This window comes from Mytilus trossulus, chromosome 9, assembly GCF_036588685.1.
Source record: "Mytilus trossulus isolate FHL-02 chromosome 9, PNRI_Mtr1.1.1.hap1, whole genome shotgun sequence".
Taxonomy (NCBI): domain Eukaryota; kingdom Metazoa; phylum Mollusca; class Bivalvia; order Mytilida; family Mytilidae; genus Mytilus; species Mytilus trossulus.
In genome coordinates, this window is record NC_086381.1 from 25659546 (window position 1) to 25803724 (window position 144179).

At 32.7% G+C, this 144179-nt stretch overlaps 1 protein-coding gene, 1 long non-coding RNA gene and 1 pseudogene across 2 annotated transcripts; all 3 read left to right on the forward strand.

Annotated features, from left to right (window-relative positions):
* Positions 1-15869: 15869 nt before the first annotated feature.
* Positions 15870-61762, forward strand: LOC134684425 (uncharacterized). Its single transcript, XM_063543709.1, has 7 exons — positions 15870-15916; positions 16720-16790; positions 18232-18549; positions 20103-20231; positions 23318-23434; positions 33526-33594; positions 61659-61762. The coding sequence occupies exons 1-7, from the start codon at positions 15870-15872 to the stop codon at positions 61760-61762; spliced, it is 855 nt and encodes a 284-aa protein (XP_063399779.1).
* Positions 61763-63120: 1358 nt separating this feature from the next.
* On the forward strand, positions 63121-92212 carry LOC134683740 (uncharacterized). Its single transcript, XR_010101077.1, has 4 exons — positions 63121-63189; positions 80049-80081; positions 81314-81358; positions 92124-92212. It is a non-coding gene; the product is annotated as an uncharacterized LOC134683740 (long non-coding RNA).
* A 25820-nt stretch (positions 92213-118032) lies between these two features.
* On the forward strand, positions 118033-120494 carry LOC134683504 (uncharacterized; annotated as a pseudogene).
* The last annotated feature ends 23685 nt before the right edge of the window (positions 120495-144179 follow it).

The window sequence follows — 144179 nt, forward strand, 5'->3', positions numbered from 1 at the left end:
ATTTGTAACAAAAAGCAAATTATAGATAAAAAAAACATTGCTGAGGTTTTATATGCTTATTCACAAATATCACAGGTAATCTTGATATAAATCAATACATCAACAATTGTTGCTTTAATAGATTAAATGTACAAAATAAGGTATATTTTTCTATACCAAATATGAGTTTTGACTTTGGGTTTTTACAAATAAAAGCACTAGATGAATCAAAAGCAACAGGTCTTGATAAAATTATTACAAAGTTTTTAAAGATGAATTCTCAAGCTATTTTGACTTCCACTAGTACTCTGTCACATTTTTAACTCAAGTAATATATTTAAAAAATGTATATCTTCATTTAAACTGGGTAATGTCATAAGTCTATAAGAACAAAGGTTCAAATCAGGATATTTTTGATAACAGACCTATTGTAAGTTTACCACACCGCCATATCACATTTTCATTTAAGTATACACGTCTGAATATGTAACAATTTTATGACAGACATTCTCCATCGGATAACACGTCGTAAATACATATGCATATAAATCTATTAAACATAGTTTAAGGTACTAAGTTACTTGACCTACGATATAATATAATAACATAACAAGATTTGAATATTTATCTGATAATATACACCACTGAATACCAAACACAAATATGATTCACATCTTACTTAAAGGATACCAAACCGCATCGTTGTAATTAAACTCATCATAGATACCAAACATAAAATTTGTATTTACGCCAGACGCGCGTTTTGTCTACAAGACTCATCAGTGACGCTCGAATCCAAAAAAGTTAAAAAGGTCAAATTGTAAACAACTTATTTATAATTATGACCATATCAATTATAAATCATGTCAACACAGAAGTGCTTACTACTGGGCTGGTGATAACCTCTGGGAATAAATACGTGATACAAAGAAATAAGGTAGTTTGAAAGCAAAAATATATTATATTACGGTAGCAGATTATATAAATAAAGAACTAAAAATTCAAAAAAGAAAAAGAAAACATATTTATGGCAAAAACGCCGAACAATTATGTCTAAGGTAAAATTGTTAAGAGAAAGAAGTTAATTATAGGGGGTACTTTTTACATCACAATATCAAATATTTTAATTCTATGACATATCCCTTTGTATACATTTATAGAATTAATTCAGTATGTTCTTCTTATACATGTATGACTAGTTATACCACTCGTCACGCGAGGCATCAACTTATATAGAAGAACGCTAACCATGATATCATAAGAAAAAAACTGAAATATGTCACTTATCAAATGAAAACAGAATCGCTGTTTCAGTTTTTGTGTACTATGTAAATGATTAAGACGTTTTGCAAGATTGTAAAAAAAAATGGTATTTTTGTACTAAATTGAGAATCGTAAATTTCCAACAATCATAATTGATTATCAGTTTGGGTATCATTGATGCAGATTTTAATTTCAAAATTTTATATTCGGTGCACTTTGAACCAAAACTGATATTCGGAAAACTATAAAAAATTTTTTTTTTAAAATTGAACGATATTTTGGTTCAAATTATCCAAACGAAACAGGAATAATGACATTTTATCTATTTGGGTTGAAAATTTGTGTAGATAATTTTACCTGGCGTTTGTCCAGGTAAGTGTAAATATCATATCCATTTGGTGCACTGTTATCAATAATACTTGTGATATTTGACTTTTCTATAGTTTTAAATTACATACTGTGTCCATTATATATATATACACAACAGAGATACATTGAGGTTGATTTACTTACTGTTGTTCGAAAATAACTTCTTGTTTGAAAACAAGTATAAAACTTCTACATTTTATGATTAATTTACATATTTCCTTTCAATGATTTTGTTTAGTCACGCATATGAATTTCATCTAAAATCTATTATAGGTAGACAAGGTATTTAAAAACCATCCTCATGACCATAAACACATTAATTCATGATTTAACAATAAATAAGTGTATATGTATTTATATTTTTTTTGATTATTTTTAACTAGGGAATGGAACGTTACGTCATGATCAGCAAAAGTCATATGTCTGAAAAAATAAACGATTGTAATACTTTCATCCTTTCTATGAATGAAGCGGTGTAGAGATAATTTCAAATATTCATGACATATTAGGGATACAATCTATTTATCATAAAATGAAGAATTGAAATGGGGAAAATATGACAAAGAAACAACAGCCCGACCAAAGAGCAGACAACAACAGAAAGTCACCAATTGGTCTGATCGCAGCGAAAAAATCCCGCACCCGGAGGTTTTCCTTAGCTGACACATAAATAAAGTTGTTTACTAGTTCAGTGAAAATGGACGTCACACCTAACTCAAAACAGTTTAACTTATGTCGATATTTATTGTTAAATTAATGGCACAAAGACTTATATGCACGCACCGAAACACATTGATCTCGGTGTCGATGGTGTGCTCATAGAATAATAAGTTGAAGAACCAGAACGTGATCCCTGCATATAGAAATTAACTCATCCGTTTGTCATTCTAATACATTTAGAAATATATATATACAACAAAGATACAATAAGGTTGAATTACCATCTATTGTTCTAAAATAACTTATTGTTTAGAACAAAAATATTAAATTACTATTTTTTATGATTGATGTACACTTTTTCTTTCAAATGAGTTTTACAAGCAGCATCTGACGACAGATCTTTCGAACGGCATAAAGTAACCAGAATAACAAAAGAATGAAATTAACTGCATTAAAATAAAAACTGTGTCATATACAAGAAACATTTCGCAGAATAAAATGAATATATACAATTATATGATAAATTGTCCAAATGATAATATCTGGCGTTATATATTTATATGTTAAATATAACTACTGTTATTATAGTTGTTTTTTTTGAAGCGATGATGTCAACTTCCAACACTTAGAAATCTTCGTTGAGTTCGGTCTTGGTCATTTATTTAACTAGTCGATCATTTGGCTAGGCAGAAACCGTATTTATAAAAAAAAGAAGATGTGGTATGATTGCCAATGAGGTAACCCTCCACAAGAAACCAAAAAATGACACAGAAATGATCAACTATAGGTCACCATACGGCCTTCAACTATGAACAAAGCCCAAACCGCATAGTCAGCTATAAAAGGCTCAGAAATGACAATGTAAAAAAATTCAAACGAGAAAACTACCGGCCTAATTTATGTAGTCTGGCATAAAGGAAACAATTATTTTATACTTTTTTTTCGTGAGGAACAGATAATGTAACAATTACAGAATATTTTTCCATTTGGAATTTAAATTTTGAAGGAACTTAAATTTCGAAGGAACTTATATTTCGAAGGAACTTATATTTCGAAGGAACTTATATTCTGAAGGAACTTATATTCTGAAGGAACTTATATTCTGAAGGAACTTATATATCTTGACAGAACTACAGGTTCCTTGTATTAGAGAGTAAGAAGGTGGCTGGAATAAACATGTTTGTTAGTTGTCAATCCTTCTATAATAAGAATAGTTGTGTAACAGCAACACATAAAATAAAATCAGCTTCAAAGGTCTAATCTTATAAAATATAAAATAAAACCACAGACAGAACAAGTTCTTTTTTTCGTAAACCGAATAATGTTGGTTCTTTTTCTTTTCGTTTGAACGCAGTTGTGTTACCAATGTTAACATAGCAAAATATTTTTGTACTTACTTTACAAAAATGACTGTATTAACTACGCAAATGCTAAAAATGTGTATTGATAGGAATTCATATCAAGTGCATAATATTGACCTTTAACGAAAAAAGACATAAAGGGTTAAATAGTATCTTCATTCATTAATTAGTTCCGTGTTGCTGAACCTAAAACGTTATATGTACAAAATACATGAATATGCGGTGGTACATATTTGAAAGTTGATAATAAATCGAGGAATATTTTCCATGTTTTTGTTTCAAATATCATATTGTTTGAGTTTGAACAATTGGAAGACATCAGTTTTAATTTTATCGACTAATATGATCATACATTTGTGTCAGCCTATACACTTCAAATGCAAAATTAGCATTGTTTCTTGAAAAAGACACTTGTCTCAAAAGCTAAGGAATTGTCCTCATCCTTACAAAACAAATACCTTATGGAATGAAATCAAGATGAGTACAATACTATGGTTAGATTAATGCTTTATTAATAATTCTCAGCTTAATTTGGAGTCTGTTTTTTCAAGAATTGTTCAATATATTCGAGATATATATTTACATATAGAATAGTGACCCTTAAGCAGTCCAACAAAATTCAAAGGAAATTTAAAAACTCTTCTTTAATATTTAAAACACACTAGAAATAATGGCTCATAAAGGTTATTTATAGGTAAGATTGTATTGGACAATGAACAGGACAAAATGGCTATACACACAATTATTGCGTAGATGATCAGAATCTTAAAGTATGACTGTCATTGATAGTACTTACACAAATACATTGATAGTAAATGAGAACTGTTGTTTCAACAATTTTAATATATATTTTTTAATATATAAAGATTTATATAACATGTAAAATGAAATAAAGTACTCACGTATACAATAATAACTATATGGAGTGAAAATGTAATATCCAAATTGCGCAGTTTAATTGCGCACTGGTATATTAGTTCCTTGTCTTTACGATAATAATAGTTTAAAAGTAGCCACAGGTAGGTGATTGTTTTTCTTATTTGAATATTCTATTTGTAACCTAAAAAGTATTTTTTGATTATATATTTAACGATATAAGTGGTATTTTGCCTTTTTTTGTTGATGAATTGACTAATTACAAAGACTATTTACAAGTCCATACATGTGTCATTCAACGTATCTAACTTGAATGTTTTTTTATTAATAAATTGTTTACTTGTATATATTTAACGATATAAGTGGTATTTTGCCTTTTTTGTTGATCAACGATATAAGTGGTACTCTGCCTTTTTTGTTGATCAATTGATTAATAACAAAGACTATTTACCAGTCCATACAAGTGTCATTCAACGTATCTGACTTGAATGTGTTTTATTCATAAATTGATTACTTGTATATATTTAACGATATAAGTGGTATTTTGCCTTTTTTGTTGATCAATTGGTTAATTAAAAGGCTATTTACAAGTCCGTACAAGTGTCTTTCAACGTATCTGACTTGAATGTGTTTTATTCATAAATTGTTTACTTGTATATATTTAATGATATAATTGATATTTAGCCGTACTTTGTTGATCAATGGATTAATTACAAATAATTTTTAAAAGTCCAAACAAGTGTCGTTCAAAGCATCTGACTCAAATGTGATTTTATTCATAAATTGTTTCCTTGTTGTTTCGATTATAACGCCTCATGATTATAAAATCCTGAAGTAAATAATTTATATTGTAAGATAAGAAACATACGCACGATACAGCTACTCTTTTTTGTTGCATTCGAAAATTAAATTACTACTATGTTGATATCGTCCTCTTAGTGGTAACCAGACGATATTAATAAAACAGGGATTAATTTATAAACATATTTTTGTGTTATGTTTGCTTCTAGTCTTGAAACTTCCAAAATTTTTCATATTGGGATCAGTGATAATTATGTATTACGATACCCCAAATCATTTTAATGTATAAGTTCTATATATAAGACACATACTGTGCAAACTACAGTGCAAAAAAAAGAACATAGAAAAACTAAGACACAGCAACTCGAACCCACCCTGAGGGTGATTTCAGGTTCTCCAGAAGGGTAAGCAGATACTGATCCATATATGACACCAGTCGCCAAGTAAAATTAAAGGGAATGGGACGCCATTGTTGCTACGACAATAATAACATATTTGTCGTCATCTGTAAAACTGATAATTTATAACAGTCCAAAAACTGGCGATAATGTTTACAACGTTATAAGGTATTCTACAATTGTTATAAGCTGGGTCACACCTTTACGAATTTTACTATCGTACTTGTTAGGAACATTATTGATAACAATCTTGTAAATCGTGGATGGGAATTCAAACTTATATTAAAATTTGTGAAAACATTTATTTAATCACGGCAACATTCAGATATTGTTCAGGAAGCGTTCAAATTCAGCCGTTTCAATCTGATCTTGTCTCGGTTATCCCATTCTCAATCCGATTCTTATACTGATTTGCATCTTTCCACTTGATTAAAAATAACCGAATCTATCCCGACAGCGATTCTGCCGAATGCAATCCGACAGACATCAGACAGTGAACCGAATCTGACGGAAAGTATCCGTTAGAAAACTGTCGCCATATTTGGATGATCAGATCTTGATACAGTCGGAACGCAATCCTATCACATTCTGTTGCACCGCAATGCAAACGGCTTTGTCCGGGTTGTATCGTCTTCTGTAGTTGTCGGGACGCAGACGAGGATATAATTGCCGAATTTCGTATTGATAACGGGACTGTTTCGGGACGGTTCTTATTTGGGATGCAATCTGGATTCAATCGTCAAAAAGCAGCACAAAAAAATCTCTCCAGATCATGCCCCTCCCACGGGACACCGTGTAGAAAACACAGAACATTGTTACGATTTTGATCCGACACAACATAATCTTACGCGACATAATCATGTTTGTAATCCGACTAGACAAAATTGGATGATTTTTTTTCGAATATTACGGGACGCACCTAACTGTCGGGGATGTCTGGCCGACCTTTCCGATCCGTATGAATCTGTTACGAACGTATACTACAGCGTTCATGTAATTATAAGACATTTCATATCATTGAGGATAATAATCCGATTTTTAATTTAAGTGTCTAAGCGCTGTTTGATCTCAAACGGGAGCAATAATCGGCACTGTATAAATGCCACATTCCAAGGTTGTTTCTATAAAACCTGAAGAAATATAAACAATCGTCAAAATAAGCTTAAAAATTCAATATTTTGGTTTTGTTGAATTGTGGACAGGCGTTGAAGACTTTTAACATGCAAAAATATACATATACAATACATGTAAATGAAACTATGTGCACTTGTATTTATATTTTATGATGACATATACAGCATTGTGCTAATAGGGTAAAATCTATTCTTGTATTGTTACCGACACGATTTGTGGGTGCCTTTTAGTATCGCAGAATCATACAACTTTCCTGATCGGGATTCAAATGTAGAGTTTGGGGAAGTCTGTGTTGGAGTTTTTGTACATGTGTTCATATCCCTAACGAAAAGTCGAAAAAGTGCACATTTAAAAATATTTCAAACAGAAACATCCAAATAAATCCTTTTGTATTTAAAAAAAAATCCTATTCCAAATGAGAAAACGATTTATATTGCTATAAATGTTACTTTTGAGGTTGCAAAATCGTTAGTTTAATGAACAAAAATATTTAACTCTTGTCATATCTAGGTTAAAAAGATATGAGCACAGCAGTATTATATTTTTTAATTTTTTAATGACATAATCTGTAATTGTGTATCCCCAGCCTAACAGAAAATATAAAATGGAACTCAAATAATGAAATAGCTTATTTATCAGGATGATAAAAAAAAACACATTATAACGAGGTAATTGATAATCGTCAATATAAATTATATAGTTAAGTCTGTCTTATATCTTGACTTACATCCAGAAATGGACAATGAGAGTCGGTTGATAACAAAACATTACGACAAACGAGACTATTTCAGCTTCCAAATTGTGAACTTTAGCAAAATTGCAGCAGCGCCTGCATACGGTGTATATATCCCAAATTGAAACGACATTCCCACGCCTGTATTTCCTATCTTGATTTCCTTAATAGCGGGATGCTGCTTACAAGGAGGCCATTAAACCAAGAGTTTCAAATGTTGAAGTTGAAATCATCCCTTTGTAAAATATACGTACGCCATCACGAGTTGGTTGGTCGCTTTTAACACTGAGCCGATGTCTCATCTGGTGAAAATTTTGCCCAGAGGACATCATCCGCCTTTAGTAAAATTGCACTAATTAACGAAGATACTGGCTCGAACCTCGCCCAGTATAAAAAGGTCTGAAACAAACGTCAACATGGACACGGTGTCGTCTGATACGGCAGTTGTCCCCTCATGTCCAGGAATGACCTAATATAAAAAAAAACATGACTCATTCAGATAACATACTAGTAACAATAGCAATAATACACATACAGTCATCTAAAGACAATTTTATTTTTTGATTACCTGAACAACACTGTCGCATTTCAAAATGTAAAGCGAAAGTGTGTAAAGTCTTATTTTACCATAAGTTACAATGATCTGATTTGTAAATTTATAAATGTCGTCTACGGATTAGAGTGAAATCTTTGCGGATTGATATATGTTGGAGAAACGAAAGGAAGGCTAAACAAACGAACGTGCGGCCATAGATCAGGCATTAACCTCATGGTGTAACACCACTAATTCGGGCCCGGCCAGAAAGCACATACCAGAAAGTAGCACATATTTAACGCAAAATAGTTCCTACACATGAGTGTAACTTTCAAAATATGTAGGATATTCAGGTATTTTTGGCATCAAATGCAAGCTAGAGGACTGGTGGTCATTGTAGAAAACTTTTTGACTTTTAATTTCAAATATTAAAAAAACTACACCAAATTTTAAAAAGAGGGTAAATTTAGTCTGTTTGTCAGATCTGAAGTACCTGTTTTGGTACATCCGGGAACCAGTTCTTTCTTATATGCCATGTAAGGTATATTGATTTTTTCAGTAGAAGAAAACATAAAGTGTTGCTTTGACATGCAATGATTGCCACTTTATTTGAACTTAAAATGAAAGAGGTGTGCCTGGTTGAAATGGAGGAATTTAACATAGAAAGTAATGGGACCATGAATTAGTGGTGTACTTCCTCATGCAAACGACATTCTTTATCAGTATTTTAATAAGCCTGATCATTCCATCGTTTCTAGAACATTTCACATTATCGAGAAAAAAAACTTGGGCCCTTGACAGCTTGTTGCTTGGTGTGAGCTTATGCTCCGTGTTGAAGACCGTACCTTGACCTATAATGGTTAACTTTTGTGGATAGAGACTTGGAAAAAAGTATAATCACATATATACAGAACTCCGAGGAAAATTCAAAACGAAAAGTCCATAATCAAATGGCAAAATCAAAGGATAAAACATATCAAACGAACGAACAACAAAATTTTGATTCGCATGGCAAATGTTATAGTCCAGTCGATTTGTGCAGATTTTTGACAAAATTGCTCAGAATGTGGTAAAAGCATGAAATTTAGAATAGTGGTAGTATATGTCATGGACAACATTTTAAGCTATGGACCCACTCTGAAAGTCGCTATTTGCGGAAGAAGTAACCATTTTAAAATGGCGACCGTTTGAATTCTATAGATTAATAAAAACAATTATGAAAAAAATATTAGAGAAGATATTGACATGAAACCAAGGTAATAGAATAACAGTGCTGATTCCAATTGTCTTGATGAACAAAGTTTTTGGAAATGTTACCCATATTGAATATTGAATGGCGACCGTCTTGAAAAATCTTTGTTTTTTTAAGCCTAAAATGGTAGTCATTATTCGATGAAAATTAAGAAAAAAACCAATGTCGAAGATATACAAATGTATTTGTTTGAGCTATGTAAACAGGACGAAAAGCGAGCCTATGACCCCCCCCCCCCCCCCCCCCGAGTTATTCTCTTGATTCATAGAGGGTACAAATTACTTTGTAATTTCCGACAATGTAAATGTCTCTTTTGTTCAAAAGTAATCGACATAGTTACAACGCGACCACGAAGAAGATCATAAAATGAACTATTACTCTAAAAGCAATATTCGTGCCACCGCTTGTTCAACATAGAATAACAGGAGAATTTTATTTTACAAGTATGAATAAAGCAAGAAAATATTTGTATACCTGTCATTTATAATAGTTGGCTGATTACAGGATAATTCGTTTTGTTGATATTGTTCATTTGAAACAACTTTCAAAAACCTTGATTGCAGACATAATGAATTTCATATTATACAAGTAATTAATGTTATAGGAACATCAACTGCTCAAATGTTCTCAATTGACGTTAAAAATATCTACTAACAAAAATGAAATGTACATGACCTGTCAAAACTCACTCTGTCTACCATGTTCTATCACATTGTCCTCCACATTTACATAGAGTAGTACAACTTAATACTTCCTTTACACATTTGCATTTCCTTAGTAACCGTGTTCACTTTTATTTATAAGTTAAGCGCTTGCTGCAGAAAGTTATTATAAAGTCATATAGTATATTCATCACAGATGACAAAAACTTCATATGTATTGATTTTTTGGTAGCCATTTTGAATGATGGCCATTTTGAAAACATGAATTTCCAATATAACATTATTCGCTCATCTTATTTATTCACTGTTTGCATGTACACTCCTTTCTACTAATATGCATTGGATATTTATAAAATGGTCAGATAAGGCATGCGCATGTTTACAAAATATCAGTATAAACATTTCTAAATGTTACTTACACGTTTGCCTAAGTAACTTTTTAAAACAGAAATTACGTATATATGATATAATATATGACAGAACGTTGTTGTTGGAAATAATCAAAATTTTAGATTTCTAACACACTGGAGCTAGATATCAGAAGAACAAAATGGACGTTTAGACTAGAATGAATGTGTGAAACGGCAAGAGAGGACATGTGAGGGATTGCATGCAATGTCAAGCAGATCCAAACAGAACAGACATATACATTTGAGCTGGCAATCACTCTTTTTGATGCAGGCATACAACGATGTTGGGTCTTGAATTGGTTTTCCTTTCGCTCAATTGGAAACAGTAGAATGAGGGTTATGGAACTACAGAAGGACTCCAGACGGCACAAATCTTGTCAAACAAATTTTCAGACCTCAAAATATTTCATCAGTAAAAGGGAAAACATACTTCAGATGTTGAAGATAAATTGCCAGTTGAAAGAAAACAAGAAGTAAATAGACACTATTAAGTGATATTGAATCAACACAAACTGCAATGTATTTTTTTCTGTTGTGATGTATCTGAAGATCACCATGATACTTCGAAATTTAAAAATCGACAAAAATGGGACATGACTGTGCACCAGTACTACAAGACATATTTCCTTAGCCAAAGTAAGAGCTGGAGATGTCAAATCACCAGTATCCTGCTTGATGATTGATTAAACTTGACAACATAGCAAATAGGCAGAATAAAAGACACAGAAAGAAAGCCAAGAATCTTTTATCCTTGGAGTTGTGCTTTCCAAAATAATAAAATAGATTGACGGCACACGGTCTGGCAGAGGTATTCTACCAATCTCCAAACTTGCAGATCACGCTAAATTGTACAATAAACGCCCGGAACAACTTGTAGTTATCATGGAAGGACGGACTGATACAACGCATCTAACTACTAGTAAATAAGAATGTAGCAAACAAAGGATATCTGCAAGCATACAAGCAAGATAAATTAGTTCTCTTGATTTTCAACAAAGGTATTCTATAAGCTCTGAAACAGACCTCATAATTAAAGGATATCACCATAGCCACAGCAGGCAAACCATATATGCTTGATACTTAGAAAAGCTTTACTGCAGGGATACTCAACAACAGCTTTTAACACGAATCAGTTCATAAGTTTCCTTAGTATGAATGGTACAGGATGGCCAAACATCGAGACACAATCTAGTAATATAGATAGGTGGAAGACAACACCATTTCTCAGCTATAATAGTTCAATTTTGCAACTCGTCAGCGGAAGGATACAACTGCAACTTATCAGATAACTTATCTATCTCCGATAGAGAGTAAGATGTTTTAAAGATTGGGGAACGGATTAATTTTTAAAGCCTACAATGAATGTCCCTGTAAACTTTTCTATAGTAGCAAGCCTAACTCTTCAAACTATTCTAGTAGCTATGACTATGAAGAGGCCTTCCCCATCACGACTAAAACATTTTGTAAAAGACATGGCCTGTTTCAGAACTTCCCCAACATATTCATTGAGAATCCAGAGAAAGACGCAACCTTTCATGTGTGCTTGCATATCATCTATGGTAGCTAGTATTCAATTTTGCATAACTGTTGTATTAATCATTCCTTCCATGACAACTAATATTTACTAAGGACGTTTACTGTACCATTTTTCCATATCATCAATTTCAAATATTAAAACAATATCTGTTCCAGACTGTGAGCCGTCACTGTTTTCTATTATTTTGGCAAGCCCCATTGCAATGGATAACAAATTCTTGACTTTCTTTCTGTGTCTCGAATTCTGTCTAATTGCCTTGTCGTACAGTTTTAAAAAACATTTAGCATGAGATCGGCTCCTGAAATATTAATCTTCAGCACTGAGTCTGGCTAAAAGAACCATGGTTAGTAGTTCAAGTGACAGTCACATACTCTATTGTCGATCACAATTGTTGATGCTTTATAATGATAGTCAGATACCTCATCACAAAGAAAGAAAGAAATATCTGCAATCATCGTTCTTGTTGATTCATTACAAACTGTGGCTGGTTATTCTACTGTTTTTTTTTTTCAATCCGTGACTCATTTTGTTTTTCCTGACTATATATATATTAAGATTTGCTTTGACAGGATTAGTACCTTTTGCCTTGTGATTCTCCCATTGCATAGCCTTCATCAACGTTGAACATTTGTATGCTTCAAAAAACGACTGATTACCAGCTCAAATGTCTATGTCTGCTCTTTTTGTATGTGCTTGGCATTGTAAATCATCACGTGTCCTCTCTTCCCGTTACGGAATTCTTTCCAGTCTATTTATTTATTAGATTTTTTCAGCTCTAGTGATTTTGATACCTACGTATTTTTCCTGTTGAAAATACAGTGCTCATATTGTATATACGCGGTTTTTTTGTATAGTACCTAGTCCCTACATGCTAAACTGCAATTAAAAGAATTAACGTATTTCTTTAAATACATTTATTTGTTAACATATGCATATCTTATTTGAGCACTTGGTGAATATATCTTATATGAAAAGCAACATTCATAAATAAATGATTAGCAAAACTAGTTGTAAATGCATATAAAACTTAGTATTAATTAAAAAAACAATTTAGGATAGCAAATAATAATATATTGCAAATTAACGTTTCCAAAATGGCCACCATTCAAGATGGCCACTACATACGTCAATAGTCCTCAGTTTATATTCTTTGTCATAAGAAATACGAAAGTTTATCAAAATTAGTTAAGTAACATATTTTTCATATTTTTTCTAAAAAAATTTATTGACTTTTCGGACATGATTTCAAAATGGCCGCCCAGAGCCGCCATTTTGATTTTCTGAATTGGATTCATAGCTATAAATGTTAGTTATGACCTCAACTAACACTCTGCAAAGTTTGATGCTTTTACCACAATCTGAGCAATTGTTTCACATTTCGACTGGACTATTACTTTACATGCTGTTGAAACAACCGAACTCTTTTTGAAATGATTGTAATTACCCCAGTTTTTGTTTTAAAAAATGAATAGCGGTAAACTTCTGTTGCCTCAAAGGTTTCTTAGAGACAAACAGATAAAAAGGCAGCCGGCTCAAGTCAAGAAATCAAAGTGGCAGGTATCAAAGGTTATGTTTTGTGAAATATAGTTTTCTCTGAGGGTGTTTCCTTATTTTGCCATTGCGTTGTCATTTATTTTCGATTTATGACTTTGAATGTTCATCTGGTATCTTTCGCCACACTTTAATATGCTTGCATTTATTGTAATAAAAAAAATACAACCAAGACAAGGAATTACACTCTCTTAGACAGTATATTCAAGTAAAAGCTGTTATAGGTTAACTTGTCATACAGCCACTGTAAACCTTTACGGGATTCAAACATTATACCTGATTTACAAGGACATTTACCATCAGCAAGTTTTTTTACCATCAGAAAATGCTAACCATAATAACATTTATACAGACAGGAATGTAGGGTAGAAAGATCACGACAATTAGAAACTTTACATAGACTACTGTCATGTGATCAAGGCAAGTTTATACTGTCGATCATAGATGGCTTTTTTCTTGACTCTTCTTTAGAGATATTTAGAAAAAGACATTCCTTTCTTAACAGGGTTCATCTGATATTTTTCCTTAAGATGGCTGATGTTACAATTGTTTCATGTCCCCCATTTAAAGAATGATATGGGCAATGTATTTTTTTGCAATGGATGTTTTGAAATTAGTTTATAATGATGCTGGATAATAGCTCGCTACACAAACATTTGACCAACACTCTATTCAAATGCACAACATGTTAGTGTCCGAAGCTGAACATTCATAATAGCAATATTATAATATAATCCTCGGCTTAAGAATTTTGTCGAGTTCTTTAAACACTTTGGACCAAAACCGACATTCAAGATTTGCTAAACCTTCTTTTAACAAAGATATGTATTACAGCTAGGGTCCAGAAAATCGTAATAACGTTCCCACAATACAAAAGTTATTTGAGATCTGAATTACTGATTAAAATTAAGTATATTTAGTGCTATGTTAAACTATCCTGCCAAGAAAAAAAAACCATATTGTCTTTCGTCACTTACAATATAGTTGGATAACCTAAACTTTCTCCATTTTTAAACGAATAAAATGCGGTTCTATCATAAAACATATCATTTGAAGTTATGAGTCTATTTTACAAAGATTTATATTCGTATTTATACATTTTTTTTCATAGAAATCATAATGACATTGTAAAACTCAAAGATAAGTCTGTTTTGAAATAATTTTTGTTGGTACCGATTTCAATGTATATGGCAAAAACTTAAGTTTCGACTTTCCGTGAGGTATACTAGATGGTTATATTAACACATACATATTTATTTATAATTTTCTATAAATTATGTATGGTTTAAATAGCCGTTGTTCTTATTACCTGAAAAACTCATTTAATGATGGGTTTCCATTTTTTAAATGAAAAATTGAATAAGGAAGAAAATAGATTCAAGTTGTCAATCATTCTACTGTAAAAAGGGTTTTAGAATTATATATTCAATTTTGTGTTTTCTTAAAAACGATATGTGACCTTTGATCTTGATTACTGAAAAACTGCACCATATTGTTTTTGACGACCAAAATAATCTCAAATTACACATATTTTGGAATCATATGATATAAGATATAAGAAGATGTGGTGTGAGTGCCAATGAGACAACTCTCCATCCAAATAACAATTTAAAAATTAAACCATTATAGGTTAAAGTACGGCCTTCCAATTTGTTACATCTTGTGATCAATTTGATTTGGCATTCACCAATGGCAGTCAGCAGGGTTAAAGAACATCAGTTGCTCGACCTGTTAGTCAAATGCGTTTTGTTTAAATATAATTTTTCCCTATTTTGGTCTTTTGGAAAATGTTGTTTGTGCTGTATTTAGACCTTTCAACAACACAATTTGTTTTACATGCACACGTATAAAAAATGCGGTTTTTATCCAAAGCAATCATAGGTTTGAACGTAGTTTTCAATTTAGACTTTTTTTTTTCTTTTTAAAGGTAACATATATCAACCTACTATAAACTGCAAAAATGATCAGTATTTTAAGATCTTCAATTTGAGGTCAATTCAGTTCATGATTAAATTTCACCTTAACCTTCAAAGTGTACTATGACCTTGACCTTGTGATATTTCAAAGGACATGTGGTCCGGAGTTAATTGGTGGCAGTCCAATGTCTCTATGACTTCCTATTCTCAAGTTTTGTATTACATCATATATTTGATGATTCATTGTGACCTTGATGAACTTATAAATTGTCCCAAATTTGGTTTTTTACAATGTTGTCCTTCAACTGCAGATTATTTGAAATTTAACAGATTTGAAATATCTATTGTCTATTGAGCGGAGGCATGTATTTCTGAATCAAAAACAGCTTATCACCTGACATTTTCAGAAATTGGAAAGTGTAATATGGCTATATGTTTGACAAATTACCAAAAACTTTCAATGACAAACTAAAAAAAAGGTAAATTTGTAATTTCCATCTTTTACATTGACTTTGTAAGTTTCATAAGTTATAGTTTTATAATTGATATTGCTTCATTTTTGGCACTTTGCCAACTGCGGTTATTATGTATGTCAAATTGAACGTCTACTCAAAAATGAAAATTTCAAACCCTTTTTTTTTTTTTTTATCCCAGTGGGAAGGGTGGAATCATTTAATGCAAAAAAATCAAACTTCTCAGAGGGTAAGTATGTCGCATATCAAACGAAAGCGCACATTTCAAATATCGAATTGACGTCCCCCAAAAAATGTGTTGGGTGGGGTCGTACATGTAGAGTGCAAAAATTAAATTTCTTCAAAGATAAGGTTGTTGTATTTCAAATGAAAGATCTTAACGTTTACATTTATCAAATATCAAATTCCTATCCTCCAAAAATGTGTTGGATGGGGTTATTTAATGCAATAATCAAACTTTCTAGAACAGGGTGTTGTCGCATATCAAATGAAAGATCGTCAGGTCTACATTACATATATCATACTTCCAATCTCGAAAATGTTTGCGAATGGGGTCATTAAGTGTAAAAAGCGACAAGTTTCAGAGGTGCTTTTTTTTTTTTTTTTTACAGGAAAGACCTTTCAATTGTTGAACAAACAATTGAGATACTAGTAATATATTTGACATTTTATTCCGTCCGAAAGGGTGACTTGGATTAGAAAACCAGAATACATACATACATACTTTACACATTTTGTCATCAATCAAACATGTTGTAAGATACAAATGTAAGTGTATTTTATATCATCCCCTACATATTTTTTTGCAGGTGGAAAAGTCAGGAAATGTTAATGGAAATAAATCGAGTTATATTCATTGTTCTTGTTCTTTTTATACATGGTAAGTTGAAATGTGTGTGTGTGTTCTGTTGTTCTATGAAAATATCAAAAAAAGGAAGTTTTAATGCTGTAGAAAGCTGACGATTGATATTTTTACATAAAATAAGATCTAACATAAAAATATCGTCTATTTGATTTCCTCTAAAACAATTGCAAGGTAACATGTAAAAAGTCAAATCACAAAAATACTGAACTTAGAGGAAAATAAATTCGGAAAGTCCATTATCACATGGCAAAATCAAATAATAAAACGCATAAAAAACGAATGGACTAGAAATTGTCATATTCTTGACTTGGTACAGGCATTTTCAAATGTAGAAAATGGTGGATCAAACCTGGTTCTATAGCGCTAACCCTCTCACTTTAATGACAGTGTCATCAAATTTCGTTATATTTACATTGATGCGTTTAATAAACAGACAAAATAAAAAAAATAGTCAAGATATGGGTACATCAGTCATCATCGTATAACAATTTAAAAAAAAGGAACAACTTAATAGAACACAAAAACATCTTCTATCTACAAACACATTTCAACAAGATTTTAGCAGCTCGTTCTGTTGAGAATGTGTCTATCAATTATTGAAAATGGCTTTCATTGTTATATCAATATATCAATATAACTTTGGATATAGGTATTTACAGGTATAATATATATCTTAATTACCAAATAGATATAAGAAGATGTGGTTTGAGTGCCAATAAGACAACTCTCCTTCCAAGTAACAATGTATCAAAGTAAACCATTGTATGTCAAGGTGCGGCCTTCAACATGTAGCTTTGGCTCATACCAAACAGCAAGCTATAAAAGCCCCCAAAATTACTTGTGTAAAGCCATTTAAACAGGAACACCAACGGTCTTATCTATATGAAAACGAAAAACGAGAAACACTTATGAACCACATAAACATGCGACAACCACTCCACATCAGATTCCTGACTTTGGACAGGTGCAAACAATTTGAGCGGGATGAAACGTTTTAATTGTTCAAATCCTTTTCTCTTTTCTGAAACAATAGTATAACATCACAACATAGAAATATACACTTTAAAATATCAATTGGAATGACTTAACTCAATCAAAAAACGTAATACCACAAATTTGCAAAAAGTCTATATAAACTATAGGTACAAATTTGAATTATATCAACATCAATAATACATACATAAACATAAACTATGTGACAGAATAGCAGAAAGTACATTAATTCTTTAATTAATCATACTACATTTAATTTGACATAACTTCTAACACAATATTAATGCTTTTGGAATGCGCAATTGTGATACAAATTTGGGTAAAATGATTTTTACGTGTGATATACAACCATATCGCTGAGCTTTAAATTTTGACTTTGAAAACAAAACATCTTGATAGTATTTTCTTATACGGATGTTCTTATTATGATATAAATTAAAATGATGTTATGTTTTCAACACAGGCCGACATCTTTGTTCCATTGAAATGTGTTTTACTTGGAAGGTATCTCTTAATAGTCTTACCTTGATCTGCAAGTTGAACTCCCTTAAACATCGAATCTTTATTGACAATCAACGAAATGTGACTGTTGCGGATTGTTTTAAACGTTCATGTGATTCGTATTATTCTAACGGAAGTATTTCCTTAAAAAAAGAAAAAAACCAAACAATTTATATTGTAAAAGGAATAATCAATGAACATGTCAATGGAAATTGGACTTGCAGACATGGAAGAAATAAAGACACAGCAATTGTTGACGTAACAGTGTTAACCATTAAAGGTATGATCATGTATATAGCTGTATTTATTTAAATCACTTCATTATATGTATTGTAGATAAATGAGTATATCACAGATTATATTAGTTATTAAAACTGTTTTGTTTGAAACAGTCACATTTACGTTCATCTTTCATTCATTTTAGTTTTGGGATACACTTGTACAAATTTCCATTCTATTCAATTTTATTTCATACAAATATATGCATTTTATACTAACCTATGCATGCAATTAATATTCTTATTACAAAAACAGTAATACATTTTGTGAAATACATCTGTTGTACAAGTTTTATAATTTTGAATCTCATTAGAGGTTGAAAATGACACACGAACGTAACTCCAAGTAAGTACAGAAGGAGACAGATTATAACCAACCTATGGATGGTGTTATCGATGACATTTGTAGATGTTGTTCAAGTTTCAACAAAGTATTCCAATACTTTTAAAACCATACAATATGATATTCGATTCCTTCGCGCTAAATGATTTGTAAGTGACAAAAATCAGAAATCATGCATTTTTAATTATCAAATGGTTCTACATGTATGTTACGGAATTTCTAGTTAAAAAGAAAACACTAAAACCCTAGGAGTACTTCGAAACTCGGTAAAGAAATAAATTAAACATAAAATCATTGTTTACAAAATTATTACATGTTTTTGTTTATTTGTAACAAACGAAGACTTGAATACCTCCAGATATATTGGTTATATTGGGTAATACACATTTTATTGGAAATTTTATGCACTACTGATTACACTTAAAAAAGTAACTGAATGTGTCAGTTTGGATGCAGATGAACATGGTAGGAAAGGGTGTATTAATGTTTTAAGAATGTAATATATCATAATTTATCGTCTTAAGGTGGTATGGGTGTCTTTCGCCATCTTCGATCGTAAAAAACAGAGAATCTAAGGTCCATATTTTCTATCAAGCTAGTAAAATTTGATGCAGGAATGCAGATATTTAATGTGAATTTTCATTTAAAAGAACCAATTTATAAGAATATAACTAAGAATATTAATATTTTTACAAGTGTAGATTATTTTGTATATTTTTTTGAATATTTTCAAATTGGCAATTTAAGGGGAGGTAACTCTAAAACAGTGCATTTTCTGAAGGACTCTACATGAAATTTTCCTATTTTGTCTTTTAGCCGAAAAAACGTACGGTGACCCTATCTTTTCTTTTGATATTCTCAAAGCATTGTCTGAAAGCAATCTTTTCCTAATTCATTTTACAATTCTATCATTTTGTTTAGTTTCTATTCACAAATGTTGTTTTTTCCTGTATAATCCATACAAAATTTGTCATTTTGTCACAACCTGTAGCTTGAGAAAATGCGCGTCATATCATTTTTATGATATTTTTAAACATGTATCAATAGATACTACATTTTGACAAAGTATGAACAAATTCTATCATTTTTATTTTAGACTCCCATACAACCGTAAGCATGATATGCATGTGGTATAAGCCTCCGAATAATTAATCGATTTCAATAAGGAATCAAAAGAAAAAAAATACAACAATTTATTTGTTTTTTTTATAGATAGTAATAATATGAAAATCTGTAAACCATCAGTTAGTCATGATGATGACAGCTTACCTGACGCGAAGAATGAAATAGCCCACGTAAACTGTTCGAACACCAGGAAAGATGACCAATCAAAATCCTATGGTAAGATTGGTGTTTGATTCGTGTATCCACACTCGCACACACACACACACACACACACACACATTTACGCACCCTCCACATACTTTTATTGGTATTTCTTAATGATAAATTGAAAGCCAAGCATGCGCAAAGATAAATTATCAATCAATGGCAGAATGATATGTTTTACAGTTTCTTGGCCCATTTAAGTAAAAAGTAAAATCATAAAAATACTAAAATTAGATGCAAATCAATTCGGAAAGTCCATAATCACATGGCAAAATTAAATAACAAAACACATAAAAAACGAATGGACAAGAACCGTCATATTCCTGACTTGGTACAGGCATTTTCAAATGAGGAAAATGGTTGAAAGAACAAGAAACATTTGGACCCAAAATATTTTATGCACAAAAATGACAACAGTTTATTTATCTTTTGTCACTCAATTAACCGTCTGATACATTCTAGTCCGTCATTAAGCGTTAGTGCCGTGAACGATAGGTATGAAAGTTAATATACGAGATGTAACCACAACAATAAACAAGGATCAGTTCAGTATGTTATAATACACAAATAGGTAACAAGACTGAAACAGACAATATTACACAACATCATGCCATTTTTGTTGGTGCCATTTTTTGTTTGTTTTTATAGTGATAAAGATTATTACACAATGTCTACTGTTGTATCTTATTTTTTACATTTTTTTTTTTATTTTTACCTTTTATATCTGCTTGATTTACTCACACATTGTTGTCAATATAATGGAACTCTATGGAACTGTCATTTAAGTGAGAGGTTTATCTAGCTATAGCACCGGGTTTAATCCATCATTTTCTGGATAAAGAAATGCTTGCACAAAGTCAAGGACATTTTCTCGTATAGCGGTGCTAATTCACACTCTGCAAAACAGTCAAATTTGAAAATAGGTCACGTCATGGATGTTAATTCACAATTCACAATTCACAATTCAGGGTACAACGGTTATTAGTTAATTTAGACAAAAACACATCGGATTGATCAACCAATTATCGATTGTATCAATACAATTAAAGGTGTGTCATTTTTAATCTTTGCTCCTCTTGGCTCTGTTGAATATGGATTTTGTAACTCGCATCAACATAGTTAATAACATATTAATATACTGAACGGCTTTAGAAACGCAACACTAGATTATTTTTGTGTTATTTTTGAATAAACATGATGAATGTGTCCCCGTCAAAAGCAATGGCTGCATGTTACAAACGCCAAAATAACTGTCAGAAAGGTCAACAAATTCTGTCTGACATGTTTTGGGTTTTGTTTTACACCTTCTGGTTTTGCATTTGTTCAACCCATTAATTGATTTTGGCAATTATACGGTTGGAACTTGGGGGCTTTTAAGATTTTCCTTCAGTCGATTCTTTGGCAATTCAGTTGATGGGAAACATTTATGGCATGAATCTGTACTCAATGGCACTCGGCAATTTGATTAGCAGTTGACGTTGCGTCCGGAAACATGTCTGGCAAATGACGTTGCGTAATCAAATTCTGTTGACGTTTCATTATCACTTAACGTGTACCTGTTCATTGACGGCCAGCAACAAATCTTGTCTACTTGTATCGTTGTCGGAAGGACAGTTAGACGAGTTTCTGAAGTCATACAGTATGGTTGCAGCACGTTTATGTTTTAATGTCTGCAGTATTCTTAAGGGGTAATTCGGTTTTTTGTTTCTCAGTCTTGGCAAAATGGAGATGCAACATTTTAAAGCTGGTTTAAGTGAGGCAAAGGATTGAAAGAACTGTTTCACAAAGCAAAACAACCGAAACAATCTTTCATGGGTCAAAAATTTCGCTTTTAGAAATTCGTGCGACTTATAAAATTCGGTATGTTCAATAACCACAGGTTAGTCAGATTTAGATTTTTTGTACGGAGAAAGAAGTATGATAAGCATGCAAAGAAGTTATAATTATTTTTTAATAATTATATATGATTTAATAGCAATATTCAAATTGACATGTGTGTACAACAAAATTGTCCAACACAAGTTCATTATTTTCTAAAAAAAAAGAAAGTAAAATCACAAAAAAAAAATGAATTCTGCGGAAAATTCAAAACGGCAATATCAGAAGCTCAAACACATCAAACAAAGAGATGCCATATTCCTAACAAGGTACAGGCATTTTCGTATGTTGAAAATGGTGGACTTAATCTGGTTGTAAAGCCAGCTAAATGAAACTTAAATGAATTAAGGCTCTTTATGATCCATATAAAAATGACAATTAACAGTAAACCTTACGCTGTAGTTATTATGAACACCTTGGACGAACTGGAAGTCTTAGATTTTTATATATATATTATAACCCCATTACTGATTCCACCGAAGGATTTTATTTGTATATAATACCAATATATATAGATTCTTACAGTGATACCAGTGAAGTATCAGATTTAATCGAGATAGTAAAATCATCAATGTTAAAGTCCGAGCCTCGGCGCGGACTTTAAATTTATAATTTAACTAGCACGGCTGGATAAATTCAAGAAGCCAAGATAAACTATGTTAGAATCTGTTTCTTTAATGATTAAAAAATAAATTTTAATTTTTTGTTAAACGAAAATCCCCTTGGAGTGCATTCCATATTTCATTAAGTTTTTAATTTCATCAACACCTGTTAGCATATTTCGATTCATTCACTTATCTGCTTAAGGTTAAGACCATTAAACTCATCCAATCATCTTCTTCGATCACCGGCAATCACACTTTGATTAAATTTTGTATACAATGAGTGCAGAAAGCTTAAGGTATAAATTGTTAAACAATTAGAGAAAGCTTGATACAAAATAGCAATACCATGTTTTAAAACGTGTCTTATCAGTTTGTATATATGTAAGTATATTCAACGCAGGGGGAAATTCCTGAAATCAATCAAAAAGAAATATATCCAACAAGTTGATCTATGTCTAACGATCTTTCGCTAAGGTTGACCGATGTCAAATGTAGTTAAAACCATTTACACTGAAGTCGTCTTATTATTTTATTCTTTCATAAGATAAATTAAAAAAAAAACTCTAATGGAATAAATACTATTTGTTTCACCGTGTATTTTTTTTTTCTTAACAGATGAAACTTGTTCAACAACTTTATTTTGCTGGTTTATTGGAAGCTTTGTTGTCTCATTAATGCTCTTCAGATTATTAACATCGGTATTGGTGAAATGGTGTGGAATCCGCTTAGACGGTAAGGTAGAATCATATGCTCAGAAGACTAAAAGGACTCAAAAAAGATACCAGGCTCAAAGTGATATACACCTAACGCGCAATTCTTAAACATTTTACTCATTAGTGCCTGTATTTATACAATTTAAAAGGATGTACCAAAAACAAAGTTAAAGAGCTTTCAAACCCTAATTTCCTAAAAAAAATGGCCAAAATGTGATAGGCCTTTATATACCCCGGGGTAGAAATAAACTAAGTGAAATAATTCAACATTCTATATCAAGAGCAATTAACAAAAAATGGGATGGGTTTTGCTCATTGATCATAGCATTACGGAGACCTATGTTTGTTAACCTCTATGTCATTTTGTCTCTGGTTAAGAGTTTTCTCTTTGCCATTTACTTCACTTTTAGGGTCTTAAAAGACCCACCACATCTTTACCATGTTTACTGACATTAAAAGTTTGAAAGATTAATGTTTGTAATTAGACCGAGCCTCTAGCAATGATGCTGCGTATTTCTAAACTTTACAAATACCTTAACATGACCGTCAACAGAAATTCTGTTAGATTTCTTATAAATCACATAAAAAGGAATGACATTTTTATGCAAAACTTAAATTATATCGCAAGCAAAGCTCTGTCTCGTCTTTCCGACATAGATTAATTGAATTATCTTTCCTTGAATGCAAAATTCCATAAAAAAAAACCGCGTAAAAATTTAAATATTGAAAACAATCATCAAATATTTTGAAGAATTATCATATTTCAATACTGTGTTTGTTTATTGCCTTGCAAAGTTTAAAGAAAGGCTCGTAAAATTGGTCTGCATGCAGATAATTCATATTACATATAACATTTATTAACACGTATGCAAATAAATAAATCTCATATTATAACTAATTTAGCAAAATACAATGTCTAAGACATTTTCACTGTCTGTACAGTAAATATAAATCAAACAATACTTTTAAATCGCTGATCACATACTTCCTATTGAAATAAAATGTGTAAAAAACAATTTCTATTCGCAAAATAAACACTCTTGTTAACTAAATCGCAAAATTTATCAAACCAACACTGTTAGATCCTATATAATAATAAGAAGACGAAATATAATTGCAAATAAGACAACTATTCACCCAAGCGGTCTACGTTAAATCTAACTTTATACACGATCATGTGTTAATTATTTAAGGTGGCTCGTGGGTACAAAAATTTCAGCAAAAAATTAAACCTTTATTTTTTCATTACAAATTTTATATATTACACTATTAGTTATTACTTTATGATATGGTACAAAGATCAACCCAAAAAATCGATTTGGTTCGGCCCCAGATGACATTTAAAATGTTGATATCATTGAAAAAGCTCCAAATTATCTCCCTTTGGTGCAAAAATGCCATTTTTTGGCATTTAATTTCAAATATCTTTTTTAACTCATCGGTGACCTATATTTTATATTATTGTTTTCAAAAAGGCGGTACATAAACTAAATAATTGTAAATTTTAAGCAATTTCTTATATTAGGTTATTTTTTTATTTCGATTTTACCTCTATTTCTCTTATTAGTTCAACAGAAAAAAAGGACATTAACAAAAATGTATGCTTATTCTGGAGGCAGATTTTGAGCTTAAATTAACGGTGACCCCATTTTTTTATTTTCTTTTTCTTTTAAGTATAGGATAAAGCTCATTTATAGAAAAAATTAGCAAAATCCTATATTAGAAAAGAAAATTGATATATACCCAGGAGCCCCCTAATAAAACAAAACAACAAATAATAGGAGTTCAAAACATGTGAAAGCATTACGAATTCGTTTTGAATTTCATTTTAAATGTTTGATAAAATCATCCTAATTGGTTATGTATGGTCTGTTGAACCTTGCAAGATGCATCAGTAAGTGTTCTATTCAAGACCCTATTTAACAATATAAAAATGCTAAAAAGATGTACCGTTTTGGTTGTCTTGGATATATAAATACACAACTACGTCCAATCGAAAATGAGACGTTTAATTCATTGTAAGCTCAGTACGTTACAATGCATATACAAAGAGGAATCCATAGGGGTACTGTTTCTTTACAAAATGTATACCTTTGGATAACATTCTCTTATTTATGAGTTGAAGTTGCAATTCATGCTGTTATCCTATTTGATCCAGTCTACATATTATTGATTATCTTATTTTTATAATTAACATATGGCATTATCGACTTTAGAACGGCTTTCTAGGACACAACTACAACTATAAAGGACGAAGTCGTATCAACAGACCTCTACTGTAAACCTACTGAATAAACATCAGTACCTTTCTCGCCACAGCTGTCAACACAAACATTACAAAAAGTGTTGATCCCGTACAGTCAATCTGTCAAGAGTAAAGCGGATTTTTCCTCGCGGGAGGCGGTTACATGAACTTGTTTTGACCAAATGAGGTCACAAGAAATAGAAAATAGGTAAGGAGTGTTAACAACAACACCCGCACGGATCTATTTACATACAAACAGAAAAGGTGAAGCGAAAAGATCCGGTTGTTTTAACGAACGATTCCGCCTTTGCTTACATGTACCTCTCCCGTTTGATCCATGCCAATTATATTTTATAGTGTATTTTATCACAACTATATGATCTATCACCCAGTAAGATTTATCGTTATCTATTATTCAGACGTTTTATATTATATCTCATATAATGATTTATATATTTAGGCCACTATACCATGTGAATTTCATGCACACGTATACACTTTGTGGTTCTTATCCAACGCGATCATAGGTTTGAACGTTGTTTTCAATTTTGACCTGTAAATTCGAAGGTCTTTCTAATACCGCTTCGATTCTCAACATCACTAAAGATACATAAATTGTCGAAATCCGGATATGGTATACAGATCTTTCACCTCATGTTTGCAGTATACCATTTTTGTGTAAGTTTAGTGCTTTTGGTTTGGTATTAAATTGATAACTAAGATTTATTTTGTTACATCTCGTGATCCGTTTATTTGACAACCACTATGGTAGTCAGTAGTGATTGTGAACATCCGTTGTTTGACCTGCTAGTCAAATGCGTTTTGTTACTTTACTCTTTCATTTGTTTGTCCTTTAGAAATTGTCCTTTATGAAAATATTGCTTGTTCTGTACTAAGATCCCTTATCACGAAAACTGTAATGCATGCACACGTACAAAAATTGCGTTTTTTGTTTATCCACAGCAATCAAAGGTTTGACCGTTGATATAGGTTTGAAAGATGTTTTCACTTTTTATAAATTATACATAATAGTTAATAAACAAATAGTGTAACGGTGTAAACGGGAAAAATCTGATAAAAAATCTTTTGATTCTTATTTAAATAAATGTATGAATGTGGTAGATAAGAGAATATCACATTTTGAAAATAATTTAGAAGTAAATAATAGAGTACATAATACACCTATTTCCAGAATAAGAAATAAACTACTAATACTTTCAAAGCGGTTTGTGTTTGTACCGGCCGACAAAGCAGCCAACAATGTGGTTGTGGTATGACGTAAATACTACACGGACGTTCTTAAGAATGAAATTTTAAATTCATCTACATTTAAGTCCATCCGCTTCACAGAGAGTCATATAGTTAACAAGCATATCACAACCACATCAAAGCTTAAGGCTTCTTCTGAACATTTGAAGGTCCCTACTATGTATTGGCTACCTAAACTACACAAACAACCATTTGAATATCGTTTCATCTCTGCCTCTAGTAAGTGTTCTACAACTAATCTATCAGTGCTCTTAACTAGTTCATTAACTACTATTAAAGAGCTTATCATAAATTATTGTAATAAAATATATGAACATAGTGGTATAAACCATTTTCGGAGTGTAAAAAAATCTTTGGATGTTTTAAATAAATTGCGGGCTTTTGAAGGTCCTTTTGATTCTGTTAATAGTTTTGATTTTTATACTCTTTACACTACACTTCCACACTATCTTATAAATTTGTTGCAACTCATTTAAAGCCTCCTTCTCTAATGAGAAAGATAAATATGCTAGATATACTTACTGGAGGTGTGATGAGATGATTGAGGCTGTTTATTTTCTCCTTGATAATATTTACGTACGTTTCGGCAACAAAGTTTATCGACAGGTTGTATGTAACCCCATGGGCACTAATTGTGCTCCTTTAATAGCAGACTTGTTTTTGTACTGTTACGAATCACTGTTTATGACTAAACTCAGTAAAGACCCGTCAAGATTGCATTTAATTGATAAATTTAACAACACTTACCGTTATCTTGATGATATTTTTTCGTTAAATAATCAAGAATTTTCTCAATATACTGCTGAAATTTACCCCAAGGAACTTACTGTAAATAAATCAAATGTATTCGGTAATAACTGTCCTTCCCTGGATTTAGATATTTCAGTTTTAAACGGGAAACTACACACTAAAATTTACGACAAAAGAGACGATTTTTCGTTCCCTATTGTTAATTTTCCATTTTTAAATGGTGATGTTCCTTTGGCACCATCTTACGGTGTTTATATTTCACAACTTGTTCGCTATGCCCGTGTCTGTTGTGACGTTTTTGATTTTAACGAACGCAATCTATGTATTACTGGTAAATTATTAAACAAGGGATATCGTTACCATAAATTTCTTAAATAAAGGCAACAGTAGTATACCGCTGTTCAAAACTCATAAATCCATGGACAAAAATCAAAATCAGGGTAACAAACTAAAACCGAGGGAAACGCATTACATATAAGAGGAGAACAACGACACAACACCGAAACGCAACACACACAGAAACGGACCAAGCATCAGACAAAATACCACGAGAATAACATATATAACATCAAAACCAAATACATGAATTTGGGATAGACAAGTACCGTGCCACGTCTTATATTAATATTTCAAAAATAAGAGAAAACAAACGACACAACGTTAAAATGCAACACACACAGAAACGAACAATAATATAACAATGGCCATCTTCCTGACTTGGTACAGGACATTTTTAAAAGGGAATAAAAATGGTGGGTTGAACTTAAAACCTTTACTAAATTTTTCCATACATATAAAGATTTGGTTTTGAAGTTTGGTTGTACCTGTAGAAAAATTATTTTAAACAGGATAGCACATCCTCATTTTTACGGAAATGTTGTTAACCGTGCCCGGAAATTTAGAAATGATCCATGTAAACTTGTTGCTCCTTTAAATAATAAGTTATCAAAGGTACCAGGATTATAATTTAATACGCCAGACGCGCGTTTCAGACTTTTTTTGTGTCGGGAAATAAACTTATTCTTAAAGGTTACCTATTCAACACTGTGATAAGATCATTGAATATTGTTTTTATTGGTATAAATATTGACTTTGTTATAAGTAGATTGAAAGCTAACTAAATATTACTAGTATGTTATATACATATACATTTTCATGGATCTACAATCTGTCGATACCTGTAACTTGGCATTGCACAAGGTCATGTTTTTTCTCTGGCTGTTTATGACGTCTTTACACTAAATCCATTGTATGTTGGGTGTGTACGGATTGATTGCTTAGTCTTAGAGGCATGATTTTTTTATTAGTTATTAATGGCTTTGAACTAGCTGTCAGAAAACTGCGAATACTCTCAGATCTGTTCATTGTGTCTTTTTGTGTCGGGATGTATAAGTACCACTTTTATTTGTTGTCTATCTGATGAGTTAAGCCTTTTTCAACTGATTTTTATAGTTCGTTCTTATGTTGTACTGATATACCACTGTCCATGGTTAGGGGGAGGGTTGGGATCCCGCTAACATGTTTAACTCCGCCACATTATTTATGTATGTGCCTGTCCCAAGTCAGGAGCCTGTAATTCAGTGGTTGTCGTTTGTTTATGTGTTACATATTTGTTTTTCGTTCATTTTTTTATATAAATAAGGCCGTTAGTTTTCTCGCTTGAATTGTTTTACATTGTCTTATCAGGGCCTTTTATAGCTGACCATGCGGTATGGACTTTGCTCATTGTTGAAGGCCGTACGGTGACCTATAGTTGTTAATGTTTGTGGCATTTTGGTCTTTTGTGGATCGTTGTCTCATTGGCAATCATACCACTTTTTGATAAAATCCGGAGTTGATGTCAAAAAACCACAACTTGGGTTGATCACAGACCACATACTTGCTTGGATAAGGAAGTTAAGGACAGTTTCCCCTGAGGGCATTTATAAAAAAAACCATAGACCATTTTAGTCTTCATTACTATTCCAATACCAATACCCAATTGTTTCGTTCTAAATTCAAATTCAACATGTACATTGAGCTGCAAAAGTTTCTTCTCATTGATTTCACCTGGATAGATGCCCGCTTGATAAAGCTTGTTTGTATAGCGAAACATTGCGGTTATTTTTTTTTATCATTTTGTAAATATTTCAAACGTTCTAATATTTACATACTAAATAGTGTGTTAAAATTACATTGTTAGTCAATCTATAATTTTATTTGTGTAATTACATTAATCTCTGTACTGATAAATCCACACTCTCATCGAGTTATATGTCTTGTGCTTCTATTTATAGCTAGACACGTGTACTAAGTTTTCAATTTAGACTTGTTGATATTTTTTCGTTTGGGCTTGTATCATATTTTCCTCCGGTTTATATGAATCGTTCATCCTATTTTGACTCTTTAAAATTAAAGAGTCTTTCCTAAATTGAGATTTATAATATGGCCTTCCAAATACCGTTTCGATCCCTAACGTCACTGAAGAGACATGTGTTTTGCACCTCATCTTTGTGGCATTACATCTTTGTCGAAAGTTTTCTGTTAAGCATTAAATTAATATATAGATCCAGTTTGTTACATCTTGTGATCAATTGTTTTGGCAATCTTCAATGTCAGTCAGCAGGGTTTAAGAACATCAGTTGTTCGACCTGTTAGTCGAATGCATTTTGTTGAAATATTCTTTTACATTTTTTTGTCTTTTTGAAAATGTTGTTTGTGCTGTATTTAGACCCTTTTACAACGAAACTTGTTTTGCATGCAGACGTATAAAAATTTTGAACGTTTGAACGTAGTCTTCAATTTAGACTATATAATTTAGGTTAATTTAGGTTATATATATATATATTTATGCTGCAACTTGTTGTGTATATTTCTTAATATAGTAACATAGCTATATTTTGTATAATGTCATTTCATCATGAAATACTTTCTCCACAATCAGAGGACCATAAGTTTGACATTTGTGTTACGATTAAAAAAGCTATCATTTTATTAATTGAAGTTGGAGTATAAAAACAGTAAAACTTAATAACTTTTTTGAACTCGGTGTAACCTCGACCTTCCCCAGTTTCTCAGCTGCATACAAAAAAGTTTATGTTTCCCTGACATTGACCTTATATTGAATATATATATATTTAACACTCAGAAACGTTCCCCCCCCCCCCCCAACATGTCCGATTCCCCCAAACGTTTCGCATGACGTTACTAAACTGTAAGTTGTAAAACAGTGCCAAAGCATCATTTGTATAAACGTAAAGACGTGTCCATTTTTAATAAACACCCAAACCTGTTCAATCCCCCACACACAATCACAATTTCATTCATATCTATAATAAAATCAGTATTTAAGAGCACTTTGGAAACAGGTACATACTACAATGAAAAGAAATTTTACTTTACTGTTTGAAGTAAAAACGCAACCAAAACCAGGTACAAATTAAAATTACTGGTGGTCACTAAAATGGATGTATAACAGTAAAAATTGATGACTTCAAAATTGTGTAGAAATATGAAATCGGAAACCCGGTTTCATTTAAGATTATTACCGTTCTTTTCCGTATTTGGATACGCAAACGTCAAGTTATGGAAAGGATAAAGAAATAGCATTAACAATAATGTTTGTATGTAGTATGGAAACTATGTTGGTCGCTAAACCTACAAATTTCAAAATTCAACTATAATAAAAGCATGACAAGTCGAAAAAATACTTTTAACGACAATCGTCTTACCGATTGATTTGGCGGACTTTTTGAGGTTACGGACGATTGTAGCGCCACCTAATTAATTCCCCTTGCGATTGTTGCTGATAGAGCTTGAAGACAACAGACGTTTCCAAGGACTTGCTTTCCAACTGTAATGTGTCCATATTTTCATTCTTTACTAGAAATGTCATTCGTGTCAATATTATAAATACGTAGGTTATTTAGTTATTGCTTTTTCATTAACGTTTACTCTTTTTGCTATTTCATTAAAAAATAGAAAGTTACTATTTTTCTAAACCGGCAGAATAACCTGGGTAAAAGTTCGTTGTACTATGTTGGATGTAAATGTAGGCAGCCATGCTCAGTTAAATTTTAGATATAAAATCAGATACCTCCTGTAGGAAGAATTTTCCGTTCACTGCGCAATTCTAACTGAAGTCATAAAAAATCGTTTTTACTCGCTCTTGATTTTTCAAATTTATAATCCCAACTAGTGTTTATACCGAATAAGCGTAAACATTTAGGTCCAATCCTCAATTCCTGGTATGATAATAGAATCTATCTACAGTATAAAAAAGAAGATGCGGTGTGATTGCTTATGAGACAACTCTCCACAAGAGACCACATGACACAGAAATTAACAACTAAAGGTCACCGTATGGCCTTCAACAATGAGCAAATCCCATACCGCATAAACAGCTATAAAAGGCCCAGAAAAAAAAAGTTTATTTTTGCTAACATAACATCGTTCCAATAATGGATGAAATATTTGACACTGGACGTTATCTTGTCTCTTGTTCGTGTGTCTATAGTGATGCTCGAAACCCAAAATTCATTGAAAAAAACCCTGACAAAAATTTATGATTTGAAGAGCTTTTATCAGACTGAGAGTTGAAAAAAAGAAGTCAATTCTGTTGAAAGCCTGCCATGCAATATTCGGATTAATATAAAAGCATTATAGGAGTTTGTTGGTACACACTAATTTATATAGTAAACGATCATTTCAACTGTACAAGAATTATTTGTATGTTCGCTCAAAAAATTAATTCATATTTTACAAATTGAATTTACAATTATGATAACCATTTATAACCGCATTGAACAAACTAATGCTTATAAATGACCACTTCATCAACTGTGTACCCCATCATAGAATAGCTTCAATGTTATTTTATTCGGGAAATGAGTGTATTAACGCTAAAAAACGTGAAACGTTCTGGCGTGTAATATAGTGGACACGTTTTGGCGAATACAAATTATCGAACACGTTTGTGGTTCTAAAATCGAACACATTTGGGAATATTGAATATTACGGACACGTTTTGGGAAAATAGACACGTTTGGGAGAATCGGACAAGTTTGGGGTTAAGGACACGTTTTAGAGTGTTACATATATAATTATAATATTACTATACTGTTAAAAAATACTTATTCACTTGTGTAATCATTCACACATTGGACGTACGAATTGTTTTTTTTTCATTTAGAAGTTTATTCATAGGTGCACTAGCTACGAGATATAGACATTTTCTTTTGTTAAATCGTTAATGAAAGTGTAATAGTGAAATACACATTTGTCAAAATAAGCTAAGAAACATTGATGATCGACCTCATTAACTCCGTATTCATGTGAACTTCAATTAAACCCCTTAGCTAGAGTCTGGTTACATATAAATTGCGCGTGCTGAGTTATAAAAAGGAAATGAAAGTGAAACAAGGGTAAATCATTTGATTGACTGATTAGATCCACAAAAAAATCATTCTTATACAGATAAAAACGACGATTCACATATAAACGTATTTTTATACTATAATACGAAATTGAACAGACCTAGAAAAATCAAATTGCACGAGTCCAGTTTCTATTTCTATTTCTATTTATGTTTATATTGGTTATATAGTCATCAAAGGGCTTGGGAGGTCAACTCGATATAATTAGATTGTGCCTAGACTGAAATACATACGAAACAAAGCTGTATATCATATCTAACGAGCAAATACCCTGAAAATGTTTTATTTAATCCAATTTATAATGTGGAAAAATATTTTACTTAGTTATAAATCAAAATTACAATTTGAGTCAAATCGGTGACCATGAATTTGACAAACTCAAAACTTACAAATGCTTTGATGTTGAAAAATAAAATCATTTAATTTTTGTAGATAAACTAGATAGTGGTTCATTTAATTGTTTTACTTGCATTTGGAAATGGAAGAAGGAAACAGTCAATGGTATGTATTAATTATTTACAAATGAAACATATCAACACACTTTTTAAAAGAATCCGGCAAAATTGAGGAACTACACGGAATTTCTGCTGCACTTTCTGAAACTGACCAGTTATTACCAGTAATTACTAACTCTAAAATGAATTTTTACACTTTTTACTTACTGCTAAAAAAATGTTGTAACATGGGTGTCAAGTTGGTTATTCCCTATTCCCTATTCGTTACCTATTCCCTATTCCCTATTCGTTACCTATTCGTTACCTATTCCATATTCCCTATTCGTTACCTATTCCCTATTCCCTATTCGTTGCCTATTCGTTACCTATTCCCTATTCCCTATTCGTTGCCTATTCGTTACCTATTCCCTATTCCCTATTCGTTGCCTATTCGTTACCTATTCCCTATTCCCTATTCGTTGCCTATTCGTTACCTATTCCCTATTCCCTATTCGTTGCCTATTCGTTACCTATTCCCTATTCCCTATTCGTTACCTATTCGTTACTTATTTGATTTTTAATATCCTTCCCCCTTTTTTATTATGGCATGGAAATGTTTAATATGGCTGCCGTTACCATGGAAACGGCACAATTGTGAAAAAAATCAGTTTTTGGTTTTTGGTGAACTGTTTGGATATGCTTCAACTCAGAATCATCATATTTTAAAACAATATAGGTGCCCACTATATACAGGTGTTGCATGATTTTTGCGATCATTGGAACTACTATGTTGCCTTGGAAACTACACCAAAATTTTCAAAATTCTCAAAATGCTCAAAACTTCATGAAACTTCACAGTAATGATGAGCTATTGGTAGATGTGGCATTTGGAGTTGGAATTTCCAAAATAGGTCTTGTTACCATGGAAACAATGCAAAAAGGTCAAAAATTTCAAAAAAAAGAATTTTCAGCAAACTTGATGAAACTTTACAGGAATGATAACTGGCAAACCAGAGTTGGATTTTAAAGTTGGAATTTTCAAAATGGCCACCGTAACCATGGAAACAGCAAAAATATCAAAAATTGTAAAATGTTCAAACTTAATGAAACTTTGCAAAAATGTTACTAGACATCTGTAGATGCTCTCTTTGACTTTGGAATTGTCAAAATGGTTGCCGCTCACCTGGCAATAGGGGGAAGGGTGCCATCCGTTATTGCTAGCAATTACAAATCTAGTTGTTAATACGCTTATATATGGTAATAGTTCTGTAATGTTTATTGGTTGTTAAGGTAACAAACATAAAGAATCTTGTTGTGTAAATGCCTATTTCATGTAGAAGGAAGCGTTTTGTAGATTTGGACGTTTGGCGGGAGATTCAGTGGTTTGGTCCATCGGTATAGGGGTGTTTGAGAAATACTCTTGTGTTCGGTATCGGGAATATTTAGAGAACACCCCTATCTAGTAAATAGTGAATTCGCCCTAGAGTATATAAGTGGGTGAGGAATACAAATCGGGTTGTGTCGATGTTCTTACAGAAGAAGACTGTCTTACAATAAAGAGTACGCTACATAGCTGCAAGATTGTAAAGAGGACACCTTGTACTGGGGACAACTTGTACTGGGTACAAGTTGGTCTAACATTGGAAGATGGTAGAGCAGACTGTCTCACTCGGAGGACAGACTACAATAGTCCACATTAGTTGTTAGTGGCATACTGTCCCACTCGGAGGACAAGTTGTTCCAGCCCACACTGTCTGGTAGTTACAGACTGTCCTAATAGGAGTACAAGTTGTACCAGAGCGCACTGTCTGGTAGTAACATACTGTACCAGCCTGCACTGTCGTATAGGACATTTAGGACTATTAGGAGGACAGGCTGTGCTGTAATTATATTTGTATATATATACTTGTTTTATTGTTCATTGTTACTTTGTATCGGCAAGGAGCTAGTGTATATATTTTGGTTCATTGTGAATAATATAGATAGTTATAGTTTTTGGTAATGACGTATTGTTTGTGGACAACTTGGATCCAAGTATTTACTGGAACGTTCGTTTAAGATATAAACGCCTGGTTACACGTTACAGTTCTAAATTTGTTGAGGTAAAATGATCTTTTTATGACCTTATATATATATATCTTTATTCTCACAAACCAAATTACAAAGGTATAGAGATTTATTTATATGTGTTTGTGCTTAACCGATCCTTTTACTTGATGTTCGATACGCATTTGTTCCTTATTTGTTTTTTTATACGTTCTACCTTTTAACTGCTTTATGTCCGTATGTTTGAAGATGGATCTTGGTTCGACGGGATGAAATCACCGTGTAAGCGCTTGCATAAAAAAGAAGATGTGGTATGATTGGCAATGGGACAACACTCCAAATTAGACCAAAATGACACAGAAATTATCAACTATAGGTCACTGTACGGCCTTCCATAATGAGCATAGCCTAAACCATGTAGTCACCTATAAAAGGCCCAGACATGACAACCTCACACAATTCAAACAACAAAAGTGACGGCCGTATTTCATATACAAAAAAATAAACGGACAACAAATAAGAAACACAAAACAAACGATAACTACTTAATTTCAGGCTCTTGTCTAGGACAGGCACATACTAACATAATGTGGTGGGGTTAAACATGTAAGCAGGGTCTACATCGTTTCGGAGCATGCTATTACCTTGTTAAATTCGTTCCATCACTCGCTTATAATTCGCTTGTAATACGTGTATCATATGTTGCACCTTTTAAAACATGATTTTTAATTGTTTTGATGTCTTTGGTGGTGGATTTGGTTCTTAAAGGTGATATAACTCTATAAGCGCATTTGTACCCGTTCCAGCGCTCGGATAATACCCTGTTAAATATTCGTTACTTATTCGCTTTTTAATATGTTTGTTGTACGTTGCACCTTTTAGAAAAGGATTTTCAATTGTGTTCATATCTCTGGTGGTAATAATGTGTTCTTATAGATGAAATACCCCTATTAGCGCGTATGTACTCGTTCAAGCGCTCGGATAATACCCTGTTACTTATTCGTTCCTGATTCGCTTTTAATACGTGGGGTATACGTTGCACCTTGAAATCCATCGTTTTTTAATTGTGTTCATGTCTCTGGTGGTAAGAATGTGTTCTTAGAGATGAAATTATCCTATTAGCACGCATGTACCCGTTCCAGCGCTCGGTTAATACCCTGTTACCTATTCATTACCTATTCACTTATAATACGTTTGTTGTACGTTGCACCTTTTAGAAAAGGATTTTCAATTGTGTCCATGTCTCTGGTGGAAACAATGTGTTCTTAGAGATGAAATGACCCTATTAGCGCGCATGTACCCGTTCCAGCGCTCGGGAAATAACCTGTTACCTATTCGTTACCTATTCACTTATAATACGTTTGTTGTACGATGCACCTTTAGGAAAAGGATTTTCATTTGTGTGCATGTCTCTGGTGGAAACAATGTTTTCTTAGAGATGAAATACCCCTATTAGCGCGTATGCACCCGTTCCAGTGCTCGGCTAATACCCTGTTACCTATTCGTTACTAATTCGCTTATAATACGTTTGTAATACGTTGCACCTTTAAGAAAAGGATTTTCAAATGTGTTCATGTCTCTGGTGGTAACAATGTGTTCTTAAAAATGAAATAATCCTATTAACGCGTATGTACCCGTTGAAGCGCCCGGATACTTCCCTGTTACCTATTCGTTACTTATTCGTTTATAATACGTTTTTAATAAGTTGCACCTTTCAGAAAAGGATTTTCAATTGTGACTATGTCTCTGGTGGAAAAAATGTGTTCTTAGAGACGAAATAACCCTATTTATGCTCGTATGCACCCGTCCCAGCGCTCGGCTAATACCCTGTTACCTATTCGTTTCTTATTCGCTTATAATACTTTTGTAATACGTTGCACTTTTAGAAAAAGATTTTCAATTGTGTCCATGTCTCTGGTGGTAACATAGTGTTATTACAGTTAAAATGACCCTATTAGAACGCATGTACCCGTTCCAGCGCTCGCTTAATACCCTGTTACCTATTCGTTACCTATTCGTTACCTATTCACTTATAATACGTTTGTTGTACGTTGCACCTTTTAGAAAAGGATTTTCAATTTAATTCATATCTCTTGTGGTAATAATTAATTATTCTTATAGATGAAATACCCCTATTAGTGCGTATGTACCCGTTCTAGTGCTCATATAATACCCTGTTACTTATTCGTTCCTGATTCGCTTTTAATGCGAGGGGTATACGTTGCACCTTGAAATAAATCGTTTTTTGATTTTGTTCATCTCTCTGGTCGTAACAATGTGTTCTTAGAGATGAAATGACCCTATTATCGGGCATGTACCCGTTCCAGCGCTCGGTTAATACCCTGTTACCTATTCGTTACCTATTTACTTATAATACGTTTGTTGTACGTTGCACCCTTTAGGAAAAGTATTTTCATTTGTGTGCATGTCTCTGGTGGTAACAATGTTTTCTTAGAGATGAAATACTCCTATTAGCGCGTATGCACCCGTTCCAGTGCTCGGCTAATACCCTGTTACCTATTCGTTACTTATTCGCTTATAATACGTTTGTAATACGTTGCACCTTTAAGAAAAGGATTTTCAAATGTGTTCATGTCTCTGGTGGTTACAATGTGTTCTTAAAAATGAAATAACCCTATCAGCGCGTATGTTTCCGTTACAGCGCTCGGATAATACCCTGTTTCCTATTCGTTACTTATTCGCTTATATTACGTTTGTAATACGTTGCACCTTTAAGAAAAGGATTTTCAATTGTGTTCATGTTTCTTATGGTAACAATGTGTTCTTAAAAATGAAAAAATCCTATTAGCGCGTATGTACCCGTTGAAGAGCCCGGATACTTCCCTGTTACCTATTCGTTACTTATTCGTTTATAATACGTTTTTAATAAGTTGCACCTTTCAGAAAAGGATTTTCATATGTGTTCATGTCTCTGGTGGTAACAATGTGTTCTTAAAAATGAAATAACCCTATCAGCGCGTATGTACCCATTCCAGCGCTCGGACAATACCCTGTTACCTATTCGTTACCTTTTCGTTACCTATTTACTTATAATACTTTTGTTGTAAGATGAACCTTTAAGAAAAGGATTTTCATTTCTGTGCATGTCTCTGGTGGTAACAATGTGTTCTTAGAGATGAAATAAGCCTATTAGCGCGTATGCACCCGTTTCAGCGCTCGGATAATACCTTGTTACCTATTCGTTACTTATTCGCTTATAATACGTTTGTAATACGTTGCACCTTTAAGAAAAGGATTTTCAATTGTGTTCATGTTTCTGGTGGTAACAATGTGTTCTTAAAAATGAAATAATCCTATAAGCGCGTATGTACCCGTTGAAGCGCTCGGATACTTCCCTGTTACCTATTCGTTACTTATTCGCTTATGATACGTTTTTAATAAGTTGCACCTTTCAGAAAAGGATTTTCATTTGTGTTCATGTCTCTGGTGGTAACAATGCGTTTTTAAAGATGAAATAACCCTGTTACTTATTCGTTACTTATTCGCTTATCATACGTTTGTAATACGTTGCACCTTTAAAAAAAGGATTTTCGATTGTGTTCATTTCTCTGGTGGTAACAATGTGTTCTTAAAGATGAAGTACTAGTAACCTTATTTGCGCGTATAAACCCATTCCAGCGCTCAACTAATAACCTGTTTCCTATTCGTTACTTAATCGCTGATAATACGTTTGCTGTACGTTGCACCTTTAAGAAAAGGGTGTTCACGTCTCTGCTGGTAACAATGTGTTCTAAGAGATGAAATGAACCTATTAACGCGTATGTACCTGTTCCAGCGCTCTGCTAATACCCTGTTACCTATTCGTTACTTACGGGTACATGCGCGATAATAGGGTCATTTCATCTCATAGAACACATTGTTACCACCAGAGACATGAACACATTAAAAAAACGATTTATTTCAAGGTACAACGTATACCCCGCGCATTAAAAGCGAATCCGTTAGGAATAGGTAACAGGGTATTAGTCGAGCACTGGAACGGGTTCATACGCGTTAATAGGGTTATTTCATCTCTAAGAACACATTGTTACCACCAGAGACATGAACACAATTGAAAATCCTTTTCTGAAAGGTGCAACGTATTACAAACGTATATTAGAGATTTCCAATAAAATGACTTTACTCGACATAACCGACCTAACTCTACGTATGTCGTCCTACTGCAATGAAGCATGACGGAGGGGAGCATACACTGCATGTATGTTTTGCTCTTTGAACACGCATTGCTGCTGGAATATGCCTTCAGTAAAATTCACCCCCAACTATTTTGTTTTACTCTTTAGATATTTTGTAATTAAACTTTGAATGATTTTAATGACATGAATACTATAATGGAACAAGTAAATTAGCAACTTGTAATCAAACACACCCATCATTTCTTGTCATTTCACTTGACCCATATTTTAGTTCTTCTCTCATTATGAATTTTAAAAACTACCAAGACGACATTTAGCATACTTATATTAAAATAACGAATTCCGAAGCGAGAAGGTTGCCTCTTTATTGTTTTAAAAAGATTTAACGTTTAAAGTAAATTCCAACACACCCGAATGTAAAAGGTGTACTCGACTTTTAAAACAAAATAATATTTTTCTATAATTTAATTGAAAATAATTTGATGTGGGCAGAAATTCATATCAATGATATATTTTTCAAAAGTACTTTCTCGTCTTTACCTATACCAAATAATGGGTTGTGGCTTTTGTTTAAGTATACCTAAACTTGTATCCGAGGATACAGGGATAGTGGGCGTACTCCCCCTTTTCGATCGCTAAATAAGTTTTAAAATCTCATGTTTTCCACAATATCATTTTAGCGTATAATTGTCCAAATTGTTTTTTGCATCGCTTCGCTCGTCAGTCACCCTCTTTCAAATATCTTGGATCCGGCCATAATCACGAACTATATTGCACGAACAAAAAAACGTAAATGATTGTCGTTTGACTTTGATAAATACTTTAAAAAACAAACAATGTCTGAACATTAGGCATCTCGTATGTGATTTAAAAGTTTAAGACTACGAACTGAATTAGTCTTTTTCCCCGTGATTTAGTATATATAAAAAAGAAGATGTGGTATGACTGCCAATGAGACAACTACCCACAAAAGACCAAAATGACACAAACATTAGCAACTATAGGTGACCGTACGGCCTTCAACAATGAGCAAAGCCCATACCGCTCACTGAATACAGAAATGTGATACTGACGTGCAATCTAATGGACACATGGGCACTACTTAAAATCTGCTATACAATTATGACCACTAATGGTCCTACAGATATTCTGAAATTTTGACATGACAAAAGGTCTCGCTTTTCTAGAGTGTCTGCATTTTTTATTCTTAATTTGTGTTATATACAAAAATCTAGGTGTAGTATTATTTTCAATGAGATAACTCTTCACAAGAGAACAAATGACACAGAAATTTTAACAACTATAGTCCAACGAAGGGGTTTCAACAATGAGCAAAGCCCATATAGCATAGTCAGGTATAAGAGGCTCCAAAAATGACAAATGTAAAACAACAAAAACTAACAGGCAAATTAATCTTAAAAAAAAATCAACGAAAACACAACAACAAACGATAAGCACTGAATTAAAATTTTCTGACTTGGAACAGTCACATCCGTACTAGGGCAATGGTGTAACAGTACGAAATCAATATTATAAACGAGATAATTATTCTTTATTTATTAGTTGTAGTTGTTTTAAAGATAGTGTCCAGCAGCTGTGGATACTATCTTTTCGGTACATGGAGCTTACTAAGTATTTGGAAGTACTAGAAATGGCTAGCTGTTTTTATGCTTCGTTTCAGTCTCACGAGTCAATCCCTATCTATCTGTTTTAATTGTGATCACGATCATTTGATAAACATACTTCTATGATTGGCTATAACTTGGATATTTATAAAAACTATGTATCATAGATATGCATGCGTAAAATAATTTCTCGACATAAACCGGCTGAAATATAAAACAAGAATTAAACCTCACGTTATTCTTACGACGAAAAGGCCTCAAGCTATATATAATACATGTACTTACGACGAAGATTATGCCTTAAGCTATAGCACTTATGATGATGATGATACTGATGTATGTCTTATATCCAGCGACAAGTATTACATATATATTGAGGATGATGAAAATTAATTATAATGATAAATACATATACCTTTTTAAACATGCCCGACAATTAAGAGTAGCATTTTCATATGCAAGCTAACAAATGAGCGTAACCACTATAAAGAAATAAAGAAACACTTGTCTTTCTACGAGTAAACCAATACCTGCTCTTGCTCGTGAATGCATCATGCTTGGTGGAGAAGCCGAAAAATGCAGTCGTAAAGTAATTCGATTTTGGGGTCCAACAGAATAATTGAATTTGTATTCGGGGCTATCTTGCTACCAGTCAATCCCATATACAAGTATATAATTATGAATATGAAGTGTTTTTTTTCCAGTCGTGTAACACCATCACTGGTGATCCTGTCATTGGATCTGTCGCATAGTTGTCACTTTTATATATATATATACCTCCAAAGCGAGACAAAATTTGAAACTTAAAATTTTCGCTAACTCAATCAATATTTGCGATAGCTTTAGAATCTACTTCTAATTGAATAAATACGAGTAAAAGAAAATTCCCGTAAAGACTGAAGTGAAATTATAGTTGTCTCAAAAATGTAACAGCTATGTAAATTGACATTCTCATCCACTTTTAATTAGGAATACTTGGGGACAGGATATTTTTAGCAAATTACTATAATAAGTTGATAGTTTACTTTCCACAGTGGTCAATGCAGGTTATTAGTCATCAATTGATAATCAAGTACACCTTCTAAATTACAATCTAACGAATTGGTGTACACATTTATTTACACACATTATTATCAATTACATTTTTCCTTTTATAATATTCGTTGACTTTCATTTGAAAGAAAAGGATAGGTCAACTACTAAAATTTAAAAAAGTACATGACCTGAAATTTTTTTTTTAAATATTCACTTCCCGTTGACGTACGTTTTCCCTGTTGAATTTGTTTTTAGAAGATTGTAAATTGAGGAGATTAAGTGCAGAGGGAGAGATCGTTTGAAATGATACTTAATAAAGTATGATGTAATCCTGTTGTTAACTTTAACTGATACACGTTCTGATTAACATTTTGAGCTCATTCTTTTCTGAAATTACGACAAAATCTATATAAATTAATACCCACGGAAATTTAATATTACAAAACATAAAAAATCAAAAAGAAGAATCTATCTGATAACGATAAAACAAAATCAATACAATTAAAATATCATATAATAGGTTCATTAAATTTTGCAATTTTATCTGAAAATCAAAGTCATTGGCAAAACCATGAAAGACAACTCCAATGAATCGTATGATAGGTATATATACGTATATATACGTGGTCTTATGACAGTGAAGTTTAGGCGGGAATATCAATAATCACGTGATATATAGAAATCATGATTTCTTTCGTTTTTCAGCATCTTAGAAATATTTGATATTGATAAAATTTATTATGAATGGGTTTCATAGTTTAGGAATACTTAGTTAAAACTTGAGTAACGTATTTAACAAAATTAATTGGTTAGCAATAACCGGTCCCGTTACGTGCGTACGTCGAGTTAGGTACGTATGTCATTTTATTGGAAATCTCTAATGAGCGAATAAGTAACGAAAAGGTAACAGGGTATTAGCCGAGCGCTGGAACGGGTGCATACGCGCTAATAGGGTTAGTTAATCTTTAAGAACACATTGTTACCACCAGAGACATGAACCCAATTGAAAATCCTATTCTAAAAGTTGCAACTTATTACAAAGTTTTCATAAGCGAAAAAGTAACGAAAAGGTAACATGGTATTATTCGAACGCTGGAACGGGTACATACGCGCTAATAGGGTTATTTCGTCTTAAAGAACACATTGTTATCACCAGAGTCATAGACACAATTAAAAATCCTTTTCTAAAAGGTGCAACGTAAAACAAACGTATCATAAGTGAATAGGTAACGAATACGTAACGAATAGGTAACATGGTATTAACCGAGCGCTGGAACGGGTACATGCATTCTAATAGGGTCATTTCAACTGTAAGAACACAATTTTACCACCAGAGACATGAACACAATTGAAAATCCTTTTCTAAAAGGTGCAACGTATTACGAAAGTAATATAAGCGAATAAGAAACGAATAGGTAACAGGGTATTAGCCGAGCGCTGGAACGGGTACATACGCGCTAATAGGGTTAGTTCATCTTTAAGAACACAATTGAAAATCCTATTCTAAAAGTTGCAACGTATTACAAAATTGTTATAAGCGAAAAAGTAACGAAAAGGTAACAGGGTATTATCCGAACGCTGGAACGGGTACATACGCGCTAATAGGGTTATTTCATCTTTAAGAACACATTGTTATCACCAGAGTCATAGACACAATTTAAAATCCTTTTCTAAAAGGTGCAACGTAGAACAAACGTATCATAAGTAAATAGGTAACGAATACGTAACAAATGGGTAACAGGGTATTAACCGAGCGTTGGAACGGGTACATGCATTCTAATAGGGTCATTTTAACTGTAACAACACATTTTTACCACCAGAGACATGGACACAATTGAAAATCCTATTCTAAAAGGTGCAACGTATTACAAAAGTATTATAAGCGAATAAGAAACGAATAGGTAACAGGGTATTAGCCCAGCGCTGGATCGGGTACATACGCGCTAATAGGGTTATTTCATCTTTAAGAACACATTGTTAACACCAGAGTCATAGACACAATTGAAAATCCTTTTCTAAAAGGTGCAACGTACAACAAACGTATCATTAGTGAATAGGTAACGAATAGGTAACGAATAGGTAACAGGGTATTAACCGAACGCTGGAACGGGTACATGCGTTCTAATAGGGTCATTTCAACTGTAAGAACACATTTTTACCACCAGAGACATGAACACAATTGAAAATCCTTTTCTAAAAGGTGCAACGTACAACAAGCGTACCATAAGTGAATAGGTAACGAACGGTAACAGGGTATTAACCGAGCGTTGGAACGGGTACATGCATTCTAATAGGGTCATTTTAACTGTAACAACACATTTTTACCACCAGAGACATGGACACAATTGAAAATCCTATTCTAAAAGGTGCAACGTATTACAAAAGTATTATAAGTGAATAAGAAACGAATAGGTAACAGGGTATTAGCCCAGCGCTGGAACGGGTACATACGCGCTAATAGGGTTATTTCATCTTTAAGAACACATTGTTAACACCAGAGTCATAGACACAATTGAAAATCCTTTTCTAAAAGGTGCAACGTACAACAAACGTATCATTAGTGAATAGGAAACGAATAGGTAACGAATAGGTAACAGGGTATTAACCGAACGCTGGAACGGGTAAATGCGTTCTAATAGGGTCATTTCAACTGTAAGAACACATTTTTACCACCAGAGACATGAACACAATTGAAAATCCTTTTCTAAAAGGTGCAACGTACAACAAGCGTACCATAAGTGAATAGGTAACGAACGGTAACAGGGTATTTACCGAGCGCTGGAACGGGTACCGTCGCGCTAATAGGGTCATTTCAACTGTAAGAACACATTGCTACCACCAGAGACATGGACACAATTGAAGATCCTTTTCTAAAAGGTGCAACGTATTACAAAAGTATTATTAGCGAATAAGAAACGAATAGGTAGCAGGGCATTAGCCGAGCGCTGGGACGGGTGCATACAAGCTAATAGGGTTATTTCGTCTCTAAGAACACATTGTTACCACCAGAGACATAGTCACAATTGAAAATCTTTTTCTAAAAGGTGCAACGTACAACAAACGTATCATAAGTGAATAGGTAACGAATAGGTAACAGGGTATTAACCGAGCGCTGGAACGGGTACATCCGCGCTTATAGGGTCATTTCAACTGTAAGAACACATTGTTACCACCAGAAACCTGGACACAATTGAAAATCCTTTTCTAAAAGGTGCAACGTACAACAAACGTATTAAAAGAGAATAGGTAACGAATAAGTCACGAATAGGTAACGAATAAGTAACGAATAGGTAACAGGTTATTTACCGAGCGCTGAAACGGGTACATGCGCCCTAAAAGGGTCATTTCATCTCTAAGAACACATTGTTACAACCAGAGACATGGACACAATTGAAACTCCTTTTCTGAGAGGTGCAACGTACAACAAAGGAATTAAAAGCGAATAGGTACGAATAGGTAACAGACTATTTACCGAGCGCTGGAACGGGAACACGCTTATAGTGTCATTTCATCTCTAAGAACACATTGCTACAACCAGAGACATGGACACAATTGAAAATCTTTTCTAAAAGGTGCAACGTACAACAAACGTATTATAAGTGAATAGGTAACGAATAGGTAACAGGGTATTAACCGAGCGCTGGAACGGGAACGTGCGCTAATAGGGTCATTTCATCTGTCTGAACACATTGTTACCATCAGAAACATGGACACAATTGAAAATCCTTTTCTAAAAGGTGCAATGTACAACAAACGTATTATAAGCGAATAGGTAACAAATAGGTAACAGACTATTTGCCGAGCGCTGGAACGGGAACATGCGCTTATAGGGTCATTTCATTTCTAAGAACACATTGCTACCATCAGAGACATGAACACAATTGAAAATCCTTTTCTAAAAGGTGCAATGTACAACAAACGTACTATAAGTGAATAGGTAACGAATAGGTAACGAATAGGTAACGAATAGGTAATAGGGTAATAACCGAGCGCTGGAACGGGTACATGCTCGCTAAAAGGGTAATTTCATCTGTAAGAACACATTGTTACCACCAGAAACATGGACACAATTGAAAATCCTTTTCTAAAAGGTGCAATGTACAACAAACGTATTATAAGCGAATAGGTAACGAATAGGTAACAGACTATTTACCGAGCGCTGGAAAGGGAACATGCGCACTAATAGGGTTATTTCATCTCTAAGAACACATTGCTACCACCAGAAACATGGACACAATTGAAAATCATTTTCTAAAAGGTGCAATGTATTACAAACGTATTATAAGCAAATAAGTAACGAATAAGTAACAGACTATTTACCGAGCGCTGGAACGGGAACATGCGCACTAATAGGGTCATTTCATCTCTAAGAACATATTGCTACCACCAGAAACATGGACACAATTGAAAATTATTTTCTAAAAGGTGCAAAGTACAACATACGTATTATAAGTGAATAGGTATCGAATAGGTAACAGGGTATTAACCGAGCGCTGGAACGGGTACATGCGTGCTAAAAGGGTCATTTCATCTCTAAGAACACATTCTTACCACCAGAGACATGAACACAATTAAAAAACGATTTATTTCAAGTTGCAACGTTTACCTAGCGCATTAAAAGCGAATAAGGAACGAATAAGTAACAGGGTATTATCCGAGCGCTGGAACGAGTACATACGCACTAATAGGGGTATTTCATCTATTAGAACACATTATTACCACCAGAGATATGAACTTAATTAAAAATCCGTTTCTAAAAGGTGCAACGTACAACAAACGTATTAAACGCGAATAAGTAACGAAGAGGTAACGAATAGGTAACAGGGTATAAACCGAGCGCTTGAATGGGTACATGCGCGCTAATATAGTCATTTCATCTATAAGAACACATTGTTACCACCAGAGACACGGACACCATTGAATTCCTTTTCTAAAAGGTGCAACGTACAACAAACGTATTATAAGTGAATAGGTAACGAATAGGTAACGAATAGGTAACAGGGTATTAACCGAGCGCTTGAACGGATACATGCGCTCTAATAGGGTCATTTCATCTCTAAGAACACATTGTTACCACCAGAGACATGAACACAATCAAAAAAAGATTTATTTCAAGGTGCAACGTATATCCCGCGCATTAAAAGCGAATCAGGAACGTATAAGTAACAGGGTATTATATGAGCGTTGGAACGGGTACATACGCGCTAATAGGGGTATTTTATCTATAAGAACACGTAATTACCACCGGAGATATGAACACAATTGAAAATCCTTTTCTAAAAGGTGCAACGTACAACAAACGTATTAAAAGCGAATAAGTAACGAATATTTAACAGGGTATTAGCCGAGCGCTGGAACGAGTACAAATGCGCTTATAGAGTTATATCACCTCTAAGAACCCAAATCTACCACCAGAGACAACAAATCAATTAAAAATCATGTTTTAAAAAGTGCAACGTATGATACACGTATTATAAGCGAATTATAAGCGAGTGATGGAACGAATTAACCAAGGTAAAAGCATGCTCCGAAACGATGTACACCCTTCTTACATGTTTAACCACACCACATTATGTTAGTATGTTCCTGTCCCTAGACAAGAGCCTGAAATTAAGTAGTTATCGTTTGTTTTTTTGTTACATATTTGTTTTCCGTTTATTTTTTTTGTATATGAAATACGGCCGTCAGTTTTGTTGTTTGAATTGTGTGAGGTTGTCATGTCTGGGCCTTTAATAGCTGACTACACGATTTGGGTTATGCTCATTGTTGAAGGCCGTACAGTGACCTATAGTTGATAATTTCTGTGTCATTTTGGTCTATTGTGGAGTGTTGTCTCATTGGCAATCATACCTTATCTTCTTTTGTATACAAGCGCTAACACGGTGATTTCATCCCGTTGAACCAAGATCCATCTTCGAACATACGGACATAAAGCAGTTAAAAGGTAGAACGCATAAAAAACAAATAAGAAATAAATGCGTATTGAACATGCAATAAATGGATCGGATGGGCACAAACACATATAAGTAGGTCATAAAAAGATCATTTTATCTCAACAAATTTAGAACTATTACCAGATATAAGAGTATTAACAAATAGATTTGTAATTGCTAGCAATAACGGATGGCACCCTTCCCCCTATCGCCAGGTGAGCGGCAGCCATTTTGACAATTCCAAGGTCAAAGAGAGCATCTACAGATGTCTAGTAACATTTTTGCAAAGTTTCATTAAGTTTGAACATTTTGAAATTTTGGATATTTTTGCTGTTTCCATGGTTACGGCGGCCATTTTAAAAATTCCAACTTCAAAATCCAACTCTGCCTATGCCAGTTACCATTCCTGTAAAGTTTCATCCAGTTTGTTCAAAATTCTTATTTTTGAAATTTTTGACCTTTTTGAATTGTTTCCATGGTAACAAGACCTATTTTGGAAATTCCAACTCCAAATGCCACATCTTCCAATGTTGCTCATCATTACTGTGAAGTTTTATGAAGTTTTGAGCATTTTGAGAATTTTGAAAATTTTGGTGTAGTTTCCATGGCATAATAGTAGTTCCAATGATCGCCAAAATCACCCAACACCTGTATATAGTGGGCACCTACATTGTTTTAAAATATGATGATTCTGAGTTGAAGCATATCAAAACAGTTCACCAAAAACCAAAAACTATTTTTTTTCACATTTGTGCCGTTTCCATCGTAACGGGAGCCATATTACACCATTCCATGCCACAATTAAAAAGGGGGGAGGATATTAAAAATCAAATAAGTAACGAATAGGTAACGAATAGGGAATAGGGAATAGGGAACGAATAGGGAATAGGTAACGAATAGGGAATAGGGAATAGGGAATAGGTAACGAATAGGGAATAGGGAATAGGTAACGAATAGGTAACGAATAGGGAATAGGGAATAGGTAACGAATAGGGAATAGGGAATAGGTAACGCATAGGGAATAGGGAATAAGTAACCAACTTGACGCCCATTGTTGTAACATATTCAGCTAAACAAAAGTTAGGGCGATACTGTATATAGGACCATTGAGTACTATTAAAAAATGATAATTCTTAAATATACCTTTTGTCATAAGGACATTATCTACGAGATATACAACAAATTTGGTATGATAATTTCGTTGATTCATGAATGAAAAGATAATCGTGAAATTATGGTTCGCTTTTAGCAATAAATTTGGAATTACGTATGAATTCAGCTGTTAAAGGAAAATAATGTTAACATTGAAAGTAAGACAAAAAAATGTATCATTTGGTTGATTGATTTGATTCACAAAAGAGATCATCTTTATACAGATAAAAACACCGATAAATCTGATAGCACGTGGACGCTATATGTTTATATTTATCTTTATGTTTATATCATGTTTTATGACCATAGACAGTCTTCCGAAGTCGTCTCGATGTTTAACTAGATAACGTTAAGACAAAAATACTAACAAAGTTTCGATACATATTAAAGAGTCCATGTACGGATAATTGGTTATTTTTGACTCTTGTTAATTTGGATATAAGTTTGAGTATATCATTAATCAAATATGAAAGTTTGAGTCAAATCAGAGAATATAAATTTATCAGTTTATGCCATTTTAAACTGTCTTAAACATATTTTTTGAAAATGAGAGGTGAAAAAAAACTTTTTAAAAGGAGTTGTTCAAATTGTACAATGGAAAATGTGATATAGTCATCATACCAAGGGAAACACTAAACAATATAATCAGCAGATACACATTTTTGTTTGAAAATTAAACAACAACAATCCATGAGATTGATACAATCTTCTCTCAAGATAAGTAATTTTGTTCATGACATTTCTGTTGTATTTTAAATAATTCAACATTTACAAGCTATTTAACGATCCTGTTTTAAGACTGCAGTTAAAGGGGGGAATTGAGTTGATATATGTGCATCCCTTGCTTTGTCCAACCTACCCTTCCTGGACCCGGTGCATGCCTTCAATCCAGACTTGGAAGCAATATGATGTGGGTTAAACTAGTTTTGTCGTATACACGTCCGCAACCATTTATCTTTGTGATGAATGATGTAAATAAATACAGTGGTGAACACATTGTAAACATCAACCCAAAAAGCACCAAACCTACCCAGAAATAATAATGTCCGTCTTTGAAAAAAAAAAAAAAAAAAAAAAAGTTGTCTGTCTGTTTGCAAATCATGACCAGGTGCTTTTTTAGGATAAGAGTTCTCAGCATTTTATGCCACACTATCAGTATGTCAATAACTACATCTTATAAACAAATTGCAAAGGATGCCTGATGGAGATTTTTAGTCTATATTATTAAGATCAATTAACCAAGTGTTGCAAAATGAATGTCCATCATCAAAGATATCTGGCGAAGTTGCCTTTTAACTTTTCAGAAATGTATTTCTTCAATTTATATGATTGTCTTGCATGACTCTTGTTATATAAACATATTTGTTGTGATGTTATGCTATTGTTTCAGGAAAAAGGGAGAAAGTTTGGATCCATTAAAACGTTTAATCCCGCTGCAAATGTTTGCACCTGTCCTAAGTCAGGAATCTGATGTACAGTAGTTGTCGTTTGTTTATGTAATATATACGTGTTTCTCGTTTTGTTTATATAGATTTGACCGTTGGTTTTACACTAGTAATTTTGGGGCCCTTTATAGCTTGTTGTTCGGTGTGAGCCAAGGCTCCGTGTTGAAGGCCGTACTTTAACATATAATGGTTTACTTTTTAAATTGTTATTTGGATGGAGAGTTGTCTCATTGGCACTCACACCGCATCTTCCTATATCTATATTTGTGTTCTTATTCGAATAACTACTTATTAATAAGTGATGTAGTTATTGATTATTTCAAAATATTTGTTTTACATGTAATTGTTTACTATGAATATTTGTTATCTTCCTTAGTATAAGAAGCTTCCTTTAATATACATATTTTGGTTTTATTTCAGGGTTTATGACCCATTCTGTCACCTGTGAATTACGAAAATTTTAAACTCTAATAGTATCAGAACAGCAAAGATAATGAATAATAGAGATGGGTCATTTTGCACATATACCAAGGGGAAATTTCGTGCAAAACATTGCTATTTATAGTTTAATTGCTTTTAGTAGAGAAAGAGGATTTGGTAAAAATAAAAACAAGTTTTTTGAAGGAAATCCACAGACTTTAATACAGAGATTTTTGTTATAAAATTTCAAACATAGATTACGCACTTGTTTTTCTATGATGTACTAGTGTTTATTTTTTAAGGATTATGTACCCTTTTGTTGTTTCCATGCTAAACATATGGAAATTTAATAGAAAATCCACAGCCTTTATCCTTGTACTCTCGTATTTGGCAATTTGATGACTGATAGATATAATATTATTGCATGCAGTGCAAGCATTGATTTCCAAAAAAAAACAAATTTATTAATGTAGTAATTGGTTAAAACAAATAAAAATATGGTCCAAATCAAGTACACCTTTAAGGGTGCGCTCGACTTTAGTGACTTTGCACGAGGTATTTTGGAATTTACAGGTTAGTTAGAACATTTTGTAGAAAATGAACACTAGCACATCATAGAAAAGCAAGTGAGTAATCAATGTTTCAAATTTCATAACTAAAATCACTGTATTAAAGGCTGTGGATTTTCTATAAAATTCTTGGTTTATTTGCCACAAAGTACTCTTTTTCTAGTAAATGCAATGAAACAGTAAATAATTATGCTTTTTATCAAGTTTCCCCTTGATAAATGTACTAAATGGCCTATCCCTATTATTAATTATATCTGTAGTTTTGATACATTTGAAGTTTGAAAAGATCGTACAAAAATGGCTACAGAAGGGCTCATAAACCTTAACAAAAAGTCCTAAACAACCCTTTAGTTCTAAAACCGCTCGTGCTAAAACTAAGTCGAGCGCACCCTTGAAGGTGTAATTGAATTAGTCCATATTTATATCTGTTATAACCAATGTCTTAATTTATAAACTAGTTTTAAAGAAAGCATTGGTAGCACGGCATGCAATAAACCTATATATCAAGCAGCAAAATGCCAAATATGAGAGTACTAGGGGAAATGTTGTGGATTTTCTATAAAATTTCCATGTTTGGCATTGAATCATCAATAGCGTACATAATCCTTAACAGAAGAGTGTTTTAATAGATTTTTAGAAGAATTATTGAGCATTGCTTTTTCAATCAATATTTGTCTAAAGTGTCTTTATGAACACTTGTCGGTGAGGTGCTAGAATAATACTTTCTCAAATGTTTACACTATTATCATTAGACTCAAATTATCTATAGTAAAGGATCCTACAAATTGAGTTCAAGGTCAAAGGTAGCTAAACGTTCGAGATTTTCACCTTTGGTTTTACTAAGTATATAAGCATGATAAAGCTATGGAAATGTGCATTTAGTTATCATCAGCCATATGACCTTGAAAAATTAACAGGAAGTGACCTTGTGTTAGCCGGCTGTAGCTATTTTTTGTACTTATTCAGTGTTAAAGTATATAGAACCAAATTGTACAGATCTAGAAATCTGGAAATTAAATTTTAAACTCAATTTTAAAAGAAGTAGGTCCGGAAAGGACCGATTTTGGCCTCAAATTTTAAGTTCCTCTAACGAAAGATTTTGACCATTTATTTAACACTTAAGTGTCTATTTCATCTGAATCAATTAGTTTCTGTGAAAGATTTTAGCTGATTTAGTCATTAAAACGATCCGATTAAAGCTCAAATATGAAAAATCTACAAAATATGCCGAAAAATATCACTTTTCAGATGTTTTTTTGTCAAAAATGAAAGTGGCCGCATCCGTGTTCATCCACAACCTTTATATATGTTATGTAATATCATAAAATACAACTTACATTTCAATATTATGGATGAACACGAATGCGGCCACTTTCGTTTTACACGAAAACCGTCTAAAATTTAGCTGAAAAGCTAGAATTGTGAAGATTTCAGTAATTTAGCATGACTTAATGGTGTAAGTACCCGATTTATGTGCATTGTATTGTCAAAAACAGCCCTTATTAATGTAGCAGAAGCATTCTACTGTCCATAAATAACTAAAAGTTTAAGTTTGAACAATTTTGTAAAACTGCTATATTTTGAGGCCAAAAAGGGGTCTAACCGGACCTACAATGTACTCCTTTGATATCAAAATACACTGTTTTTGAATGACTCCCTTCTTTGAACAATTGGTTTTTGATTTTATAAAATATCTTTTCAAGAAATACGCAATATTTTAGAAATTGTAACAATATGTTCCTATTATGCTTTAGAAGGGAAGATAACTTAGATTAGATAACTTTACCCATTTTTATTATCCTATTTTCTAAAAACGCATACAACGAGAAACGCATCTTAAATTTGTTTAGTTTTCGTTTTGTCGCAAGAAATAACGTTACAATTTATACAAAATTTGACAATTTTGCACAACTTTTAGCTGATAAAAACGTGACCAATACGCTTTATAATATTAAAAAAAAAGCATGATATGATACAAACAACAGTTTTGCAGATAATTCAAATCGTTTATCGATTTTAATTGATACTCACTATTAACCCTTATGACATTTAAGAGGCGAGTTACTCATTTTCTATTAAATGCAATGCAACAGTAAATAATAATGCTTTGCATCGAGTTTCCCCCTATAGACCAGTCGAAATGTGAAACAATTGCTCAGATTGTGGTAAAAGCATCAAACTTTGCAGAGTGTTAGTTGAGGTCATAACTAACATTTATAGCTATAGATCCAATTCAGAAAATCAAAATGGCAGCTCTGGGCGGCCATTTTGAAATCATGTCCGAAAAGTCAATAATTTTTTTTAGAACAAATATGAAAATATGTTACTTAACTAATTTTGATAAACTTTCGTATTTCTTATGACAAAGAATATAAACTGAGGACTATTGACGTATTTAGTGGCCATCTTGAATGGTGGCAATTTTGGAAACGTAAATTTGCAATATATTATTATTCGCTATCCTAAATTGTTTTTTTAATTAATACTAAGTTTTATATGCATTTACAACTAGTTTTGCTAATCATTTATTTATGAATGTTGCTTTTCATATAAGATATATTCACCAAGTGCTCAAATAAGATATGCATATGTTAACAAATAAATGTATTTAAAGAAATACGTTAATTCTTTTAATTGCAGTTTAGCATGTAGGGATTAGGTACTATACAAAAAAACCGCGTATATACAATATGAGCACTGTATTTTCAACAGGAAAAATACGTAGGTATCAAAATCACTAGAGCTGAAAAAATCTAATAAATAAATAGACTGGAAAGAATTCCGTAACGGGAAGAGAGGACACGTGATGATTTACAATGCCAAGCACATACAAAAAGAGCAGACATAGACATTTGAGCTGGTAATCAGTCGTTTTTTGAAGCATACAAATGTTCCACGTTGATGAAGGCTATGCAATGGGAGAATCACAAGGCAAAAGGTACTAATCCTGTCAAAGCAAATCTTAATATATATATAGTCAGGAAAAACAAAATTAGTCACGGATTGAAAAAAAACCAGTAGAATAACCAGCCACAGTTTGTAATGAACCAACAAGAACGATGATTGCAGATATTTCTTTCTTTCTTTGTGATGAGGTATCTGACTATCATTATAAAGCATCAACAATTGTGATCGACAATAGAGTATGTGACTGTCACTTGAACTACTAACCATGGTTCTTTTAGCCAGACTCAGTGCTGAAGATTAATATTTCAGGAGCCGATCTCATGCTAAATGTTTGTTAAAACTGTACGACAAGGCAATTAGACAGAATTCGAGACACAGACAGAAAGTCAAGAATTTGTTATCCATTGCAATGGGGCTTGCCAAAATAATAGAAAACAGTGACGGCTCACAGTCTGGAACAGATATTGTTTTAATATTTGAAATTGATGATATGGGAAAATGGTACAATAAACGTCCTTAGTAAATATTAGTTGTCATGGAAGGAATGATTAATACAACAGTTATGAAAAATTGAATACTAGCTACCATAGATGATATGCAAGCACACATGAAAGGTTGCGTCTTTCTCTGGATTCTCAATGAATATGTTGGGGAAGTTCTGAAACAGGCCATGTCTTTTACAAAATGTTTTAGTCGTGATGGGGAAGGCCTCTTCATAGTCATAGCTACTAGAATAGTTTGAAGAGTTAGGCTTGCTACTATAGAAAAGTTTACAGGGACATTCATTGTAGGCTTTAAAAATTAATCCGTTCCCCAATCTTTAAAACATCTTACTCTCTATCGGAGATAGATAAGTTATCTGATAAGTTGCAGTTGTATCCTTCCGCTGACGAGTTGCAAAATTGAACTATTATAGCTGAGAAATGGTGTTGTCTTCCACCTATCTATATTACTAGATTGTGTCTCGATGTTTGGCCATCCTGTACCATTCATACTAAGGAAACTTATGAACTGATTCGTGTTAAAAGCTGTTGTTGAGTATCCCTGCAGTAAAGCTTTTCTAAGTATCAAGCATATATGGTTTGCCTGCTGTGGCTATGGTGATATCCTTTAATTATGAGGTCTGTTTCAGAGCTTATAGAATACCTTTGTTTAAAATCAAGAGAACTAATTTATCTTGCTTGTATGCTTGCAGATATCCTTTGTTTGCTACATTCCTATTTACTAGTAGTTAGATGCGTTGTATCAGTCCGTCCTTCCATGATAACTACAAGTTGTTCCGGGCGTTTATTGTACAATTTAGCGTGATCTGCAAGTTTGGAGATTGGTAGAATACCTCTGCCAGACCGTGTGCCGTCAATCTATTTTATTATTTTGGAAAGCACAACTCCAAGGATAAAAAATTCTTGGCTTTCTTTCTGTGTCTTTTATTCTGCCTATTTGCTATGTTGTCAAGTTTAATCAATCATCAAGCAGGATACTGGTGATTTGACATCTCCAGCTCTTACTTTGGCTAAGGAAATATGTCTTGTAGTACTGGTGCACAGTCATGTCCCATTTTTGTCGATTTTTAAATTTCGAAGTATCATGGTGATCTTCAGATACATCACAACAGAAAAAAATACATTGCAGTTTGTGTTGATTCAATATCACTTAATAGTGTCTATTTACTTCTTGTTTTCTTTCAACTGGCAATTTATCTTCAACATCTGAAGTATGTTTTCCCTTTTACTGATGAAATATTTTGAGGTCTGAAAATTTGTTTGACAAGATTTGTGCCGTCTGGAGTCCTTCTGTAGTTCCATAACCCTCATTCAACTGTTTCCAATTGAGCGAAAGGAAAACCAATTCAAGACCCAACATCGTTGTATGCCTGCATCAAAAAGAGTGATTGCCAGCTCAAATGTATATGTCTGTTCTGTTTGGATCTACTTGACATTGCATGCAATCCCTCACATGTCCTCTCTTGCCGTTTCACACATTACTTCTAGTCTAAACGTCCATTTTGTTCTTCTGATATCTAGCTCCAGTGTTTTAGAAATCTACAATTTTGATTTTTTCCAACAACAACGTTCTGTCATAAATTATATCATATATACGTAATTTCTGTTTTAAAAAGTTACTTAGGCAAACGTGTAAGTAACATTTAGAAATTTGTATACTGATATTTTGTAAACATGCGCATGCCTTATCTGACCATTTTATAAATATCCAATGCATATTAGTAGAAAGGAGTGTAAATGCAAACAGTGAATAAATAAGATTAGCGAATAATGTTATATTGGAAATTCATGTTTTCAAAATGGCCATCATTCAAAATGGCTACCAAAAAATCAATACATATGAAGTTTTTGTCATCTGTGATGAATATACTATATGACTTTATAATAACTTTCTGCAGCAAGCGCTTAACTTATAAATAAAAGTGAACACGGTTATTAAGGAAATGCAAATGTGTAAAGGAAGTATTAAGTTGTACTACTCTATGTAAATGTGGAGGACAATGTGATAGAACATGGTAGACAGAGTGAGTTTTGACAGTTCATGTACATTTCATTTTTGTTAGTAGATATTTTTAACGTCAATTGAGAACATTTGAGCAGTTGATGTTCCTATAACATTAATTACTTGTATAATATGAAATTCCTTATGTCTGCAATCAAGGTTTTTGAAAGTTGTTTCAAATGAACAATATCAACAAAACGAATTATCCTGTAATCAGCCAACTATTATAAATGACAGGTATACAAATATTTTCTTGCTTTATTCATACTTGTAAAATAAAATTCTCCTGTTATTCTATGTTGAACAAGCGGTGGCACGAATATTGCTTTTAGAGTAATAGTTCATTTTATGATCTTCTTCGTGGTCGCGTTGTAACTATGTCGATTACTTTTGAACAAAAGAGACATTTACATTGTCGGAAATTACAAAGTAATTTGTACCCTCTATGAATCAAGAGAATAACTCGGGGGGGGGGGGGGGTCATAGGCTCGCTTTTCGTCCTGTTTACATAGCTCAAACAAATACATTTGTATATCTTCGACATTGGTTTTTTTCTTAATTTTCATCGAATAATGACTACCATTTTAGGCTTAAAAAAACAAAGATTTTTCAAGATGGCCGCCATTCAATATTCAATATGGGTAACATTTCCAAAAACTTTGTTCATCAAGACAATTGGAATCAGCACTGTTATTCTATTACCTTGGTTTCATGTCAATATCTTCTCTAATATTTTTTTCATAATTGTTTTTATTAATCTATAGAGATCAAATGGTCGCCATTTTAAAATGGTCACTACTTCCGCAAATATCGACTTTCAGAGTGGGTCCATAGCTTAAAATGTTGTCCATGACATATACTACCACTATTCTAAATTTCATGCTTTTACCACATTCTGAGCAATTTTGTCAAAAATCTGCACAAATCGACTGGACTACTAGTATATGTTCAAAATGGCCTGTCTCTATTATTCATTATATCTGTAGTTTTAATGCAATTGATGTTTGAAAAATTCGTACAAAAATGGCTACAGAAGGGTAGATAAACCTTAAATTCGTAAAAATAAACAAATATTGTTCAATCAGTTGATTAAATACTGTATGTTGACGTTTGCTAAGATGTCGTACATATACTTTTAATACATATCCGTTAATTTTACTATCAATTTTCGGTACCACTGTCAGTGGACATTGAGAATCATCACAAAAGCAAATTAATCAGTGTAGGTTGGTGCGTGTTAAAACTTGAAAGCCTGCTGATATGTATTCACCTATCCTATGTAAGGAGTCTGTTGTTCAGTGGTTGTAGTTTGTTGGTGTTGTTCTCGTCTCGTTTTTTTAAATTTATGAGTTACTTTCCCTTATTTGCCAAAATTGAAAAATAATAATTTATACAAAAAATGTTCTGTACTTTTTAAAACAGTTCAAGTAATACAATACAATGCATAATTATCTCAATTCAAAAGAATGATATAACAAATGCATCACTTTCCTGCCTCATAATTTGTATAATTAAATAAAGATATAGTCCAAGATTGTGTTCTGCTAGTTTACAATTCGAAGACCTCATTCTCCACAATAGTGATGGATTGTAACCTATAACAGAAGACTATTCTGAGTTAGATTAACCAACATAACAACAATCTTACTAGGTTTTTGAAAGAAATATACCCCTGTGTTTAAGTTAATTTTAGTTGGGGAGGTGTTCTCGAAAATTAAATTTTGCATGACTAAATTTTTGAAATTCAAAGTTTTTAATTTATTTTTTGACCACAACGTTTACATGTTTTAAAAGAAAACATTTTTTTTTCATTTTCCTTCTTGAAAAAACATGTTAAAATTTGGAATCGAACAATGTTTTTCAGAGGAAAAAAATTATGTGTGTCAAATGATTGTATGTTTGAATGAAAATTCCAGGCTCCTGAAGCAAATAATAAACTACTCATGTAATTAGCGACGATCTCAGTGCTTACAAACAATATAAATCATGTAAATAGAGCTTTGGTTGTAGCACTTAACCCTCTGAAGGGCGCAAGTTCCATACCAAGAAGGTGGCCTCCCAAAACATCAATATAATATATAATAATAACACTGAACCCACTTTTCACTGGTTTCTAATCGGATGTGAACAGATGTATATTTTAGTCGGTGCCAAGAGTAGTTATTCATCAAAAATAGCTTTGAACTAGCTATTATAACTCAGTGTCATTTTATTAATTGGTTTAGTAAACTATATACTTTGTGCAGACCTTTTTGAGTTGAGCCCTTTCCAACTGTGTTTTACAATTTGCACTATTATGAGAGAGCTGAGTGCATGCTCGCAAACATGGTTAACCCTGCACACTATGACTATGATTATCACAAGTAAGTGGCCCTTGAGTACATGGTGGTGATTGTTTGCTGTCTGTCCTATTTATTTTTCTATTCATTGTCTTAACAATTTATGTTTTTACGATGAGATATTTTAGTTGTTAACATCCACACACTCATCATTGTTATCTCTTTTGGACATTTTGTCATTGCCAATCATACAACATCTTATGTTTTTAGAATGGGGAGATTTTACAATTAATCATGGTTACAAACATACTACCAAGAGATCACTGATAAAGTTTAGTGGACCTTAAGAGATAAACATTTATATCTTTTAGGCATTATGTGTATTTTATTTGAATATTGTTTTAGTTTCGATGAAATGAGAAATATCTGAAATTATGAAAAAAGAGAGATTTCAGGTTTTTGAAGTCAATTAGAAAGCAACCTATACAACTAACAAAACATTCAGATTAGACAGGACTATCTTTGGCAATAAGTCGCTCACATTTTTACAGTTCTTATGGTGATTTCCTTTTATTAAATTAATTGAATGAGATATCTTGAAGAAGGATCTTGGTAATGCTTTTCATTAAATACATATATATCTTTGACCATAATATTTCATATAGCAGACAATCCATGTTAGTTCTTTGTCATTATCCTTTTTCTTAATGTTTCAGACCACCACATACAGGTGTACAGGGTACACACAAAAGGCGCCGCAGGGGCGGATCCGGCCATTTTAACAAGGGGGTTCCCAACCCGGGACAAAGGAGGGCATTTCCTACTATATTTCCCTATTCAAATGTATTGATCGGCCAACAAAAGTAGTTCCAACCCAAGCACCGCCCCCCTTGGATCTGCCAATGCGCTGTTACTATTAACACTTCCTCCAGGAAGTGATCCCATCAAATCATTCAACAGTCGGCTTATCTCATTTTCAAAATCTAAAATTTGACAACTTTGGTACAATTGCTATCTTAAAAGCTCTTGAGGTAAAATTATAATCATTTTGACAAAGCTTCTCTTGAAATTGCCTTAAACAATTTCTACATTGCATGCTGATTCAGTGAACTATTGTATGTTCCAAAAAATTAAAAAGTTTACATATATGAAATTAAACCTGGATATTGATAGAGCTTACTAGGTAAAATTAGTGAGCTGTGACTTTATGCAATTCAAATGTTGAAAAAACAGCTGATGAAGAAAAAAAAACACATAAAAGGACTAGTACTACAATCAATGACGATGCAATGACGCTAGGAACATATCTCTTTCAGCAATTAACGTGACAAAATCAGGCAGGAACCAAACTGATTCACAGTTATTTTTTATCACAATTATAATTTTTGGTTTATTATACCTACATGTTTAATTACTATAAATACATAACAGTTATATAAGATAATAGGTTCAAACTTCCACAAAATGCACTTCTTTAAAACGGAGTTTTACTGTGTGTTTATTTATTCTACATTGTCTAGAGAAGCTATGGGAGGGTTGAGTTCTCACACAACATGTTTTTCTCTCAGTCACATTATTACACTTATCCCAAGTCAGGAACCTCTAGCCTTTATTAACCATTAACAACAGAGATTTTCTTCGTTTCCAGTTTTCAACGTTTTTCACTAAAAATCACCCATTTCACCTCAAAATTACTTCAATATGAATGATAATAGCTAATGGACTATTTTATAGTCTATCAAGATAAGGTTTCATGTCTTCCACAAGCTTTGGGTCTAAAAATGCATCAATAAATAATAATTTTTCTTCTTTTCCAGTTTTCAGAATTTTTTTTCTCTAAAAACCACATATTTCACCCAAAATAACCTTTTCCGCAAATCATATCAATGTATAGTTTTAGTATGTTGTTAGTACAAGTCTATATTATAATTTTCACTAAAAAAAGCTTGTGTTGCAATTAGTTGGAGGTTGAGTGATTTTAGAGCTAGATCGACTAGGCTAACATCTTTGAACTGTTTTTTCCTGCACTGAAGTAGTGATATATTTTCTATATTTCAGTTATGAAGAACATCTTCCTAATGGTTCTTATTCTAATATTTATTGGAGTAGTTTTTTGGATTGGCAATACAGAAAAAAGACCATGTTCACATACAGGCAAGTAAGGAATAACACACAACTCCCTCTCTCCCTCCCTTCATCCATCCATTCATCCATCCATCCATCCATTCATCCATCCATTCATCCATCCATTCATCCCATCCATCCATCCATCCATTTAATCATCAGTCCATCCATCCATCCATCCATCCATCCATTCATCCATCTCCATCCATCCATCCATCCATCGTTTGTATTTCTATAGTTCTTCTAATTTGCCCATAAATATGTAAGCATACGATGAAGCCATTTTGGTACCCACAGCAGTTCCATCAACTTGTAGATAATAATTCCCTTCAAAAGTAAAGTTGTTGCTCTTTAGTACCATCGTGAGAATTTTAACCAGGCATTCAGAACATGTAGGTGTATATTTTACTGGTTGGGAATTCCAAACTTCTTAACTTGCATTATTGCCATATGCATGTGGAATATTCGTTTAGAGGGAGGTGATATCTATAAAGACAAGAATCGTGTCGGACGGACGTGGGTTGAAGGCCTGAATTTTTCTAAGATAATAGGTGTGAGAAGGTAAGTCGTATCACGATGCATTCATCGTAAAAGAGTTCTCGCATTGCCTTTTTCTTCTTCTGTAGTAATATTCATTTTGCAATTTCGGCTCAAACTACTTAAAATTTCATCTTTTTCTGTCTGAATATATCCGTCTAACCACCGTTCTCTTCCGGGTGAGGGGAGAAAATATTTGGATTTTTAAATTTTGCTCGTAACGGTGAGCATATAAGTAAATATATCAAATCTGCCATACAGTTGAAACCATCGATGGAGTGGCCCGACAGTCCGAAGTGTCAGACATTAGTTGAATGGCTACCATAGCTCTCCAAACAAATTAATGTCACAAACGGAACATTCCAAAATAAAAGTACATACGATTTTTTGGTAGATCTTTCTAATGATCAAAAATGTATGCAGAATTAAACTTTTTGAAAACAACAGAAGTTGCTTTCTTCAGCAGCAAGATTGAAATAAGACGCATCAAACCTCGTTCAAACCGGTTCTGTCGTCTATATGGTCGACTTTAAGTTATCTCATGGAACTGTGATAATCGTTGAAAATTCGATTGTAAACCAATGTTCCTAAATCTCGGAGTCCTTTTATTTAAATTGTTTTCATTGAAATTGAGATTATTTGCCCATTGGGATAACCTCTGCTATTTGAAAACATTTACTTATTTCTAAATAAAATGGTGTTAAATATTTTACCCGTCATTCCGTCGTTATGTTGACTTAGTAGTTTTATAAACACATTGATATACTAGTATTGCAATCAAGCCATTGAAGAGTGAAACACGTTTGATTTAATTGTGATATCTTACATACAATATAATTTTCTATTCTCGTTTCAGCTATTTCTGTGTTCGCAGTGGTCGGAAGTATTCTCGGCATGTCTAGCAGCATATTCATTATAAACATAACAGGTAATGTAAAAAAAAAAACAAGTGTCAAGGCAAAGTGATCAAGATAATACAATCTCTTCTTAAAATGTCTGATTTTTTAAAATTCTTCATCAACCTTTAAAAAATGAATGTTTTTAGTTACGCACCTACATGTATTCATACATGTTTTGGCCGTACCCTTTTCCCTTGTCACATCCTTTTATTTATGTCGGTCGATTGGTGGACCTGATTATAAAGTGATGAATGGATAACAGCTAGTCAATATTTACATTAGATACTTGTCTAAGACAAAATACAAAAGGTACGAAATTTTCAAATTTCTCGCTGTTTTATACCTGCTAGTAACTTGTTAAAGTACTGATAGTAATGTGTCACAATCAAAAATACAGTTATTAGCCAGCTTATTTTTTAATACAGAAGTAAATTCAAAATTAGTGTTCGGACTAGACATTCGACAATAACCATCCAAATATGAAAATATTGAAAAGGTGATATAATTGTAAAGGGGTATAATGAATATCACGAAATGAATCTCTTTGGCCATGATAGTTTCCAACATTGTAATAAAATTCATATTTGAATTATTTTCTCAACTTAAATCCAATAAACGAGACAACATATGGTTTGTTGAAATTAGAATGAAAGGCAAACATGTTCAATTCTTCTTTCATATCTGTTTCCAATCTTAAGATAAAATGGTTCAATATACTTTTACATTAATTTAGTACAAAAATAGATACTTCCGTTTTAAAAAAGTTCACTTCTGGTTGTTTTTTAACCCTAGGCCTCTTTCACTTATGGTTTTCCCATTAAAAATACATTTCACTTATATCAAATACAAAAGGCGAAATAATTCTCATATGGAATCTCTATACGGCTTCTGTCAAAATAAAACAGAACATCCTGAGGATATAACGAGCCATATGGAAAAATATATTTGTCGGTTACGTAAACGGTTGCGAAGCCTTAGAAATAACAAGAACAACAGTGTTCGGGGAGATATCTCTAATATGGGAAAATATTAGATTTATTAGGTGGTGTCAGTTTCAAAATCGTATAAACTGTTCGATATCATATTCCAAATATCTAAGTAACATATTGCGAACAAAATACAGCGAAGGAAAAAAAGTTAGGAGGAAGAAAAAAAAAATAAGAAGAAGAAAACCAATAGGTCCTTCCACGGAAAAGTGGAAAGATCTAATAATTAAAAGGTCGTAATTTTCGTAATGTAAAAGACATGTCCCAAAAGTCGTAGAATGCATTTGAAAGTTCTTAAACACACATACCACTGTACAAATATGACAACAAATTCGATATTTAGAACATGACCTTGACTTTTGAACTTGTGACCTTTGGGTGGTCCACAATGTAAATTTCAAAGACCTCATGGGTTAAGAGTTAAAGCAAATTTTGTCTTTTCAAAAACCGTAAACCGAGTTGATGCCTTTTAAATATGGCAAATTTCTTCGGTCAAAATATTAAAAAGTTGCAAATCAGTTACCTTAACATTTTTCATTATTTACTATTTCTGTAAGATTAACCGTTTTTGAGATATCCCAAAAAATAGTTATAAGGTTTACCTTTAAAACACACTAAAATCCTTTAAATAAGGTAAAAAACACATAATTTGCTATCTGGGATATGACCGTAACCTGTCAAGGTCATTAGTCCACAATGTCATTGCTGAAGACACAACGGGTCTAGGACCTTTGGAATTAAAGTAAAAACTGATTTGGACTTTTCAGAAACTTAAAACAGGGGTTATGCTCCTTACAGAAAGGTCAGATCTATTTGGATAAAAGGTATCAAAGTTTTGCAGCATTGACCCAAACATTTTCCACTATTCAACACTTCTGTATTTTGTAAGGTTTCTGACATTATCTCATAATAAAGGGTTAGGTAAAAGGTCAAGGTCAACCTTCCAATTTGACCTTGAGAAATTTTTCAAAGTCACATGAAATGATGATGATTGGTGAAGACCTTAGGTGTCTACGACTTACGGTTTCTGAGTTTTGGTGGACATCAAACACCGGTTAATTTTCATAGCGGCATTACTCAATACTTCGGATTATAGAGAACTAACATACATTGGAAAGGTGGTATTGATTTAAACTTTAGCACTTCCCATTCTGGTTCTAGTTCTGACTGTCCTTCCTAACCCCCCAGTAGGGGTTTTGAGGGAGATTAAGAATATATTTTTTAAATTTTTATGGAAAGTTTAACCTGATAAAGTGAAAAGGGCAGTCATAATGTCCGAACACTGTAATGGTGATCTTAAGATTTCTAATATTTTTTTTTTGGCTATAGTGTAAAAATGTCTTGGCTGTGTAAATTATTAGATCCCCAAAATTACTGTCCTTGGAAAGTCTTACTACTTAGTTATATACTAAAATTTGGGGTGACAACATTTTACACTTAGGTCAAGAAGGTTTATTTAGCGGAAAAAGTTAATCCATTTGGGCATGATATCCTGGTAAATTTTTCCAAGTTAAAAAATAAGATTAAAGCTGAAAACAATACTATTATTCTGACCCAGTCCATATGGCTGAATCCGAACATGAAAATGGATGGCGAGATGATTTTGAGGTTCAAATATATTGAAAATATTATATTCTGAATGAATGATCTGATTATAGTTATCAAAGGTACCAGGATTATAATTTAATATGTCAGACGCACATTTCGTCTGCATAAGACTCATCAGCCAAACAAATACAAAGTTGAAGAGCATTGAAGGCCCAAAGGTTGTGCCAAATACGACTAAGGTAATCTACTCCTGGGGTAAGAAAATCCCTAGTTTTTCGAAAAATTCAAAGTTTTGTAAACCGAAAATTCATAAAAATGGCCATATAATTGATATTTATGTCAATACCGAAGTGCTAACTACTGGGCTGATGATACCCTCGGGGATGAAACGTCCACCAGCAGTGGCATCGACCCAGTGGTGTAAATAGTTAACAAAGGTACCAGGATTATAATTAAATACGCCACACGCGCGTTTCGTCAACATAAGACTTATCAGTGACGCTAAGATCAAAACAGTTAAAAAGCCAAACAAATCCGAAGTTGAGGAACCAAAATTCCAAAAAATTGTGCCAAATACGGCTTAGGTAATCTACTCGTGGGGTAAGCAAATCCTTAGTTTTTCGAAAAATTCAAAGTTTTGTAAACAGAAAATTTATAAAAATGACCATATAATTGATATTCATGTCAATGTCAGATAATAATACATTATTTTCATATGATGAATTTAAAAAAAAGTATGATATAAATTTTGTATAACTTTATGGTATTTTAAGTGCGATTCCTAAGAGATGGAAAAGTATAATAGAAGGTAGTTCAAAACTGGAAATTATTGAAAATAAATAAATTGATAAAGTTAAAAAGGAACAAACATCTTGTAAATTTTTCTATACATTATTTTTGGAGGATAATAAAGTGATATCTTTATCTTCCCGTGAAAAATGGGAAAGAGATTTAAATATGCAGATTAAGGATTGGAATGCTATTTATTCCATGCCCTTCATTATAACCAGAAACTCTTTTTTGCAAAACTTTCAATTAAAAAATTGTTCATAGGATTATACCATGTAATTAATTTTTATTGAAATGTCAATTAAAAGAAACTTTGTACTTTTTGTTCAGAAATTGAAATAAATATTTTCCCCATTTTTTGGGAATGTAATGTATCACAAAATTTCTGGCTATCCGTTATAGATTGGATAAAAAATATTAACATTTTCCTGCCTTTCTGTGCAAATGAAGTCATTTTAGGTGTGTCCAAGGATTTTGTTAACAGTAAAACAGTTAAACATATTTTGTTTTTACTCAAATATTTTATATACAAATGTACAATAAAGATGTAAGAACATACCCCCACAAAATATGGTGGGGTAGAATATTTAATACATTGGATTAATATAGAAAAATACTCTGTATGTTTCTTAACTCCTGTACAAAAAGTAAAAATGGATCAGAAATGGCATTTGTTGGAAGCAGCTTTTATTTAATTTATTTGATTAGTTAACAAAATCATTTGTAATATTTATATTTATATCTTATTATATCCTTATGACTTAATTGATCTATCAAGTATAACTTTATTTTTTATAATGTGTATCGAATACTGTAGTATGTATTTTCACATGTTTCATCATCAAAAAAATAAATAATTACAAAACATATTTTCATAGCGGCATAACCCTGCCAATGAGTCGTTGAATCTTTTCAATCCAAATGTAACGAACAACCAGGGTCTGGTCCTGAACAAATTTCACCCTTCGTTTTTTTCTACCTATTACGGTTACGGTGTTGGGACGGAGGGATCACTCCGAACCAACAAAATATTTCGTATTTAAGACACCGATACAAAGTGTGAACATGAAAGCGACACGTCTTACGGTTAACGCGGATAACTTCATCAAAAATTGGCGGAAAAAGAATAATAATAATAATAATAATAATAGTAATAATTAAAAACCAATTGTTCAGAGAACAATTGAAGGTCTTTCCACAAAAACAATGTGTTTTAATATGAAAGTTGTAAAATTAAGTTTAAAATATCATTTCAATCGTTAAATGATAGTTTATTTTACGCTGAATCCAAAAATATATGTTTCTATACTTTTTTTTAAAATAAGGGAGATGATTTGTTACTTCCTGTTTGAAAAATGTTACTTCCGATAATATTTAAATATTTAGTTGACACTGATTCCAAAAATATCTCGTTCTATATACTTTTATATTAATTAAGAACCAACAATAGCTACTTCCGGTTTACAAAAGGTCACTTCCGGTTGTTTTTTTAAGGTTAAATTGTTTTGATACCTTTTGCCAAAAGTCTCATGGCTTTATCATGTATACATGTGAGGTAAAAGCGAAGATCAAAATTTAGAACGTCAAATTAAGCTATGACCTTGAGATCAATTTCAAGGTCATAAACCAAGGACCTCAAATCAAAAGACTATAGATCTTTAATATATTTGGTTAATCAGTTCTTACACCTTACGCTTATTTTAAATACAATAGGGGAGAAAACTTACATTTACTCCTACGTACGATATCTTATACGGTTTATGAAAATGAGTGGAAATAAGCCAAATTAAAAAATTTGAATATGACCTTGACCTATGACATTGACCTAATTTTCATTTTTTGGACCAAGGGCTTCAAATCAAAAGATCCGAGGTCTCTTTCACTTATGGTTTACACGATATAAATGCATATCACTTGTATCAAATGCATAAGGGGAAATAGCTCTCATATGGAGCGTTCGCTTTAGTCAAAATAGGACAAATCATGCGAAGGATATATAACGAGCAATTTTGTAAAATAAATTTGTTGTAATATTTTACGGTTGTGAAGGAGTTGTGGACACAAAGAAAACAGTGTTTGGGGAGATAACTCTTACAAAAAAGTGTAAAGACCTAATAAAAATAATCAGAAGAAAAACAAAAGGTCTTTCCACAAAAAAGAAGAAACACCTAATTATAAACAGAAGAAATACAGTAATGTCTTTCCCTTTTGAAAAAGGAAAAACCTAAATAATAATTAAAAAACAATTTTTCAGAGAACAATTGAAGGTCTTTCCACCACTCACAATATATTTTGATGTGAAAATATTAAAAATGCAGTTGATATGTCAGTTCCTATGGCTTTATGATGTCTAAATATGAATTTTGAACAAAGGTCAAAATCTAGAACGTCCAATTAAGCTATGACCTTGACTTCAATTTCAAGGTCATAAACTAAGAATATCAAATCAAAAGACACTAGTTACTTAATATGTATGGTTTATGAGTAATATCACTTTGCGCATAATTCTAAATATAAGAAGGGCGAAAACTCCCATTTATTGACAACACACGCTTTCAACCAAAATTTTATGAGTTACGACATGTTGCAACTAACAATTTAGTAAACATAATTTGTCGATATCTTATAAAGTTAATGAAAATGACTGAAAATAAGCTAAAATCAAATTTAGAATATGACCTTGACCTTTGACCTTGACCTAATCAAGAATCTTAAATCAAGAGACCCTAGGTCTCTATTACTTATGATTTACCAGTTAGAGATGCACATCACTTATATCATATAAAAAAGGGGGGATAACTCTCATATGGAGGCTCCGGGTAGCTTCTGTTAAAATTATTCAATTCATCCTGAGGATATAACGAGCAATTTGTTTAAATAAATTTGTCGGTTTCTTATACGGTTGCGACATATAAGTAATAACAAGATAAACAGTGTTCGGCGGGATAACTCTTACATGGAAATTTTTTTGATTACGCCATGTCAGTTTCAAAAGCATGTTAACTGTTTGATATCATATACCATATATCTAAGCGACATCTTGAGAAACAAAAAACAGCGAAGGAAAGAAAATTAAGCGGAAGAAATAAAATATTACTTAAAAACAATTGTTCAGAGTACAATTGTAGAGCTTTCAACCAATAAGGATCTATTTTGATGTGAAAATATTAAAATTCAGTTGATAAGTCAGTTTCTATGGCTTTATGATGTATAAATATGAATTTCGAGCAAAGGTCAAAATCTGGAACGTCCAATTAACCTATGACCTTGACTTCAATTTCAAGGTCATAAACCATGAACCTAAAATCAAAGGACTCTAGGCCTCTACCTTATATTGTTAATGAGTTAAATAACCATACAACTAATATTAGATATAAAAAGGGGGAAAACTTGCATTAAATGTGTACATACCCTTACGACTAAAATTTATTTGTTACGACATGTTGCAACTAACAATTGAGTGAAAATATTTTGTCGATATCTTACTTGATTGCTGTAAATAGTAGATAACAAGCCAAAATTAAAATTTTGCACATGACCTTGACCTTTGACCTTGACCTCATTTTCATTTTTTTGGACCAAAGATCTCAAATCAAAAGACCCTAGACCTCTATCACTTATGGTTTTCCAGTAAAAAATACATTTCAAAATTTCATATACAAAAGGGGAAATAACTCCCATATGGAATCTCTATACGGCTTCGGCCGGAATAAAACAGAACATCCGGAGGATATAAAGAGCAATTTGGAAAAAATAAATTTTGCCGGTTTCTTATACGGTTGCGAAGCTTTAGAGATAACAAGAAAAACAGTGTTTGTGGAGATAACTCTTATATGGGAAAGTATTCGGTTAAGCAGAGTTGGTTTCAAAAGCATATAAACTGTTCGATATCATATTCTTAATTTCTAAGCGACATCTTAGGAAACAAAAAAACAGCAAAGGAAAACAATTAGGCGGAAGAAAAAAATAAAAATAGTAATAATAAAAAACCAATTGTTCAGAAAACAATTGAAGGTCTTTCAACCAATAAGGATCTATTTTGATATGAAAATATTAAAATTCAGTTGAAATTGTCAGTTTCTATGGCTTTATGATGTATAAATATGAATGTCGAGCAAAGGTCAAAATCTAGAACGTCCAATTAACCTGTGACCTTGACCTCAATGTCAAGGTCATAGACTAAACATCTAAAATCAACACTAGTTCCTTAATATGTATTTGTTTTGGACCAAGGATCTTAAATCAAAAGACCCTAGGTCTCTATCACTTATGGTTTACAAGTTAAAATGCATATCGCTTATATCATATACAAAAAGGGGGATAACTCTCATATGGAGTCTGGATAGCTTCGGTCGAAATATTTCAATTCATCATGAGGATGTAACGAGCAATTTGGTAAAATAAATTTGTCGTTTTTTTATACGGTTGCGACGTTTCAGAAATAACAAGCTAAACAGTGGTTGGGTAGATAACTCTGACAAGGGAAAGTTTTTTGTTACGCGGTGTCAGTTTCAGAGGCGTATTAATTGTTCGAAATCATATACCATATATTTAAGCGACATCTTGCAAAACAAAAAAACAGTGAAGGAAAAAAAAAGTTGGTCGAAGAAAACAAATATAGAAATAATAATAATCAGAACAAAACCTATAGGTCTTTCCACCGAAAGGATGAAAGACCTAATAATCAGAGCAAAAGCAATAGGTCTTTCAACAGAAAAGGTTGAAAGACCTAAAAATCAGAACAAAAGCAATAGGTCTTTCAACCGAAAAGGTTGAAAGACCTAATATTAAGCAGAAAAAAATACAGTTAGGTCTTTCCCTTTTGAAAAAAAAAGTTTACGTTTGACCTTGTGAACTTTGTGAAGGTCATTGGTCCACAATGTCGATTTTCAAAGACCACAGTGGTCTAGAACCTTTGGTTCAAGGGTTAAAGCAAATGTAGTCTTTTCAGAACACGTTAACGGGGGTCATTATATAAGAATATGTCGAAATGTAGAAAAGTTTCGCCTAAGTCATCTAAAATTTTTTCACTATTTACTATTTCTATAATTAGTCGTTTTTAGATATCCAATAAAACTTTGTAAGGTCAAAGGTCAAGGTCAACCTTTAAAACACACTAAAATCCTTAAAATTAGGTCAAAAGACATAATTCACTATCTGGGACATGAACTTGACTTTTGACCATGTTACCTTTGTCAAGGTCATCAGACCTCGATGTCATTGTAACTGACTCCATGGGTCTAGGACCTTTGGTATTAAGGTAAAAGCTGATTTTTCATTTTCAGAAACCTAAAACAGGGGATATGCTCCTAACAGATAGGTAAAATCTTTTCGGTCAAAATGTAACAAAGTTCTTGACCCAAACATTTTCCATTTTCAAAACTTCTGTAAGTGTAATGATTTCTGAGATTATCCCATAACAAGATGTTAGGTCAAGGGCCAAGGTCTACATACAAATATGACTTTGAGGCACTGTTTTCTTGTGATCTTTAAGGCTTCGCAACTGTTTCAGACACCGACAAATTTATTTTTCCAAATTGTTCGTTACATACTCAGAATGGTCTGTTTTATTTTGACAGGAACCGCATAGAGATTCCTTTTGAGAGTTATTTCCTCTTTTGTATTTGATATAAGTGAAATAAAATTGAGAATGGAAATGGGGAATGTGTCAAAGAGACAACAACCCGACCATAGAACAGACAACAATACATGTATATGGTTAATGTATTTTTAACTGAAAAACATAAGTAATGGAGTCCAAGGTTCTTTTGATTTGAGGTCCCTGGTCCATAAAAATGAAAATGAGGTCAATGTCAATGGTCAAGGTCATGTTCAAAATTTTGATTTTGGTTTGTTATCAGTAATTTTCAGAAATCTTATGAGATATCGATGAAATATTTTACAGAATTGTTAGTTATAACATGACGTAACAGGGAAAGTTGAGTTGAAAGGGAACGGACATTTTAATTGGAGTTTTCTCCCCTTTTATATTAAAAATTACACGTTGACCTTTGCTTTTACTTCATATGTACACATGATAAAGCCATAGGACTTTTTGCATTAGGTTGCAAGCCATTTGAACTTGAAAAACCCAACCTTTTGTACACCGGAAGTAGCTATTTTTTGTCTTAAATTTATGTAAAAGTACATAGAACCATATATTTTTGGAATCGGTGTTAAGTAAACTATCAAACCAAACCCAATTTGCAAACAGGAAGTAAGTAATTATCTCCCTTACTTGTATCTGTTTGTATAGAAACCATATATTGTTGGAATCAGCGTACATTAAGCTTTCATTTGACTCTGGAATTGACATTTAAAACCAAAGTTTATATCAAAATAGATACTTACTGGTGGAAAGACCTTCAACTGTTCTCTGAACAATTGGTTTTTGGTATTGTATTAACACCTCTTTTGAAAAGAAACCACATGATTGTAATCTGAAATTACATGTCCATCTGACCTCAAAATTTGCAGTCAGCAGGGCAAACATGTATAAATTCGTCATTTTTTTAATCTTTTTAAATCAACCTTTCGTCGAGAAAAAAAATTGCAATGCCGTAAAAATCACTTGCTTGCTCTGTAAATCTCTGTGGAATCATACAACAAAATGTCTTCTCCTAGATTATAATACAAATCTGTGTTACAAATTGCTGCTGAAAACTGTACATTGCATGAAGATAATCGAAAAACGTGTGTTAAAGTTACAACGGATTAATTAAATCCAAAGCATGCACTGCTCGTGAACTTTGATCGAAACGTCAATTTCCTTCAATGACAAAAGAAATACATTGTGTGTATTCCCTCGCTAAACATGTTGCCTGTCCAACGGCTCCACTTAAAAAGAAATAAGTTTTCGCTATTATAAACCCGCGTCACGTGATGCCATGCAACAGGTAACCTACGGTCCCCTCAAAGAGTTGTTGCAAGGGTTCTTAACGTGCAAAGAGCGTTGCACTCTCTTTACATGAGGCATTGGATTTTACGTCCCAATTCTGATCGGACGTTGCTGCAAATTTGATCCATCCGTACAGCCAAACGGACGCCCATCTGGCAAGTGTTTTACTGCCGGTCGGAAGAAGACCAAGTGACCATATTGTATACACATTGTGTGTGTTAGTGGCAATAAGTGAAATTAAGCATATTGTTGTGTTTTGTGTAAGTTTCACTCATGATATAAGCCTATAACAGTCCATTCTGTAAAATATTGGACACGTCTGAGGCCGCATGCCGAACCTGTTAATTTTATTACAAAATGGACTGTTGGAGGCTTATGTCTTACTTAAAACATTGTTCAACAGGTTAAAAAAGTTTAAAATGCAAGCAAATACAATCTTTTGTTACGATTTATTTTCATCAAGTGTGAAAATTGTTTTGTGAATACACTTTCCTTACATTAAAATCTATCCTTCATGTTGGTCCCTTTAACCAGTAGATCAACTTAAACAATGGACAAAAAGAAAGTTCAGCTGAAGGTAAACAACATGTATTGCTACATGAAAATTAAGACACAGCATATGCGTATCATGATTTCGCGTGCGCAAGGACTTCTCTGTATATTTTTATGCCCCACCTACGATAGTAGAGGGGCATTATGTTTTCTGTTCTGTGCCTCTGTTCGTTCGTCCCGCTCCAGGTTAAAGTTTTTGGTCGAGGTAGTTTTTGATGAAGCTGAAGTCCAATCAATTTGATACTTAGTACACTTGTTGCTTATGATATAATCTTTACAATTGTAAAGCCAAATTAGACATTTGACCCCGATTTCACGGTCCACTGAACATAGAAAATTAAAGTAAGAGTTTCAGGTTAAAGTTTTTGGTCAAGGTAGTTTTTGATGAAGCTAAAGTCCAATCAACATGAAACTTAGTACACTTGTTGCTTATGATATGATCTTTCTAATTTTAAAGCCAATTTAGACTTTTGACCCCAATTTCACGGTCCACTGAACATAGAAAACGAAAGTGTGAGTTTCAGGTTAAAGTTTTTTGTCAAGGTAGTTTTTGATGAAGTTGAAGACCTAACAACTTGGAATTTAGTACAAATGTTCCATATGGTATGATCTTTCTAATTTTAATGCCAAATTAGATTTTCTATCCAATTTCACGGTCCATTGAACATGGAAAATGATAGTGCGAGTGGGGCATCCGTGTACTTAGGACACATAAGATCTTGTTTGTGAATATCTTTACATGCGTTTTTTGTTTTAAAATGGATGGATAAAGACGATGAGAGTATTTTTTATTGCAAAAACGAAGAAAGTGATATTGTTAATAGTGATTGTGTTGTTTCAAACTTTGGATTAAAATCAAATGTGTAATCAGATATATTCGATTTCAGTATGGATTACAAAGAGGATATAGTAATAGCGGCTTATTATGATAATGGCAAGTTTTATATGTATCATATTTCAAAATGTAGCTAGCTCTTTTTAAATCTTTGTTTCTTCTTGGGTTTTGTTTCTTTCCAGGTTAATGAAAAAAAGACATATGAAGCCAAGTTCACGTTGAATCACATCGAGTGCACCGCAGTCAATTTTGTTTAAAAAATATAATTAATATGAACAAATGAAGAGATAACAGCGTGCAATCGTTTTAATTTCTTTGCACACCGGAATTTTCAAGAGACTGTTGTTTTCCAAAATGGTTCCACTTGAATACTCCCTTTTTCTGTTTTTTTTTCTACAAGATTGTGTCGCTCTTTTTTCGTTTATGTGTGTTGTGATGCCTCCTGTGTTTTTTTTAATGTTACCGAAACATAATTGTGTCTTTCGATTTCCTTTTGCAAAAAAAGTATTTCTTATTTTCTTTTATAACATAAAACGACCACTACAAGGCGAATCGGACACGCGATTGATTTGTTTAAAAGATAACACGTGGTAACGGCTTCCTTTATTCTGCTTCCCATATTCATATTCAAGCAATAATACCAGACATAAAAACAACAGATTGAAACCTCAATTGATAAATTGATTTATTGTTGGTTGCTTAAAGGTCAGTTGCAAATATGGTATGCATGTTCAGGACGAAAAACATTAACTTTATAAAAATTATTGTAGTCCCCTAGTTCATGAAGCAAGTTATAGATTTGCACTTTGTACATAGGGTGCGGTTTATATTGTGTATGGGCCTTGTATTGTAGCCTGATCTATCATTCGTTAGAAGCAATTCACCTTATTTTTTTTGCATTTTGATTGTAGCTAAAAATTATGTTAGGAACAACACCAGAGGTAAATTTTGGCACAACATTTTTGGAATTTTGGGTTTTCAATGCTCTTCAACTCTATACTGGTTTGGCTTTATAACTGTTTAGATTCGAGCGTCACTGATAAGTCTTATGTAGACGAAATGCGAGTCTGGTGTATTAAATTATAATCCTTGTACTTTTGATAACTATATATTTGATAACCAAAGACGGGTGAGGATAAATCTTTTGAAAAAAATAAATACATAGAAAGCAACAAAAACAAGACTTACAACTTACATTATCGAACAAATGAAAAAGTGTAAAAGGAGACGGGCCAAAACATGAGAAAAAAGGTTTTTAATTTTAAACATATTTATTTAGAGTGGATTGGGAAACAAGTTTTGCAACTTATATTAATCCCTTTCCACTTTGAGGGTGCGAGTGCTGCCTTGTAGGTGCATTAGCCTACTCTTTTTCGAAATCTATAAGGGTGTCTTTAAAGTGCAAGAGATATGGCTCTCTCTTAACACGGGTCAGCCATGTATCGTCCCCTTCCGTCGGACTATCATCGTTGCCTTAAGACCATACTCGCAAATGGTGTCAAGGGGAAATTTACTGTGGATTCATTTATTTTCGTGGGTACCAATTTTTGTGGATTGCGGAAAACTTGCATATTCGTGGATATTTAAATTCGTTGTTTGAGAAAAGTTTGCATACATTCCTTTTAAAATTTTGTATTTCGTTGAACATTTGAATTCGTGGTTCCCATGTTTCCACGAAATCCACGAAAATTGGTATCCAACGAATATTAATGAATCCACAGTAGTTCCTGAAATTTTCATTCCGAACGGGAATCGAACCAGGAACCTTTGTGTTAGTAGTCCGATGCACTAACCACTACACCACGGCTCTCATAGGTAACATAATGGTTGTGATATAAGTCGCCGTGTATTATCGCTACAGTGGATATAGGTACTAACCAAGCGGGCATGATCGATTTTGAACTGACACGGTAACAAAAATATTTGTTTTGTTTTATCTACATTCAGTAGAGAATTCGTAACATCGGAAATTCCTGCTCCCAAATAATTAATGCATAGATTGTTTCCTATTTATCAGACAACTTTGATATTCTTACAAGAATAATTAACTTTAACATGCGCGAATAGTTGTGAATGTGAACTTTCAATTTAGATACAGTTGTCGAGGCATTTACATGTTTTATCTGAAAGAAAGTTAATACAGGACAAAAGTAAAAGTTACCAATCATAAACCTACCTGTGACTACTCATACCTTGAACCATATTGGGTATTAAAACATTGGTGTGACGTCATTTTATTGTTTAACCCGTTCTTTATTTCAGTCATTGGACTATCATTTACCTGTCAAAAACCATTATGTTACCTTTAGCTGTGCAATATTTTTAATAATACCCCTCCTCTTTCTTAAAAATATTGGACAGCTTAAGGTAAAATAACTGATTCTTCATGTAAATGATAGTTCAATCAATGAAATAAATAAACAAAAACATATTATTTACTCCAATTGTTTTCATCATAACAAAAATTCAACCAAAGAATAAATGACCAATTCAATAATCTTGTCACTCATAAAACGGTTTCTTGAGGAAAAAATCACTTTCAAATTGAGTTTGAACACTTCTAATACTTATATCACAGCCATTTTTCTCAGGTTTTAGGGTTGTCTGTGTTAGGACTAATTCAATAAGTTGATTATGCTCGTTGTAAGTCTTGTTGCTTTAATCAATTTCTTTTTGTCAAAATGAAAAAAAGCAGTAAAGTAATGCTTCTAAAAATAGATACGGCCATGAACAACCCAAACCTTATCCTGTGTATAAAGTGCGAATCTAGAACTTCCTTCATGAGCTAAGGGGTATAATAGTCTTTACAATTTTCAGGTTCCGGCGTTGATTTAAAAGTTTTTTTGTTTTTTTTAGTCTGATAGTATTGCTTAAATATGAATGCAACACTTCGCTTATGAACAACGATGAATATGGGAAGCAGAATAAAGGAACACATAACCGCATTTTATCTGTCAAACAAACCAATCGTGAGTCTGATTCGCACTTTGTTCATAGTTATCGTTTTATAAAAAAAAATCAAAAGAAAAACGAGACAAAATTACGTTTCGGTAACATTAAAAAAAAAACACAAGGGACTCAAAACACAAGTAAAAGTCTCTTGAAAATTCCAACAAAAGAATATAATTGATTGTATGTTGTTATCTCTTCGTTAATTCATATTGATAATATGTTTGAAATAAAATCGAATGCGGTGCACTCGATATGGTTCAACAAGAACCTGTCTTCATATGCTACCCCCCCCAAATCCACCGAGTAAAAAATAAAACCCCATATTAAATAAGAAACTTATAGGAGAGGACTACATTTTGAAATATAATATACAATAAAGATGCCATTATCAGCTGCGTTGACTATATCCTCTGTGTAATCCATACTAAAATAATGTATTTGAATAGATTTTGAATACACATACACATGATTTTAATCCAAAGTTTGAAACACCACAATCACTAAAAACGACATCGTTTTCTTCGTTTTTGCATTTAGAGTATACTTTCATCACGTTATCCATTTTGAAACAAAAACCGTATGTAAATGTATTCACGAAAACTATGAGCGGAAAATATGAGTAGTCCTTGCGCACGCAAAAATCATGATACGCATACCCTGTGTTTTATTCTTCATGTAGCAATACTTGTTGTTTACCTTCAGCTGTTTTTGTCTATCTTTTTAAGTTGAGATACTGTTTAAAAGGGCCAACATGTAGGATATATTTTAATGTCAAGAAAGTTAATTCAGAAAAAAAATTCATACTTGAAAAAGAAATCTTTGCTTGCGTTTTCTTTACTTTTACCTTTTTTGACGTGTTAAACAATGTTTTAAGTAAGATATAAGCCTCTAACAGTTAATTCTGTAAAATATTAAACAATATTTTACTGAATGGACTGTTATCAGCTTATATCCCTTAAATAAACAAGGGTGAACATAAAGTGTTTGTGTACGGTGTACAGCAACTTAACTATGCAGCGTGCAGAAGGATTTAAGTGGTCAGCTATACGCCGTACACAACACTTCTTTTTGGAATGAAATATCGAAAAAAAACACATGTATGAAAGATTTCAATGCCATTAATCGAAAATGGTATACTTATTACGCACACACAGCGGCCTTCTATCAGAAAAAGAATTGCAATGAATATAGAATCATATCGGATGAGACAAGCGCCAACTTCTTTGACAAGTATTTGCACATGTTTTTTAGTAATTGTTCTTGTTTGGGGAAAATAATGAGACTTCTCTAATCATCAACTTACGATCAAATCATTTCTTAAAACAACAACAATGTTCAGATTGAGGTACACATTGATATTATGTGAACAAAACAAAAGATTATCGTTACTGTGTAAGGTCAAAATCGATCACGCACGCCTGGTTAGTACCTATATCTGCTGTACCGATGATACACAGTGTAAGTATTAGGAATGTAAAAATTAATTTGAAATTGATTTTTTTCTCTCAAGAAACCGTTTTGATGAGTGACAACATTATTATTTTGAAAGGTGACTTTAATAAAATGTTTTTTGTAATTGTCATTTGTTCTTTATTTGTATTTTTATCACAAAAGACATTGGCGGAATGAAAGTTTTTTTCAGTGATTGGACTATCATTAATTTTACCTGTAAGAAACCATGAAGCTACATGTACCTTCAGCTGTCAAACATTATTAAGAATGAGGAGGGCTATTCTTAAAATATTGGAAGTTAAAGGTAAAATAATAGTATCTAACAAGTAAATGATAGTCCAATCTCTGAAATAAAGAACGGGTGCAATAATACAATGTTTTAAATATTTGTCTTTTACCCAGGCGCTTCAATTCATTCTGTGTTTTAGTGCGTTGGTACTGATATAATGTGTTCCTTTATTATATTCCGTGTCGATAAATTTGCATTTAGTAAGATGATTAGGAACTAACTCCGTTAGGTGAACATTTTAAAAGTTGTATTTTGCATTTATCTTTAAGCCCCCTGTAGTGATCATATGTCTCCTCAACTATTAGGGTATTAACACTGTTTGCGTTCTTATTGACTTTGGATTGTTTTATGTTTGAGTTCCTGATGAAAAATAAGACTAATCAAGGTCTTTGGAACCATTAAGTTTAGAATTAGTTATATATATATATATACATTATTAATTTCGCAATACCCGCAAGGGTAGTCGCCATTAAACTCTATTTAGTAGTTAGAATTAATTAAGCAATTGAAATTTACATTATATTTTTCTTTGAGAAGAAACAGCTAGTTAACCTATATTGATTGATACATATATTTTTCATTCACAGACAACAGACCAAACTCTGAAAATGGATCTTGTAGTAAGATAAAAACACAAATAAGTGGCAATGCAAATAGACCTGCCCTACTGTCAATATTTAATAGTTTTGAAACTAATTATTGAGAAAACAAAAAAGAAAAATATTAACTGATGGATTTGCATTGTCACTTCTAAGTATAAGTACACGTACAATGTATAGCCAGTGCCGTAATACAGCTCTAGATAAAGCCGACGAGAAAATGCATTACTCAACAAACGAAAGCTATATAGCTGCGTTCCCACGATCTTACAAAACCAGACTACTTGACACGATTATGAGTAGACACAGCTAGGAATCGTGTTTTTTTAAACTGTTTTTATGCACTAGTGCATTATGTTAATACTTTTGATTATTTTGTCAGTTCTTTTTCAATAGGAGTTTGAATGTCCAATTAGACGTTCATGTCTCGGTGTTACACAGGTGCCCCGTGAAAGGAAGAAATAACAACCTGGCAAACTGATGATTAAAACATTTCTCAGTGGTACTTGTTTGTAGTACTGTAGTTCTTGTTTTTTCGAAAGGTGCGAGTGAAGTTCTGTGTCTGTGTAATATTGGAGCTCGTAGATAAGGAAATAAACAAGAGAAGACAATATAGAAATCTCTGTTGATTTTGAAATATTTCTTCAGTTGTGCGAGTTTAAAAAAAGAAAATTAGAATGAAAAATCATCTGTTTTGTCGTAAGTTTTAATATGGAGTTTACCTTCAGAAATTGGAATGTCTAAATCTAGAAAAGGACAACTGCAATTAAGAGAGTAATGCAATTTCTGTCACTTTGTGACACAAGTGTTCCAAGGAAAAAAGAATTTACTAAGAGAATAAGAAAGGGATTTAATAATTAATTGAGTTTGTCAAATTTCGTTTTTGTTTGGGCTTCGAGATAAAGTGATGGAAGTTAATAAATAGATGGAGTGAGTTTGGCGAGTTAGCTGTCGTCCGAGTTGTCATAATTTCAAGATAATTTGAATACAAAAGCATTTACGCCTGCTAATAATACGTACATTGTAGATGGTAAGAAACAGGTTATAGACATTTTTTGGGGTATAAATAATTAAGCTACTTTAATTAAAGCAAATACTATATAAAGTTATAAAATAAATTACATTCACAAACTGTTTATTATTATAGAATACTTCAAACAATCGTCGGTTCGACTACAAACCGGCTATACAATTGTAGTCTCCAAATTAAATAGTGTAAGATATATATGTAACCCATATTTTTTTATTCACAGACAACATACAAACCTCTGAAATTAGACCCTCAAGGACTGAACAAAGTAAGATAAAAACTTCCTAAAGTAGCACTGTAAATAAACCAACAATATTGGCAATATTTAAAAGTATTAAAACAAAATGTTTAAAAAAGATAAATAAAGAAATTGGTAGATTTGCTTTGTCGGTTTTAAAGTATAAGTACACGTATAGTCAATGTCATTATAGAAAAGTGTGAGAACGAGATTACCTATGCAAAAATGTACACAATACTTATTGTCAAGCGACATCAATAATCGCGGAGGTAACAACACATATCCAAGATAGAAAAAGCCAATTTTGCTTAGCATATTTGGCAGACCTCATATGGTTTGGCTAAACTAAACTTGCGACAATGTGTATATAAGTCTAAAAGTTGACACATGTCTAGATTTTATACATTATATATATATATATATATATATACAACTCGTCATAACATCAACCCAACAATGTTAGATCTGTAAATTTGCTTTCGCAAATTTTTGGTTCTTCCCTCGCCGGGATTCGAACCCATGCTTCTGTGATATCGTGACACCAAATCGCCTGCACTGCAGCCGTCCCGCTAGACTACACGACCACCTGGGCTCTCAAAAAAAGAGCTTTCGGTGGCCATATGTTACCTTTCCACGTCAGTTTTAATCTAGCGGCGTACTACAGTACATGATATATGAGGCATGAAGATGTTATTGTAACAATAACATCTTCATGCCTCATATATCTTGAACCTGATGGACTTAATGAGAGGGATGAAAAACAGTTCTACCCGAAAGCAAAGGAATAACTCATCAATTTTACTTCTATTTAACTAAAACAACTATTTGTTTCAATTTTTGAAAAAATTGTTAATGTACAATAAACGGCAAAACATTGTTTTATACAGATCATTAATCAATATGTTAAACTTTTGTGTAGCTCAAGCTACAAAGATATTTTTTGTCATGCATCCAATTTCACCTTGATAGATGCACACGCCCGATGAAGCTAATTTGTTTAGCGAAATATTGCGTGAATAATATATAAAATATAACACCTAATTTTATAACACTCATTAGTGTGTTAAAGTTACATTCTTAGACACTTATATAATTCAATTTAGTAACTGCATCAGTTTATTAACAAACTGATCCACACCTATATAGATTGAATGTTGATTGTTGCTATTTTTAGACACTATATATATATATATATATATATATATATATAACTCGTCTAAACATCAACCCAACAATGTTAGATCTGTAAATTTGCTTTCGCAAATTTTTGGTTCTTCCCTCGCCGGGATTCGAACCCATATATATATGTAACTGCTCTAAATATCAGCACTTCGCTGATAAAAAGGCAAGTTTGCAGAAGCAAGTTATTGTTCTTCCCTCGTCGCGATTCGAAATTATGCTATTACATTATCATGACATCATCACCTGTACTGTATCCAGCGCTCTTAATCACTTGGCTACTGGAATGAACTAAAAATTTAGCTTTCAGTGGACTTGTGATCCATTTCCACGTCCGTAGATTCTTCAGTTTGAACACAGTACAATATATATTTTGCATGACGATTGAATTCGTTGGACCTTAGCTTTACTATATGTCGTAGATCAACAGTGAGGGATATACACGGCAGAAAACACATATTATATTCTTGTTATGTTAAGCATCAGAAATCCTATGAAGATCATTTAACCTATTGCTAAACATCATTGCATGCAGTACATTTAATTGAATTTTGGGATTTTGGTTCATTCGATGAAATAATCTTGGTTAACATTAGTGTTTAGATTATATTCTGAATATCAATAGATATTAATTCAAAAGATCTTTAATTTTTAGTATTTTTCCATAATTCACTTCAGTTTATTTGTGGTTTTACAAACAATGATAAGTTTTAAACAAGTGAATGTATCTAATAGACCTTTTCAACATCTCTCAACACCGACTAATGACACACACAGTTTACAGGTAAAATAGATGTATCGTATCAAAGACAAAAACATCATGATTATCAATACGTAACATATTGCATTTGCGGGTATTTACTGTCTTGACTATATATCTTCAGAATATAATTATATCAACCAAATAAATAAATAAATTTATGTCACTGTCATACAATATTCTTATTTTATATGTATTTACACGACATTTCATGTTGAATGATTAAAACAAATACAGCAACCGTTCTGCATCCTAATCCGCTTTCTCTTCAATTTAATGATTATGTGAGTCCTTTACCAATTATTTGCCGCATGTTAAAACGATTAATCTGTTGGTGTAAAAGCTTTGAAATTTTCCCAAATTTATGAAAAATAATTACTGGACTGTCCGTACGTCCGTATCACATTTGTGAACATGATCAAATTGGTTTTTTCCACCGATCTTCACCTTAGTCAATTTCTGGAGGGATAATCACATATTGATTTTGAAGGTCTGAGGAAATTCTCCGCTTCAAGATATTTTGTTAGAGTTGATGTTTTTCATGATAAATTTTGATAAAAAATATAATTGACTTCCCGTTTTAATGTTACAACAATGTAAGCAGTGCATTTTTTTACGTACCTGCGTATTGAATTTATTTTTCAAGCTGTTAGTTAATACTATAGGGCTTGTTGACATTACAAAATAAATATGGACAGTGCTAAGCAGGGGTTTGGAGACCGACGTCTGATGTTCCGAAAACCACATACATTGTCCCTTCGTCATAGTGTTCTTCCCCCGTTCCTGAAAATAACCTTTCGGATTCTTCCAAGAAGTTGATCAAATTTTGTTAATTTTATTTATACTCTGTCATTGCTATATTTTGTTTTGTTTTCATGGGGTCAGAATTTATTTTTCTATATCCAATTTCCGGAACAAAGTTTTGTACCTTTTTCAAGTTTTTTCGTACTTAAGTTTTTTTGTATCTCATCTATGACCATTTATAAGAGAGGTTTGAATCAAAACAGGGAGAAATAATCGCTGCATTTCCCTTGGAGACAAATTTTATCCATATCGTCATCCTTAAGTTACACCAGTCGGAAACCAGGTTGGAATAGAACAAAAGAATCGAAGCTCTTTGTTAGAGAAGGCGATAAATGTTTACTGTATTGTTTACAATAGTGACATTTTTTTTAAAAAGTTAATAGAAACAAACAAAAATGCAATTTTCTTCTCAATTACGAGGTGTTTTGTTTTCAAAACACCATTTGCATAAGTTTTCAATTCATCTAGTACATAGTTAAGCAGAACAATTAGATATCAAGTCGACGACATGGGTATCTTTCAAGTTGGATGACGAAAATGCATAACCTCCGATTTTTTTGAAAAAATTACCACAGACGGAAAACATATCAATCTAGTAGTTCAGTAATTTTCGTGTCTGCCCTTCCATTATGTGGCTGAAGATAAAATTCCAAAAAATAGGTAACAATTGTATCGAAAAGAGAAAATCGAGTGCACCTTTTTATGTTAGGGCGTGTTTGAGTTGAGTATTTTGTCTTGATATCGTACAAAGTAAAAATATTTCATACATCGTCTCGCTTCAGATTCTATCATTTTTATATATTAAAACTACAGGTTTACTTTATAACATCAAAAAATATCAGTACTAAAAGATGAAATATATGGGTCAAGTGAAATACCTATCTAATGAGTCACAAAAACAGAGAAGGTGTGTCCGAATAGCTAGTTTTTTTTACTGAAAGTACTTCACGACAGTCTTACAAGTTGGATGATGAAAATGCATATCTTCGAAAAATTCTATTTTGTTTGTGTGTGATAACTAGGGTTTATAGTCTTCAGACACTAAAAAAATCTTGTCTGCCTTTCCGCGAAATATTTAATTAGAATTTTTTTTAAACGTTTATGAATTTTCGAAAATTCCACCTGACAACCGATCAGACAATAGTTTCAAGTTGAATCAAGGCAGACAAGATCATTAACTGATGCTCATTAGCTAGTTTATACATTTGTCTTTTAAAATATAACTGACATATAAGGATCGTAATGGTGCAATGTGGATAAATTTATCGGTTTTCAAGAGCAAAATTTGTAGCGCGTCATCCCTACAATGGCTTCCATTTCTACGATTGTGAAAATGAACTGGCGTAATGGGGAGATAATTTTGACGAAGAAGGATCCTGACTGACCATTTACAACACCTCAAATTAATCGTAAGCCATAACATTTGAGAGAAAGAGCAGAAAATTTAATCGCGTGATTGGTGAATACAGAGTTCAAGTAGAATACAAAATTGATGAATTAAAAATATACAAAGTATTCAGTACATTACGGAGGCACACAAGGCCAAAAGTAACAGACATTGTGGAAACATATGCCACCTTTGTCAACAGACATAAAACATTTTTAATTAGATATCAAATACAATTAAACATGATTTGTTCTTTCAATTTTCCAAATTCCACCAGGACAGCTAGAAGCTCAACGTCTAAAAAGATGAAATGTGACTTAAAGTCCAACTATTTTCTTTATCATAAATTTAAAAAATCCATTTTACCTGTCGTAGTCGTTCTCAACTGTAGGTGTAGAGAGATGTTGAAAAGGTCTTATGTTAGACCTTTTTTAGTAACTCTCGACACCGACCGATGACACCTACAGTTTACAGGTAAAATTGAGGGGTCGTATCAAAGACAAAAACGTCTGATTATCATTACGATATATGACATGTATTTACACGACATTTCAAGTTGAATTCATTAAAGAATTACTGCAATCATTCCGCATTCTGATCAGATTTCTCTTACACTTTATGTTATGCCGCATGCCAATAAGAATAAATGTGTATCTGTAAAAGTTTTTCTGAAAACGCTCTAAAAACCTTAAGTTTCCCAATGTACATATACAATTTTGGGAGGGGTAAAACATATTGATTTCAAGGGTCGAAGGAAAAGATCAAAATACCTTGTTAAAGTTGGTGTATTTCCGTCTTGAATAAGGGGAGATGTATCAAGATTTAAGCAGTACATATATACCTGCGTATGGAATTTATAATTCAACATACTAGTTACTATAGAGCTTTGTCATGGTAAATTCTTTTTGGATAGTGCTAAGCAGGGGTTGGGAGTCCAATGACTTATTTTTTCCCCTCGTTTAATTATATGGTCGTCCTCACGAACTGATTGTCCAATAAAATTAATTGCCCGTGTTCCGAAATAAAACAACAGACTTTGTCCTTCTTATTGTAGAGCCATTCCCCCGTTCTAGAAAATGACCTCTGAGTTTCTTGCAAGAAGCGGGAATTGCTTAGCATTAGAGTTTAATGGGGTCAGGTTGATCAAGTATCGTTGGTTTTATATGTTACACTGTCATTGCTATATTTTATTATGTTGTCAATGGGTCAGAAATTGTTTCGCTGTTTCTTTTTTCCGTGACAAATCTTTGCCGGTTTTATAATCTTTTAATTTTTTTCGCACTAATGATTCTTTTTAAATTTCGTCTATAATCATGAATAAGGGAGTTTTTTGTTATCTTATTAGATTAGTAAAACCCCGTCGCATGTTTTGTGCGCCTGAACCAAGTCCTGAAAATGTTGATACTGTGTACGGCCTTCACACGGTGGAAATTATGCTTCGCCTTCATATTTGATTCCTGTTTAGTCGATCAGAGATCGCTGGTTTTTTTGGGGGGGGGTTTATCTGGGTTTTTTTCACCGTACAACAAATGAGTTGATCTTTGTTTTTTCCTTCTAAATTTAAAAATCCATGCCATTTTACTCTATTGGAAAGTTATATCGTTGTCAATCAAATAAATTTCAAGCATTGTCAATCAAATAAATTTCAAGCATTGTCAATCAATTAAATTTCAAGCATTAAATCTCATCGTGATGTACAGTAATATTTTCAATTTTTATTTTTGAGACGACCCCTCACATCTTACCTGTCGTAGTCGTGCCCAACTGTAGGTGTAGACAATTGTTGAAAAGGTCTGTTAGGAGGGGAGATTGAAGATTTTATTTGAAAGTTATTTGAAGAAAATTAACATTTTACTGGTTGAGCTGGTTAAAAATGGACAAATTTATGTATGCATTTTTACGAACATCATCTTTCCATTGATTTAATTGGATATATAGAAAAAAAACCTGTTATACATTTTGCAAAATACCCCACAGTCAGATGGGCTTGTTGTCACATATCTTGATTATCATCATGTAAATGACATGCATCTGATGAAACACTTCTTGAATCATTGCGGTCTAAATTTGAATTAGGAAAAATAACCATTTTTTGGTAAAGATTAAACTTATAACTTTTAAGATCTCCAGAAAAGACGACAACTAATATAAAAAAGAAGACGTGGTATGAATGCAACGATACAACTCTCCACAAGAGACCAAAATGACACAGAAATTAACAACTATAGTTCACCGTGCGAGCAAAGCCAATACCGCATAGTCAGTTATAAAAGGCCCAAAAATGACAATATAAAACAACTCAAGCGTTAAAACTAACTATTTTTTACGGAAATGTTGTTAACCGTGCCCGGAAATTTAGAAATGATACATGTAAACTTGTTGCTCCTTTAAATTAACTTATTTTAAAAGGTTACCTATTCAACACTGTAATTAGATCATTGAATATTGTTTTTATTGGTATAAATATTGATTTTGTTATCAGTAGGTTAAAAGCTAACTAAATATTACTAGTATCTTATATACATATACATTTTCATGGATCTACAATCTGTCGATACATGTAACTTGGCATTGCACAAGGTCATGTTTTTCTCTGGCTGTTTATGACGTCTTTACACTAAATCCATTGGATGTTGGATGTGTACGAATTGATAATTTAGTCTTAGATGCATGATTCTTTTATTAGTTGTTAGGGGCTTTGAACTAGCTTTCAGGTAAATGCGAGTACTGTCAGATCTGTTCATTGTGTCTTTTTGTTTCGGGATGTATAAGTACCCGGCCACGTCCACTTGTATTTTCTGTCTATCTGATGAGTTAAGCCTTTTTCAACTGATTTTTATAGTTCGTTCCTTATGTTGTACTGTTATACAACTGTCCAAGGTTAGGGGGAGGGTTGGGATCCCGCTAACATGTTTAACCCTGCCACATTATTTATGTAGGTGCCTGTCCCAAGTCAGGAGCCTGTAATTCAGTGGTTGTCGTCTGTTTATGTGGTACATATTCGTTTTTCGTTAATTTTTTTACATAAATAAGGCCGTTAGTTTTCTCGTTTGAATTGTTTTACATTGTCTTATCGGGGCCTTTGATAGCTGACTATACGGTATGGGCTTTGTTCAGTGTTGAAGGCCGTACGGTGACCTATAGTTGTTAATGTTTGTGTCTAGGTAAATAGGTATTTCACTTGACCCATATATTTCATCTTTTAGTACTGATATTTTTTGATGTTATAAAGTAAACCTGTAGTTTTAATATATAAAAATGATAGAATCTGAAGCGAGACGATGTATGAAATATTTTTACTTTGTACGATATCAAGACAAAATACTCAACTCAAACACGCCCTTACATAAAAAGGTGCACTCGATTTTCTCTTTTCGATACAATTGTTACCTATTTTTTGGAACTTTTTCTTCAGCCACATAATGGAAGGGCAGACACGAAAATTACTGAACTACTAGATTGATATGTTTTCCGTCCGTGGTAATTTAAAAAAAAAATCGAAGGTTATGCATTTTCGTCATCCAACTTTAAAGATACCCATGTCGTCGACTTGATATCTAATTGTTCTGCTTAACTATGTACTAGATGAATTGAAAACTTATGCAAATGGGTCAATAGACATATAGCAATATCTAGTCATTATTCTAGTAATATATCCGATCACAAGAGACATACTTATAATTCTACCCGTTACCTGGCCAAATTTCTGGCAGAAATATATGGAATTTCTCTGAAAACATTATGAATAGATTGTAATAATTCGTCAATTCTCCTTTGAGGAATGCATAAAGTGAAATTACATGAATCCCAAATGATTCCCAACCAACTTCTGAACAGGAGTAAAAACTGATTTTTCTTCGTTCAGAAGAAAACCCGCACTCAAAAGTGATTGTTTCACAAATTCAGCATCTTTTATGCATTCATTATTTTCGTTATTCATACCAAATCCATCATCAAGATATAAAACTATTTTTATACCATTTTGTCTCCAATACTTGACCAATGGTCTGAGACACTTTGTAAATATGTAAGGACCCGTTGAAAGACCAAATGTTAAAACAGTGAAGCAATAAAAAATTTCTTCCCACGAAAAACCTAGATACGTGTGCTGCTGTGGACATATATCCAAATAAAAATAACCAGATTTTAAATCAAATTTATACAGATAATCATTTTTCTGAAAGTATTGCACAGCTATTTTCCAATCTTCAAATTTAATCTTTTCCTTTTTTACCGATAAATTCAAAGTGCTCAAATCTAAAATTAGGCGCCTTTTCCTATACTTTGGAGTAGTTACACCGGTGCATTACGTTTGCGCGCATTACCATTACATTTGCGCGCAAAAATCAGATTTTCTAACAAAATCATCATTCTTAAGAGCAGATTTGTTATTTTTCATGTACATGCTCGAAGGAGTATCAATAAATGGAATAAGATAACCATTTTTTAAGTGTGTCTAAATTAAATGAATTCGCACCAATATGCTCCCATTACTGAATACTTTTAGCTAACCTACCCTTTACACCAGAAAAAATACCCGTGTTAGATTTGAAATTTTCAAAAAATCTTACTTGTCTAAGCAAAATCTCAATATCATGATTTAAACAATAATCACTATCAAATTCAGAAAATAAATATAAATACTTATCATTAACTAACTGTTCATTGTTGATTGTTCTGTTGTGTATTGTTGAAGTTGAACTGGTTGCGTTTGACAAGTGGACAGTTCTTCCTCTAGTGGCCAAATTGTTTACAGGCATCGTTTTAATCCCGCTGCAAATATTTGCACCTGTCCTAAGTCAGGAATCTGATGTACAGTAGTTGTCGTTTGTTTATGTAATATATACGTGTTTCTCGTTTCTCGTTTTGTTTATATAGATTAGACCGTTGGTTTCCCCGTTTGAATGGTTTTACACTAGTAATTTTGGGGCCCTTTATAGCTTGTTGTTCGGTGTGAGCCAAGGCTCCGTGTTGAAGGCCGTACTTTTACCTATAATGGTTTAATTTTTAAAATGTTATTTGGATGGAGAGTTGTCTCATTGGCACTCACACCACATCTTCCTATATCTATGGCACAAATCGTACTGGGACGGCTCACGCCGCCCGCTGCAAGCTCGAAAGGGCGGCGGGTTCTGACGCTGATAATGATTGGAATAATAAGGATTAGGAGCAGTTTCAACGGGAGCCGGTTTAGAAGTTGTTTGTGAGGATTTGGGCGTCGGGATTTGTCTTTAGTCTAACGCATGGCTCTGGAGTCCGCCTGGCGGATTTTCTTTTCATCTTCAGAGTCTGAAGCGATAACATTTGCTTCATACTCTCTGACAGTAGCCCAACCACCGGCTGAAGTATCTGCTATGCGTATCAGTTTGTTTCTGCCCTTAACCCTATCTATGAGGTCTATGATGATACGTGACACATTGGTTTCTGAACGGGGAACAAAGCTATAAACCTTGTTTAACTCGGTAATAATTTCCTCGTTAAAATTGTATTGTATTTTGTTGCCCTCGTGCTTGTCAATGAATTTAAGTGAAACCTCTTCTTTTAACTTTTTGAAAATAACGTCCTGTTCACGGACCAAATCTGATTTAAGATCTACTACCTTATTGTCAAAATACACTTTAAAAAGTTCAAAAGTATCAGCTAAATCACGGCGCTCTTCTACTATGTGGTTGCTATTTTGTGATTTACCGGTTGAAATGTGTGAATGCTCAGTCTCACCTTCGGACATTGGACTTCCTTGTCTATTCTTAAACATACTCAGGTTAATCACAACTTTACAACTTTACTGCACCAAAAGCGAACCTCGAATGACAATATCTTTAATTTACAAAACCGCCAAAAGTAAAGCGCAAAATATTTGAAATGACCTTATTCAAATATTATGGTCAGTTTTAACTCGACCAATGAAAAACATTTAACCTATTATATACTTTCAAAAACGTGAAATTTTATAAACAAATACACGTGGTAATGTTTACATACCGGTTTACAATACTTAAATAAATATATATATATATTCTTCAAGTTCTAAAAATAGTTTAATCTTTGTCAGTGAACAATATCACTCAAATTAGTTGTTATTTGTTATGTTTATACTTGTCAATTCATTTGTGTATAAATACTTGTTTTTAATTTTCATAAGCAATATTTGGACTCAGGAATTTACACTGAACAAAGTTCATCTGTAATAAAAGTAATAGTATTCCATGCTGAATTATTGTTTTATTCATCGCTAGTTCCAGAGTCTCAGTAATTAATTTTCACCAGAGTTTCAGTTCCAGAGTTTCTCATTGCTTTTCACAGCAATCGTTCGTTGTGTGATCATGTGCATCACACAGCTTCAGTAACAAGAGGCCGTTCAGTCAGGCTCTTGTTACACACTTCACAAGTCCCCCAGTTTTTTTTTCATTTTTTATTTTATTATTTTATTTTTATAGTTTTATGAATTACTGCTTTTAAAAGTATGATAAGTATGACAGTTGTTACTTAAATTTATTGTGTTACTTAAATGTATGTGTGTGTGTCAATATATTTCTGGAGGGTTTATTAATGAAATCCAATTAGAAAACGCATGTGTATGATATGAACATACTCATTTCAATGTAAAAAATAATGCCTATTTTATACTAGAATAACAAACTCAAATTGAACAAAATCTTTTTCAGTGAAAGAAGAAACAGAAGATCTGATTGTTCCGAATGTTACCACCATCTTATAAACGATTACTTCATGAGAGAAACTTAAATAAATTCAGTTGTAAATACAAAATACACATGTAGATTAAACTTCTAAACAATAATGGTGTCTTTTCTAACAATAAAGCAACAGAGTTTACTAGGGCTCCTAAACAAAGTTATCTTTATAAAAGACAACACCCAGTTTTTGTTCTATTCCAAGAAAAAAACTTTCTTTATGAACCTTATAGAATCCAAACATAAGTGGCTTCAACGTGGATATAATTTAAATACTGTATTGTGATACACATATTTTCCTCCTTTGTTATGCCAGCAGAGAATGATTACTAAGACGAAGCAATGTTCTATTTATAAGAAGCAGAATGTGTACCCTCTCGTAGAAAAATATCTGCAGCATCATTTACTTGCTATTTCGGTACATGTTTATTGCAGTCTTATAGTTCTGTAAGTAATAACAAAAACAATGTCAATCTTATATTCAGATACTAGGCCATTTTCAACATTTACTACATCGACTTAATGAAAGTCCACCTTGATACTCATGAAGACCCAAAATATTTCTAGGCATGAATGAAGAAAGATGTCATGATTAATATTAATTGTCGTTAAGAGAAATTAGTTCGATGGCTGATCGTCAAGCATTATCAGTGTTGAATGGCTAGACCAATTCCTACTACAAAATGTACATTTATGTCACTTGAGCGTCATATTCTAAGTTTGTTTACAATCTTTACTCAAATGTACAGTTTCGCTGCATTATTTTAGCATCTGATTTCGAACAACATGGTCTCGTATTTGCAGTTTTGTGTAATCCATATTACCTAGCTTATCAAGTTTTATCAAAACAACTCTAAAACAGTAAGAAGGCAAAACGATTTATCTACTACGATATGTGGGTGCCTGAACTCACTAGCGACATGTTCTTGTAGTCCTTGATCTTTAGACACAAGAATAGCCGTTTAAGTTGTAGATTCGTCGATTGTGTGCTATACAACTTTCGTCAATTTGAGTAAATGTGTGGCGGGTACTGCTACCGATATCAGAATTGCACCTGCAAATGCTTAATTGGGAAGTGATTATGGTTTTCTATTGTGAATTTGGTTTCCAACACGTTATTGCACTTTTTACAAGCATACTGTTGATGTAATTAATCAAAATTGTTGGTAATAGCATAGAAAAGAAAAAAGTACACTCTATTTTTTTTTTACTCAATGTCCTGAAATGTCTTGGTTCTACACTGTCGTTCAAGAAACGAGGCGTTATAAGAGACAATATCTGAAAAAGTTTAATTTTTGGCAATAAGAAAAAAAACCGAAAAAAAGTCTTTAGACCTGGTATTTTAATAGCACAAATCGAAGAACACACATTGAGGATCTTAGAACTGTTATCTGTAATTCAAACAATTTTACATTTTTTGGGTTCTGTATAGCTTGCTGTTTGGTGTCAATCAAGTCTCCACGTGAGGGCGATACTTTGACCTAAAATGCTAAATACCTTTTTTGAAATTTTGTCGCAGATGGAGAGGTGCAGAAAGTTTACCGAGACGAACGCAAGTTTCCGAAATCTATCGCCACTGTTTGTTTGTATACTCTTTTTCTGAGAAAACACGAAGAGAAGATAACATTAATAACCCTCATTTTCCTTTCTAGATGTATATAAATTGTCCTTAATTAAATGCTTAGTTTTTCCGATTCGGTGAAGTACTTTTATATATTTGGGGGTATCACTTTTCGTGGTTTTCATGGATAGCTTTATCAACAACTTAAAAGTGTCCAACGACATTTTTAAAGAAATATGGTCCAAATGAAGACCTGGAAAGATCCCTGTGTAAGTTTGACTACACGGAAACGGACGTATAATTTATATTGGATATCAACAAATGTAATATGAACTATATACACACAACTTTAGACAGTTTGTATTGCTAACTCAATCTCTAAACAAACCTAAACTGTACGAATGTTTACCTTTTAAATCGTATTGAAATAAAGTTTGAACGACGAAAGTCAGACTTCCGATGAAAATATGCGATAATGATGTGTTCAGTATATTTCCTCATAATTCCGATACAGTTTTTGTTTTTAAAAGAATTAATTCTACAACTCAAAGAACATTTTGATGATGATTACATGTGTGCAACAATAAAAATAGGTACTTTGCAATTTCATTCCATAAGAAAATTTGTAAGCATACATGTATATAAATCAGCTTGTTTCCGAAAGCAATTATTTAATTAAAATTTGACGACTGTTGTCAGTAAAATTGAGGATTAATGCACTCCATAGTATACTAATTTAAGATTTCCAGAAAACCAGGGGTTATTTTTAGCGGTACCTCTATCATGTCTATTCGGAAGACCTTTTCTTTTTTATATGATTTTAAACACCTGTTGAACATTGGCATGTATAAAGCTGATACATGTGCGATTCAGGATATACCTGGGGTGGTGTTCTCGAAGCTATCTTAGGGTTAGGACGTGTCCTAAGTCTATCTTATGACAAGTCTTTGTCCTAAGTCGTGTTCTCGAAGCTCTCTTAATTTATGATATATCTCATTTTTCGTCCTAACTTTAGGACACCCAACAAGGTGTCTTAAGAGCATCCTATCTTCATCCTAGTGTAATAAAGTTTTGATTTCGCTTTTTGTTCATTATTTTACGTGAAAATGAACATGAAATGAAACGCACCATCGGTTATTAACTCGTATATAAAGAAAAGGTGAATGATTTTAAACTTTGAACTTCGTGTTTCACGATACGATTATACTAAAAATTTAATTCTCTTTTCAAAACAAATTGTTTTCCAGTTTAAATAACAATCTTTTTTTTTATATAATTACATTGGTAATTATGCAATTTATTCTGTACATGTTATTATAAAATTCGTAAATAATTGTATTCAATATTTTCGTCATTTAAAAATGTTTTATCAACAAATATCTGTATTTCGATTTAGGATATGTTTAGGACGTCCTAACATAAGATTCGTCTGAGATAGCTTCGAGACACAACTTAAGAGTGTCCAAAGTTGATCTTAAGTCCGTCCTACAATTGGTCTTATCTATGACTTAGGGCGAATCTTAGGAGACTTTCGAGAACACCACCCCTGGTTTCTATGAAGTTAAACTAATGAGGTAAAATATTTAGAAAGCTGTGAAAATTGTAAAATTTGGTTGAACAGATAGGGACTTTTAATTGGTGGTATGACACCTTTATAGCAATTATCATTACGGACGATGTATTTTCTTTTTCACTGTTTTAGTGTTATGTTTTTGAGCTTTATTTGATACATGCACACACATAATCGTTGGTCTCTTCAAAAACACTTCTTGAATAAAAACAAAATGGATGCAGACTCTTTGTAAATGAGACATTAAACGAATGACACAAAACAATTACAAGGTATATAATATACGTCAACCAACGGTCTTAAAAACAAGCGGGGAAAAATAAGATATTTCAAACAAATAGACTCCACATATAAAACAAATAGACTCAACATATAATGTAAATATATTTCATATCCAAACAGCCTCTGCCTTTCATTTTCTGCAATGTATCAAACAGCTGTGTCTATCAAATATAATTATTATATATCTTCTATTTAGTGTATATAACTATTATGCATACAAATGTGTATAACTCATTATGTTCATGTGCAAATAAGAAAAACATGAAATTTAATATAAAAAACTATAATTATATATATTTTCAAAACCTGTGCATTTGTTATACTTGATTATTATTGTAGGTATGATACTAACAAAAACTAACAACTGTATAAATATGTTTATTTACTAATATTAACGAGGCCGGGATAAGGTACCGGTACTTGATGTTTTAAATTGACAAATGTACAGATTTCAATAAAATATGATGAATTAAAAAAAAAAAGAAAAAAAAGAAAAAAGAAAGATATTTCAAACGTTTAAAGGCAAACGTCTAGATCAGCCGTGAATAGATGAACAAACACTACTAATTTTGATATCAACATCCGATTCTTAAATTGAAATATAACAGTTAGATATACATGCAAATATTCGCTTCCAAAATTGGCAATGATATAGAAATAATAACTTGTGCTCCTCTTATATACGGATAAGACTGGATCGATTTCGAACTCATCCAACTGAGAAATCGTGGCAACAAATGGTCTTGCACTATGCCCGGCGCGTTAGACCACTTGACCAACTAACTAACTTACTTACTTACTTACTGCTGTTGTACGACATTGGCGTGCACAGGTATGGCAGTAACGAAGATTTTCCACTTTTAGTTTTGGCTGTGTTAAGGGTCTCCAGATTCTTGTTGGTAGTTTCCTATCGGCTTTCACTGCCAACAGTCATACTTGCTCCACTGTTGCTTTGGAGGCTCATCTCCACAATTGTAGATAAATTCTTCGTTATTGCTTCTGTAACATAACCTTTTTCCAAGTTAGGGTTGTTAGCCATAAGCTCAACCTCTTACGTAAAGGATCGGGTTTTTCTGTCAGGAGGTTCCTTCCAGTAGGACAACCGGATGTGCCTTTTTGGTCAAAATGTGATTCGGTGGCGCTCAGTAGTCCTACGCCTACAATTGGACTTTTTTTTGCGTCGGCCGACGTCAGCAGAAAAATGGTGCGCTTTTGTAAAAAAAAAAATCATTCGTTTACATCAAAGTACCGGCGGTAAATGCTGTTGATTGTAAGCACATTTATAAAAGAAAAATATATTACTTTACTTATTATTTTTATGTTTGAACCAAAAATTAAAAGAAAATCTTATTTTTTCACATCTGAACATAGAATTTCGGATTTCGATTTTCTGCACTGTAGAATTAAATAGCAATATTAAAAAGGGGTACAAAAAAAGCGTATACTTCAATTACCTTAAATTTTTTACATCATAATTTCGCTAGTTTTTCACATCGAAATCCGTAAAGAAAAGGGGTGTCCAAAGTAGGGCAAAAAATTGTACCCATTTTAAAGTAGGGGTCTCATTTTTTTGAAGATTTTTCCTTGCATGGCCGGTAAAATTAGAAATTGGAAAAGATTCTGTTTTTAAAGTAAATATTTATTCAACTATCAAGGATATCTGAATCCTTATATATGTAACCCTATAAAAATATCAATATGTGTCAATAAATTATAAAAAAATTATAGATTTTTTTTCGAAATTGAAGAAGGCGCCATTTTTGCCCATTCCTCTAATAATTACTTCTATTGGTCTGCTATAATTGTTATATGATTCTAAAAAATCTCCGCCTCGATTTTTATATACTTTCATTTTATAATCTTTGGTACTTAATGCAGATGTTATGAAAAAATTAGGCACTTCTATCGAGTAGAAATGGAGAACGGTCATCTTTATTTTGTATGTCCGCACTATGGGGGCGGGGTCCTCCCTTAACCTTGTTTCTGAAGTACACGATAGCTATTCATCTCTCGAAATTAATTATCAACTAAATATCATTAAAACAAAATGAATATATTTTAAGAAATCAATAAATTTTCAAGTGCTACTGGTTTTTTTAACAGAATATGCCGGAATCGACCCCATCCGATGTTGTGTCAATAGTCCACCAGCTAGTTCTCAAAAGCGCGCTAGTTAAGGAGTTTGTGTTACACCCCAGGGTACCGCGATTTTTTTTGATAGAATTCAACTCCATTATCTTATTGATAAAATACAAGGTGTTAGACTAAAAAAAAAGTGTCCAAAAGAGGATTAAAAACGTCCTTTCCAATGGTCCCGTCATTTAGCAATCACGACTAAGTAAGTTTTAATGAAATTTTTTAATATAAAGCGATTAAAAAAAAGTAAAGTATAGGTTTAAACAACTAAAACAGATACAAAACTTATCATATTTAATGTAACTCGGAAGATTTTTTGTTTAAAAAAAATGTTTTTTACATTACAAACAATCCGATTTTTAGGGTTCAAATTAAGGCATATTTTCTCCTTTCATAAAGAAATTCGTTATACAATTACCCGTTTTAGTTAATTAAACTGGAGAATTAATCATTATGCAATGTTTAAATCATTTGCAGTATTTATATATCGTCTAAAATATGAATTATTTAATAAAATATAGGTACGTGCAAATACTCGTGAAATACCGGAAATCATCAAATTACCGTCTTCGATTCAGTATACAACATGTACAATGTATTCACACATAAGCATTATCAATTTGCAACTGAAAACAAACATTTAATTGTCGATTTATGATGTTTTTGTGAGACAAATTATCTTATAAAGTGAATGTGTACCGAAATATTTATGAAAAAAATACAAATAAAGGCGATTTCTTTTGCGTTCAGAAAAGGTGCACTCTATCGACCTCAATAAAGGTGTGCTTGATAAAATGTGGTGATGCGGTTGTTAAATTAAAAAAATAGAAATCTAGAAACCCTGACAGTTATGTGTGTTTTAATATGTGAGTTATTTCATGAATGCGATGTATAAATTTGTGACAGAATCGTGCATTTCTGGTTGCTTATATTTGTGTTGTCGTTGATTCTATGTTATTGTTTCTTACCTTTAAATTTTTTTCAACACCCTTTATATACTTTATGCTGTATGTTTCAATGTGAAAAAATATACCATTTTATCAAGAACATTAGTACGTATGTTTCTTTTCATTCAAAACCATGACTTTTGGAAATTGACCCTCCCCCCTTTTTTCTTGGTCCTCTACGATCTAAAAATTGATTAAAAATAAGCCTGCGTTTTAATAAAACATGATGTGATCCATTTATTAAAAAGTATAGTACTGAATACTTGGTTATTCTTACATTTTTCTGTAATAATGTGCAAAACTAAATTTTTGATATACCCTGAAATAAGTCCCCTTTTAACCCCTTTTGGACACTTTTTCAAAAGTCTAACACCTCTTAAAATATTCTTCAGATCTTACTCTTTAAATTTATACAAAAAAATTGCGGTACCCTGGGGTGTAACACAGAACTGAATTTTTGCCCTACCAGCTGATGGACTACAATACATAGATCAACGTTGTCAATTTCCGTGCATATTATTACCGGCCGCTGAGTTTTTAAATTGAACAACTTATCTGTTTGGTCATATCGTTTTCTTTCATAATTTTCCTTTCGTTCGTTAATACTATTATCATTATGTGTTTTGTTTCTTTTTTTTGTCAAAAAAAAGGGGGGGGGGGGGCTCTTTTAATTTTATCAAAGGCTACGTGATTTTTAGGGCTTATGGTTCTCAATTTATGGTTTGCAGTGAAGGTTCAATATCTACTTGACTTTACTTATTCCAAATCTGCAGTTTCTTAGGTCAATGATTATTTATGATTACTATATTAGTATTACATATATATATAGTAATATAACTATGCATAGGGGGAAGGGGCAACCATTCGCTTTTCTGGGTATGACTAGGTGGTGGGAATTCGAAGAGAATCCTGGTGTTTGTACTAGACTGCTTGTCTGTCCTAGGTGCTTTACCTTTATATCCATTCAACGGTACCTGTTCAATTTTTTTTATTTTGGTTTAATGTAAATTATTTGAATGAAGTATGTAAAAGTTTGTTGCCAACTTTTTTACTAAACAGCATAAACCATAACATTGGAGATCTATAGTAGGATTTTTTTCTAGATTGACTATTTATTAATTTCCATCCATTGCATCATATGCTTTTATTTCTAAATATATTTCACTTTTGCATACAGGCGCAGAATATTCCTTTTCAGGTCGTCTTGTGTCTTATTATTTAGGGAACTTTTGTATATGTAGCTTACTATACGTTATTGGTTCTGCTAAAATAAATGTTGAAGGCTGATCATAAAATATTTCCATACACCAAATATAAAATTGAGAATGGAAATGGGGAATGTGTCAAAGAGACAACAACTCGACCATAGAAAAAAAACAACAGCAGAAGGTCACCAACAGGTATTCAATGTAGCGAGAAATTCCCGCACCCGGAGGCGTCCTTCAGCTAGCCCCTTAACAAATATATACTAGTTCAGTGATAATGAACGCCATACTAATTTCCAAATTGTACACAAGAAACTAAAATTAAAAAAATACAAGACTAACAAAGGCCAGGGGCTCCTAACTTGGGACAGGCGCAAAAATGCGGCGGGGTTGAACATGTTTTCGAGATTTCAACCCTCCCCCTATACCTCTAGCCAATGTAGAAAAGTGAACGCATAATAATACGCTCATTAAAATTCAGTTCAAGAGAAGTCCGAATCTGATGTAAGAAGATGTAACCAAAGAAAATAAACAACATGATTTGTTGACCACTTGCAATTTGTATTAGAAAAAAAGGCCAAAACTCAAAAACTTAACTTTGACCACTGAACCATGAAAATTAGGTCAAGGTTAGATGACACCTGCCAGCTAGACATGTTCACCTTAAAATCATTCCATACACCAAATACAGTAGACCTATTGCATACAGTATAAGAAAAACAGACCAAAACACAAAAATTTAACTTTAACCACTGAACCAAGAACATGAAGTCAAGGTCAGATGACACCTGCCAGTTGGACATGTACACCTTACAGTCCTTCCATACACCAGATATATACAAGACCTATTCACGGCTTATAGTATCTGAGATATGGACTTGACCACCAAAACTTAACCTTGTTCACTGATCCATGAAATGAGGTTGAGGTCAAGTGAAAACTGTCTGACGGACATGAGGACCTTGCCAGGTATGAAATATCAAATATAGTTAGCCTGAGACTACTATAACACAGACTACTATAACACAGAGATTGGTCACTTCCTGTACTGACCAGTCAAATCGTGATTAATTTTTGTCATCGATAAAATCCGAGTCACGTGATTTGATGAGTTCGACAAGATGGAAAAATCCGCCATCTTTGACTGCTGAAGAAAAATAATTATTTAGCGAATGTGTATGTTTAAAGAGGTTTATATTTCGGTAAGTGTGAATATAACATTTGCAATAATCATTATTGTTTGCTCACAATCACTTTAAATAGAAAAAAGTGCAGTTATATACATGAATTTACTGATAAATCGGAAGGTAATCTCCATTTTTTACCAGTGTATGGGATTGGGTCAATGAGAAATTCGATCATCACTTATAGCTCAGATGAACAATCTGTTTCCCTGATATTTAAGTACAAGCCTTGGTTATAATCCTTTGTAGTTATGTAAAATTTGTAATTTTACGAAATACAATTTTTTTGTGATCGTGACATTTCCGGGCGATGCATAATTAAGAATCACACGTGACAAGCTCGAGTGACAAGGTGCATAAACAACATGTGTAAATTTTTGTTTAAAAATGATTAATTAATGAAGAATCAGAAAAACAATTTAGTGAACTGGTAAATGGACAATCGGTCCTACTTCATTTAACAGTGAGCACATATCTGGTCAAGGTTTAGTTGCTCTGCTTTCTAAATTAAATTAAACACGTTTTTTATTGGTCAAGCAGTACAGTAATTTATATTGGATAAAAATTTCAATTTAAAAGTAGAACTCACTATTGATTTTCACTTTTCAGAAACACCAGAAAACAGGTAGTCAACATTTTAATAATTTAGAATTTTTATGTTTAAATATGTCTTAGTTTGTCGTTGAAACTTCTATCAGCGTAGCCAATTTGTTAAAGAACATTGTGTTTCGTCGTTTGTTCTTTTTTCAAAAAGTTATTCTTGATTTGATTTGAGCTTTTCGTCGTTTGTTCATTTCTTCAGAAAGAATCATCGTTTATGTAGCGAATCATATATAGTATTTATTCAACTTGAGCATTTCGTCGTTTGTTCAATTTTTATCAACGCTTGTCGTCGTCGTTGAGATTTGTACAGCTTTTGTTACTTGTATTTAATATTTTCGTTAGTTATGGATCGTCTTAAGAGAAAAGTGGCGATAATAGACTATAAAAAATTTAATAATTTTGGAACTTCTGGTATAGATGGATGACATGGCATATGAGTATGTATTTCAGAAAATGGCCGATAATAACTCAGATCGGGATGAATTAGAACTGCATGCAGAGGAAGATGACATGCTTGACCTTATGTCAGATGACGAGAACAATAAGATAAATGAGGCCGCAGCATTGATCTTCACCACACCCCTCAAGAAAAATAGCAAAGAGAGTGAAGAGTTGAAACCTCGGGAGTCCGATGAAGAGCTGGAATTAAGAGTTAAGCTATTGGAAGAAAAGAAACAAAGACTCAAGAGGGAGTAGCTCAACCAACGTATCAAAGAATTGGAGGCGGAAGTGGATGGGCTGTCAAAATCAGAAGAGAAGCCCAAAAAGAAATCAAAGAAAGCAAAGAAAGCAAAGGGTGAGATCACTTTAACAAATTTAAGAGCTAATGATAAATTAAATAAAGAGGTTAATGATGAATTGAAGAGGTTATGTTTGGATTTTGACACTAAATTTAGTGGAAAGTCCGAGCTCGCTGAAACTTCAAAAGAGAAAAACGTGAAATTTAAAAGCGAAAAAGTAACAAATGAACAAGAGTTATTGCAGCAATTAAAAAAGATGAATTTAGCTAAGGGTTCTATTTCTAAAACTACTCAACATAAGAAAAAACATTTGGATTCTAAATCTCAGAAGGTAGTACAGTTGCCTGAATCTGTATTGAGAGGGAACAGTAGTACCGAGTCTGAATCTGAATCAAGTTAACATTCCAGCTCTGAGGATTCATCTGATAATGAATTGTCAGCGAAATTATCATCAAGGAAAAAGAGTAAAAAGTTAAAGTCAGGACTTAAAATAAAGTCTGCAGATAAAGTTATAAATCCACAGTCTTTTCCACATATTTTTTTACAATATGAGTATGTGAGTAAAGATTTGCAGTTTAAGCAATTGAATTTTTAAATGCTTGTTGCAGGTGAACTTGAAATTATAAATAATTTCTGCAAAAATAAATTGGAAAAAGAAGGACGTTTAAAATTATTACAGAAAATCGCATACTTTAGCTCCATTTATAACTGGGCATCGGTTTTAGAATTTTACGCCGCTTGGTTAAGATTAATTGAATTAGGTAGAAAAACATGGTCTGATGACTCACAGATTTTGGAAAATGTTATGTTAAGTGGACAAAGTTTGCCAAAAGAAGTGAGGCAAGCCAATTTTAGATCAGTGTCCAAAAACCAGAATGGTAAAGAGCAAATTTGGTTTTGTGTTAAGTATCAACGCAATAAATGTGAGCACAGCAACTCAACTCACACTACAGTTATTAAAGGTATAACTAGAAACGTGCATCACATATGTGCTTCATGTTGGCAAAAAGAACATATCCAAAAAACACACCCGGAGTGTTCAGACAATTGCCCAAATAAAAAAGCCTGACTACTAAACGCATGTTTACATTAGAAAGATCATTGTAAATTGTGTATTGCAGTTTTTGAAGTTATTTTACCAAAACAAAATTTTCTTTTGAATTTGCACAATTCCTTCATTGGCGTTCCAGGATATAATTTTGATTTATTTAAAGTTCCAGTTTATATTATAAATTATGTATTAAGTTTTGGAGACAAGAATTATTTGATTATAACGATCAAGAAATCTGTGATATGTTAGAATTTGGTTGGCCTTTAGGTTTTGATAGAAAATTTGAAGAATTTGGAAACAGTAAAATTGTCAAAAATCATACTGGGGCAAGAAATTTTGCCAAAGAGATTGATAAATATATTAAAAAGGAGATAGGCTATGGTGCTGTACTAGGTTCTTTTGCATCAAACCCATTTAATGATCTTTTGGTTATATCTCCTTTGAATTCTGTGCCAAAAGCAAACTCGGAAGAAAGGAGAGTTATCATGGATTTGAGTTTTCCGAAGGGTAAATCTGTCAATGATGGAATTGATAAAAATGTTTTTTTAGGTAAACATATAGAACTACATTATCCTAATGTGGATAATTTTATTGAAATTATTAAAGAAAAAGGGAAATTCTGTAAAATTTTTAAAAGGGACTTGCGCAGAGCGTATAGACAAATTCCAGTAGATCCAAAAGATTATAATTTAATTGGTTTTACCTGGAAAGGTCATTTTTTTGTTGATAGAGTTTTACCTATGGGTTTAAAATCTAGTGCTTTTATTTGTCAGTCAGTGACTAATGCTGTCAGATTTATAGCCAAAAAGCATGATATATCTTTGATAAATTATTTAGATGATTTTGCTGGTGCTGAAATTAGTGAAAAAGCAGATATTTCATATACAAAATTGAAATGGGTTTTAGATAGCTGTGGTTTGGAAGAAACTGTAGAGAAAGCTAGTAGTCCTTCTTACAGAATGAGTTTTTTATGTGTCCGGTTTGATACGGAGAAAATGACTATGAAGTCACTCCTGATAGGTTATTGGAGATTTTCGACTTAGTTTCATTTTGGTTAAACAAAGACACAGCATCTTTAAAAGAAGTACAGTCCTTAATAGGAAAACTGAATGTTATTGCTAGTTGTGTTCGACCAGGTCGTATTTTTATATCAAGAATTTTAAATTCTCTTAGGGAGTTTAAAAATGAGGATTGTATTTTAGAGGTTTCGTGGAATTGAAGCATGATCTTCTCTGGTGGTCAGAATTCTTGGAGATATATAATGGTGTTTCACTGTTAAATCTTCAAGAGTGGACAGAACCAGACGAGTATATGGCTTCAGATGCATGTTTGGTAGGTTGTGGAGGAGTTTCGAATGGACAGTTTCTTCACTGTGTGTTTCCAGATTTCATTGTACAGCAAAGCTTACATATAAATGCTTTGGAATTATTGTCAGTTATTGTGTGTTTGAAATTGTGGGGACAGAGAGGCAGAAAGATATGTATTCAGTGTGACAATATGGTTTCAGTTCAAGTTATCAATCAAGGGAAATCAAGGAGTCGTTTTTTACAAGCTTGTCTTAGAGAAATATGTTTTATTTGTGCAATTAAAGAATGTGAATTAAGAGCTATTCATATAGACGGTATTGAGAATAGGTTACCAGATATGTTGTCCAGATGGAGTTTGTCAGATAGTTACTCTGTGCAGTTTTATGAAGCAATTGAAGGTAGACATTTTCAACATGTTAATTGTAGATTCAAATTTTTTCAGATTCTGTCACAATTGGTGAACTTAGTTTATCTGTAGATCTTCACATGCTTAAAACACAAGCACAATAATCTTTGAAATCTGTACACGCTTCAGGAACTAGAAAAAATTTAAAGATACAGTGGAAAGCCTTTTTCCTGTTTTGTCATTTTTATAATTTAAAGACATTGCCTTGCGAGTTAAATACACTTTGCTTGTTTGCACAATTTTTAATTAGATCATTCAAAAGTGTAGACTCAATCAGAAATTATCTGAATGGAGTTAAGGTGTTACATCTTCTTTTTGATCTACCTTTTATTCATTTTGAGTCATTCTATTTTAGATTGTTTATGAAGGGATTAAAACGATGCAATCCTCACACAGTTCGGGCAGCTCTTCCAATCACACCTAGTATTTTTATTAAAAATAAGGGAGGAATTAAATTTTGATGATATCAATAGTTACACATATTGGTGCATTTTTCTTTTTGCTTTCTATTTGATTTGTAGAAAATCCAATTTGGTTGGGACAGTAGATGATAGCTCTAAATGTTTGCATAGAGAAAATATTTCAGTTTTTGAAGATTATTTACTAGTTCAGTTTCGTTGGTCTAAGACTATACACAATGTGGGGAGAGAGTTTTAGAAATACCAATTGTTAAAAAATTTATCCTCTCCGTTGTGTGCTTTTAGTGCATTTAAGGCCATGAGCGCAAAATTTCCTGCTTTAGCATCTTCCCCAGCTTTTCTTGTTTTATCTGGTAGAAAAACTAAGCCAGTGTCCTACAATATGTTACAGAATTTTTTGAAAAACATTGTGGGGAAAATGGGGTTAGATCCAACAAAATATTCTTCTCATAGCTTCAGAAGAGGAGGTGCAACTTGGGCATTCCAATGTGGTGTATCTTCTGAACTCATTCAATTACAAGGGGATTGGAAGAGTGACGCCTATAAATTGTATCTTAGATATGGTTTAAATGATAAGATGCAAGTCTCGTCAAAAATGATGTGTCGACTGTGATATGACGTCGCGCAAGATACTGGTGACAATTTGAAGGTGATTCGAGAAAAATCGGCGAAAAGGCTAACTGTCCGTTTAGGACGCAACAATTTGCAGAATCGCTAAATAATTTTCGTTACCCAATCTAATGGCAACATAATATCTGTTTTTCATGATATTTTTTTCACGAATAGGTTTCGATTTGAAGCGCGAAATTTTATGAAATAGGCAATTTTGCCGTGTAATGCGTAACATTGAACATTGAGATCTCCAAACATTTTTGAGAATGAAATATGGATTGAGTAGCCAAAGGTAGTTCTCATTTGGAAGGAATTAAGAACCATATGTAAATTTTTGAATTACATAATTTTACTTGCATATATGACGTCATACATGTAGAAAAATGACGTCATAGCAACTTTTTGATCTTGTAATGGTGACAAATAATCTAGACTCCAACTGCAAACTTTGAAGATCAAATTCATATACTGAAGGTAATTTTAAAAGGATATCGTTTATATCTATAATTTATAAATTACAAACATTTCTGTTTAAATTGGTACCAAACTTTTTGAGTTTACTTGTTTTAAAAAAAAAACTATTGAAAAAATTTAAAATCAGAAAAAATGTCCCATATCATCTGAAATCCAAACAAATATTCCATTTTGACGATTTCGGGATCTACGATGTATCGCGATTAAATCAGAAGAAAAATACTGATACAGATTTCAAAAATTACAACAAATACTGAACATGATAATATAAATACTGGCTGTTTTTATATTTTATCCTTTTCGCAAATAAAGAAAAGAAAAATCAGAAAAAATGTCCAATGAGACAAAAAACGTCGAAAAATAATGAAACGTCATATTTCACACAGAGTCAATACGCAAAAGAAATTATAAGAAGAACTTGTAAAGAATCGATCTTCAAACATGAAACGATATGGGCATGTTTTTGCCTTAGGGAGCTTCCATTTGATTTTTAAGGGGGGGGGGGGGGGGGGGGGCTAGAATGAAATTTGAAAAAGAGGGAGGACAGGGGTTTTGAGTGTAAAAAAAGGCAGACAGGAGTTTCGAGTAAAAAAATAATGAATAAGAATGGAAACGGGGAATATGTCAAAGAGATAACAACCCAACCAAAACGTAGAAAACAGCTCAAGGCCACCAATGGGTCTTCAACATGCGAGAAATCCCGCACCCAGAGGAGGTCTTGAGTAGGCCCCGAAATCCTAATGTATACTAGATCAAGAAAATGGACGCCACTCTTCACTTCGAAACACAGAGATGAACTAAAAGTAAAAAAATATAAAAGACTAACAAAAGCTATAGGTACCTGACTTCGAACAGGCGTGAACTGCGGTGGGGTTAAAAGGGCAGGATGAGCAATTGGCAAACAAACCCAGGATAAACTTGTAAAAAAAGGCAGGACCAAATATAGTGAAAATAAAAAGGCAGGACCGAGATAACAACTAAAAAAAATGCCGGACAAAATTTTTCATCCTAGCACCCCCCCCCCCCCCCATCATTAAAATCAAATGGTTGCTCCCTTAATGAAATAAAAATATTATTCTATATTAAAATTCGTAAAAAATGATTTGACTTTAGGAAGTTCTGAAACAATCTAAAAGAAGAGTTACCATATTAGATAATTTTCGTAGACGAAACAAGAGGCACCAATCCCTTCAAACAACCGAAATGATCTCTGGTGTTTCAGGAGAATGATTAGTTCCAAAAAAATAAAACACGAGACAAAAAAGACTCATATTTAATTATTGAATGTATTTATAAACCAACAATCAATTAAAATAATCGGACTTAAAAAAATCAGACCAAAATTTTGTGTACATTCAAATATAAATATGCTTTCAGAAATATGAATAACAGAAAAAAAAGTAAACTTTCGGCTAAGGAAATACTTATTAGGAACAGAGAACGAAAAAGGCTTCAGAAAAATGAAACGAGTAGAAAATCTTATGTAAAGTTGTACAAGAATAAAGAGAGCGAGACAAAAACATATAGTCAAACGATTAATGCAAGAAAAAAGAGAGAACAAAGGGAGAAATCTAAGAAAATAAATGAAAGAAAACTGAAAAATAAAATGAATGTCCGTAAACACAGAGGTAAAAAAAATGTAGAACTTTCATCAATGTCACTTGTTGTACCAGAAGGTTCAAATGTTTTCAAAAACAGAATGGGAAAGGCCAGAGCCCTAAGAAAATTTAAAGAAGGTTTACCAAAATCTCCATCTAAACGATGCGCAGTTATATCGACTTATTTGGCCCGCAGATCCCCTCGATCGCCAACAATAGCTAATCTGAAACATTCAGTTTCGCCAGTTGAAATGGCCGTCGTTGCAGATATTCAAGAAATAATAAAATCTACAAAATTAAAGCGATCTAAGAATGCACGTTCGGTAATGAATTCTGTTACTGCATCAATCAGCGGGGAAAATTTAGCAAACTCGAGAGGTAAAATTAAACTGTGTAAAAATTTAGGTTTGCCAGCAAGAAGGGTTGCTGGAGGCCAGCGTATTAGGTCTAGAATTCTTAGAAGTGAATCGTCTGCATGGGCTCTTACGCAACAGAAAACAAGAAAAGATTCCATTTCAGAAGAAACAAAGAAAACAGTTTATAACTTTTGGCTCTCTGATGGCATATCACACCCGACCGGCAACAAATCCGATATCAAAAGAGAACGATTGGGACCAAACTTATATACTTCGCATATGACACACGTGCTGGAAAAAACACAAACTGATGCGTATTTAGATTTTGTCGCCAAATATCCGGAAATTAAAATTGGACAAAGAGCATTTGAGAAACTTCGACCGTTTTTCGTAAGACCTGCATCTGAAAAAGATAGAAATACATGCTGTTGTAGATATCACGTGGAAGCAAACCTTGTTATCAAAGCATGTATGAAGTTCAGAAAATCGTGTGACAGGGAAACCGATTCGCAAGAAAGTGACTATCCCGTATTTGAGAAAATGTCAGACCTTATACATATTACGCTATGTCCAAAAGTAAATGGATTTTATAGAAAAAATTGTCTTGACCGAAAGTGTAGCCTTTGCGGAGTTGGTAATTTCAAACTTTCACCCAACGAATCACAGTCGTCTTCAACTGTTGAATGGCAAAAATATGAATATATAACTGAAAAATCGAAGGGTAAAAATGTAAGGCGCCGACTGACCCTGATAAAAAAGAAAACTAGCGTAAACGAAATGTTTCTCAATTTAAAAAAGCTTCTCGAAACTTTCCCCGCTCACCAGCACCGATCAAACTGGCAAAGCAATCAACTTAAAAGTCTTGTTCAGAACTTGCCAGTCAATCATTGCATATGCATCCACGATTATTCGGAAAATTATCGCTGTGTCGAGAAAGAAGAAATCCAATCCAATTACTTCCAAAGAACTGAATGCAGCATTCATGTAACCGTCATGCACCGACACGCCATTTTAGAATACGATGGTGTAGACAGTACAGAAGAATTTCCGGAAATAATTACGGAACATTTTTTCGTAATTTCCCCGGACCTGCAACATGATAATGATTTTACAAAATATGTCCAAAAGAAAGTTAAGGAATATTTAGATTCAATATCATACACAGTTGATCATATGCATGAATTCACAGACGGTTGTTCTAGCCAATATAAATCGCGGCACTGTTTAGGAAGTTTATCTACTGCCATCCCTGATTTCGGATATAAAACATTCCATAGAAATTTCTTTGAAACAAGCCATGCAAAAGGGCCTCAAGATGCCGCGGGGGGATTTATAAAAAGACAGGCGGACATATCTGTTCTACGTGGCAATACAGTGATTCAGAATGCGAAGGATTTATTTACGTTCTGCGAAAGTAGCCTTAAAAAGCCAAGAAGTGCATTATTTAAAAGAAGGGTATTTCGATATGTGGACTCAATTGATAGACACAATTCCAAAATATTTAAGCCGATCCAGCAAAATAGACAAATACATCATGTTTTTACTAGTACATGTAATGAAATCATTGTTTCCGATCTCTCTTGTTACACGTGCGATCAATGCATTTTGGGGAATTATCTTAACTGTTTAAATGTAGAAAATACCGGGGTAAAGAAAACTATTAAGCCACGCGAAATAACACAAACTTCTAACGAAGAAGAAGTAGCACAAGACACTGACATTCTTTCAGAAGACATATCAGATTTGGTATCCATAAACTCTGTTGTGGCTGTCAAAACCGACGATGATAACTTTGACTATTATTTAATGAAAATTTCCAAAGGTTCAGACGTATTGAATTCAGCAGAGAGTGACAGCTGGGGTGCTACATATCCCCCTGGATTCGAGGTTTTCCGGGGTCATTATTATGACAAAATCAGTGACAATGATCCGTTAAAATATAAACTTTTAAAGACAAAGACTGCTTTGGTACCGACGAAATCTCTGCTATACATACTTGCTGATGTAGATGCCTCTTATCGTATAACTATTTCAGAGGACACCCATCTAGACATTCTTTCTGTATTGGACAATTTGGATTGAAATAAGAATTAAATTATAAAACATCATGCACTGTTGTTTAGCCACTCATAAAATATTTTAGTAGACCTTTCCGATTCAAATGAAATGATTCAACGTGGCTCTGCTTATAATTAAAAAATATAAAATATATATATACATTTTTCGTTAAATAAAATATACATGAATATCTCTACTGAAAAAAAATATTCCCATGAAAAAAAACCTGAATGAATCAATGCTTACACATTATAAATCACATTAGAAAAACGTTACGTAAAAAACAAGAAAATAAGACGGCTTTTTGCTATATTTCCGACGTTACGTTATTAACACCAGTATTTTGCGCGACGTCTATATGTTTTTTATTTGGTGTTATAATTTTATTAGTTAATAATTTAAATTATATTGTAGGTTTGAAGGCATGGGGTAAACCCAGTTTAGTTATATCAGATTCAATTTTAAAGTATCTTCCAGAGATGAGAAATACGCAAATTCAGGCCTTTGGGGGTCTGAGTTGTGAAATGCTTTTAAGGAAATTAAAAAACAGGGTATTCACCTGGTACCATTTTAATAATATAATTATACATGTTGGTACAAATGATGTATTTAATATAAATGCTAATTTATTTGAAAAATACATTCCTGATATTATACATGAATTGAGAATTTGTAATCCAGATTGTGTTATTATTTTATCTTCTGTATTACCCAGACCCTGTGATTTTAATCAGTCTGAATTGTTCGTCATTAATTTTAACAATGTACTAAAACAGTTGGCTTCCTCTCTAACTGATGTCAAATACATGCAATGTGAGAAGACTTTTTAAAGTAGAGTGAGAAAGCCAATTAACACTTTGTTTACAGTTGACTAATTACATTTGTCCACCACTGGTCTTAATAAGGTTTTTAGCTTTATAGCTAATACTCTTGTACATGTTTAAATCCTTTAAGGTAGAATGAATTTTATTTGTGTTTGAAACTTGAATAAGAATTTAAAAATCAAATTTACTGGTAAATTGCAGCTTAATTTTAGGAGAAGGTTTACTCTTAATCTCCGCATGAGAGAGAGTAGACTTTTGATCCTGTTTTTTCTATTATTCTAGGGGGTTTACACTGTTGACTCTATCATGCATCCTTGTTAGTACAATGGTTAGTACACCTGTCCTTGTGATGGGGGATCGAGGTTCGAGTCCTCGACTTGGATTATAGAAGATGGTGTAAACTTACTCTCTTATTATTTTAGAATTAATATGAGGAAGGCGCTACCTTAAATGCCAGCTTTATAATGTCCTAGATATTGATTGGTTGTTGGTTGTTAAACGTTCAGTGGCAAATATTTCATGCATGTTCTGTCTGTTCAGAACGAATGTCCAAGGCTACAATAAAGTTTTGTTTATGTCTAAAATAAAATTATAAGTTCAGATGTAAAATGCTATTTTTCTTGAAAAAAATATTCTGATTCCCAAATTGATGAATAAATAAGCATAGGACAAAAAAATATTTTGAATCCAGATATTTGCCAAAAATGATTTTATCTTTCAGATATGCTAAATAAAAACTTTCATATCTAAAAACATAAAAACTTCCCAAACCGCACATGTCAGTCTGTACACAGTATTTTTTAGGTGATAATAAGACTGTATTTGCCAATTTGTTATGATAAACCTTAATACTAGTGTTAAATTTTGACTAAATAATTTTAAATGATAGCGCTGAAGGGCTTCGGTAAAAAAATATCTGACTCGAATAAAAAAACCATTTGTATTTCTGATCATCTTCAGTTTGTGAGTTCTACATCAATATCATGTACTATTAAATTCAGAGTCGGTTTTATGTCATTTCTTGCATATATTTTTTTTGTTACATGTACATAATGTAGCTTACTTTTTAAGTTCTTATATGACAGCAAAAAAAAATTGAGAATGGAAATGGGAAATACAAGCATGTTAAAAAAAACACATTTGGTTTCAGACAATAACTTGAGTTAAGTAAATGGCTTTCCATGAAATTTTACCAGAAGGTTCATACACAAAACTCAAAAGGAAGATAAGAATTGATTTTTGGGGTTATAGTACATTATTGGGGGTATTTTATTTTTTTAATTTTGGGTTTTTCTTCCAAAAATTACCTTATTTACATCAATTATACTCATCTAATACAGATTTGGCAGGAGATGCACTCAAAATAGGGTGTTTTAAACATTTTATCTGTAGTCTGTGCATTTTACCTATGATGTACATGTACTTCTTGATAATGTTGATGTGAGTATCATGATAAAGAAAATATATTTGGTAACCGTAAGTATATATTCACAATTGACATGCACCACAGCGAGAAAAGGATCTTCTTTCCCTTTAATTCCAAAAATTGCACATGATTTTTTTTCTCTCACAGAAACACATGAGTTATTTGGTAAATAAAACATTTGTCAATGTTTGAAACTTTCAGTAATAAAAATTCAGTTTAGCTTGTTTGAATGTTTCACTGATTGTGTGAAAATTTTAACAGCAATGTACAAAACACTTGAATAAATTGCAGTATCTGCAGAATTATTGATAACTTTCCTCACAATAAATTCACAAGGACATAAAACTAACATATTGTCCATGCTATTCTGATCTGAGTTTTATACATACATATACTGGCATGGCTGTGCTGTTTCAAGTTGTCTTCTGTTTTTGATTTCTTGAGAAGTATTTGTTTAACCTATTCAGTCACTATAAAGTGTTACAATTCTTATTTAGACGCAACACATAAATAGTGACCAAAAAGGTACTGCTTTCACATGAGAGAAACTAGAAAAAAAATAAATGTAAACATTATCAATATTTTTGTAGGACTTGCTATCATTTGAAATTAAAGAGATTTGTAGTTAGAAACTTCTGCTGAATAGAAATATGTGGGTCTACCTACTACCTGTTTTCAAATTAGTCCATATTGAAGTTTAAAGGATCCAAAATTAAAATATGTTTGATTTCAACTGACAAAAAAAAATGTGTTATTTATATGCTCAATATACATCTGCCGTTGTAACAGGCTGTTCATGGCAAAGCATTTTATTGCCTTCAGGTTTGTACTTTATTTGGGGTTTTGGTCATGAAAATGAATTTGTAAGTCTGTTGTGAAGTTGCTAACATGAGAATACCCTAATTTTATCAAAATTGTCTGATTTTTTTACCCAACTTTTTTATGTACCAGACAAAAGTTTATTCTGTGCTTATTTTGTAGACTTTCCTTGTTTACAATAGAGTTACACCAATTTAATTTTGAGTCCATGTAGAGTCATTGAAAAATGAGTTTGAAATTACATCCAAACAATCCATGATCCTGTAATGAGGCCAGTACCCAAACGTATGGTTAATTTCAAATCCTTTGAACTGGGATATAAACAGAGATTTTGCTTTATTTCATGTTGTAACTATTATTTTTGGAAGAAAAGGATGTTCATGGTAACACATTTAATTTGCTCATTTTATTGGAACCCAATTGAACCTTTCCATAGATTCACCTGATAGTTACCTGTCCATTTAAACTTTTTGCAGTTCTATTGTCCCATTCTCTGTATATTTTATAGTCACTCAGACCTTTAAATTTCTTCTAAGAGAAATCTATCACTCATCAATTAATCTAAAATTGAGAATGAAAATGGGGAATCTACCAGAGTAAAAGGTGATAATACGATAATTTCACATGGTGAAACAAAACTTGTAAGATTTTTGCAGGTATTTTTTGTTGAATAGGTGCAATTTGGTTACTGAGTACAATTTTGGTACTTTGATGTTATATCATAAGTGTGTATTGCTAAATAGGTTGAAATATGAACCTGATAGTGATATAGTGATAAAGTACTTGGTAGAGTGAAAATGTTTTGAACAGGGATAAACTGATGCATAAAATATGCAGGCGACTGCTGCAGCTTGAATTTTAAAGGATGTAGCCCACATTCTTCCAAGTAACATGCCCTGTATATACCTATCATGGTTTTTATTATTCTCTGACATGGGTTATCATAATAACTCCATCCTCCCATAAAATCCAATTTTGGACAATATTGAAGCATACAATATATACAGTAGTCACAGTGTTCTCCCCAGAAATTGCATTTAGCATCATGGTTAACAGGGAAATTAGAAATACCATCTTGCTTCTAAAAATTATAGCATCACATCCATAACATACATGTAATCTATAAGAAAATCACTTTAGATAGCATCAAATTCAAAAATATAGCATCACATTACCCTGATGCTAAAAGGCCCTGGGGAGAACACAGAGTCAGTTCTAAATGTACTATTCAGTCTCAAGTCTCCTTTTATGATTTAACTTAGAGAGACAACAAAACAGTTTCCATTTCCTGGGACTGTATAAGGTGTGACATAATCAATGAATGGAAATTTGAAAAGATGTCTTGAGAGTTTGCCATTTAGGAAGTACAGAATTAGAAGATTGTGAATTATTTGAATGTTTTAACTTTTGTTAAGTTTTGAATGAGTCTGTGTGCTACCAAAGGATCCAGAGGGAGACCCTTTTCTTGAGAAAAAAAAATGATGATTATATAGGGAATAACTGAAGCATGACTGGAGCGCCCCGTCAGCCCCCCCCCCCCCTTTTTTTTTTATGAAAAATGCTAGATTCGCCATTGACTACATGAATAACCGTGATCACATTTTACTGTATAATTATCACTGTTCCTTGGTTTGGGGAATAATGTTATGTGGCAGATGAACATAAGGAGTCATGGTCAACCAGTGCACCGGAGTTTACCCCGCATGCCCGGCATGGCCAATTTTCTTTATTCTATATTTTGTCATTTGCATATCATAAAGAATTAATAATAATCATTGTAACAAATTGCTTGTAATTATACTGCTCTTTTAGGGCGTCTTTGATTGACAATAAAAATATTGTATTGTATTGTATTGTATTGTAAAAAGGAATGCGAAATGTATTGCTTGCAGAGTTTTTTTCTGTGTTTCCATGTCTGGGCGGAACTTTTACGCTAAATTTGTTTTCGTTAACTATGATTTTGTGACTTTTGAATGAAGTACCTGTGATTATTTAGGACATTTGTTTTGACCTCTCTGATAATGGAATGTTGAAGCAGACGAAACATGGCGTCAGATGTTGTTGTCATAACTTCGGTAATTTCCGTGGTACAATAGAATTTAAATAAGCTACACAAGTAGCCAAAATTTCTGAATTCTTGTTTTTGCAAACAAATAAAAATTTATGTCGTAGTTAACATCGAAATTATTCCGATCTGTACCGTTTTTTAAGATCGCGTTAAAACGAGAGTTTTGGCAGCCATTAAAAAAAATTAATCGTACGAGATTTAACGAGAGTGACGAAACTTTTCAGATGGGTCGTCTAGCAAGAGTTATCGTTCTTTGTCCCAAAACGATGCTTCTACCATAAGTGCCAGCATAGCTGGCATATTATAAAAGTTGTAATTTGCAGTTTCTGTGATTTTTTTAAATTTTTTGGCGGACCTTCGGTTTGGCGGGTATGAAATTTAAATTTCATTTGTATTTCATAGAATTTTTAATTTGTTATGCTTCATTCTTTAAATTTATGAAGATACTACTTAGTAGTTCTTTAATTCAGTTTATTTGTCAGTTATAATCTATGATCACTTTGTATTTCATTTGTATTATATTCTTGACATATGTATATATATGATTATGACTACCTGCTAAGCCTAAATAAAAGTTTTTATTTAAACGGTATTTTCTTCTGAATTAATTTGTAAATTTTTGTTTAAAAATGATTAATTAATGAAGAATCAGAAAAACAATTTAGTAAACTGGTAAATGGACAATCGGTCCTACTTCATTTAACAGTGAGCACATATCTGGTCAAGGTTTAGTTGCTCTGCTTTCTAGATTAAATTAAACACGTTTTTTATTGGTCAAGCAGTACAGTAATTTATATTGGATAAAAATTTCAAATTAAAAGTAGAACTCACTATTGATTTTCACTTTTCAGAAACACCAGAAAACAGGTAGTCAACATTTTAATAATTTAGAATTTTTATGTTTAAATATGTCTTAGTTTGTCATTGAAACTTCTATCAGCGTAGCCAATTTGTTAAAGAACATTGTGTTTCGTCGTTTGTTCTTTTTTCAAAACCCTCCCTCCCATTCCCTTAAGGTGGAATATGTTTGTACGAGGCGGGTATGAAATTTATATTTCATTTGTATTTCATAGAATTTTTAATTTGTTATGCTTCATTCTTTAAATTTATGAAGATACTACTTATTAGTTCTTTAATTCAGTTTATTTGTCAGTTATAATCTATGATCACTTTGTAATTCATTTGTATTATATTCTTGACATATGTATATATATGATTATGACTACCTGCTAAGCCTAAATAAAAGTTTTTATTTAAACGGTATTTTCTTCTGAATTGATTAGGTCTGATAACGAATGAAAGCTTCATTTATATTATTAGTTTAAGAAATTCAGACTTATATTTGGATCTGTTAATAAAATAATGCAGGATCGATGCCACTGCTGGTGGACGTTTCGTCCCCGAGGGTATCACCAACCCAGTAGTCAGCACTTCGGTGTTGACATGAATATCAATTATATGGTCATTTTTATAAATTTTCTGTTTACAAAACTTTGAATTTTTCGAAAAACTAAGGATTTTCTTACCCCAGGAGTAGATTACCTTAGCCGTATTTGGCACAACTTTTTGGAATTTTGGGTCCTCAATGCTCCTCAACTTTGTATTTGTTTTGGCTTTTTAAACTATTTTGATCTGAGCGTCACTGATGAGTCTTATGTAGACGAAACACGCGTCTGGCGTATAAAATTATAATCCTGGTACTTTTGATAACTATTTTAAAAGCAGGGGGAGGGTTGGGATCCTGCTAACATGTTTAACGGGGATTTCACGTAGTTGCCAATCTCTGTGTATATATAATGTCTCTGACGTAACCCAGCCACATTATTTAAAACGCTGAAATGGAGGGGTCACTATGAAAACTGTTAAAATATAGAAAAAGTAAAGGTTGGTAGGTAGGTAAAACTTACATTAATTAAGAGATAAATGAAAAATGAAGAGATTGATGCCCTATTTATAAAATTCCAATATCCCCAGTCGGCTCCAGAAGCGATGAAGCAGCGCATCTATTTTGGGTGGGCAAATATCCACTTTTTGATATGGGACGACCTCTGGGCCCAGTTGTTCAAAAGTGTCGTTAGCCTTAACGATGATTAAGGCTAACGAGTCGTTAAATCTTAACTAAGTCGTTAGCTAACATATGCGTTAAAATGTGTTGTTCAAATTTTTTTAACGACAATGTTAACTAACACTGCGTTAAGAGTCGTTAAATGTTTTGTCGTTAAAATGTTACCCATAATGCACAGAAAATCTTCATTTCCTGTTACCAAGATGGCTGAATTGTCTTCAAAGAAATTGCCTAGGGACAGAAAAGCCAATTTTACATCAATTGAGGCAAACCTTATCAGTTCCAGAGTTACTCATGAGTTGGAGTTATTGAAAGGGGGATTTTCCCCAGAAGTTACTAACCAGAAAAAAAAATGAGTTATGGAAACTCATTACAGAGGAAGTCAATGCGTTGGGTGTTTGTATGAGGAGTGAGACTGAAGTCAGGAACAAATACCGCAATATGTGTCGGGGTGCCAAAGAGAAGTTCACCAACAACAGAAAGGAAATGGGCAAAACTGGAGGTGGACCACCACCCACACAGCTAACTGTTGCCGAAGAAAATATAGTTAATGCTATGAGGGATAGTGCCTCATTCATTGGAATTGGTGGCTTGGAAACAGAAATAACTTGCAATGGTATGTTTTTTTAAAATTCAATTTAATTTTTACTCTTATTTCATTCTTAAATTTGACTTAAAAACTTTGATTTAAACCTGTAGATATAGAAAATAACTTTACGCTAACGGTCGTCTGCTTTGACAGAAGGGTGTCCCATAGCATGGGATTTCCTCGCTTTAAATATATTTGACCTTGACATGTTCTAAAAATATATAAATGTCAAACTACTTTTAAATTTTCATACTTATGCACAACTAGTGGTCACTTGATTGAATTATTCACTTACACTTTTTGCATTTGGATATCCTTGAAACAGCAGTTAACCTTTATGAATCTTTATTTTGATTGTTGTTTTTTGTTTTGCTATTGCCGTTTTTTTGTCCCTTGTAACATTGAAAAGATATTTTTTACGGAGATATGACTTTAAAAGAATTTGAAACTGTTTTAAAGTGATGAAACTGTTTTAATCAATTAAAATAATAACTTATTAAGTTTAAAATATATAATTTCATGTATAGATAAGAACTTATCAGTTGCTTACACCATAGAAGAAAGACTATAGCCTGTTTCTTATATCTTGTAAATGAATAATATAAGAGTTATTCCTCTTTGTACTTCTGTTTTCAAAATAAAAAAAATTAGTTTACTTTCAAAGTGACCTTCTTAAACTGAAAAAAAACCCTATAAAAATGAAAACAGGGCTTCGGCTCAGGGGATATAAACTCTAAGCCGGGAATGTCACATTATATACCTTGCCTGAGACCTGAATAACATATAATATACTATAATTGCATGAGTGTTATATACTATATGTTTATATAATTATGCTTTCACATTTGTTCTTAACCATTTCATAGGTCATTTGTAAAAAAAAGTAAAAAAAATCAATATAATTTACTTTGAAATAAAATAATTTTTTTCCCTCACATGTCACCTTTTAAAAATTAACGTATGTTAATATATATATATTAAAAAAATAGATGTGGTATAATTGCTAATGAGACAACTGTACACAAGAGACAAAAAAGATAACTGTACAACCTTAAACTATGAGCAAAGCCCATACAGCATAGCCAGCTATAAAAGGCTCTGAAATTATCTATTTGTATAGATTTGTTCTTACTAAGAATCTTTACAAGAATTTCTATTCCTATTTCTTTACTTGATATTTTAGAAGCAATTTCCACCACAAATGGAAGCCAGTCTCAATGCACTGCCACAGCTACCCCCAGACCTACAGCAGAAGAATCTGTCTGGATGAGAGCCTTGGACAGACATCATGAAAACTTGCAGAACAATGAGCAGACCTGCCCTGTAGCCGATGATGCTGAAGGGACTGATAGAAATGCCACATCTCCAGGACCAAGTATTTCAGCATCTTCCCAGTCAAAAAGATCTTCAAGTTCATGCAGGTAATGTTACTACATATTTACCACAAGAAATTTCTTATTTCATGACATCAGCAGTTATATACGTTCAACAGTTATATAAGTCTCCATTTGTGTTCGGTGCACAATTTTGAGATAGAATGATCTTATAAATTTTATATTCGTCTAAGCTCTTAACAGAAAATTAGAAAATTATAAGAAATTCCCTACAAAAGTTACAAACAGATATCTGAAAGCTGCCGTTGAAAAATTGATCGTCCCAAAAAAGGAGATGGGGTATGATTGTCAATAGGACATCTATCTAGCAAAGTTAAAATAAAGTTAGGGCAGTGATTGTTAAAACATTTAAGAAAACTTTTCAAGTTGTTAGATATTTAAATGTTTTGAATCTATTTACTGAAAGGATTGACTTGTTTTAATTGTTTTTTCCAAATTTCTATTTTTATTACAAAATCAAATTATTAAAATACTGCATATATTATATTGATAGATTTTCTATTAACACATATCGTATGTATGGATTCTTTGTGATTTAAATTGATGATTATATAACTTATAAATGAATACTGTCAGCAATTTGGATTTATTTATCTTTTTTTGGTAATTTTTGTAGCCTTATCAATGAAGATAAGATATCAATGTATTAACATGTTGATGTCAAATGTGATAATTTCAAGCTGGTAAGATGATAATTCCAATACTGAGTCTTATTTCACCAACAACGTGTCTTTATATAAAGGAAATTGACTTTTTCAATGTTGATGGCTGTACAATTGCTCATATCTATATCATTTGAAGTATAGAAGATTTTATCTTATTGGCAAGCATACCAAATCTTCTATTTTCATTGTTGGTGCAAGATTTTGGCAATTGCCAAATATGATTTTTGTATCATTCAAAGCTAAACAATTTTATGAAATCGTAAATGGTCCTGGTACTTAAGTTTCTTGGATTACAATTTATAAAAATAAAGAAAGTGAAAGAGATGTTTTAAATTTAATGACGGTTAAAATAAGTGTTAGCAATGTGCTCCCTAATCCCTCGTCCATCCTGTTGTCCATTATAGTTGTTTCCATTTTCAACATCCTCATTAACAAGCTCATCAGCTACATCTGGCTCATTTAGCTGTATGCAGATGTTGTGTAGGATTCCACAAACCATTACTATTTTGGTTACCTTTTGGGGATCCATACGAATCTGCAAAAGTAAAAAAAAATTACCATGCAGGGTTACACAAGACACTAGATTGTGTGGTTGAAGGACGTAATAAGATGCAAAAAAAGTCGTAGTGTGTTTTTTTTTCTCTGGGACCACTGATCCATTTTTGCAATCTGTTGGTAACAGTCTCAAAAAATGTATAAGTTTAGTCCTGGTATCTATGATGAGTTTATTTGTAATATTAAGTTTAAATATACAAAGATTTACCCAAATAGTTACGGTTGATAACATAAAATAATATATATATCTAAGACACAACTCGGGTGCAAATTTATTCGATATAGTATTGAGAGTGAGAGGGAGTGGAAAAGGGGTAGGGTGGAGGTTGGTTTTGTAATTTTCTTTAAAAAAATTATTATGATTATAATTTGAAAGGAAAAATATACTCCAATCAATAAGAAGTATTAATAAAATCATCTAAATAATAACTCACTTCAGAATGCAATATATGGAACCTTCTCTTCCATCTGCCAAATGTTCTTTCAAAAATGGATCTTGTGACTGCATGACATCTGTTGTACCTTCTATGGTGTTGTTCATAGGGGTTCAGAAAAGGTGTCATTAAAAAAGACCTACAGGGATAGCCACTATCACCAAGTAAGATGCCATTTTCCCAATTGCCATTTATCTCCATGTGAGCACAAACCTGCATGAGCAAATATATTTATTTTAAATAATATTATACAATACATAAATATAAATACAATACAAACATATTTTTTAAAGAATATACATGCATATCAATTTAGTTTGCGTTGTTTAAAAGATATGGCATCATGGCAATCATACAACATTTTACCATTCTTATCCAGACATTTTTCATTCACTTTTTGCTGGCTGATATCATGGACATATATAATACAATATGTCTCTAATATGATATAAACCAGAAACATTGAACATTTAAAAAAGTGAAAATATTTTGCATCTTCACTTAGTTTGTCTACATAAAACAGAAATATATATATACCATCTGGGACTAATAGAATCAAATAAAGTAGTGTTCTCAATGTTATGTATAATTATGATCTGTTTTTCATGATACTCCATTGTATTCTAATGAATAATGAAGCTGATTTAAAATTATTAATCAACCATTTACACTCACCTGTGATTTTCTGGAAACATGTGAATCATGACAACAACCTGGCCAATTTGCATTTATGTTTGTAAATCTACCTGAAAAAAATCAGTTAAAACATTATATAAAGCACTACTTTAACATGTTTAAGTTACTTTTTGTCTATTACTTTTTTTCAAAAACTAGTAAACCTTAAGAGACATTTCCCAAAAAGGGAGGGGTCAAAGATTATAAACCCTAAGTCTTATTAATCCAGCGTCTTTTTTTTTCAAGTAATTTGTTCTTAGTATTAAATCGAAAAAAAAAGGGGGGGGGGGAGGGTACTGGTAAATAAGTTGTACATTCTTTTTGGAAAATATTTTTTTTAAGCTGGAAAACATTTTTTTTTATTACAGTTACTGTATGGATTCTTTTTATCTAGGTCTAAAAGTAACTATATTAATATCAATTTTAATATAAAGACTTCGTTATATGGAACAGACTATAATGAGACTGGTTTCTGAAATTAAATTCAGGGGGAACAGCAGATTTGTTTACAATGTGACAGTTCAAAATTACATTATGTGAAGATGAAAACAGAAGAACATTACCCTTTGCATCACATACTGCTTGAACATTCAGGCTTGGGTAGCCTTTTCTGTTGATAAATGAAGGTTCGTCATGATGCGGTCTCTTTATTCTTATATGTGTCCCATCAAAAGAACCCAAAATGTTTGGAAACCCAGCAAACTCGTAAAATTCAGCTTTGGTTTAGTTAAGGTTAGTAGGCCACTGAATGAACTCGTTCCTCTTTTCACAAAATAATCTAAAACAGAATCGACCACCTTGAAACTGTGCTTTTGTCCAAACCTATAAAGTAGAGATGCACAACTTTAGGGTAATGACTGCCCAATTACTTTGTAAACAAATATGGTACTGTAGTGCAGAGTATGGAAGAAACAAATACAACAATAAATGCATGTACATGTACACTATGAATTGCCACTTTAGATCCTGCATAAAGTTCTCAAATTGAAATATTATATCATTAGAAAACATGTGTAAACAGCTGAACCATTTAAAAGTATATAGTCTTACCTAATGTGTCACCTATGACCTGGAGGAAATTTCCACTGGCAAGAAATCTCAATGTCACCATTGTCTGTTGTTCTACACTGAGGGCATGATTCCGGTTTGTCTGACGTGTAAACCTGTCCCTTACTAGATCAGATAAGAATAAAATGCCCTCCCTCCCAAATCTGGAGTGTGCTCTAAGTTCTGTATCAGTGTAGTCTAGGGTAAGTTCTTCTTTGCTTCTAAAAGTTCGTTTTTTCCTTTGAATTGGTACATGAAACAAGGCTAAATCTAAGGCTGCCATCTTTAACGCTGCGTTAGGGGTTTAATCGAGGTATGTCAAGTGATTAAGTTTAACACAGATTTAACGACTGCGTTAAGCGATAAAATTTTTGAACAACACTTAACGATTATGTTAAATTTAACGACTGGCTAACGACACTTTAACGACATCGTTAGCTTAACGACACTTTTGAACAACCGGGCCCTGACGTCCCACGGCCCCAGCTTGTCTGGCAAAACAGCCGTAATCTCGGACTAATTATTTATGTTTGTGCCTGTCCTAAGTCAGAAGCCTGTAATTTAGTGGTTGTAGTTTGTTGATGTGTTACACATTTGTTTTTCGTTCATTTTTTTTTACATAAATAAGGCCGTTAGTTTTCTAGTTTGAATTGTTTTACATTGTCTTATCGGGGCCTTCTTTAGCTGACTATGCGGTATGGGCTTTGCTCATTGTTGAAGGCCGTACTGTGACCTATAGTTGTTAATTTCTGTGTCATTTTGGTTTTTTGTGGATATTGTCACATTGGCAATCATGCCACATCTTCGTTTTTATATTTTACTTATTAGAAAAATATTTTTATGCCATGAGTGAGCCATGTCTGCCTAGATAGTGAGTCTGTTTTTAATACTATAAACATGATATCCTTAAGTACATGCACTTGGTCTGCTTTTAGCCTTTATCAGTAGTCCAAATAATTATGGTTATTATATTTTTTTCTTCAAAGTAAGGTGTCAAAGAAAAAAAATATAATAGCCTTTCAAGACGTGATAATTATTTGGACTACTTTATCAGTATACAATTTTTGATAAATACTGACATGATTGTTTAATTACTATTGAGCCTTAATTAATCTGTCGTAGAATAATGAATATCATTTGGAATAAAATTGAAAGGTATTTTTTTTATTTTAATATTATATTCTTTGTTGTAGGATTAGGAATGCCTACCAGAAAGAAATCAAGCATTGGCAGAAGGTTTAAGTACAGATATAAGAAAAAGGAACAGAACCATGAAATATGTGAGGTTAATCAAATGTCAAATAAAAATCTCAGTACTTTTTAATATATCATATTCATTCTTACACAATTTAAGCAGTATTCTGATTATATGGTTCACACAATTGTTAATGTAAAGTTTTCTGTTGCGATGAGTAAATATTATCTGTAATGGATTATTAACTAGTGTTAATTGCATGTCTCAATGCTGAAGAAAAATCAAATTGGTAAAGGTTATTTATTTAATTCTAATATTATATTCTTTGTTGTAGGATTAGGAATGTCACCAAGAAAGAAATCGAGCATTGGAAGAGGGCTAAGTACAGATATAGGAAAAGGGAACAGAACCATGAAATATGTAAGTTTAATCATTTAATTGAATGTAAAATAAAAATGTGTTATAGTAGTCCTAGAGTTATTATACCACTGTCCCAGTTTAGGGAGGGTTCTGATCCTGCTAACATGTTTAACCCCACCATTATTTATGTAAAACTATGTGCCTCTCCCAAGTCATGAGCCTGTAATTCAGTGGTTGTAATTTGTTTATGTGTTACATGTACATATTTGTTTTTCGTTCATTTTATTATTAAATAAGGCTGTAAGTTTTCTCATTTGAATTGTCTTACATTGCCATATTGTGGCCTTTAATTGCTGACGTATAGGCTTTGCTTTTTTGAAGGCCGTATTGTAACCTATAGTTGTTAATTTCTGTGTCATTTTAGTCTCTTGTGGACAGTCGTCTCATTGGCAATCATACCACATCTTCTTTTTAAATTATGAGATCTTATAATGATAAAGGTTCTATACATTTTCATTGATAATATATTCTTTATTGTAGGATTATCCCAGAAAGAAATCATGCATTGGATTTGGAAGAACGTTGAGTTTACTGGACAAAGTGAAAAAAATAATTATTATTTTAGAATTTCATTGTCATATTGTTATGCTTGTCTCATGATCAGTATATGGAGAAATAAATATTTATGTATTTTGATACACATGTTTATTTAGTAGTCTCAGAGTTAGCCTATTACTTATAATGAGAAAGAATTTAATATTACAAAAAATCTTAACCTTTTTTTCAAGAAATCACTGAACCATGAAAATGAGGTCAAGGACATTGGACATATGACTGATGGCAACTTCTTAACACGAGGCATCTACAGTGGAAATCACTTCTAACCTCTCATTAAATCTGTCAAGAGAACTGTTCTAGAACAGTAAGTAGAACTGTCAGCCTGACACCTTTTAGTCAGTTCTAGGTTCCTGTGATCCTGACAGTTCTACCCTAGAACAGTTCTACGGTTAGAATTGATATCGAATTCTACTGCTAGAATTGATTTTTATAAATTATACTGCCATAATTGATTTATAAATTCTACGGCCAGAATTGATTTATAAATTCTACGTCTTAAATTAATTTATAAAGTCTACGTCTAGAGTTGATTTATAAGTTTTAAGAACACTTTGCCTTAATATAAAGGGTTGGGTAAAAAAGCGATTTAAATTATATAGAGTTTTGCTATGCTATTTAGCCGGTTTTATTTCAGCAACCGTTTGATTTTCGGAGGGGGGGGGGGGGCTATGTTTTTTTTTGAAAAAAAGTTTGTTTCCAGTTTTTGGTGAAAAAATAATTTGTTTTGGACCCTGAGAAAAAAAAAATGTTTGTTTCATTCTCAGCTGCCACTATATGTAATGCTAAAATTGAAAGTAAAAAATTGTTTTCGGTTTGTTGCTAAAAAAATAGATTGTTCTTCGCCGAAGGCGAAACAAAAAGTTTGTACAGAAAAAAACCCCATAGCCCCCCCCCCCCCCCCCCCCCCCCCCGAAAGTTAAATGGTTGCTGCCTCAGAGAACATGTTAAACCTGTTAACCCCGCCATATTCTGCATGTATGTGCCTGTTCCAAGCCAGGATGTAATTCGTTGATTTTCTTTTGTTGATGTGTTACATAAATTTTTGTTTTTCTCTCAATTTTTGTACATAAATTAGGCCGTTAGTATTAGGGGGGGCATTATTATTTGAATTGTTTTACATTTGTTATTCCGGGAGTCTGGATGGCTCATTATCACATAACAAAATTATCGGACCTCAATAACCAATATAATATCTGTTTTCATACCTCGGACGACCTGTTTAACAAAAATCTTTTGACCACATCAATCTAAATTGCCTTCATTTTCTTTTTCTTTCTGTAAATCTATATAGCTGCACAGTACTTCAGTTTTAATTTTAGGTCTGGAGGAACTGTTATATACAAGTAACAGCAATTTTGGAAAAAGAATGTAATTGTTCACATCAATTTATAGTGCCAGCATGCAGGGGCAGCTAGATCAGGCTGGGGTCCAACTTGATGCTCCCATTCATATGCATTGATGTTAAAATAAAATTGGGGTTCCAACCCCTGGACCCCCTCCCCTTGATCCTCCAATGAGCATGTCCTTGATTTATTCAATATATTGAATCATAAATAAATATAAGTATTTTGTATACTTCAGACTGATTCTGGTAATAAAATCTTTTGACTGCATCAACCAAAACTTACTATATTTGCTTTTTGTTATGTAAATCTATATAGCTGCACAGCAATTCAGTTATAATGTTGGTTCGAGAGGGACTGCAGTATATAAATAACTGCAATATTGGAAATCAATGACCACAAATTTTTTTCTTGCATTAATTAATTAATTAATTGCCAGCATTTCCTATTTTTATTCAAAATATCGCATCAGAAAAAAATATCAGTAGTTTCCATACCTCAAACTGACTCGTGTAACAAAATTATTTGTCTGTATCAATCAAAACTGACCATATTTGACAGCATCAACCAAAACTGACCATATTTGACCACATCAACCAAAACTGACCATATTTGACCACATCAACCAAATCTGACCATATTTGCTCTTTTTAATACAACTCTTATAGTTGCATAGTAAATCTGTAATATTTTTATGTAAGGATGGAGTGTATAATCATTATAGTACAAATGATCTGTATTATAGGGTTATTGCATGAATATTGGGGAATATTATTCCGAGTAGAATTTTATATTGCGCGTGCTTATATGATAATATGATGATTTAGTCAGTTCTACCTAGAACTGATTCTGACAGTTCTACTTAGAACAGTTCTAGGGTAGAACTGTTCTAGGTAGAACTGTTCTAGGACAGGTTAGAACAGTTATATGACAGTTCTAATGAGAGGTTAGAAGTGATCTCCACTGTATATACCAGATGATGCATTCAGGTCTTCAACCTTCTAAAATATAAAGCTTTTAAGTAGTTACAGTGGAGATCACTTCTAACCTCTCATTAGAACTGTCCGAATAATCTGTCATAGAACTGTTCTAACCTGTCCTAGAACAGTTTTAGCTAGAACAGTTCTACCCTAGAACTGTTCTAGGTAGAACTGTCAGGATCAGTTCTAGGTAGAACTGACCAAATCAGTTCTAACCGTAGAACTGTCAGCAGAACTGACCAAATCAGTCAGGACTGAAGAACAGTTATAAATGACGTCACTGCAGAAAGGGCACTTTAGAATTTAGAAGAAAAAATCAGTTCCAATTACTTTACTTTATTTAATAGCAGATTTTCTATAATTGTTACTGATCAAAAGTTACATGTACAAATATCGAAGTGAATAGGAGGTTATCCAAATCATCGGAGAAATATTTTTATAAGATTGCAAATGAAACATCATTGTTTACGTTTTTTCGTTCCCCGTTTTTAACAGTCTTTTCGTAAATATATAACTCTGCATTTAATTCATGGAAATTTAATCTTAATTTACCTTGTTTGCCTTTAATTTACATTCACGATTTAGAATTCTGTTTTGACAAATGTTCAAACGAAAATCGTACAGTGGATGAATTATGGGATTAATGAAAACAGTGTTGTTAAACGTAAAGAAAACTATGAACATTTGCATTATATCGTTGTCAAACTTATCCATAACGATTATCATGATTATGAATAATATCTTGTAGGCTGGAACGTCAGAAAAATATACTCGATCTGAACATGAATGAAATATTTGCCACTGGACGTTAGACTACAATCAAAACCAATAACCATTAACATTCAGCAATAAATCTGGTTCCTTACCTGGAAGAAGAAGAAAAAGAAGTATACAAGTATTCCAAGAAGAGAACTTCTCATACATGTACTTTTCATTTTAAAAAAAAGTATACGAATCAGTCATGTGAGTGTTGGATGATGCCGTTAAATAGTTTTGTTAAAAAGTCACTATTGTGACGGTTCATTATTTAATAATTTAATTTTGGATGTTATGGGTCTTCTGACGTTATTTTGTTATCAGTGCCTATAAACATAAGTTAGTCATGTGACCGTAACATCATCAACGTTTTTTTCATGGTTTACCAAGGTTTAACATGTTGAACATTTTGTTAAAATGGAAATTAGAATTAAATTATAAGAAATGACTGTAATATTTTTTTTCTGTCTATTCGAAATAGCATAAAAAATGTGGTGCACACTGTTAAAAAACCCGGTACACACTGTGAACTAATGAACATCACCACATTCATACATGCATTAAAAAGTCCGCATCTACGTCACACGTTTTCACATGCTTTTTGACATGTCATGTCATGTCATGACATGATTTTCTATTGTCAGAGGTTGGCAAGTATGTACACACATTTTTCAGTGTGCACCAAATTTTTTATGTTATTTCTTCATAGACAGAAAAATTTTACAGTCATTCCTTAAATAATAATATTATCGATACAGGGAGGAAATAATGGCGCTCTAAATTGATTTAGACAAAATTTGGTGTCCTCTTTATCATACATTATGTGTCCTGACATAGAAATATTATTGGTTTACAATGAGGCCATATTATTTATATTTACATGATAAAGAATATATGTTCAGTTTTTATTGATGCGGTCAAATAATTTTGTTATTAAAACGACTCAGTCTGATATATCGAAACTACTGAAATTTGTTAACAATTCAATATTTTGAATAAAAAGAGGACACACTGTCATTTGAATTATACAATCCATCGTGATCGTTTTTTTTCTGCTCTATGGTTGGGTTGTTGTTGCTCAGACACATATTTTTGTTACATCAGACAGTCTGAGGTATGAAAACTAACTGATGTTCGTTTCTGATGCAATATTTTGAATAAAAGTAGGAAATGCTCGAACTCTCAATCGATGCGGTTTTTGTTGTTGTGGTTGTTGATTTCCAATATTGAAGTTATTTATAGTCCCTCTTGACCTAAAATTATAACTGAAGTACTGTCCAACTATATAGACTTGCAAAAAAAAAGCAAATATGGTCAGATTTGGTTGATGCGGTCAAAAGATTTTATTACAAGACTCAGTCTGAAGTATGAAAACTATTGTTATTTGTTTACAAATAGGAAATGCTGGCACCCTCAATTAATGCAAGAAAAAAATTTGTGGTCATTGATTTCCAATATTGCAGTTATTTATATACTGCAGTCCCTCTCGAACCAACATTATAAGTGAATTGCTGTGCAGCTATATAGATTTACATAACAAAAAGCAAATATAGTAAGTTTTGGTTGATGCAGTCAAAAGATTTTATTACCAGAATCAGTCTGAAGTATACAAACAACTGATATTTATGTATGATTCAATATATTGAATAAATCAAGGAATGCTCATTGGAGGATCAAGGGGAGGGGGTCCAGGGGTTGGAACCCCAATTTTATTTTAACATCAATGCATATGAATGGGAGCATCAAGTTGGACCCCAGCCTGATCTAGCTGCCCCTGCATGCTGGCACTATAAATTGATGTGAACAATTACATTCTTTTTCCAAAATTGCTGTTACTTGTATATTACAGTCCCTCTTGACCTAAAATTATAACTGAATTACTGTGCAGCTATATAGATTTGCAGAAAGAAAGAGCAAATAAGGTCAGTTAAGATTGATGCGGTCAAAGGATTTTATTACACGACTTAGTCTGAAGTATGATAACTACTGATATTTGTTTACGATTCAATACTTTGAATAAAAAGAAGACATGCTGACACTATAAATTCATGCGAACAAAATTTTGAGGTCACTGTTTTCTGATATTGCTGTAACTTGTATATTACAGTCCCTCTTGACCTAAAATTATAGGCGAATTACTGTACAGCTATATAGATTTGCAGAAAGAAAGAGCAAATAAGGTCAGTTTAAATTGATGCGGTCAAAATATTTTATTACACGACTCGGTCTGAAGTATGAAAACTACTGATATTTGTTTACGATTCAATACTTCGAATAAAAAGAGGTCATTCTGGCACTTTAAATTCATGCGAACAAAATTTTGAGGTCACTGTTTTCCAATATTGCTGATACTTGTATATTAAATTCCCTCTTGACCTAAAATTATAACTGAATTACTGTGCAGCTATATAGTTTTGCAGGAAGAAAGAGCAAATAAGGTCAGTTTAGATTGGACGGGTCAAAAGATTTTTGTATAACAGGTCCGTCCGAGGTATGAAAACTACTCGTAAATGATTATTCACATTTGTTTACGATTCAATATTTTAAATAAAAAGAGGACATGCTAGTTCTATAAATTGAGTGCAAATAAAATTTTGAAATCATATTAATGTTTTCCAATATAATTGGTATACTTGCCTAAAAATAAACTGGATTCCTGCAGTGTGCAGCTAAATGTATATAGATTTATATGATGAAATCAAATATGATCAGTTTAAGTTTATAGTGGATCAATGGCAGATACAGAGCGGTGAGGGGGACCCCTTTTATTTTGACGGTTAATTCATTTGAATAAGAACATTTAGTTGGACCCCCCTTTTTTAAACTGCTGGATCCGTCCCTGGTGGTTTGGGCCGGAATTACATATTACATTAAGGTCAGATAATTTTGTTATGTAAAACGAGCCATCCTGACTCCCCGAATGACAAATGTAAAACAATGCATTGAAATGATAATGCCCTCCCCCTCCCCCCAATATTAACAGCTTAAAAAAAATGAAAGAAAAACTAATAAGGTATGTAACACATCAACAAAAGAAATCACTGAATAACATGCTCCTGACTTGGAACAGTCACATACATGCAGAATATGGCGAGTTAAACATGTTCTCTTACCGACGAAAAATTTGAAATAAAACCGTCAAAATAGCAAAATTCTTTATAATATTAATCGCTATTTTGCCGAAGCCTTTATATTTAGACAAAGAGTTCTTAAAACTTAAAAAAAATTTATAAATCAATTTTAGCCGTAGGAATAATAAATCAATTCTAGCCGTAGAATTTATAAATCAATTCTAGCCGTAGAATTTGTAATCAATTCTAACCGCAGAACTGTTCTAGAAGTAGAACTGACTAAAACTGTTCTAGGGTAGAACTGTCAGGATCAGTTCTAGGTAGAACTGTCCAAATCAGTTCTAGGGTAGAACTGTTAGGATCAGTTCTAGGTAGAACTGTCCAAATCAGGTCTAGCTAGAACAGTTCTAACCTAGAACTGACTAAAAGGTGTCAGGCTGACAGTTCTACGTACTGTTCTAGAACAGTTTTCCTGACAGATTCTGACAGATTTAATGAGAGGTTAGAAGTGATCTCCACTGTATCTAACACCGTCGCCGTAGCAGTCGGATCACTGTCCCTTTGATGAGCTTTCTGCAACAAAAGTCACAGGCTCGACAAAAATGAGGAATTTTATTAATTATACAACAGTGATATTGCTTTGAAATTTTTTTTCTCATGAAAACTACTGAGTCAATTATCTGATTTTTTTACTAAATATGGTGACATTTCACTTATGCACATTTTAATGTTGATGAGTCTTTGCATATTTCAAAATCCTCTCCAGTTTTACTACACATTGAGCCCATAGTCGGCTTAAGTTTCATTTATTCAATCCTGCACAAGTTCAACAAAAATGTCTGCTAATAAACACTTGAACCACCTCGGTTACCATTCTGTACATGACTATATCTCTCATAACAAATTTTATATAAATTGCTGATTCCAGGTATCAAAATTTTCATCCTCCCGTAAAATTATTCTTCTGACAGGCATGACAGGATGTGTTGTGTACTGAAAATAAAAGACCTATTTTGTTATTAAATTAAGTTTGTTGATTCAATTGAAAAGTAATGATGAATGATAATTATAATATATTATAGACTATTAGTTAATAGTTATTGGCACCTTTGACCAAAATATGGTCTGCTGGAGTCATTCTCTTATCTGAAGAAAATGGTCAAGTTTATTAAACCACTTCATTCTCATGGATATGATGCACATCATCTAAAAGTTAATTCCGTTATATTGTTTTGTATCTTTATAAATCAATTTTAAATTACTGTACCCTTCATTCTTGAAATTTGGTTTTAAACCCAAATGAAACTATATCGAAATTATACAGCATTGATAAAATCATAGTATAAAATCTTTAAACTACAAAAATAAATGTATTAAAAGTATACCATTTGGCCTTAAAGTCTGTGTATGATTTGGCCTATAAACTATAAATTTTAACTTCTATTCCCAATTTATTCCATTGGCAGTTTTCTTGTCTGACTGTTAAATGTAAAATATTTTCAGTCTTTCCTTATCAAAATAGTTCTAATACATAATCATGATAATGTTTATCGTGTTTTTGTTACATATTTGAGGGATTGAAATCATAGCGCATTGTAAATAACCCACTGTTTTACCCTGAACAGACATATTTGGATTACTTACCCTAAATATATTCTAGTCATATTGTTTACTATTTGCAAAATAATTTTGCTTTCAACATTACTCGTCGTTGACTCTCTATTTGAATATGTATATCATACATATGCATGTACTGCAATTGTTTTTGTTGATATATAAAAGTCCTCTGTTTTGAATTTCTGATGCATAGTGAACATCTTTCTCCATCCTGTAAATATAAAGCAAATGTACATACACTAATTACTTAATCAGTTGAATATACAAAATTATTCAAAGCAAAATTAAACTTTGCATTGTTATTATCAACACATGAATACAAATTTGCCAAATAAATTACCAAGAAAAAACATATTTTCTTGCTCTAATGAAGACCCATTGGTGGCCGTCAACTGTTGTCTGCTCTTTGCTTGTGTTGCTGATTCTTTGACATATTACCCATTTCCATTCTCAATTTTATATACATTTTTGTATTTATCATGTATTATAAATTGTTATGCCTCTAGCATTTCTGCTCAAAACATAAAAGTTACAGGCAAATAAAACATATTATAACAGTGTACATAAATATCTAACATGTCCATTGTACAGGGGTAAATTCAGTAAAAAATCTCCCATTGACTTTAATGCTAATCTATGTGTGGAAATAAATTTATACCTGATTGACCTTTAGAAATTAAAATCTTTCATATATCACAGGAAAGTACAAATGTAGCCCTATCTTTTGCAACAATAAAAACATAGGGTTATGCGGCCATTTTTTGGCATTCACATGGCCTTGTTTACAAACAATGTAGATTCGCACTGAATTCCCATACTGACCCCCATTACTTTTCAATCCTGAAGAAGAGCATATAACTTCAGTGTTATACAGAAAGCTCTCCCCTAAATGGGCGGCCCCTGATGACGTATATTTATTTACTGAATTTACCCCTACAATGCAAGCTGAATTTTTATACATTTTGGGGGCACTTTGACACAACCTAGTTTTAATTTAAATTCATGAACCACCACTGTCATAACATAACAGCATTAATTGGATAATATCATAATATAAATGAAGTTGGAGTACATTTTTTGAAAGTAATTACTACAATGTATTGTCAATGGATTATATATCATTTCTAATTAGTTTGTATAAATACATTGTATATGACATGTATGATTATAGCCTATAGGAATAAAATTACTGTTTTACTTGATGGATATACAGAAATTGTACAGGCATATTAAATTTTTAAATATATATCCTGCCATTCCTGGTCATGGGGATACATTATTGATTGGTTAGGACAATCCAAACCTAGTAAATGTCCTTCAATCCCGTAGAGGATCGGATTTGTCCTCTCTATTTTAGTAATTAGATTTTGCCTGGTCATTAATCATGCGTATTCATGATATTGGTACACAGGTAACTTTTATCTATAAATAGTCGAATCTTCTGGAGTTTCGTAAACAACAACGTTAAACGATATATAATACTACTTCATAACGTGTGACCTCATGTGTGTGGTAAAATTTAAGTTGGATGATGCGCACGTGGCTATTCTTGTAAATGAATCAATCTACAAAGCGAGAGCACTTTCCATTTTCTTCAGCTTAGAGTCGGCTAGCCCTTTTTGAAAGGCTAATGCTTGTACCAAGTTGTAGCTAATACATTTAAAAAACTAATAATGATCCACGACGGCTCCCAGTTCGTACTACGCTTAATTGTGCATTGCATATACATTTCGACATAAGAAAAAGATCAGTAAATAAATCAAAAATAGCTTGAATACTTAACATATATAATTACATGAGTTGAATCCTGTGGATATTACTAATATATTAATACAACACACATCTAAGCTAGATCCAATAACGTACATGTTTTGAGAAACAACACTACATGTATGGCTATGTCCAATATTTATGGTAACACGAATCATACCGGGCACAAGACCACAGATATGGTTCCCTTTAATTAAAGTGTATTTATTCTTTATTTATTTTGCTTTCCCTTTCTCATACATTTCTAAGTGTTTTTTTTGCGGTGGAAATGAAAGAAGAGAGCTGAAATAAAATTTTATATGTTTTATTTTAACTGATTTGTATATTCAATTCAATTCAATTCTTTTATTACTTTGAGCAAATGATGCTCATCAGTACAAATATAATATATATGCAAATACAATATATCATAAATAAATACACAAAACATACATAACTGATAAATGAATACATCCGAGAAGATTAATAATCTATATTAAGTATTGGTAACTTATAACATGTCTGTTCTACGTTTAAATGCATGGAAAAGATATTTACAAAGGTTACATATGTCTTTTACATTTTCTGTGCCCAACAACTGTATAAGTTTAAAAGAAGATGGACGCTTATAATAATATGGCTTAATATACTGCCTCCTAATTTCATTATAACAATCACACTGTAAAATAAAATGAAACTCGTCTTCTATCGTATTTAAAGTACAGAGAGTGCATTTTCTTTCTGATCTATTAACCCCGTGATATCGTCCTGTTTCAACAAATAAGTTATGTGAAGACAATCTTATTCTAGTTAGATACACTCTAAAATTCACTTGTTTAGTAAGGTAAAATTGTAAACGAACATTATTTACACAGTATTTATATAAAAAACACTTTGGCGAGCCATCCAACAATTGATTCAAATATTGATAAGCTTGATCAAATATTCTAGTTTTGACAAAATACTTAAGAGTGTCATTTACAACTAAATTATCTTGGTTATACCAGAAGTCATTCAGACCCAAATTAAACAATAAATACTTCAGTTGATAAATCCAACTATTTCTGTTATTACATTGATTCCGTACCTGCTCTTTGTAACAATTTTCAAGAATACAATTATTAGTTGATAAAAGTTTAAACCAGTATCTTATAATACTATACAATCTATAATATATCAAAGGATATCTACCAAGTTCATAATACACCATTACATTCGTTGTACATTGTTTGACACCTAAAATATTTTTGCAAAAATCTAACTGAACTTTTTCAATATTCGGAGCTTTATGAAAGCCCCATATCTCACTGCCATAGCATAAAATACTACTTATATATGTATCAAACAAATTAAGGTACGTGAAAACATTCAAATATAAGGATGACACTTTTGATTTCAAGGCAAATACAGCTTTCCTGCCTTGCTCAGCTAATTGTTTTTGAGTTTTCAAAAATTTTCCGTTATAATTCAACAGAATACCTAAATAACAAAATTCATCAACAATGTCAATAACACTACCATCAAAATACCACTTTTCTTCAACCCTCACATTACCACCATTTCTAAATACCATAATTTTTGTTTTAGCATTGTTCACAGTTAAACCCCATTTTTGAGTGTACAATAAAAGTGTGTCCAACATATCTTGTAAACCTTTTACAGAATCAGAAAATAGTATCATATCATCGGCATACATAAGCAAAAATAGAGACAATTCTTGTACTTCATACGGTACATTACCGTTATTTAAAAATTCCATTTCAAAATCGTTCACGTACAATGAAAAAAGGATTGGAGAGAGTACTTCCCCTTGCATTAAGCCAACTGTACTCGTGAACTGCTCTGAATAAAAACCATCAATTCGTACACATGATTTTACATTTGAATACATTGATTTTAGTAATGATAAAAGTTTCCCTGTTATACCAATTTTTGACAATTTCAACCATAAATTCAGTCTACATATTGTATCAAACGCCTGTTTGTAGTCTACAAAACAGCAATACAAACGATTCTTACTGGAGAGTGTTTTTTGAATGACAGTTACTAAACTAAACATTGCATCAACTGTACTGCTGCCCGGACGAAATCCAAACTGTGCATCAGTTATAATGTCATAGGTATCGGACCAAAGTAATAATCTCATATTCATAATGGACGTGAACAATTTGGCCAAATTACTAACCAAACTTACGCCGCGATAGTTTACAGGATCAGACGGATCGCCTTTTTTAAAAACTGGAACAAGTATCGCAACTGTCCATGTTGTCGGAAAGTAACCAGAAGACAATACCCTGTTGAACATTTCCTCTAAGAACGGAATCAGCACATCCTTATATTCAATTAACATTTCGTTCAGAATTCCGTCAATTCCATGACTTTTCCCACGTTTCAATTTGGAAATACATTTCAAAATTTCGTCCTGCGTGATAACACGGTCAAGTTCTTCGTATGTAGTGTCTTGTATACTCTGTGTGTCATTGACTATTGGAGTGTTACTTGATGATAACTCTTTAAAATGTTCAAAAAATGACGAAAGGGGCACTTCTGTATTCTTAGCGCGCTTCTTTTGGAACATTCTATAAAACTTTTTAGGGTCGCTTTTACGTAGATGCTCAAGCATGTCACCTTCTTGATGTTTATACTGCCGTTTTAACTTATTTTCGAACACTTTGTATTGTCTCTTCGTAGAGATAAGTCTCTGATGATTTTCTGCTATTTTGTTCTTATTAAATATATTTAACGCACTTAAATAAACATGACGAAGACTTCTACACTCACAATTGAACCATGGCTTATCAGTAGTTTTACATACAAATTTTCGGCTCGTACGTTGACAGTCAATAGATTTATTACTGGTACTTCTAAAAAATGGAGCAACAATATCCGTTAACTGAGTAGTAAAAGTTTCAATATAATTGTCAATACCATCTTGCGATTTTTTAGCATCACAAAAAACTATTTGGCTGAGTAACCCACTATTCAAAATTAAGGATTCGTAACACTGTTCTTTTAAGTCATCGTTCCACCAAAAACTGTCAAATGTACTTGAAGATACATTAAGGTTTTGTTGTTCATGTGTATAAGACAGCGCTTTGCATTGTAGACGAATGTGGAGAGGCGCATGATCACTGAACGAAGTAAAGTTACTAACTATAAACTGTTCCACAATGTGAAAATAGTCAAACGGTACTATCAGGTAATCAACGACACTCATACCCCGCGAACCACAAAAAGTAAAATCGTTTGCCGTTCCGTCTTTGTGTCGACCATTCACAATTTGAAGTCCAGTACTTCTACACAAATTTAACAGTTTTGTTCCGTACTCATTAGTACCTTGATCAGGGTTCCTTCGAACAGGTAGATTATTGTCACTCATATAGTTAAAAATGTGATTGAAATCGTCAAAAATTGATCCATACAAACTATCATGTTTAATAAAATCATTACCTATTGCAGTTCTAGCATTCATATCACCTAATAAAAATACCTTAGAAGACTCAGTTGAATATTTTTCAACATAATTAATCAGTTCATAAAATATATCACATTCATACATTTTATAATAATTTGAGCTAATTGGTGGTAAATAGACACAACCAACATAATAATCTTGACCACAAATTGTCACATCTTTTGATACTTGTAACCATATAATTGTATCATGGAGAACTTTAACAACTTTAATAAAGTTAGAAAAACAGTTTTTAATCATGAGAAAAATACCTCCTCCCTGTTTATATTTACTTTTTAATAAAGGAACGGCTTTACATGTAAAACCATCTATAACATTTTCATATGCATTATCAATCCAACACTCAGATAAAATAATTACATCATAAGAAGAAATATAATTTAAAAAGTTAGGCTCAGACAGTTTGTCATGTAGACCCCCATTAATGTTCCAATACAGAAATGACAATGATGAAATACTTCTCGATGTTTCCTAATCAGATTCAGTATGTATATCGGCTAATATTTCAAACCGGGACCCATTTTGAGAACTAGAACTAGCTTTCGGACTACCAATCTTGGAAGGAATTCTGGACTTGGTTGCCTTCTTCTTGTTGCCTTCTTCTTGGTATCTAAATATCCTGGAGCTGACTGAGCACCTGTTGTCGAATTATCTGACTTGTGAGTGTTTTTTGTAGACCTACTCGATTTCATATGACTGTTTATGCGTATGGTTTGGTTTATTTGTTCATCTGTATTCACAATTAAATTCCCATCTATATACAATTTATCCCTTGTAAGAAATGCTGATTTTCCTTCAAGTTTTGCTTTTTTATACATTGGAATCAAAGTTTTACGCTTTTCATGCACAGACTTGGGAAAATGTTCTGAGATTGAAATGTTTGTATCCTTTAACTTAGAAGAATTTTTTCGTACGTTATCTCTCTGTTGACGTAGCATGAATTTAGCAACGATTGGTCGTGACTTGGTAGTTTGAGTGTTATCAGAGTTTGTTTTACCAATACCTTTTTTTCCCATCCTATAAGCAGCAGAAATTTGAACTGGTTCAGAAATAGACAAACTTGTAGAACAAATATTTTTAATGATATCAACACATTCTTCACCTTCCCCCTCCTCAACACCAAAAAACAGTAAATTGTCCCTTAAATTTTCACAACGAAGGGTTTCAAGTTGGTCTGAAATTTCCTTGTTTATAGATCTAAGCTCGACCATTTCAGTAGCAATACTTTCAACATCAGATTTATTTTTCTCAAAACTCTGAGAAATAAATTGCTGACTTCCCTCCATGTCACCCACACGCCGAACGAGACAGTCGACATCAGATTTCATTTGCGACAATTTGGAGTCAATGCTATTCACAGAAGATTTTATATCATCTACCGAGTTCATTTTTGTGCCTAGGTCGTCTACCTTTTTAATAAGGTCGGTCATCCACGGTGGCGGGCTTGAATATGAATATGACGACGGAGGAGGGGGGAACATGTTTATACCAGGTGATGTAGACTGCTGAAATTGATAATGGTGAGGTTGCTGTGATACCACACTGAATGGGTTAGGGATTTGCGTAGGTAATGTTGCTGAAAAATTACACGACCCAGAATTTGAACTTGTTGTTTGGGACATACTCAAAATGGCGGACGAATCCAACGCACCTTTGGAACTTTTACTTTGTACTCGTTTCCTTTTTGCTGGAGGTTTAGTTGGTCTAGTTTTTTGTTCCATCCGTACTCAATATAACAAAACACTTAAAAGTTCATAAGTGATACTCATATTTCCATCACTTGTAAGTCAACACAACCCAAAATACTCAGGTGGACAAACAGCACGTCCATACAGCCCAGGGGACGTATATGGAAAAAATTATTAGGGCAGGTTCCAAAAGGTCATATTGACATTTTTCGGAACATATATTGACTTGCCTACAGGTGTATGGATGTGTATTGGCCAAATTTGTATGATTTATGCATGTAATTGTTCTGAAAATTGGATACATCTTTGGACTGTACATTACACACACAAATAAAAAAGACAGCAAACATAGGGGAATTATTTTTAAAGCGACAACACGTTATAAAGAACTGATAAAGAAATTAATTGTGGTCTTGGGCCACCGATTACGGAGCTGATTCTGAAAAACGAAGTACTATAAAAAGAAATTAAAAAAGAGAGAAAGAAAAGAAAAAGAAAAGAGAATATGTAGATGCAATCACAATAATTTTTCCAAATGTATTTTGTGAAATGAATTATGTTACGAATTCTAATATTATAAAGAAATAATATCTTACCAAATAGTGCATCCCTTAACGATAAGGTAAGCTAACATGAGAGATACTGCGTTAAAAGCTAAAACTTAGTAAATTGTTACAGCAAACATGCAATAAAGATATTGTTACGTTGAAAAAAAGAGTAGAAAAACACGCAAAAACACCATACACTAAACAAAACAAAGAGTTAAAAAAGATGATTTTTTGGTATTTTGTTCAAATGACAATTGATTGGTAAAAACATGTTTCCTGTGCGGAAACATATGTCTACAGGAAATTAGATATATACAACAAGGAAATATTTGCAGTGAAGTAAAATAATTATATAAATTTCAAAATGGAAATATTCGTTAAATTTATAGCGCTATTAAACCTTTCGCAAGGTAGGTTACGTACTAAAAAGACTCTCTTATACAACTAACATGTTATAACTTAAGTATCTTTCTTAATGAATAAACAAATTATGTTTCACGATGCTAGATAAAAACTGCCGGGGAAAGGTAACACCCGGCTACCAAAAGTTTTATTATTGCAGAGCTAAGGTGGTCGAGTGGTATCGCGAATTCAGAATGGGTGTTCAGTATTGTATCACCGGCAATTGTAATCCAATAGATAATAACATGTCGTAGAGTTGTCACTGGTTCAGAAGTTCTTATAACTTTGTTTTGAAGAAAAAAAAGCATAATGATTGCAAGCATGATATATAACATAGAAATACAACAAGAGAAAAGACGAAATAACGACCAAAAAGATACAAGTTTCCGTTGGACGAATTTCCGGCACCAATTGCCATTATTGGCTTATAATTGTTTAAGACCATTTGAGTATTTGGACTAAATTGACTCTAGCGAACAGGACATTATGAATACGCCAAAATCCAGACAATACCATATATATACATGTAGATACAGTGTAGGCGATTTGGTGTCACGATATCTCAGTAGCATGAGTTCAAATCCCGGCTAGGAAAGAAAAAACAATTTGCGGAAGCAAATTTACAGATCTAACATTAATTTGTTGGGCTGATGTTTAGACGAATTATATATTTATACATATATATCATAAAATATTCTTACATTGATACGAGTGGATTTTATAATTTTATAATTTTATTATTTTAAAATTTATAATTTAACTATCGAGATTGGATAAATCCGATAATCCACGAGTAACTATGCAAGAATCTGTTTCTCTAATAAATAAAAAATACATTTTTTTTTTTTGTTAACCGAAACTTTCACATTGCACATTAACACTTGTTATAGCATATTTTGATTCATCCAGTTAGCTAAAAAAGTCATGACCCTTAAAATCATCCAATGATCTTCTGATATCACCGACAACCACACGTTGATTACATTTTTGTTTGTGGACTTATCAGTACAGAGATTAATTCATTTACACAAATAAAATTATAGATTGCCTAACAATTTAATTTACACTATTTAGTATGTAAATATACGAAAGTTTAAAATATTTACAAAATGATGAAAATAAACGCAATATTTCGCTAGACCAACTAGCTTTATCTATCCAGGTGAAATCGGATGTAGATGATAAGAAACTTTGGCAGCTCAATGCATATGTTGCACTTGAAATTAGCTGTCTTGAAAAAAATACATAATTTGGATGAAGTTCAAGATTTTTACAAAATTGGTAGTTAAAGATAGCATCATCTATTGGCCAATAATATAGGATAAAAAGGACGATGCTGTGTATATATTAAACTATTCTTTATCTTTCCTGTATCTTTTCTGGTCTTTTTCGTTAAGACCATCAGGTTCTAAAGTGTGGAGTTGATGGATCCAAAATGTTTTTCTTCTCCTTCTCGCCGTGGTGTCCCACTAGGTGTTGACTTTTATGGAAATCATATACAAAATCATGCTATCTCGTTTCTCGTTTTGTTTATATAGATTAGACCGTTGGTTTTCCCGTTTGAATGGTTTTACACTAGTAATTTTGGGGCCCTTTATAGCTTGTTGTTCGGTGTGAGCCAAGGCTCCGTGTTGAAGGCCGTACTTTAACCTATAATGGTTTAATTTTTAAATTGTTATTTGGATGGAGAGTTGTCTCATTGGCACTAACACCACATCTTCCTATATCTATCTACTCAAGTTCCAACTGTAAAACGGAGACCTCAATTTATATATATTAACATGTGACACTTGTGGCATTCAGTATGTGGGAGAAACAATGGACAAATTTAATATTCGGCTCAATAACATCGTTCATGGTACAAAACCAACAAAAACTGTCCTCTCACAAGACATCTTAGTTCAACGAAACATCCTTTTGATAATGTTACTTTCCAAACCATAGAAGTCAACACCGAGTGGGACACCACGGCGAGAAGGAGAAGAGAAAACTTTTGGATCCATCAACTCCACATTTTAGAACCTGATGGTTTTAACGAAAAAGACGAGAAAAGATACAGATGCACTGTTACCGGCACGCTAGACCACACGTTCACCTGGGCTTCATAACAATGAAGCTTTTGGTGGCCGGTTGCTACCTCTCCACGTCTGTTTTAATCTAGCGTCGTACTACAGTACATGATATATAAGTCATGCATGAAGATTTTATTTTTACAGATCAGCTAGGTTAACTATAGTAGAGGATCCTACAAATTTATGTAAGATACAGTCACAGAAATAATTATATTTATAAGTACGTATGTGACAACTCTAAAACAGATTTATCCATCGGATCACTAGCAATGATGGTGATATATGGCTGTGTACATTCTGTATATACAACTTGTCTAATCATCAATCCAACAATGTTAGATCTGTATATTTGCGTTCGCATATAGATGTATACAGATGAAGAAATTCAATAAGGAACTTGCGCCGTTTTTGGTTCGGAGAATGCGTTTTGAGTTCCTGCGAAAGCTGGAATTGATGCAAAAAGTTCTGGTTCTGACCATACACGTTAGGTCCAAATAATCATATGGTCTGGAACATAACCATCATGGTCAAGTTTATCAAAAAAATATTAATCTATCTACAGTAAAATATATGTAATAAGTGAGCATGAATCGATAAAACGATTGTTTCATGAGTTTTGCAAATAGATTAAATGGTTAATTTTACTGAAAATCAAAATAAGTGATTTTGGGTTTGCATACACCTGTGACAGGATTACATTCATAGAATAAAAGATCAATAGCCAGTTGTTAGCAGTTGGTTCAGGTGTGTACGCCTTTAGCGCAGTAGGTTTGAACATTGACTTGTTACCACGAAGAAGATGCTCTCAGAAGTTGTATGGCTTTGATAAATAAGTTATCTCTTTAATATGTCTGAGGCGCGCCTTTTTTTAAAATTAATGCGTGTTAAAACAGGCACCTTCAATTGAACATCGTAAACGTTCAAGTACAGCATATCAAACCTTTTATATATAGTAATATTCTATGCAAAGCACAAACATGTCGTCACTCACCTCAAAAGTTAACCAAACCGTGAAACAGACTATTATAAGAAGGGATACAGTTAGGATACTGTTGGGAGATCATGCTTGATGGCATATTCTATAA

Bases quoted from the DNA above. Each gene is read 5' to 3' on its own strand.
- LOC134684425 (XM_063543709.1), top strand. From the start codon at position 15,870: ATGTTTGACAAATTACCAAAAACTTTCAATGACAAACTAAAAAAAAG. The intron at 15,917-16,719 runs GTAAATTTGTAA...ATTTTTTTGCAG, and splicing joins AATGACAAACTAAAAAAAAG to GTGGAAAAGTCAGGAAATGT. The intron at 33,595-61,658 runs GTATGTATTAAT...TCTATATTTCAG, and splicing joins GAAGAAGGAAACAGTCAATG to TTATGAAGAACATCTTCCTA.